Source organism: Mus musculus, chromosome 8 (assembly GCF_000001635.26).
Source record: "Mus musculus strain C57BL/6J chromosome 8, GRCm38.p6 C57BL/6J".
Classification (NCBI taxonomy): Eukaryota; Metazoa; Chordata; class Mammalia; order Rodentia; family Muridae; genus Mus; species Mus musculus.
In genome coordinates this window covers 19,519,793-19,657,505 of record NC_000074.6, presented here as the reverse complement: position 1 = coordinate 19,657,505, position 137,713 = coordinate 19,519,793, and the positions used below count along the sequence as shown (strand labels likewise).

At 43.4% G+C, this 137,713-nt stretch overlaps 1 long non-coding RNA gene and 3 pseudogenes across 2 annotated transcripts; 1 reads left to right on the top strand and 3 right to left on the bottom strand.

Annotated features, from left to right (window-relative positions):
• The first annotated feature begins 18,572 nt into the window (after window positions 1-18,572).
• On the top strand, window positions 18,573-76,522 carry Gm35998. Of its 2 annotated transcripts, XR_001778524.2 has the most exons (9): window positions 18,627-18,742; window positions 19,090-19,371; window positions 21,169-21,288; window positions 23,604-23,943; window positions 48,352-48,430; window positions 50,385-50,502; window positions 70,123-70,310; window positions 75,945-76,129; window positions 76,228-76,522. It is a non-coding gene; the product is annotated as a predicted gene, 35998 (long non-coding RNA). The 2 variants fall into 2 exon arrangements; XR_001778525.2 differs by lacking the exons at window positions 70,123-70,310; window positions 75,945-76,129; window positions 76,228-76,522 and adding an exon at window positions 63,029-63,467 and having other exon boundaries at window positions 18,573-18,742.
• Window positions 22,065-24,608, bottom strand: Gm29789 (predicted gene, 29789; annotated as a pseudogene).
• On the bottom strand, window positions 76,457-77,616 carry Selenot-ps (selenoprotein T, pseudogene; annotated as a pseudogene).
• Window positions 116,300-122,175, bottom strand: Gm16425 (predicted gene 16425; annotated as a pseudogene).

Genomic DNA, 137,713 nt, shown 5'->3' with positions numbered 1-137,713 from the left:
TGCTAAACTTCTGTTCCTCGTCTGCAATACTTGAGTTAGAGGTCTTGCACAGTGCCAGGCACATGGTACTAGGTGCCTTTGATAGTGGCTTCTTCCCTGGCAGAACAGGCAGAGTTCTGACCCAGAGGCAATAGTGCCTACAGCTTCCAGGCCATCAAAGACAGAAACAGATTGTTTTCTTTGTTAAGTTTTAACTTGAAGCAGACAGAGCCATCCCTGTAAAGTAATTTATTTGTTGCCTCCGGGCCCATGTTAGGAAGAGTTCCCTGTCTATTCCAGGCTGATTTTGCAAACATTAACATATGTCAAGAGCTCACACATAGCCAAGACGTGGAATGTCTTTATTAGGGGCTCACATATATCTAGGTCTTTAAGTTAAGACCTCAGTGAAACTCATGGCTATCTTTCTGTCCATCACATTGATCTAGCAAATCTAACATCACACTACTATTCTATCATCCACATGCATCCGACTTGCTGAGCCCTGAATATTTGGGGCCATGAAGGGTATTTATTCAGCAATTTTCCTTTAGTTCAGAACTAGAAGCAGGTATCTCTGTCTTCCTCTGTGACCTCAGGGCTCTTCCTTAGCTGTTCTTCATTCACAATTAAACCTTTGCATCAGGCTTATAGAAGCTATGTACATTGCTAAGACCATGGGTGTAAATTCCATATGTTGTGGATAGCCCTGATCTTGTATTTTGATGCTAATTCTACTCTCCTGGAAGGGGCTACAGACTAGGAATGAATCACATATACAGGTGCCTTGTGAACCTTCTCTTCACCTTCACTTTTCAAATAAAGGCTAAAGTTGATGATTGGGCAGTAAGAGGGAAGGTGAAGTGGAAAAATTTGGGGGAGAAGGGGAGTTGGAGAGGGGGAGGGGAGGATGGAAGAGGAAGACAGAGGAGGATGAGGTGGAAGGAAGATGGAGCTAGAGCACATGGCTTGGAGAAATCGCGAGATATAGATGGGAATAGAGTAATGTAGTGGTAGAGCTGCCCAGTCTAGGAGTGTAGTTTGTATACCAACTATTTGAGCTGTGAATTATTTGACTGGGCTTTTTGTGTTAAAGATTTACTGCAACACCATACAATTTTTGCTTTCCATTAGCTTGTACTCAATTCAGTCCTGGAGCAATGCAGACACAAGTCCTGATCACTGAGCAATGGGGTCCGAGCACTTCTCCACACAGCTTCTGCCACAACAAATTGCTATGGCTTCCTATTGCTGAAAGTAGGCCTTTTGCTTTTTCAAAAAGTTTGCTAACTTTGCTGAAGACAATGGATTAGATGGGGCACTGAAGGTGGCTGTCTGTCAGGCAGGATGCTGAGAGAATATGGCAAGTGACCAAATGGAGGAAGCAAATGCAGAAATGCAGCAAGGGTAAACTAAAGGCAATGGAGGCAGAGAGAATTAGGAAGGTCTCGTGAAGGGCAGAAAGACGCTGCAGGTGATTGATTGGTAGGGTGGAAGTTTAGGAGGGTAGAAGAGACTGGCAGTGGTGATGGGCTTGATTGCAGCTCTCAGGTTTAGACCCAGGGCAAAGAGGTGAGCAGAATTATATGCAGAGTACAGAGTCCTCAGCAAATGAAAACCTTGAACCAACTAATAGGTGTTTGCTGGAAAGGGCTGAAGATAATTACCTACAAGCTTCAGTTCAACACATCCTGGGCTCCTTGCTCTGATTGTCCCGACCTCTGAGATGTGAGGCACAGTCATTGACGTGAGGAGCAGAGGTTCCTCTGGGATGAAGATTCACACACCTGAATGCTTCAGGCTTTTATGAGAGACAAGGAAGGGGGGGTATACTTAACTCAGAATCAAAATTGCATTAAACTTCGCTCATAACTGTGAAAGCCATGTATCTCAAAACAGAAGAGTACCAAAAGAAGAAGGAGCAAGGGAACATTCTGGAAGTGAACAGGCTCCCAGAGGTCTGCCTCCAGTGTTTTAGAGATGAGTTCTAAAGTAACTCATATCATCTGCATCTCAGTTTCCCCATCTATGACTCTCTGCCCTTCATGTATCAAAGGGTTTTTGTAGGTTCTCATATTATCCATTTGGGCAAAAGGAGCAAAAGACTTTTCAACTTCTTGGAGAAATTGCTCAATTGGTGAAATGCCTGCTGAGTTTGGATTCTTGGGACCTACATCAAGAGGACAGCATGCCTTAGTAGCACCTGTACTGAGAGGTGGGTTGATTCCTGGAGCTTCCTAGCCATCCTTCCTAGCTGTGTAGATGACCTCCAGGATGTGTGTCAGACCAAGTATCACAAACTAAGGTGAAGAGCTGCTGAGGAAGACACCTAACACCTCTGGCTCAGAGGCACGCACATGTGACTATTCCAGAACTACAGTGGACCTCACATGGCTAAAGGAAAGTGAAACCACAGATAAGGTATCAGCAGTGAAGATGTAGGATGCAATCCAGGACCAGGTGGCATTAAGGAAACATCTAATGAAATACAGCATGGATCAGCTCACATCAGGAATTTTTCACTGTAACTTTTCGATAAAACTGACCCCAGAGCCTGGGAAGTGAGGCATTTGGCTTGGGTATATACTGACCAAAGAACTAGACAGGCTTAAATGAAACTTTGGTATAATTCTTTCATGAAATAGCTTGACTCTTTTCAAGTGATGTATGCATTGATTTCATAACATGCTAACTAGTGAACAATCCTTGATCAGGCTTGGGTGGTGGTTAACCAGGGTTTGTTTATAAGGTGAGTAAGCTTCACCAGGTTAGATATTAAACCAACGTGGTTTTCACATGGGTTGGTTGCACATATGCAAACAGACAGGAGCCTAAGAACACTGGTGTCACCTCTGCAGTACACTGGCATGTCATTATCTTTAGAAGTGAGACTCTAGTTTCTTTTAGAAGGCACATAAACATGGTGTTCAATTATCTTACAATGACATTCTACAGTCTTGTGAGAGCTCTTTCCCCATTCCTAAAAGATCTTTCTTGCCAGACAACCCAAGTGGCTTGAGGGCCAATTTCAGGTCATCCACTTGACATTATTTTGGATGGTATTTGTCCAAGGGGTAGACATACAATAGGAGACAAACTGGACAAAGTGTCTCTGCTAGGCTATGAACAATAAAAGCCCTACATCAGTGAGTAGGAGTTGCACTTGAATATTCATTTACTGATGGACTCTTCACATATTGAATCACAAAAGTCATGTATACTTTAAGGGGTACTCCAACAGGGCCACACCTTCTAATAGTGCCACTCCCTGGGCCATGCATATACAAACCATAACACCAACCAAAAAGTCACTGAGATAGGGTGCTGCCATCAGGAAGGGCATCATGGAAGTGACATGACTCCTGCTTGAGTCCCAAAGGGGTGGGAGATGATGGATTCTGGTGAGTCCCCTAATTGTTTTCTAAGATGAAGAAAGACACAAAGACAGTAGAAGTAGACAGAAGCTACATCAAAGGTATCTATACAAAAGAAAACACAAAGGCACTTTCCTTTACATAAAGCTCAATGATAGGGTAAACAATTGTGCTACTGTGGCTGGCAATGGAAAACAAGGACTGTGGGAAAGGGTGGGAGAAACTTCTACAAGATGGGAATATGCCATATCTTGCTGGGATTTTGGATACAAAATAGAATCATCAGTTGCTACTCAATTGCATTCCACTAGACAAGTTGTAAAACTTAGAAAAATGCAGAGTTGGTAGGGGAGGAGAAGAGTTCATAGCAGGTGTCATTGCAAGCAGCTGGGGTGGGATGGGGTACCCAATTAAGGCTACCACCCAGAGGGTCTTGAGTCCACTCTTCACCTGTCCTTTGCACAGGAGTGGTCTAGGCTTTGGGATCTCTAGGAGTTTGTGCTATTCCATCAGGACCCGACCTTCCCTTTGTGATCTAATTTTACTCACATCATCCTTGGCACCTCATCTTCCATCAAGTGTAAATCCTTGGCCTCCAAAGAGAGGACCCAGCTCAGATGATCTGCCAAGGCTCTAGTTGCTGCAGACCCTCTGGGCCCCTGTGCCTGCGTAGGAAAGAGTCTCTAGAGTAGATGGACGAGATTAGGATGTAGTGACAGACAGACAGACACACAAGAGAGGTGTTAAATCTGAATGTAATTTTTCAGTCGAGCCTCAGACTTTTATAATAGAGTAAATTGTAAATCATAACAGAATAAGGCACATTGAATTTTTCCAGGTGCAAAAGGAGTGACTTCAAAAGGAACCAGATAAATGTTTAACACTAGAGATTAACACAGATGCAAGGGGAGTGACTTCAAAAGGAATTTGTAGGGACCAGATAAATGTTTACATTAGAGATTAGCACTTTCTGCCAGGCAAGAGTTTTACATTTAGAGTTAATAGCCCCAGGGTTGTTAACTCTTGACACGCCTCAAGAATAATGTAGTGTCACTGACCCCAAAATTCTCTAGGCCTCGTTAATTCTTATCTATATCTGGAGACTTTCCATTTATCAGTATAGTATACTAATTTGCTCTTGGAATGAAATGTAGTCTGTAATATGAATTTCTATCTCAGTGAGAATTTTAGACTCTTTTTGCAGACAACTGAATTAATGGCGAGTGCTTTATTGTTTTATGGTAGTGCTTAATTAGTTACTGAATGGGTTAAGCTCCTTGCTGCTATCTGGAATCTAAGAACACTGGGAAAGGGCTTTAGCTATGTTAGAATTCAATCTTAAAAGGCATTTACTATAAGGTAATGCTTAATAGAGTGCACGTGAATCTATACACTAGACTAATGTGGTAGAAATTTGAATATTATGGGTTAGGGAAAGAAATGCCATAACTCTGGGAGGAAAATTTCCATGGAACTCTTATTCTCATGAAACAGCTTCCAGGCTTTTCGCCTGACAAACCGATCCAAACTGGAGAGTTGACTTTTGCCAGACATCCAGGAGGAGAGTCCTAGAAATTCATTTTTCATGAGCAGCTTTTTGGCATTTCTGCCTCACAAGCTGACTCCACCAGAGTGCCCTGGCATCTAGTTCCTTATCTAGTTATTGACAGCTCCTTTCCATGAGAGGGATTCTCTTGAAATTGACATTGGGGATGAGGCAAGGGAAGCTGTCAGCATCTCCTACATTCCCCAAACAAGAGAGCCACCACCTTTACTTGAGTTTAAGGAGTTTTCTGTTCACACTGTGATAATGTGACGTTGATGTCAGCCTCAGTCCTCTGTCTTATTTGGAGTAAACAAAAGACCCTACAGAGGCCCAAGTCCATGTCAATGCCAGACAAGACTTTCTGCAATGTGCATGGTACATGTTTATCCCCCCCTTCTCTTCCCTCCCTCCTGCCTACCTTTCTCTTTCTCTCTCTCCCTCTCTCTCTATCTCTCTGTCTCTCTGTCTCTCTCTCTCTCTCTCTCTCTCTCTCTCTCTCTCTCTCTCTCTCTCTCTCTGTGTGTGTGTGTTTGTGTGTGTGTGTGCCTGTATCTGTGTCTATGTTTAGAAGGCCATGTACATTTTTCTAACTATACAGTTAGAAGCCAGAGGCTGACATTAGGTGTCTTCCTTAACTGTTCTTGTCCTAGTTTTCCTTCTCTTGCTGTGATAAACATTGTGACTAAAAACCATTTGGGGAGTCTTAGTTAGGATTTCTAGTGTCATGAAGTAACACAATGACCATGGAAACTCTTATAAAGGAAAACATTTAATTGAGGGTGGCTTATACAGTCAGAGATTTAGTCCATTGTTGTCATGGCAGGGAACATGGGAGTGTGCAGGCAGACATGGTGCTAGAAAGGTAGCTGAGAATTCTACCTCTGAATTGGCAGGCAGCAGAAAGATGAAGGGATACTGGCTTGAGCTTCTAAAACTTCAAGTCCACCCCCAGTTACACACTTCCTACAACAACAAGGCCACATCTACTCTAACAAGGCCACATCATCTGTTGGTGCTACTCTCTATTGGCCTATGGGGGCAAGTTTCATTCAAACCACTACAGGGTTTGTTTGGCTTACAAGTCACAGCCTATCATCAAGGGAAGCCCAGACAGGGATTCCAAGCAGGAACCTGGAGACAGGATCTTAAGCAGAGACCATGAGGGGGAACTGCTTATTGGCTGGTTTCTCATGGATCAACCAGTTTGCTTTTTAATACAACCTAGGACCAACTAACTAGTGGTGGCACCACCCACAATGGCCTGGGTCCTTCTACATGAATCATTAATCAAGAAAACACTCCCATTGACTGATGGAGGCATTTTCTCAATTGAATTTCCCTCTTCCCAGATAACCCTAGTTTGCATCAAATTGACAAAAACTACCTACATAGTTCTCACCTTTGTTTTGGAGATAGGATTGCTAACAGGACCTGGAGGTCGCTCACTGATTTTATAGACTGATTGGCCAGGGCTTCCCAGGAATCCATGGTCTCTGTTGCCTCAGTGTTGGGATTACAGGCATGCCCAGGTTTGTTACACTGGTTCTTGGGGATCGAACTCAGCTTCTTTTGCTTGTGTGGCAAGCACATTTCACACAACACTTCCACAAAATGTACTGTCTGCCAGCAAAAGCAGAGCACCTGGAGGAAGCTCGGTGTGTTTATTCCATTGAACATGAGGTTGGATTGTTATATACACATATCCAAGGAGACAGGGTTTGTTGTACACACCTGGATTAAGAGGACAGGTTTAACTAATTTTAGGAGGCGCAGTCTCTGTCAAGGAGCAATCTTCAGGCCATAAGTACTCAGGAGGAGAAAGCAATGGAAGACATTTTCTGCACACACTGTTGACACTCAAACCCTGTCTCCTGAGCAAGCTTCTACCTTGTCTCTGAGCCTAAGGCTCTGTATTCCTTGACATAACTGTTCCCATGTCAAACTATACACACCCACTCAGAGCATCACTTAACTCTGGCTTCCTCAGTTACCCACACTAAGCCATCTTCCCCAAGCCATATCCTGAGTACTCAATTCATTTTTGCTGGAGTTGAACATATTTTGTTAACTCTGAATGGTAAGAGTAGCCAATCTTGGAATTACTAAAATATACTATATCCCATTTGACCTTCATACTTTTTATACATATTATACTCTTTGCCTGGGGTTTATTTCTTCTTTTTTGAGCAGCTTGCTAATTCTTCCTGTAGAGAGAATATCTTGTGTATTGTATGGATGCATCACCTGTCAATTGAAAAGCCAATGGCCTATGGCTTAAGCAGGAAATGGGAGTTGGAACACCCAGGAGGCAGGAAGGGTTCGGGGATAGAGCCAGTCTTTGGATAATCCTCCCAGGAGATGTGAGCATGGTACCTGAGCACAGGTAACCACCCATGTGTCAAAAGGTAGGGGAAAATAATTGGGATATTTTAGTTATGATCTAGTCAGATCGTAACATTGTATGGCTAAGGTATTTATAGATATATTTTGAGTTTGAGTCTTATTTCAGGGAGCATGGGTCTGAGAAGAAGGATCAAGCTTCTTCCAGCTTCCCAACTTCTACATCTTCCCAAGACTGAGCTGTCCCGACATTTATAAGTGTAAATGATCATGCTGACCCTATTCCTACCTCACAAAACAGGCAGCACTAGGCACCCATCCATCCATCCGTCCACCCATCCATCCATCCATCCATGTCACTAGCCAACAGCTGCTTAATAACATCAAGGCCTTTCTGGGATCCTAGACAAAGTTGCCTGAGCTCTGAAGGTGTGGCTGCTGGCCCTCCAGGTTAGCCTTGTCTGTTGCTTGAATGGCCCAGCAAGGGCATAGATCCTTCATTCTTTTAGCCACAGAGTACACAGTAGGTACTCAAAAAATGTTTGCTATGGATAGGGTACTTATATACACCCAACCTCAAGTTAATAGAACAGTGCTTTGCACAGATCTTCCCTTTTAGGTCTGGGATTCCCTATTGAGCAGGGACTTCTGATCTGGGCTAGAAAGAGCTGACAACCTCCTGTCACTCCTCCTTTGTGAACAAGATTTATGTCCTCTGCATCCCCGGGGCGTGGAGCAATGAATTTAACCCAACAACTCAGAAATGGATTGAGGAAAGAGATGCCATGTTTTAAGGATTTTTCATCCTACTAAGTTTCTTTTGTTGTAATTTTTTTCTACTTTTCTCTTCCTCCTCTTCTTGTTTTAATTCTTAACTTCCTTCCAAATAGGAGACATCAAAAGGAACAGTAAATAGGAAGCACAGAGCTTTTTTTTAATTTTTTTTTAGTTTTTTTTTTAATTAGGTATTTTCCTCGTTTACATTTTCAATGCTATCCCAAAGGTCCCCCATATCCACCCCCCAATCCCCTACCCACCCACTCCCCCTTTTTGGCCCTGGCATTCCCCTGTACTGGGGCATCTAAAGTTGGCAAGTCCAATGGACCTCTCTTTGCAATGATGGCCGACTAGGCCATCTTTTGATGCATATGCAGCTAGAGACAAGAGCTCCGGGGTACTGGTTAGTTCATATTGTTGTTCCACCTATAGGGTTGCAGTTCCCTTTAGCTCCTTGGGTACTTTCTCTAGCTCCTGCATTGGGGGCCGTGTGATCCATCCAATAGCTGACTGTGATCATCCACTTCTGTGTTTGCTAGGCCCCGGCATAGTCTCACAAGAGAGAGCTATATCTTTTTTAAAACTAAGGAGACTCTCTCCCTTGCAAGAGCATTCAAGCAACAGACAAGGCTAACCTGAGGGCCAGCAGCCCCACCTTCAGGGCCCAGGCAGCTCTTGCCAAGGATCCCAGAAAGCCCTGTAGGCAGGGTTGCCATGGTGACAGAGCTGTCACAAGTCCAGGGTCTTGCTGGGTAAGCACAAATGGTTAGTGTGCTGGATCACTCTTTTCATTTGGAAATTACCACTAATTTGCAATTAGTTGGGGGAAAATTAGAGATAGAGGAAAGAGAATTGCTCATTTCAGCAAACAACCACAACCATGGAAAATTGACTTTTCTCCTGAGTCATGATGGAGAGGAAGGAACAGCTGCTACTGAAGAGAGCACAGGCTTCAGGCTTGGGAGTTACTGGGTCCTGGTCTTCTTTGGTGTCCTGACTAGGAGACCTTGAGAAAACCTCTATCACCCAGCATCCTGGACAGGATTCCTCCTGGCTCACCCCCAGATTCCCAAAAGACTTTTCACCCAGAGAACAGAGCACTTGGGAAAGAGATGGTTAATTGGGATGCAAAGCTGAATGGTTAATTAAGTCCCTGGCCAATACCAAGATGAGCTCCTAACCTAATGTTGTATTTCTTTTCTGTGGTATGAAGAAGGCAAGGGAGGAGAAAGGCAGAGTGGTCAAGATGAGCATGTTCTAACAGCTGTTCTGCTGTGAGGTCACTGGAGAACTTATCTTACCCTTCTGAATGCCATTTGCCTCTTTGTCCCAAAATATTTACGGGACATGTCTAGAATAGCCCCAGGCAGCCTTCCACCTCTGACATCCTTGATGATGGATACTGACCATTGTCAGTGCCAATGATACGGATGATGCTTTATCTTAACGAGAGCAGATCACATTTTTCAAACATTAGTTCTGCCAAACGAAGGGACATACCATGCATTATTTCATTTCATCCTTGAGATAATTGACAAAGTATTCCTATTGTCACTGGATCGACAAACAGGGTAAGCCAAGCTGAGGATTAAATAGTTTGCCAATGGTTATAACCCTTCTACAATGCCCAAACTAAAATGTGAATCTAGTACACACCCAGAGCTCCCATTCTTAAGCCAATTTCACATATCTTCTCTATTCTGGACCATTCAATGAATCTGCGAACTTCTAAATTGCTTTAGAGCTACATTCTACAGTAATCATTTACTAGCATCACAGTTTAGAGGCATGACAAATCCTAGTTTAGATTTGGATTTCTTTCTAATAAGTATCCCAGAGCAGAAGGCACGTGAAGGAGCAGTTTGTATCTGTCACACTAAAGTGTGACCAGTCTTTGATTAATACTAGTCTTCAGCTCATGTTGACCCTGGTTAATAATTCAGTGACCACTAGATCACTTTCACCATTGTCTCTCACCCTGAGCAGCAGCTGATGTTGGCCTTTCTGTCTGGCCTAGGTATGGTCTTCCAAAGGCAAACAGCCATTGATCAAAAGTGCTGGACCTAAGCCAGGCTTCTTGTGTCAGCCTGTATTCTCAACTACTTGGGAGGCTAAGTTTAAAAAATTCCGAAATACAAACCCTCTCTGGGCTGCAGCTTTGGGAGCTCAGTGAGGTTCTGTCTCAAAACACAAAAGACAAAAATGTTTTTTAACGTGAAAAAGTGGGGTTTGAAGAGGGAGTTTAGTCCTGAGCACTGGCTGGCACACATAAAAACACACGACAAAGTAAAACATGCCTCCATACTGTGGCTCATTCACAAATACTCTTGGCTCTCATATATGAGCTCGGTCATGCAACAGGGTCTTAAGCTTTGTTGAATAAAACAAGCCAAGATTAAGACAGGCCTTCAACTGTGTACTTGTTTGCTATTTAATTTGACTTAAAGACACCCCTTAAATGCTTATGGTTACCCTGGCCCTCTATCCAGACTGAGCTGCATACAGAATCTGTGAGTAGAATCAATAAGAAGCAAGGCGTCTCCACTGCTTTTCTGACTTGTCATCTCAGAGATGAAGTCCTAGGCCAGTTCGTCTTTGTTGAATAAATCTATCAAAGCTACTATACCTACTGTTACTCAAGGTGATGTTTTATGATGTCAGTCTGATCCATGAACTTACTTCATAATCTCTCCATACATTAGTTTTCTTATCAGTAAAATGCACTGAGTAATAACTATTTGCTGTTTTAGAGCAAATATCTTGAGATATTTCATATATTATATAATTAATATATTACATACTATATATTATACAATATTATACAATTGTATAATGTATATTATATAATATACATTATATTATATTATATTATATTATATTATATTATATTATATTATAAATTCATACCCTTAAGCTATGGACATGTTTCATAGTCTCTCCATACCTTGGTCTACCTCTCAGTGAAATGCATTGAAGAATAATAATATCTATTCACTGTTATACAACAAATATCTTGATATATAACCTATGTGTTATTTAATTCATACATTTAAGCCATATAGTTCAAAGACTTTTAGTGTATTCGCAGCATACTCTACATTGTGCATCCATTGCAATAATCAACAGAATATTTTCATTACCTCTTCGTCCTAGTATCTCTTCTGTTGCCATGATTGATAAAATATTCTGATGAAAAGACACTTACAGGAAAAAGCACTCTATTCTAATTCTAGTTTACAGTCCATCATAATGGGGAAGTCAAGGCAAGAACATTAAACAAGTCATATCTCATTCACAGTCAAGAGCAGAAAGAAGAGAATGAATACATTTGCTTGTTTGCTTTCTTGATTTCTCCACTCCTATGTAGTTCAGTAACTTCTCCTAGGGAATGATGTGGGTATGATTTCCTTACATCAATTAATTAAGACAACACACACACACACAGAGGAGAGAGGAGAGAAGAGAGAGGAGAGAGGAGGGACGAGAGGAGGGAGGAGAGGAGAGGAGAGGAGGAAGGAGTTAGGAGGGAGGAGGAGAGGGGAGGAGGGAGGAGAGGAGAGGAGGGAGAAGGGAGGAGAGGAGAGGAGGGAGGAGGGAGGAGAGGAGAGGAGGGAGGAGAGGAGAGGAGAGAGGAGGGGAGAGGGGAGGGGAGAGGACAGAGGGGAGAAAACAGAGTGGGGAGGAGAGAGGACAGAGGGGAGAGGAGGGAGAAGGGAGGAGAGGAGAGGAGAGGAGGGGAGGAGAGGAGGGGAGGAGAGGAGGGGAGGGGAGGGGAGGGGAGGGGAGGGGAGGGGAGGGGAGGGGAGGGGAGGGGAGGGGAGGGGAGAGGAGAGGAGAGGAGAGGAGAGGAGAGGAGAGGAGAGGAGAGGAGAGGAGAGGAGAGGAGAGCCACTGAGACTGTCTTCCAAGGTGCTTGTAGGTTGTGTCAGTTTGATAATTTAAGCTAACAATCACAACCCCAAACCTATACAATGTTAGCAAGCATTTCCTCAACCACTTCTCCACCCTGCCTAGCCTAGCTAACCCTTAATTCATGTTCTGCCTCTACATATTTGCTTAATCTAAATATGTTGTATAAACCTAGTATATAACATATGGGCATCTGCCAGATTAGCTAATAATTGAAAGATTCCATCATGAGCAGTCTTTCTGCCATCTCAGGATGCCTTTGTCGTCATTAGATCTTTCTAATACCCTTTAATGATATTTTATAGTTTTCAGAGTATAAAACTTTCACTTGTTTTGCTATTTATTCTTCACTGTTTTATTCATTCTGATACTGTTTTCAGTTGAATATGTTGCTTAAATCCAGTGTTTTCTAGAAGAGATGAAATGGACATCTCTGCTTCTAGAGGGAAAGCTTTCAGTCTTCATAATTATGACATTACCCACATTGTTTATTAAGACAGATCTCCTGTATCAGATTGAAGAAAAGACCTTTCTTTTGTTGAGGTTTATTTTTTATCGTGAAGGGGTGTTAGATCTTGTAAAAATTTTGATAATGTGCTTTCTGACCTTTGTTTTATTAATGTGGTATATCAAGTTAATTGATCTTCAAATGTTAATCCAACTGTACATTCCTAGAATAATTCCCACTTGATTACTCTGCATATTTTTTGTACATTATTTGATTTGGTTTGTTATAATTTTGTTAATGTTACCATATTATGAGATACTAGTCTGCTCCTTTCTGAATATCTCTGTCTGGATTGTATATAAGAGTAACGCTGAACTCTCAGAGTCAGTTGGAAATTACACTACTTTTGATCCTTAGGAGAGTTGCAAACAATTGCTATTAATCCTTTAAATACCTAGTAGGACTCACCCATGGAAACCATCTAATCATGGGAAGTTCTTTACAGAAAATTTTTATTCTTAATTTAACTTTCTCATGTGTTAAAGTATTTTTATGACCTGCTTTGTTTTCTTGATTCAATTTCAGTAATTTTTATCTTTTTCCTAGGCATTCTGCACTGTTGACCTGCAGTTATGAATAGTATAATTTCATACAATATTTGTTTCATTTCTAGTTTTGATAATTTGAGCCTATCTAATAGGCAGTTGTCAAAATCATAGGTTCTTTGGATGAAATGACATCTTATTGAGTTGATTTATTTCCCTACTCTTTTTCTATCTTCTACTTTTTACCGACTTCCAATTCTTAGAGGTCCCTTTCTTCTGCCTGCTTTTATAGTTTTCCAATTACAAATTTTCCGTTGTTTTGTTAAATTTGTTCTTTGATGTTCTGTGTAATTTGATAGTATTTTAAGTAGAATGTGTTACTTACGTCCAATGATGCATGGAAGTGAGGCAATTGGACACTCCTTAGTGGTGTGTGTGTGTATGTGCAAGTAACAGCAATTAATAAAACTGAGGCCTTGCACTTAAAAAAGAGCAAGGAGCATATTATAGGAGAACTGGAAGGGAGGAAATGGAGGGAGGAAATGATCTAATTATACCACAATCTCAAAAAATGTATAGAGCAATCACCTGGCCCAGGAATTACCTAAGCAGCCTGAATGAAAAAATAAAGTATGATGAATTTACTTGGAGAAAAGAGAACGTGTTCAATCTTCATCATTAAGTAGCTTAGTTCATTCGCATCTTAGTTTACTTTTCTGTCTTAACTGTTTTCAGGTGGAATGTTGGAGTTTGTACTTGCAAGTTCTCTCTTTTATGTCTGTACATACTTGCAACTATAAATTTCCATCTAAGCACTGATTATCACTGATAAGTCTTGATATGCTGCATCTTCTCTTCCATTAACTACAGTGTGTATTATAATCTATTTATGACTTGTTTTAGAACCACCTGTTATTTAGTAGTGAATCAAACTCCTTATATGTAATATACCTTCATATTATGTAATATTTTTATTTGTGGTGTGTGTGCATACACATGAGTGTTAGTGCCTGTGGAAGTCAGGAGACAGCATCAGATCCCTTGGAGCTGGAGTTAAAGGCAATTTTGAGCCACGCAACATGGATGCTGGGAGCCAAACCCAGGTCCTCTGCGAGAAGACCTCACCTCTGCTCTGAGCCATTTTCTCTACCCCACCCCACAAAATCTGTAGATTTGTGAACTTCATAGATGACTTTCTTAATTTCTATTTTCATTCCATGATTACCAAAGATTAACAAAGACTATTTTGCACAATTTAACTCTCCCAACATTTATCAAAACTTGTTTGTAACCCAGAATACAGTCCTTGCAAGATAGTCATCTGAATTTGAAAAGAATGTATCTTCTGATGTGTCCCGTATTGAGAGCTCTTCAAATGTGTATGGGCCTAACTTACAAATAATGTTGTTCAAATGTTATCCAGTTTCCGAAATTTAGTGACTTGGTGTATATCTGTCTTTATTTCTTTAAGATAGGTATCAATATCCCTTTTTTTTTTCATTTACTTTATTAATTGGGTTCTCTATTTCTTTTCTCGATGGGGTTTTAACATCTATACAATTTATTTTTAATTGTCTCTCTCTCTCTCCCCTCAGACCAGCTAGCCTTAATTTATAATATTTTGAAGCTTAGTTTTTAGATACACCCCCTTTTTGTGTACCTGCACACCTGCACACTTGTGTTTTCATACATGTGTGCATGTGTACTCATGTGTGTGAGCGCTTATATATGTGAATTCCTGATGAACTGACCGTCCCACCATTATCAAATGTTCCTCTTGAACCCCCATAACATTTTTGAAAGCTAAAATCTAATTTATCTGACTTTAGTATAGCCACTCCACTTTCTGCATTTTTATGAGGAGTTAAATGAATTAATCCCTATGAATCACATAAGAAGGCATGTGCCACAGAGTGGATGTTTAATAAATATTAGCTAACACTGTAAACAGTGATCTACTATCAGAATGCCTAGTCATGCCTGCTATCGGCTAAGCCTCACCACATCCAACCCTGAGGTACACATGCTTCTCTGTACTTCATTGAAGGAAAACGGAGGAACAAAAGTCCAAGTAGCTTAACCAAGATGATATGGTCCTAAGTCCAGAGGATGATTCCAAAAAAAAGACTCTGTCTGTTTCCAAATCTGCATATATTATGTCAGACAATATGACAAAGAACTCACCTATGCAATATTAACTGTAAAGCCTGGAAGAAGACAAACCTTAGTGGTGAAGAACATAGTGTTAGAACGGGTGTGGCTGCGCACACCTGTGATCCCCAGTACTTAGATGGCTAAGGCAGAAAGGTTACAAGTGCAAAGCCATCTTGAGCTAGACAGAACTTGTCTAAATATATAAGAACACTAACATGGAGGCCATGAGAATTTGGAGTAACCCTGGATCCAGCAATTACTGACTGGAGGACTGACAATAATTTCTTTGCGCTCCACATGGCTTAGTTTCCTCACCTGTGGTGTTGATGTTTTCACCTCCAAAAGTCATTCGGAGGGCTAGCAGCTAAAAGCACAAGTCGGCCTTTCGGCACTTGCAGATGTGCTGATGTAAAGGTGACTGTAACTAGTGCAACAATAACGGTCAGTGATATGATGTAGTGACATCTAGGTAAAGAGAGGTGTGCATTAATACATCGCCTAGAAAGTTCAAGAGCTCCGTTTCAGGTGGAGAAGAGAAAGACATAAATGCATTGGAGGGAAAAATTGTCCCTGGATGCTGGAGCATCTGAAGCATCCTGAGGACTGTGACAATTCTATAAACTCCTGAGTAATCCAAAAAGAATCCGCATAAGCAGGGATAGGACTGGGCTAAAGAATAGCAGAACTCAGGCACCTGCACAGGCAAGTGCTTAACAGTCAGGCAATGGAATGTGTGCTTGATGGCGTCTTTCGGCATGGCCTGAGCCTCCTCGAGAGTACTCTCCTAAACTTCCATAAAACTGGAAGCACTTCAATAAAGCAAGAACGGATGGCCAAGATACTGCTACCTCACCACGCAAGGACCCACCCTCCCGACACCACTGCTTGTCACCTGTCCGGCTTGTCGTTTTCTCTGATGGGCTTATTCAGAGACCAGAGACCATCTGCTGAGTGCTAAAAGCTCCACGGGGTGCAGAGGGCTGTTTGGGAAAGAAACATCCCCAGAGAACTAAAGTTCCCCTTCAGTTGCGTGATCTCCTGGGAAGATGGATTTCCCACACACGATGACTGCTATGGTGTGTCTTGAGTCTCAGCCAGTGGCAAAGGAGCACATGACTCAGCTAACACAGGGGAAGAGGGAAGAGAAAATGTGCTAGAACTTAGTAAGTCTGCTCTGGAGAGAAACCAACACTGGTGCTGTTGCGCAACATCTCTTCCCTTGTCAGTTCTGTCATTCTGATGAGCCCGTTCTGAGCATCCTGACTTCCAGGTTGTGAGAACTGAGGAGCATCTGCTTGTACTGCCACCATCTGAGCAGACTCATTCCCTGTCCTGCTTAGCTGGAATTTTGAGTCAGAGAATTCACAGCTATCACTTCTGTTTTTCCTCTTGATAATCTCTGACTTAAAAACAAACAAACAACAAAAAAAAGAAAACCAAAAAAGCAGGGTCCATATAATCCAAGTGAGGGTTACTTTGCAAAGGTCATAAGGTCATAACGGGAGGTAGCTGCTGTCAACACTTTCAGTTGACAGGCATGGACCATGATGCATTTCCGTGTGACTGGTGAACAAACCAGATGTGGCAAAGATCTATCTCAGGAGTCGGAGAGTCTCTTTCAGATCCAGAACACAGGTCCATCTCAGAACAGAGGGACAAAGAGAACAAGGTTAGACCAGTATGGAAGGGACAGGGGGCAGGTGCTGGCTTTTCCCAGCAGCCTCTCAGACCTGTGTTAGTTGAGATTGACATTTATTTTGTTCCTGCTCTTGGTCAGGCATTCTCTAATATTTTATTTTCTTGTAGCCCCTTCTGTAGCCCATCTAAAAGTTTATTTATGTCTCTATCATGGTAGCTTTCTGTCACTGTAACAAATTCCCAAAACAATCACAGGATACAAAGGAAACGTTTGTTTTGGTTCAGAATTTTGATGCCGTTGATTTGGGACCCATAGTGACATGCACTTGCACAGAAGAGCAAAACTGCTCCCTGGGTAGCCTGGAGACAAAAGAGGAAAAGAGACTAGAAACTCACCATTTCCTTCGAGGCCTTTCCAGCGGCCTGAAGTTCTCCCGCTCCTCTCCACCTCTTAAAGTGTCGAAAACTTGTCCTTAGCTCTCCCTGAAGAGCAAGCTTCTCTTCCCACATTAGGGGATACTGAAGAGGACACTTCAGATCTAGTGTGCGGCATGTATCTCTTTACTTTATAGATGAAAGTGGGGCACAGTTGTTTACAAATTCCTGTTCTTGCCTTCTACAGCACACATTCAACGTCTGTCCTGTGGGCAAAGCCACATGGCAGAGTTCTACCCAATGGAACTAGATGAAGAATAGGCTTCCTGCTTGTTTCTTCCCCAACCAGGGGTGCTTTATGCTTCACTCCCCTTGTGGCTGGCTAAATCCAGAAGATAAGGCGCTGGTCTCAGAAGCTTAGAGCTCTGCAGGGAACCCTAGATCCCTGAAAGGCATCACGGAACACACATGGAGGGGAGGGGGGCCCTTGGCAGACGCCCAGGAGACATAGTGCTCCACTTAATCTTCTGGAAGACACACTTCCTCATTTCCTTTCCGGTGGTGAGCCTCAGTTTCCCTCTCTGTGCAAGGTAAGAGGTGTGGTGTGTCTAGATGACACCCAGGGTGACTGCGTGCCTGCCATCCAGAGATGCTATGTCCCTTTAAGGAGGGAAGAGGGGCATGAGAAAGTGCTGCACCAAGGAGCAGAGAGGGATGGGGGCCCTTCTCCTCCTCTTCAGCTCTTGCTGACTGGCACTCTCTGGGGTCCAGTGATGCCTCCATTCAGGAATGAATAAAACATAGGCAGGAACAGAAGCTGACACCTACCAGCGAGTGCATTTATTCATCCAACAAGCCCAAGCACAGACCACTTCCCCACTCTCTTCTCTCTAACCAGGAAAAGTACTCACTCAGCTGACAGGGACCCTCCCCCTCCCTGAAGTTCCCTGTCTCCTGCAGTCCCCATGTGGCCTACCACCCTGGAGGCATGACACTAGGGAGATACTTGTCTTTCTTCCTTTGGCCCTGGACACTCCTACTGGACAGTGACATTTTATTTGTTTTGCTGAGGCTCACAGCTTGTTTTGCTATGTTCCAGTCCCTGGAAACCCTGTAGAAGCAACAGAAAGAAAGAAAAGAAAAAAAAAAAAAAAAACTGCCTGCAATGGCCATGGAGACCATTTCTGCTGTCAGAGTCCTAAACAAGGGACATGCCTGGCTTTCTAAAACCCTCCTGATTATTTGTTGGTGATGTTATTTCTCTCCTCATTCTCGCTTCCTTGTCTCCTTCCCATGAATATCTGTCTTTACCACTCACTTCTCCAGAGGCATTTGTCTGCAGGGAAAATAGCTGACAGCAAAGGTCACTGCGACCAGGTTTGACTTGCAGCATACAAATGTGCCTTTTAGCGGTGGGCCCTGCAAAGACGGCCCAAGTCTTATTATTGATAAATTCTTGAAAAGACTCTAATATATCTTCATTTCAGGGAAAACAACTGCCTTCAAGGTTGTACTGAGAAAACAAAGCCGGCGGCCCAGTGACGGATTCGAGAAGTTGGCGATTTCCCGAAGATTAAAAGATAATAACACTTCTATTATGATCACTCAGCTGTATTGATCTCATCAGGGAAGCCACCGCAGGTCTCATATGAGCAGAGTAAGTCCTGGAATTAATCATGGGGGTTTTATCATGGTTCATAGGGTGTCACATTCAAGCCACATCGTTTGCAATATTTATGATCCTGCTCCCTGGTCATCATTAAGAGCAAGTGGGGCTGGTGGAGCTGAGCCTGCTGGGATAGAAAAAGGAGCCATTCTTCGAAGGTAAATCTTATCCAAACTGGGTACACAAGGTCGATCGTGTTTTGATTCACATTTTAATTCGAGGAACAGGCCTCATACTGGAATGGGAGGATTGGGGCAATGGAAAATCCTCAACCACATCCAGGCTGCTCTGTCCAACTGAAAGTCCCACTTCCAACAAGCTCTTTCCTCGGTTTCTAGATCTGTAGAAGGGGAAGCAACAAGACTGCAGGAGGCAGGCGTAAATCAACACTTGTTGTATACAAAGTTGGGCTCGAATCGTCTCCCAGAAAGAACTGCCACTCTTCTCCTTGGAGATCCTCCTTGACCAACCTAAGAAGAATGCCTAAGGGAAATGGGCTGACTGAAATCTCAAGCCAAAGATGGACAAGAGTGGGGCTTATGACCGGTGAAAGCCTGGGCTCTTTCGCTTCTGCTGGAGTCCCTTGTGCAGCCACTGTTGGACTTCACGGGCTGTACTACGTAAGCCAACCTAATGAGCCACCTTTGGAACATATATCTGCTCTACTGGTTCAATCCAAGAGCACAAATAGACATCATCAAAGGTTGACATTTGTTCCCTAATATATGACTACCATAGACATATCCCTTGCTCACTTGAAAAGGGGTAGCTGCTGGTGTTGGGTGCAGTTTTACCTATGTCCAGTGTAGATGGCTTGTACAGCTGAGGTCTCTATAACACGACTGAGCTAAAGCTAGCCAACTAGTGTTTATAGAGCTATTTGGAATTGTTCCTTACATGCTAGTGGCCAGGCCACTGAGACCCCAGCCATGGGATGCTCTGTATCTTTCTTATCCTGGGTTTTGTTTTGGTGTATAGGTCAGATCTGCATATGCACAACTGGAGATAGTCCTAGGCGTTAAGATATAACTTTATTGAATCCCAGCTTGGGATATCTCTGGGTCCTAGGTGGGTTCTATTCAATAACCTAGTATTGTAATTTCTCTATTCTCTTTCTCTCTTTCTCTCCTCTCTGTCTTTCTCTCTTTCTCTCTTCCTTTCTTCCTTTCTTTCATCATTTTACAATCCAGGTTTTATCATCCTCTCAGTTGACCCTCTGACTGTTCCCCATCCCGTACTTCTGTCCCCTCCCCCCCACCCTACCTCTGTCTCCACAAGGATGTACCCAGCCCCTACTCCCCACCCCCCCACCCCACCAGACATCCCCACTTCCTGGGGCTTCCATGCTCTTGAGGTTTAGGTGCATCTTCTCTGAGTCCAGACCTAGCAGTTCTCTGCTGTATATGTGTTAGGGGCCTCATATCAGCTGTGTATGCTGCCTGGTTGGTGGTTCAGTATCTGAGAGACCTCAGGGCTCCAGGTTAATTGAGACTGCTGGTCATCCTACAGAGTCACACTCCTCCTCAGCTTCTTCTAGCTTTTCCCTAATTCAACCACAGGGGTCAGCAGCTTCTGTTCCCTGGTTGAGTATAAATATCTGCATCTGACCCTTTCAGCTACTTGTTGGGTCTTTCAGAGGGCAGTCATGATAGGCCCCTTTTTGTGAGCACTCCATAGTCTCAGGAATAGTGTCAGGCCTTTGGTCCTCCTCTTGAGCTGAATCCCAATTTGGGCCTGTCGCTGGACCTCTTTTTCCTCAGGCTCCTCTCCATTTTTGTCTCTGCAGTTCTTTCAGACAGGAACAACTATGGGTCAAAGTTTTTGAATATGGAATGGCAACCCCATCCCTCACTTGATGCCCTGTCTTTCTGCTGAAGATGGGCTCTACAAGTTCCCTCTCCCCTCTGTAGGGCTACCAAAATGCCCTGGACTGAGTGTCCTAATAGACATTCATTTTCTCACAGTCATGGAGGCTACGTGTCCATGATGAAAGTATCCTCATTTTTGCTTTCTGATGAGGCTTCTCTCCTAATAGTTATCTATTCTATTGTGTGTAAGGACTTGGGCCTTTTCTCCTTTGTCATTCAAGGGCTTCAGAAGAAGGCAATTAGTGCTTTCTGCTAACTTCTCATGGGGACACTATTGTATTTAGAATCCCCTTTTCATGACCCCACTTAAGCATAATTAATTCCAAACAGGCAGCATTTCCAAAGCACAGACACACTAGGGATTTGGGCTTTTGTGGGTTTCCACAGGAAATGTCCTTACAGGCTCATGTGTTTGGAGGTTTGGCCTCTAGCTGGTGCCACTCTTTGGGAGGGGCTAAGAGTGTTAGGAGACAATGCCTAGCATGGAGGACGTAGGTGTCAGTACTTTTGAGGGAACTAGTTTGAAGCAGATTCTTCTTGATCCCTCAGGTTCCTGGCTCCCATGAAGGTAGAAGTTTTCTATACCACTTCCCCCTGCTACCTTCTGTGTAGCCTTGCTTCAGGTCGAAAGCATACAGACATGGACCCACAGTGCACAGAAACCTGTAGGTACGTAGACCCAGACAGATCTTTGCTCCTTTAAACTGTTACCAATAAGAAATTTGCAAAGTTATACATGCACACGCAAACACAGGGGGTCTCACCATATAACTGCTTTTGTGGGGGAGAACCATAAAGCATTGTATATTTTAAAAATACTAGAAATAGAAGTCTTCTCACAGAACTCTTTCTGTCCACACAACTGCATTCTTGCTGGTTTGGGATGGCTTAAGAAATCAGTCCAGAAGACTAGGAGGGATGGGGAGGGAAGAACAGAAACCAAATAAACAACAATGACAACAAAACCTGTGACAAACCCCCAGAAAATTCATCATTGGTTGAGTGGAACTTAAATTCTGGTGTTTTCCCCCCAAACTCTCCTCTCCATGTTAACAATTTTAGTAGAGAATCATGCCGGTCTTATTGAAAGGCAAAATACATGTGTGGATGAAACTCAGCCATGCCGAAAATACAAAGTTACTTACAAGAATATCAACATCAACTATATTTTTAATAAATAACTGAAAATTACACAAACATTATCAACATGAAAAAGAGTTAATTTAGAATACTAGTAAATCAACTTAGAATAAATAATCAGGGAAATAATCGGTGTGCCTCAAAAATTCAAACTAAATTCATAGAAACTAACTACAGTTAATCAACAGGTAGATTTTGGTGGGGGCCCAAAAAGAAGTGAATATGTCAAATTTTGCTCATGCATATGCTATTTTGTAAACAAAATTCTCTTCAAGAGCTCATTTTCATAGGAGCACTGCTGTGTTTAGGCAAGCAGAAAACTAGGAAAAGGTCCCGTGCTACCCTTCTTTCCACCAGTACTGGTGTTGCTAGGTGGCCATGCCATGGAGTGGTTATCTCCACTTCCTAGCACCATAGGTCTCACTGATGTTGCTGTGCTGGGAGTAAGGTTGGTGGATGATGAACTGCACTGCCTTGTGCCCATTCCCATTTTGAGAGCATGCCCCAAAATGGATGGGGCAATGTAGGAAGCAGGTGGGCGCTTCTCATTGGCCTGCCTCGTGCCAGAAAGCCTACCATGGTCAGCAAGTGATGCTGAGCCTGCAAATTGAGTTTTACTACCACTATCAGACTGTGAATAGAAGCCAACTGCTGCTGTTGCAGGGGATGGTTTTTTTATAAGAACACGGCCATTCGACTGCAGCTCATTGGGCCGTGTGTCGATAGACTGAACTCTATGCGAGTGGCAAGCTGTAGGAGACCTCCACATTAACCAGGTTGTTAAATTGTTAGAAGCACAGTTAGTGCCAGGGAAGAAATGCAGTATGACAGCTCTAGAAGGAGGAGTGATGTCCATGAACTCAACATCCTTGGCATCACTCGAAGAGGTTGTTGCTGTCATACTGTGAGCCATGGGTGAGCTCAGAGTAGCTGCCTCAGAAGGGGGTGTGGTATCCATGTCTATCTCTGCAGGCCACGGAGATGTTTCCCAACACATCTCTTCAATATCATGAGATGGAGAGGTAGGAAAGACGGTGGGATGGTTTCTGGGGGAGGGGGATAGAGGAGCCACCTCAGAAGGGGGCGTGGTATCCATGTCCATATCTGCAGGCCAGGGAGATGTTTCCCAACACATCTCTTCAATATCATGAGATGGAGAGGTAGGAAAGACTGTGGGACGGTTTCTGGGGGAGGGCGATCGAAGAGCCGCAGAGAAGGGGAGAGGAGGGTGGCTAGCTGTGCACACTGATACTGCAGAGTCCCTCCTGCAGGAGGAGGGATTGAAAGACAAGGCTTTAGCACCAGGCCTGGGGAGGTGAGAAATGGCAGGAGCTGTGGCCACATTAGTAGGGTCTTTCTTCTCGCCATCTGATGGAGTCTCCACACAGGGCCCAGCCTGACAAGAAGAAAGAGAGTCAGAAGGGAGAGCTGAAGGAGAAATAGGGATTGTGGGGATACTTGGTATGAGGGAAGGTGAAGGGACAGATGGGACTGGAGGCCCAGCAGCTTGGCATAGCAAAGGAGTGGAGGAAGGATGAGCCAGGCTGGAAACCCCAGAGACTGGAAGCACTGAAGCCGATGGGGGTCTTGGCAGGACAGGCTGAAGGGCAGTCTGAGCAGCTACTTACCTGGGTTTTAGGCTGGAAGACATCCACTTTATCAACCTTGATCTGAATGGCTTGATGCCTCTTGTTCTTCATGGTGATTTCTCTGTGTCAGTTCGTGGAATCTTTGGAGGTGGGGGCAGGTCTTGTTGATCACATAGCAGTCGTAGTATTGCTGAGGTGGGTGGTGGCCTTGAGGGTGGCAAATAAAGCTCCAAAATGACTCCTTTCCTCTTGCAGGGTCTTTTTGGTCCAGGCAGAGGAATAGCAGGACACCTTGGTACAGCAGCCTGGGGCTTCCTTCCTCGTTTCTCCTTTCGTGGTTCTTGCAAAGGTGTGAAGCCCAGACGACCAGTTAGCTCGAAGCTCAGAAGATGAGCTAGTTCCACCTCTGTCTTTGGAGAGCTCTCCTGAAGACTGGCACAGCTTGAACTAGAGGTTGCATGAGGGCTCCATGGTGCATCCTCGCCAGCAGACCCAAGAGTAGAGTCGTCTTTGCCGTAGCTGTGAGAGCTGGAGCGACTAAAGCCACGGGAGTGCTTCCAGGGATACACTTGGGCATTCACATCCAAGTGGTTTGGTGAGTCCTGGCGAGTCTGACTTCCCTCTTGAGGGCTGTGAGTCTGCTTTAGAGAAATTGTTTCTGCTGCGGCAGCCACAGTTCTAGATGCTGCTCCATGCGCATAGCTGCCAGATATCCATTTTTTCTTATGATCTTGGATGGCAGTCTCCTGGAGAGGCCACCATATCTCCTTCTCCCCCTTGTCTTTAACACCTTCCTCCTGCTTTTCCTGCTTTTCTTCTTTGTCCTCTTCCTCCTCCACCACCCCTTTCTTTTCCTCCTCCACCTCTTTCTTCTTCTCCTTTTCCTCTCCCACCCCCTCTTCCCTTTCCTTATTCTCCTCTCCCTCTTCCTCCTTCTCATCCTCCTCCTTCTCTAATATTTCCTCATTCATTAGTTTTCTCCTTTCATTAAACTTTTTAGTTCTCACGTCTCTTGTCTTGGTAAACCGCAGACGACCCAAAGTCAGTGGGTTTTCAGCCTCAAACTCTCTCACAGATGGGGTAGTGAAGTGAGTGCGATTTATTTTCGAAGGAGGAAACCTCGTGGTTTTTGAAGGTTCAAGTATGCCCGATCCATACAGTCTCCTGGGGGTGCCATAGAGCCCAGGGCGCCAGTATGAACATCGCACCGATGGATTCACTCTGTCCTGAAAACCCTGGCGATGTCCGGGCTTCTTCATGGCCACAGAACATAGAGCGCGATGGCCCAGATCATCCTGGCTGCATTGCAGCCAGTCAAGCTGCGCCGGAAGCCTTTTCATGGAGGGTAGTTACTGCGACGAGTCCTAGCAATCTGATCCACCCAACACCAAAATGAAAAGTGAGCGGGTACCAGCTACCCCATATCCAGGCAAGCTCAGGCCTTTGTGAAGTTAGAACAGTGTGTGTGCCGGATACAGTGAGGGGGTTGGGTGGGTTCAGGAAGGGAGGTAGAGAAGTTAGCATCGAGAGGTTCCGCATCTCTAAGGATGAAACTAGGTTGACTTCCAAGCTCCTGCACTTCCTACTGCTTTTTCCTAAGTTGCACACAAGACGCCACACAGTTTGGGGGTTGTGGGGTCTGTGGTATATGTTTCACTACAGCTCTGGGGGCCTCGAATGGAAAAGGGATGAAAAGCCAGATAGGCAAGGGAGTCAGAGCCCACCAGATCTCCTGGGGCCTCTACAATGTATCTGTGTCCCTTCTCAGAGGCCAAATTGATATACTTAGTGACACTGCCTCCCCTGCAGTGTCCAGGGGAGGTCATTGGGACCTGAGGTGACTGGGTGCTACGCATCCCTCTGTCACACAGCTTCTGTCTGCTGCTTTTTATTCACTTGGTAAAGCCACACTGTAGATAACCTTTAGGTCGTAAAGTTGTAGTTCTGAAAGGTTTACTACCATAGGCCACCTTGATTTCAAACTCTGTCCATCTTATATTAAACATTTACTCCACATTGTACTCCCGTGGTGTCTCTGTAACCCACCCCTCATTTTGTCTCTTTGGTTATGGACACATTTTTATCAGAAGCATACTAATTGGGATGTTTTAGAACCCTTATTTGGCCACTTGGTGTCATGGACTTTGCATTCTCACTGAATCTGTGGGTGAGACACCCTGTACCCAGACCCTTCCTTGCTCTTAGTGGGTACTCACTGACAGAATTTCTCTCTGAACGGGTGACAGCACTCATCCTTGCCCAAGGGTTGCTCGTCTTATTACGACAGACACTGTCTCAAGCCATGCTCATCCCCAGTTCAGCCCCACTTCTGACTTCATCAGGTTCTCTGAGTGGTTTCCCTTGCAGTTTGGTGGCTTTCAGAGTTCCTGCTGTGGGATGACCCTTTGATTGTAAGACAGGACATTTAATATATATATATATATATATATATATATATATATATATATGCTTTCTATATATATATAGAGAGAGAATACAGGTAGATTAGATAGATTAGATATAGATATAGTTATAGATAGATATAGGTTATAGATGTAGATTATGGATATAGATTATAGATATAGATTCTCTAATTGAAAACCATAAAGTCTTAAAGGTACAGTTGAATATTTTACCAGATGTGTATTCCTTTTTTTAAGCAGCTCAAAGGAAAAGATAAGGGATTTCCAATTCACTCCCATGTTCTCTCCTGTTCCTTGGAAATCCACCCCTGTCCTCCACCCCTCAAAGATGACTGTCTCCATTTCTTTCACTTGTTTCTTTTTCATTCCTTATGCATCTTTAAAAATGAATCATGTGGCCTAACATTCTTTTGCATCTGGCCCCGTTTTCTCAGTTTGTGGTTGTCATTTATGTTACTCCATTGGCAACTTATTTCATGTGTATGTGCGGGTGGTATCCAGGTAGGTGGATGTAGGTAGAAGCCACATGACAACCTCCAGCGCCATTCTTTGGGAAAGTCATCTACCTTTGGGGGCAAGACTCTTAGTCCATCTCAGATTTGCCAAGTAGGCCCAGCTGGCTTGAAGCAAACACCAGGAATCCTCCTGTCTGAATCTCCAGGACTAAACGTGAGTTCTGTCAGTCAAACTCAGGTCCTCATGTTTTCAAGACAAGCACTCAGTTGACTGAACTTTCTCTATGCTCTTGGTAGCTGATTCTTTATACTGCTGAGTAAGATATGGTATTTTGTGAGAGAAGCTTAATCGGTCTCTTTGGAAGACTGGGCTCCTTCAAGTTTGTTGACTCTTAAAAATATTTTAGCATTCCATTGCTCTTGGCTGGGTATCCGGCAGTAGGACAGTATAAGCAACTTCTATTTGATGCTCTCGCACTGCCTTGCCTGATTAGGGAGCACTAGACATGTGGATTAGGAGCTGGGGGGTCACCAGGATTTCAGGGCTCCTACTAGATGTTTTCCCAGCAGATCATCTCTACCAACCTGAAACAGAAGCAGCCTCCTTCCAACTGACACTCAGTGGCAGCCAACTGTTCAGTGTTCTGCCAGCAAGGAACAGACCCTGCCCCTTCCTTATCTCCAGAGATTCCTTTTCCACTTAGGATGAAGACTTTACGGCCCCCAGCCTGGCTCCCAGTTCATCCTGTCTATATTTGAGGCCCTCTAAACAGCCTTCTTTACATATCTCTTTAGGGACTTGCTTTCCTGTCATGAGGACGACTCTTCTTCTAAGAGGCAAGATGAATTGCCTATGAAGAGTGAGACCCTGATGAAATCTGAGAGGCCAAACTGTGGAGATGGCCAAGCCTAGTCCTGATGGAGCCTGAATTGAGGTTATGATTACACCCTCTAAGCCAGAGGACCAGCTCCGAGGAACTTCCCTCAGGCTCCCACTGTGTCCACTTTGTTTCTCACTGCAGCAGTCTGATTCAGCCAGAATTTTGCCTCCTTGTCAACTCCAAACATGGTTCCCATAACCACCGTGAGGGCGCTTTAAAAATGTGTCACATTCTTACACGCGTTCTCGCAACCGGCCAGGAAGAACGCAACAAACCGGAATCTTCTGCGGCAAAAGCTTTATTGCTTATATCTTCAGGAGCAAGAGAGCAAGAAAAAGAACAAGAAAGCAAGAGCAAGAAAAAGAACAAGAAAGCAAGAGAGAGAATGGCAAAACCCCGTCCCTTTTAAGGAGAATTATCCTCCGCCTAGGACGTATTACTCCCTGATTGGCTGCAGCCCATCGGCCCAGTTGTCATCACGAGAAAGGCAGAACACATGGCGGGAAAACTGCCCCTGCACGTGTGCAGATTATGTTTACTACTTAGAACACAGCTGTCAGCGCCATCTTGTAATGGCAAATGTGAGGGCGGCTCCCAACATCACATAAAACTACCATCAACAAAATGCATCCAGTTTTCAACTCTCTCATCCCCGTGAGTTGGACAGTGTTGACAGGTATTAGCATATCCCCTATTACTGCTCCTGCAAACGCTGTGTGTCCTGTGGCCCATGAGGCTTGTGTTCCTATAAGAGAGCTCTGGATCTCAGGCCTCATTCTGTTCTTATCTTCTACACTGTAATTTCCAGTAACTTCTGTGAAATGAACTAAATGATGTTCAACATATAGTGTTTAAGTCCATCTGAATAGAAATGGATTTTCAAAGAGAAATGCAGTCCCTAAAACAGAAGCCATCCTAGGGAGCAGACAAGGGGAGATGGTGGAAATGCTTTGCCATAAAGCACACAACTATCTCCTGCCTGAGTACTGGCCTTCCCCACTTTAGCATTCCTCCCCTCCTTTATCATCTGGTGCCACTCCTGTCTGAAGCAATTGGATCCATCTTTCTGAGGTTTGGGCCTGTGAATGATTTACCTAGAAGACGTGTATTAATAAGAGCAAAAACTGCAGCCACGCCCATAAGTTCCCTAGGAAACAAAAATCTTCTCATTACTTTGGATTTTTGCCCTAAAGGGAGGTCTAATCTGCCTGTTCCTCTCTCCATCGTCCCCAAAACATTCAGACCCCAAACTTTCTCTCTGTTCCACCTGACCTGAGCATCCTTCATGACCCCATCATCTTGCCTCCTTTCTTTGAAGACATCGTGCTTGCATGGAAGACTTTAGTAACTTAGTGTGCCTTCCACTGAGTCACCGTTAAGTGGTCTCTCCACAAGAAATACTCACCAACTTCTCTTTAATCCCACTTTTCAGAAAGGGTCTCATATAGTCCACGTCAACCTTGAACTAACCATGTAGTCAGAATGAAATGACCTTTAATTTCTGATCCTCATGTTCCTGCCTCTGGAGCATGTGGGTTTACAGGCTTTAACATCGTACCTGGATGGATTGGGTGTTGAAATCAAGCTCAGGGCTTCACGCACGCTAGGCAAGTGCTTTACCAACTGAGCTACAACCCAGCCCCCAAATGATAACACCATTTGAGCCACCTAAGAATCTCTCCCCATAGCAAAACGAGCAGCAGCTTGTGCGCCTTTGTTTCTGAGTATACCTATTATAAAATTGTTCACTATCCCAGGACTCAGGCCAGTTTCTCATTAAATTATTATAATAAAGGGAAGTGGAAATGAACATCTCCATAGCTTTCTTTAATGTCAGATCATGCCTTTAGAATCCCCCCCTCCCAAATATTTTGAGGGGAAGTATTTTGTGTGGATCATTGGAGTCCCAAGTCATCATCCTCTTAGATTATGTTATTTATTCATTCATTCATTCATTCATTCATTCATTTGGTGTATAGGTATTTTGCCTCCATGTATGCCTGTGTCGTGTATGTGTAGTACCCACATAAACCACAAGAGGACATCAGATGTCCTGGAGCCAGAGTGACAGAACAGATGGTGGCTAGCCAGGTGGGTGCTGGGAACTGAATCCTGGTCCTCTGGAAGAGCAGCAATACTTTGACTCCTCAAGCCCTCTCTCCAGTTCCCAGTCTTCCACTTTTTTACAAAACAGAAAACAGGCCTCTAAGCTCTTGTTCTTGTAACACAGTTCACTGACTTTTGACAAGTTAAAATGAACTCGTGACGTGCTCAACTTGAGCAGCCCTGCCCCAGATGCTGGGAGCAGAGCACATGAAAATGTGCAGCCTTCTACAAAGGGTGCTAAGGGCCCTGCTTACAAGTGTCTTTGAGGGCTTGTCCATCTCTGAGCCTCTGGGACTCCATCTCAGGGAGTCTCTGACATTGCACTCACATTTTTCCTCTGAAATTTCAGACCCCCCAAACTGATCCCCAATGCCAGATCATGGTCTCACTCAGAACGTAGCCCTGGATCCTTACCATTGCACCCCGTAGCACTGAATGTCCAGAAATGAATGTTTCCTACATGGATCTTTATTTTCTCCCTTCTGAAGATTTTATGATTATGAATGTCCTCGTCTTACAGGGAACACCGAGGAAGCAGCCAGCTTGGCATGGGTCCCCTGGGACGGAAGCCAAGTGTTGAAAGCATTTTCTTGTCTAGACTAGTGAATAAGTTGAAACTGTGGAAACGTGGAAAGCCAGTGGGCACGTGTACGAGGATGAGGGCTGCTAGCCACAGAGGAGAACTCTCTGGTTCTGAAGGAACAGCTTAAAAGAGCTGTCCATAGCAGCAAGATACTGAAGAACACTTACAGAGGTAAAGGGCAGAATGCTCAGAGGGAAAGCTAAGGAGAAGTCAGACAGCTGGGACACAGGGATCTGCTCAGGGTATATATATAAGTTGAAGGATGTGCAACATTGAACAAGCAAACAAGCAGGAACAGAACTTTCAGCAGACAGGTGGATCTCACTGTCGTCCACCTTAGCTACAAAAGCCAGAAGCACAAGTTTCAGATATGGGCCCACCAGACATCTGTGCTTATGATTGAGTAGCAAAAACGACAGCAGCTAAAGTAGACCACAGGGAGACGTACACCACATTCAAACGCTGAGCGTCAAACCTTGTGAGCACTTTAATAAACGAATTTTATGGAGTAAGTCATCTTTACCATAAACTAGATTTACATCCCCACCACCCCAGTGCCCCGGTGTTGTGGCCTAATAAATGTAGCCCTGTTGCTCCCATAATATATACTTCATAAATCCACAGGTGCCATGATCAGCAGCTTCTGAAGGATCTCAGACAACATTTTCAGTAAGTCCTTGTAGAAGCCCTGCCTAATCTCAGAGAGTCCCTTCCCATGTGGAATGGGTATTCCACACAAGTCCCAGAAGGATGCTATTGTCAGTACCTGAAAAAAAAAATCACACCACACATGTGCAGATTTTTTTGCTAAGAAACACTTTACTTTAGGAAATGTCATCAGTAGATTATTCTAGCTTTCAACAAAGCACAGAATGACATCACTTAAACACTAGAATACTGACTCTGCCTCTCCGTCATAGCAGGGAAGTGATCAGTGACCAGAAGGGCATCGGGTAAAGACTAGCTCACGGTATGTGATGCTAAACCCGGGAGCTAATTTTACAGAGTTTACAATGCTGGGTTTTATTGTAAAGAAAAATGTATTTTCACTCACAGATCCTCGTTTTCCTTAACTGGAAAATATCCTTGCTTCAGCTGTAGCTCCTGAGACTTTCCCATTAAACTCCAACCCATACATACACATACACGTACATGTACACGTACACGTACACACACACACACACACACACACACACACATACACATACACATACACACACATACACACACACATACACACACACATACACACATAATACATATTGAATATATATATTTATATGTATAGCCCACAGACAACTGAATGTACACAAACATATTTTATGTCTTTGTGTGTGTGTGTGTGTGACTGCCTATGAGAAGGTTTACATGCATATGGTGAAAAAGAAAAAAAAAGCCATAGCAGTGTACACAAAAATACACTAGTATGTTCTAACCACTGGCTATTTCAATTTTAGAAATTTATCCAAAGAAAGCCAAAAACTAGATTGGCATTTCTGGGGGTAGAGGGATTTTTTTTTTTTTAATTAATCCATCGAGGTTAAAGATAGATTGCAGAAGAAGAAATGCAAATGATTGATTAACATATGAAAATTGCTCCATCTTTTGGATAGTTAAATGAAAATTAATAAAATGGAGCCAGTAATGAAATCCCATCATAGTCTTTTAACTTGGCATAGACTAATAAAAAAGAGAAATATTCAAAACTGGAAAGGCTGTAGGAAGACAGTCCCTCTCATCCATTAAGGAGACAAAAACGAATGTCCCTCCCTACAGTTGAGATTCTGTTAGCAACCTTTAAAGTTCTTTTTTGCTCCCTTTAGTGAATATGAGCTTTGCTATGATGTATCACTACAGAAAGTCTAAGGATAGCCCAAGACAAGAATACGATAGTGCTGCAGCCCAAGGAAGATAGACCGTGGGATGAGAAAAGGCTTCAGCCACAGTGGGGGAGCTCTGGAGAAGGGTTAGTAAATAAAGTATTAGATGCTGGCAATCATGAAGGCCTTGGTTTGATCTGCAGTATCCATGTGAAAATGCTAGGCATGGTAATACAGACTGTAATGCCAACACTAGGAAGGTAAAGAGAAGCAGATCCCCCAGGACTCGCTGGCAAGCCAGACTAGCCTAAGCAACAAACCCCAGTGAAGAAACGCTGTCTCAGAAAACAAGATAAACAGTTCCTGAGGAAGAACCCCTGATGCTGGCCTATGACTCAAACACACACACACACACACACACACACACACACACACACACACACACAGTGCAAGGAGAAATGACCTGACCAATCCAGGAGGAGACTCCCTCAGGTCTGCCATCTACAAGTTTGATCAGTTGCCCAGAGGAAGGGTGAAAGGACCTGTTTTGTAAGTCTCTCATCACAGGTGGCTTGAGAGTAGAAAAGGAAAGTCTGTATAGAAATGCTTTGGACTCAAGCAATCTCAGGCCATTAGGTATCTCTAACTAAAACAAAAGAGAGTGAGGTAAAATAAGTGCTGGCTTCATGGAGAGACTGGAGCTTGAGTCTGAAAACAGGGCTGGCTCTCTCTTGCTGCTCCTTGAGAACTCTTAGCCCAAGAAAGCTTGCTCTCACCTGGACACACACTACTTTGTAAATGGGCTTCTGGTGGCCAAGTTTTACCCTCTACAGCTGTCCACCAGAGGTCTCTGCAGGGTTCCTGGGCACCAAAGATGAGTGCCACTAGTTAATTTATATGACATGGGACTCAGCACTTCTGTTTAAACAAACAAGTTTTTTTTCTGAAACAGTTGCAAACAACCTTTTGACACATCTCAACAAGCTCCCTGATATGCCCTCCTCAGGGTTACAACGTTTTGTCAAATTTCCTTGATAGTAAGTTCAGTTTTATCAGCAAGTTTCCTGGTAATGGTTCCATGCTGTGGCCCCTGGATAATGCACTTCAGGGTTTTCCCAATATGTTTTCATGGATCTCTTTGTTGAAAGCACTTCACATCAGCACCCCAGTGCTTTCTAACCCAGATCTCCAGAACATTAAAAAATAATCTTTTTGAAAGAGAAAGCAGACACGGGAATGACCTCATCTGCACAAAATATAACCACTCAGGTGCCTCAGTTTGCTGAAATTTATTTCTATATTTGTGCCTTCTAATCAAAGGGCAAGTGTATACTTCAGTGTATTCATCCAAATGTTTATTGTGCCCCTACCAAACTTAATTCTAGGTCCTGGGATGAAGCAATGAAGCAAGAAAATAATGATGCGGACTGGAGCAATCACTCAATGGTTAAGAGCACTTATTGCTCTTGCAAAGGACCCAGGTTCTGATCCCCCCGCCCCCCGCAGCACCTACATGGCAGCTCACAACCATCTGTAACTCCAGATTCACTGACACAATACCCTCTTCTGACCTCTGCAGGCAATAAGCACACACATAAAGGCAATGTCCTTAAATCCTTGGGGATTAAAAGAGAAAAGTACCTTTCCTAGAGAGGTTTGTGATGGTTCAAATATGCTTGGTTCAGGAGGTGTGGCCTTGGTGGAGGAAGTGTGTCATTGTGGATATGGGCTTTAAGACAATTATCTTTTCTCCCTGGAAGCCAGTCTTCTCCTGTTTGCCTTCAGAACAAGATGTAGAGCTCTCAGCTCCTCCTACACCATGCCTGCCTGGATGCTACCATGCTCCCACCTTGATGATAATAGACTGAACCTCTGAACCTGTAAGCCAGCCCCACTTAAATGTTGTACCTGTAAGAGTTGCTTTGGTCATGGCTTCTGTTAATGGCAGTAAAACCCTAACTAAGGTAAGGTTCTTTGTGCTGACCAAGGAGGCAGGAGGTGACATACAAAGCAAGCAGGTTGCTTTAAGGACTGCTTGTCCCCCTTTCCACCTCTTCCTACCCTGTGACAGAAGCCAAAAACCTCACTTGCTGCATTTGCCACACAACATCCTGAGAGTGACTGCAGTCTCACTCGGGGTCCATATACAAGCACCAAGTAAATCCTGGGAGCAATAAACTTGGCTTCTGTTGGGCTTTGCAACAGGACTGGGATTGGTTTGGGGTCAGCTCATGTGCTTCAGGTTCAATCCTGCAGTCCTTCCCCTGAGGAAAAGGTCAGGATTACCACTGGAGCTAACTCTCTGTTGCTGTGACAAATGCCATGACCAAACGCAGCTTGGGGGAGAAAGGGAATTTTTGTTTGTTCATTTTTTGCTTTTTTGGAGGGTTGTTTTTGAATTTTGTTTTGTATTGTTTTGTTTTGTTTGGCTTATCGGCTATTATTGAGGTTAGAGCAGGGGCTCAAGCAAGAACTGATGCAGAAACCATGGAGGAACACAGCTTACAGGCTTATTCTCCAATGTGCTCAGCTGCCCATCTTATATAACCCAGGCACCCTTAGATAACTCAGGCACTTCCACTTCCCCACCCAGAGTTGTTACCACCCACAGACATTGGAATCCTCCCACACCAATCACACATTAAGCGAGTCTCTCACAGATGTGTCCCCAGGCCAATATGATGGAGGCAGTTCTTCAATTGAGACTCCTTCTTGGGTCCCATTAGGTTGTATTGAAACGAAGCAGGACAATTACTAACGCACCAGCCACATCAGACCCTGGAGGAATGAGAGCCACAGTTTCTTGCCACTCCCTCAGCCCCCAGCTATTTAGAAGAGTATATTTCAAATACAATTTAGTGTTGGATACAGCAGTTGATTAGTGAGGAATAATTACAAATGGAGCACAAGACAGTAAATAATTTTGTGCCCACCACTCTCAGATTTATTTAGGCTATGTCTGATACACAAAGAACCTGAAAAAAAAAGTCTATAATGTAGTGAGTTTGAATATATGCATACATTCAGGTTACCATCTTCATGATCAGGGTCATAAATGCAGTAACCACTTCCAAACTTTTGTGTGTGTGTGTGTGTGTGTGTGTGTGTGTGTGTAAAATCTACTGAAGTAACAGTAACATTATAGTCATTGAAAAATTCCCATTCCCACCCCCATTCTCAGAAGCCAGACTCCATCGCCTGCTTCTATATGTTAACAATGGTAGATGCTCCATCTGAGAGGACTCCTGGTTGTTTGTCCTTCTGTGGATGATATTTTCCTTAGTGTGCCTTTCAGGTCTATGGGCACAAATGATAGGACAGAATTTCTTTTTTAATTTTTACTAAGTAAAAACTGTACTTTATGATCATATGGAACATGCTTTGATAGGTATGTACGTTGTGGAGTAGCTGATTCAACCTAATGAGCATATGAAATATACCATGTACCGCTTAGCACCACGGAGACTATTCCAACTGTGGACCCTTAATGTTTAAGATATAAAACTATTATTTTCTATCATCAACATGACAGGTGCTCTTAAACCTGTTCATTTTATCTATGATTTTGTTTCCTTTGCCTAAGACCTCCAATGCCTCCTGTCCCTTGGTCTGTTGGGACCCCTCTAGTCAGTTCTGCGCTTCTGTAAGTTTGACATTTGTAAATGCCATGTGTCAGTGAGAACATGGGGTGTTTCTCTTTCTTTCCCTGGTTTATTTTGCTGCATCAGTTTCTCTAGTTCCATTCATTCATCCACCCACCTTATCTGATGGGCACAGGTTGATTTTAGAAGTTGGCTGCCATGAATATTGCTGAAGTGAATACAAAAGTACAGATAATGCCTTCAGTGTGTCATACTTGCATCCTTTGGATGTAGACCCAGAAGTAGGATTATGGGTTATGTGGCATTCTAGTCTTAATGTTTTGAAGAACCTCCATACCATATATATATATATATATATATATATATATATATATATGTATATACACATTCCTAATTTACATTCACACCCACATTTTATAAAAGAACCCCATCCTTTTTAAAACCATATTCTCACTTAGACTTTCTCCTTTTGATGCCATTTGTTCCCAGCTGATATTTTGATTTTCCTTTACCTGATGAGTGATAATGTTAAACCTTTTAGATATACATATTGTCCATTTTTATGTCTCAATTGAAGAAATGCCTGAGTCCTTTGTCCATTTGTTTTAAACTTTTAGAAATTGGATTGTAGGGGTTTCTTCCTTATACATTTCTGAAATTAAGACCTATGAGATGCAAACTTGAAAATATTTTCTGCAAGCCCATAGGTTACCTCTTCATTCTGCTGGCCATTTCCCTTGCTGTGCTGAAGACTTTATTTTATTTTATTTTATTTTATTTTATTTTATTTTATTTTATTTTGCTAGGTACATTTTTAATCTTGATACTTTGCCTGGTTACATTTCCATGTAGCCATTGGCAATTAGTTAAGTATCATTTTTTTTTTCTCAAGTTCAACATGACTATATCTTATTTTTTTTCCTTTTTTAAAATTAGGTATTTTCTTCATTTACATTTCCAATGCTATCCCAAAAGTCCCCCATGCCTTCCCCCCTCTCCCACTTCTTGGCTTTGGCGTTCCCCTGTATTTAGGCATATAAAGTTTGCAAGACAGATGGGCCTCTCTTTCCACTGATAGCTGACTAGGCCATCTTCTGATACATATGCAGCTAGAGTCAAGAGCTCCAGGGGGTACTGGTTAGTTCATATTGTTGTTCCACCTACAGGGTTGCCGATCCCTTTAGCTCCTTGGGTACTTTCTCTAACTCCTCAATTGGGGGCCCTGTGACTTTAAAGGGGTGTGCTTTCACTTGGCTCTGATTCTAATCATCTGTGTGATTTGTATGTCATATTCAAGAAATCATTGCTGAAATGAATTAGGGGATTTTTCTCTGTCTTATTCTAAAGGCTTATGGTTTTCTCTCTCTCTCTCTCTCTCTCTCTCTCTCTCTCTCTCTCTCTCTCTCTCTCTCTTGTATTTCAGATGGCATGCATGCAAGTATGTGTGGGTTTATTACAGGCCTGTGCACACAGAGGCCAGAGGAGGAACATCAGGTTTCTTCCTCCATTATTTTCAATATCATTCCCTTGAGATAAAGTCTCTTCCTGAACTGGAACAAAAGCTCACTATTTGAGCTAGGCTGTCTGACCAGTCAGATCCCAGGGTCTCACCCCCTCAACACTGGAGGAGAAGCATGCTCAGCTCTGCCCAATCTTCTCTGTGGGTGCTGATGATTCAAACTCAGGTCCACAAGCTTGTGCAGCCAGCACCTTTACCCACTGAGTCATCTCCCTCGCCCCTGGTTCTGAGTTTTAAGTTTTCACCCGTTTTTATTTTGACTTCTCTCTGTGATGTGAAATAAGAGTCCAGTTGCACTCTTTTGCCTATAGGTATCAAGTTCTTCACTTAGAAAGATTATGCTTTCTCCTGTGAAAATTAACTGACCACATATCTGAAAAGTAACGGTATCAATTCTGTTTAAAGAGTCAATTGTGATGCCAGTGCCACCCTGTTTTGCACACTGTAGCTTTGTGGTCTGTTTTAAAATCAGAAAGGATGCTCCTAGTTTTGTTTTCTTTATTTAAATTGCTTCAGCTACTCAGGTCTTTTGTGGTTTCATATTGTTTCCTATTTCTGCACAAAGAAATAGGAAATCTTAGGGATCTCACAGAGATTGCTTTGAACCTGTAGACTTTTTCCAATAGTATATGGGTATTTTAACAATTGTCTCTAGGTAGCAGAGACTATTGTTTTGTTTGTTTGTTTACTGCTTTGGGGTACTTTGTGTCTAATTTTTTTCATCATATATTGGCATTTTTATTTAAATATTTCTGGATACTCTAAGAATTTACATAGGATAAAAATTATCTTCATTTATAGGTAAAGAGATCATGTGTGTTTAAAACCTTAAAGGCTCTTTTTTTTAAAAAAATCTGTTACATTTAACAAACAATCTTAGTAAATTAGAGAATATAAAATCAACTTTAAAAATCAGTTGTTTCTATATGCCAATTATTAATTGTCTGGAAAGGAAATTGAGAGAAAAAAAACCTATCATAGCAACAAAAAGAATTACTTAGGAACAAGCCCAGCTAAAGGGGTTAAACAGAGATTTTGAAGGACAGACTTTTTTTTAATAGATAATAAGATATCAAAGAAGGCTTTGAGCAGTTTCTGGGGGGTGGGGGAAGAGAAATATATATAGAGAGAGAGGTTGACTCACACATGAATATGTGTTAGAGGTAGATAATCCCAGAATCCTCTTTAAAGTGAGTTATAAAAAGTTGAGTATAATCTTAGAAAGGAAGCCTGGCCTGGTATACTGGCTGATACTCTCAGATGCCTGGGAGACTGAGACAGGAGGGACCCAAGTTCAAGGTCTCTCTAGACTACAGTGAGTTCAAAGCTAGCACTGACAACTTAGTAAGACCTCGTGTCTAAATAAAAAGTGAAGAGTGCTGGGGATATACAGTAGTTGGCAGGCATATGTGAGGCCCTGAGCTCAAGTTCCAATAGAATTAAAAGTTTTCGAGGAGGAAAATAGGAAAGTGAATGTGGAAAGAAGAGTACATGTATTGCCAAGTTAGAAAGAATATAACATAAAAGCAACTGATGGACAGAAAGAGAAATTGAAAGTGTGTTATTTCAAAGTATCTAGAAAGGACAGCCATGGAATTAAAGGAAATAGGGAAACTGAGACTTTCTTGCCCAGAAGTCTGTCACAGTTTCCAAACTATTACACCCTTCCCAATGATGGGCCTGATTCCTTCCAGGAGAGTTATCAATATGCTACCTAGGATGGAAGAATTTGATAGTAAAACTGAGGCATGTGCCACAGATTCAGTGCATGAAGCTTGCTTCTGGATCTAGCAGAACAGAAAAGGAATGGGTCCTTAGTGTTTCTACCCAACGCCCTTCTGGTCGTCAGCCACTTCCATGGTCAGGCTTAGAAGGGAGTCAGTATTCTAGTGATTGATGTCAGTCTGTACTCCTTCAAAAGCCAGACTAGTCCTTTGATGTCATTTCCTGAAGAAGCTGGAGTTTTCCAGATTCTGAAAAACAATATTCATGACAGAATATCAAGAGTTTTACTTCACCCACTGTACTAGTGATTTTAAGGCATTCATGTCGGGGTGCTCAGAAGGCTGTGAGACCTAGTTTTTCAAAGATCAGGGCCAGTAAGGAGATGTGGAGACCACCCACATGAAGGTCATTCTTGAAATTCAGACACAAGACTAATAACAGACTGAAGCAGAGGAAAAGGAGTCAGAGGCATGAAAGGGGAAACTTACTTTCAAGTGAGTGAATGAGGAAGAAAGGAGCAAGAAAGCTTAGATGTATCATGACAGACCACTTGAAGAGTTCACATAGGCCAGGGAAGAGGGAGATGGAAGAATGTCAGATTTTGAGACTGATATGAGTCCAGGGAGTCTGGAAATTTGCATGTCTCTAACAATATTCAGGGGAGGTTTCAATAGAGAGAATGTTTTATGAGGAGGAAAGGGTTTAGGTTTTGAAAGACCAAAGGATACAAGTCACTTTAAGCAGGTTGGGGATGGGCAGGACCATAGGCAGCATGAAATTTGGTCTAGCCACGTCCTTAAGCCACCATTGAGCATGTGCTCAATCTTTAAGGTACTGGCACATGTTGAGAGCTGTCACAGTGGAGCGTACCTATGATTGTGATAGCAACTAGAATCCGATCGGTTAACACTTGTTAAGAATTGATTAAACACCCTTCACTAATCAAATGCCCTACCCACCAAAATCAGATTGTCACTGTTTCCTAATTTCACATACACAGGGAAACTGAGGCACAAAAATAATGACTTGCACAGGCTCATGCAGCTAGAAATAGCAGGATCAATTCAAGCTCAAGTGACCTGGACCCAGAATTCATGACAACGGGTATAATAGAGGACTGGTCATCAAACTACAGTCCTGCATAACACTATTGTGCCATGCACGTGGGGTGAGAATGGTGTTACCATTTGTCCATGGTTGGAATACTATTTCATGATGCAAAACAAATTTTTATTGGACAAAATAGATGGGAGGGGAAGAAAAGGCAGTAGGGTAGGAGGGGGAAAGGTTTGAGTTAGTTTTCAGGCCAAGACCTTAAACCAGCAGAAAAGGAAAAGCTCTATTATAGGGGAGACCCTCTCTCCCACCCCATAACACGCACACACAGAAGGCAGGTATCACCTGGAGGAAGAACACAGATGCTTTTCAGCTGCTCGGCTGCCCATAACAAGATGTCTCGCCAAAGTTGCATTCTTTCAATGAAGGACCTTCTCCTCTCTAAAGTACAAAGTGTCAGCCATGTGTTTGAGGGCTTCATGGAAGAGCTAAAAACAAGATGTTTTCCAAGCATTCAGACTCCAAGGAACTTCAGAAGTGCACCGTTGGCATGAGAACTAAGAAGTTTGAGGAACTCGGATTTTCAAACTTCATTTTACATCTCCATTTGCATTTCGTGTGGCCGTGGATGCTAACGGTAACACTGAGGCCAATGGGAGGACAAAAACACACTGTATTTAGTGACGTTTCTGATCAGCACTTGTGTTCTGGTATGCTAAATGTATTTATACTTAATACATCTTCCATTGCAATGATACCTATAAATGCGGCTAGGTGACAGCTTTGTGGCTGAGGGCTCCTGTCCGGGGGTGGGGGTCTCCATTCTGTGTATACAGTGGCATCAATGGTGCAAATGAGTGTGTGGTGCCATGTGCATGGCATACACCCTCCTCAGGCAGCCTGACTCTCCACTAACATATCAGTTTTTTTTTTTTTTTTTTTTTTTTACTTCTGGGGCCAATTATGATTTACTTAAAGTGATGGATCACTCTTACTAAAATAAGGTTGGTCAACTTCATGAGACTTTATATTGACCAGAACCTGTTGACTGTAGATTTTATTGATTGCCAATTTCAGTTAATACAAACCTTGAGCATCAGGAATTCTGGCTTACCTCACTAACCATATAGGAGCCAGCAACTAGACAGCACTGGTGGTACACTCCTCAATAACAAGGGATATGCCAGAGGGATCAGTCTTATTTTTCGACTCTAGCCTACAATCTCATCGGGATCTTTAAGTTCCCCACATGCACCTTGTGTTCAGAGAGGGAGGGCTCTCTGATCTGGCTTCGGCCACTACAGATGCTGAGTTAGCATGGTCCCTAAGGCTCATGCGAATCCATAGTATATTGGGGAACCGAGATCAATGGGTCACAGCTTGGCTTCTCTGTCTGGTGAACAAAACTGTGGAAGTCTGTAACCTTTCCTTGAATATGTGTCACATAAACTCCTTACTTGGAACTGTACCACCTCTCTGCCAATAGCCTTCTTTAGCCCTTTCAGAAAAGCCAGTGGAACCCAATGCCTTGTCATTTCTATTACTTTGTGCCTGCTTCCCACGAAACTCAGAGATACCCAAAAGTAAGACTGTGCTTTTCTGCACTGCTTAGCACAGTGCATGGCACACGGGTGATGGATGCTCGAAGGAGTTGTAAGAAATTGATGTGTGAGGGGTGGAGTGAGGACCCACGAGCGGCACATAATAGAGAGAAGACAGGTGAAGCTGTGAATTTTCTAGGTTTTGTTCTGGTGAGGGCTGTGTCTCTCCTCCACCCCCAACCCCCACCCCAGTTCCTATGTTAAGTCTGAGAAGTAGAAAGCCTGTCCTTTTGTTTTTATTTTTGTTTTGTTTTGTTTTGTTTTGTTTTCAGATTTATAGACTTGAAGGAAAGAATTTACTCAGGACAACCAGACAAAGTCTGTAGTTTAGCTCCCTTCTCTCCAGATGGGGCTTGGCTCAAATCCATTCTAGGGCCCTGGAAGTGGGTGGCAATCTGACAATTTATATACTTAAAATTTACAAATATTGTCCAGGAAGCATCCAGATGGGCAGTTGGTTAAAAACAAACAAACAAACAAACAAACAAACAAAACCCTCCCTCTGAGTGGCCAGATTTTGGCTGGTCACTTTGGATAACATGAGCCAGATGCTTTGAGATAGCCGTCATCTATTCTACATGAGAGCATTCCTTTAGAACATCACCAAAATGAGAATCATCAGCATCATCAGCATCATCAAAGCAGGCTCTATCTTTCCTACTCTATACCCAGACCTATCAACCCCTACACGGCCTAAACTCACTCCAGGCTCTTCTCATGCCAGGTTAGAACACTTTGTACAAAGGGAAGGTTACAGGCAACGATGTGTTTAGCATGTGGGGTGCCCGAGTGTCTTCAGATTTAAGTTATAAGAAGGGAGAAGGAAAGAAGCTTAACAAGCTGCCTTTCAGCTAACCTTAAACTGGCTGGAGTCTCTAAAATGTCTCAGCACAGTGCTGCTTGCCACATCTGGAAAAAAAAAAAAACCAGGTCCACATTGAAGGGAAACTTGAGCAGTATATTCTACCATCGTCCACACCATAGTAAAGAGCTTCTCCTCCTCATGCAGGGTGACAATGTGACTTCACACCAAAGTCACCCAATCAAGAATAAAGAACAAGTGTGCTTGCTGAATACTGCAGATTCAGAAAAGTGGCTTTGCTTTCCAGGAGCCCTTTTTTTTTTTTTTTTTTTTTTTGCTTTTGTTTTGTTATTTGTTTGTTTTTATTAGACATTTTCCTTATTTCATTTCAAATGTTATCCCCTTTCCTGGTTTCCCCTCTGAAAACCCCCTATCCCTTCTCCCCCTCCCCCTGCTCACCAACCCACCCACTCCTGCTTTCTGGCCCTGGCATTCCCCTACACTGGGGCATAGAGTCTTCACAGGACCAAGAGCCTCTCTTCCCATTGATGACCGACTAGTCCATCCTCTGCTACATATGCAGCTGGAGCCGTGAGTCCCACCATGTGTACTCTTTGGTTGGTGGTTTAGTCCCTGGGAGCTATGGGGGTACTGGTTAGTTCATGTTGTTATTCCTCCTATGGGGCTGCAAACCCGTCCAGGTCCTTGGGTCCTTTCTCTAGCTCCTTCATTAGGGAGTCCAATTGATGTGAGCATCCACTTCTGTACTTGTCAGGCACTGGAAGGGCCTCTCAGGAGACAGCTATATCAGGCTCCTGTCAGCAAGCATTTGTGGGCATCCACAGCAGTGTCTGGGTTTGGTGACTGTATATGGGATGGACCCCTAGGTGGAATGGTCTCTGGATGGTCATTTCTTCAGTCTCTGCTCCATACTTTGTCTCTGTGACTCCTTCCATGGGTATTTTGTTTCCCCTTCTAAGAAGAAGTGAAGCATTCACACTTTGGTCTTCCTTCTTTTTGAGCTTCATGTTGTCAGTGAATTGTATCTTGGGTATTCCGAGTTTCTGGGCTAATATCCACTTATCAGTGAGTGCAAATCATGCATGTTCTTTTGTCATTGGGTTACCTCACTCAGGATGATATCCTCCACTTGAGCCCCTTGTTAATCCTTGTCTAATTGAATGAACTCTGTCAGTGGAGTCTTGACCTCCACTTCTTTGTCTGGTTATCTACTGAGATTAGGGTTGGAATTTGAGCCCCCATCTATGCATCTGAGAAACACAACTTATCATCCAGCCATGAACCCAAGCATTCATCCTACTTGCATTCCACCATAAGTAAATGAAGCAAAGGGGGAGCCAATTAGCTCACCCACTTGCCATTGACGTACATACTCCTCATGCATGCAAGTTTCCTACTGTGTCAACTTTTGTCAGATGCAAGAGTAATTGCCCCCAAACAGAGAACACTCCATCAAGATGACTAGAAGTCTTTGGATCCCAGGTCAAGCTACTGTTCACCCCATCACCTCCCTGGTAGTAACTCATCTTGGACAGGATACACATTCATGGCAGGTGTACCTGAAAGAAAAGTTGTAAGAGAGTCTAGGGGGGGGGGGCTTGCAGTGGCAAGTGTGTGAGGCTGAGAACAATGTATGAATGTAATAATCCTAAAATATCAATTAGCACCTGGGAGAAATGCAAATCTGTTAGCTGGTGCCACTTTTTGTCCATTTGTTTCTCCACTTGCCTATTCTGTCCATAGGCACTGGCAAGCACTTGCTTTGGGACAATCTGTTAGTTACTGGGGACACAAGGACCAGGAGGCATAGATGGCAGCCCATATCCATATTCCACTTTATTATGAAAATGGGAATTTTGCCTTATTCCCATTTACTTCTTCATATAGGGAGGTGCCATGGAGGGAACTGCTGTTCTTTCTCCTCTCTTTCTCTCTCTCCCTCTCTCTCTCTCTCTCTCTCTCTCTCTCTCTCTCTCTCTCTCTCTTTCTCTCGTGTGTGTGTGTGTGTGTGTGTGTGTGTGTGTGTGTGTGTGTGTGTGTTATGCTCTTACAAAGATATTACAAAATCTCTCTACTTGGCTAGTCTAAATTCCATGTGTGACATTTTCCTTGAAAGCAGAGATACTACTGTCAAGAAGAATTTCCTGCTTCTCTTTAGCCTCCAGGTCCTTATGTCCTACATCCTCCTTTCCATCCCTGCTTCTCCATCACAGCCCTACTAGGGAAGATGCCTGCTCAACCTTTTCAGCTCCACTCTGCCCTTTCATTCTCCTCTTTACCCTCCAGTGACTGGAGTGGTTAACATAGGCAAGCTGGCTTCTCTGTTTCGCAAGTTTGAATGGCTATAGAAGTTCGGAGTCCATTCTGCAAACCATGATGCATAGCTTATAATTTTTCTCTCATTTGCATATCGAGGTGGAAATGTAGAATAACTAGAAAAGATACCCGTCCAGCTCAGATACAAACCACACACAGTTACCACAGTCCAGGTTTGATGGCTTGGGCATTTTATAGCATCATTAAAGCAGCTGAAGGGATCTTCATGCAGAAATATCTTCTTTGTGTATATATTCTTTAATGATCAGAACCTTGAATGAGGAAAAATAAAGTGGGGATATTTTATGCCCCATCTCATGAAGAAAATATAGTTTCTGCATCCTGGAATTTATGGTCTGGTTGTAAAACATAAAAATATGATAAAATACACACAGGGAAAAAATCTATCTAACCCAGCATTGGAGAGGCCGTCAGGGCTGGATTTTGGAACAGTGCATGCAGAAAAGAGTTTGAGTGATAACAAAGTTAAATTAAGTCATGAAACAGGAAGGTACAAGCTGGTGCTTAGGGGCTACCTTGTCATGGTGTGGGGGGAAGGGCACAGTCAGGGCTACTGTGTGGCTTGCATCCAGTCAGAAGACACCTGAACAGCATGGGGACAAAGGGCACATGCTATTCTCTGATCTCTCTGTAGATTTGTGTAGAGTGTACTGAAGCATCAAGCGCCTGGTGTTGTATTCACCTGTGGTGGTCTTAATTGGCTCTTGAATATTCAAAAATAGATCTGGCATGAGGTTCCTCCAAAAGTTTTTTAATTTGTGTTTTAAAGAAGGGGATGTCAAGTCAAGTCAGGACCATGCATTCCTTATTCTGGGATGGTTCTGAGCTCTGGTGGGGGAGATAGAGGAGCTAAAGAAGCTCTGTGATCTACCACTAACAGCCTGGTCACTGTCTCCTCTCCTTTCACTTCCTGTCCTGGTATTTAACTAACCTACATGTATCCATGTGATCCTCTTGAGCTTACCCTTTAAACCAGCCCAACTACAAAGAATGCCAAGTACAAATGCACTGTTTCACTAGACTCCAGGCTCTGGCTGATAAAACCCCAACTTCTTTATAAAGTGTTGCAGGCTGTGTTTTCCAGGCACAGACCATAAGACAGTGGACAGAATGTGGGAAAATATTTGAAGGGAAATGGGTTAAAGAGATGTTGAGCATCATCAAGTCTAAACCAAGATGTCAGCCACATGTTGCGGAACCTGACAGGTCTGATCAGATTTGGCCAAAGGAACAAAGCCTTCAGAAGGTTATGTCAACAAGTATTTCAAGCAGGCTCCCAGAGCACTCAGTACATAACATTCAATAATTGTTATGGTTTTGTAGAACTCCTCTGCCCCTCAACACACACATAAATGCATTCATTTGCAAGAGATGCTATAACAAAGCACCAAGGGTGGGTGTCTCAAACAACAAACATTTAGTTATACACAGTTATGGAAAACAAAACTCAGAGATAAAGAAAGGGGAGTGACTTACTCTGAGAATACCCCCTCTTGACTTGTCAATGGCCATGCATTCTCTGTCTTTGCACAGTGTGCCTTCTGTATGTGCCTGTGTCCTAGCCTCCTCTTCCTGTGGGAGCACCAGTCATACTGGATTAGTGCTCACTCATTCCCTCATTCCATGTTTTGCTCTAGTGACTTTTTTCCAAAGGTCTATTTTAAGTACAATTACATCCCGAGAGGCTGTGAATTGGGATTTCAACATATAGATTTTGAGGGGTTCAATTTATCTACCTGCTTCTTGTCAGCTTCACTTAGCTCTTCCCCCACCACATATTATCCAAAAACATCAAACCACCATCTGATTCTCACCCCTAAGCTTAGAATTTCATTTGATTACTCTGATTGTTAAAACCTTAGCCATATAATGTTTATAGATTCTGTCTCTGTGGACTTAGCAAGACATTTGCTTCAGAATTTGGCACAAACCATGGTGTTGTATCCTGGAACACAAGTTGCCTTTCTCCAGATAACTCTGGCTTTGATTGACTTGCTGCTAACAGATTCTGTGTTATCCTTTGCTTGTACACATAAGCATATCTCTTGCCCAAAGCAAATTAGTTTTCACGTCAGGCGTAAATATCTTCAAGAAAATCTGTGTGTGCCTTCTGGTTTGAAAAATCGTGCCAGCAGAAGTACCCTGGGGACAAAGTTTCCCCCATCTACAGTCATTTTAAAGTCCAGATGCCAGTAGGCTCCTACATAGGAGAGCTCTATCTGGCTGTTTCTGGAACATGTTATGCTGCTCTATATCTCTACATTTTGCACATTCTCTGCCATAAATGTCCTCACTTGTCAATGACCAATGTCTTCTTCTAAATTCTCTCTGAAGGTTCTTCAACAGCACCTTGTGTCTTTGGATCTTTTCCTTCCATAGAGGACTAGATGTTGCAGGATCTCTATGTATGTAGCAGGCATCTAACTTTTTCAGCCGTTCATTGACAGTAGGATTGTTGCATATAGCTCTGGGGTTATTTGTAATTTGATGCTAATTCCCTTCTCCTGGGAGGGGTTGAAAACAAGGAATGAGTCAGCACTCAGGTGATTTCCTGTATACCTTCTTCCCGTCTAAATTTGTAAAATAAAGGCTGGAGCCAGTGATTGGGCAGATAAAGGAAAGGTGGAACTGAAAGTGGAGAGAGAGAAGGAGGAGGAGTGGGAGAGAGAGGACGATGGAGGAGGAGGTGGAAGGAAAATGGAGCAGAAGCATGTAGCCTGGAGAAACTGCAAGTTCTAAGGGGTCTCATAGATGGGGAGGATGGTAGTGTAGTGATAGATCTGCCCAATCTAGGTGCACACCTTGTATTCATATTAATTGAGTTCTGTTTTCATTGTGGGGCATATTTGGGTTGGAGAGTTACTGCAACATAGGATGATGTATTTATCAGGAATTCTATTATGGCCATGACCTGAATTCTCTCATTAGATGGTATTTCAGCATGCAAAACTCATGTATAAAATGCTTACATTCCAGATGAGATAAAAGTGGATTTTGAGGTCACTGTCTTTTTGTATCTGTAGTAGGCATAATGACTCCTCCAAAGGTACCTATATCACATTCCTTGGAGTCTGGGATATATTCAGTTATATAGGAAAGTAGATAAAATAAGATTGCAGATATAGGACTAGGGACATGGCTCATTGCTTGCTATGCAGACACGAAAACCTGAGTTCCTATCTCCAGCACCAACACAAAAAGCCATACACAGTGTTGTACAACTCTAACCGTTGCTGAGAAGGTAGTGACAGGCAAGTTCTGTGTGCTCACTGGCCAGTCAGTCTGGCCAAAATACTGAATTCCAGGTTCAATAAGAGTTTCTGTCTCAAACAGTAAGGTAAAGAACAATCAAGGAAGAGACTGGGCATGGATCTCTGGCCTACACACACACAAATGGAAGATTACAAGTGAGTTAACAATGCTAGTCAATCAAGCAGATAGATTATCCTGGAGTATTCAGAAGGACCCAGGTCATCAGAGAAGCCATTAAAGGTAGAAGCAAGAGGCATGTACTGGCTAGTTTTGTGTCAACTTGACACAGCTGGAGTTACCACAGAGAAAGGAGCTTCAGTTGAGGAAATGCCTCCATGAGATACAGCTATAAGACATCTTCTCAAGTAGTGATCAAGGGGGAAAGGCCCCTTGTGGGTGGAACCATCTCTGGGCTGGCAGTCTTGGGTCATATAAGAGAGCAGGCTGAGCAAGCCAGGAGAGGCAAGCCAGTAAAGAACATCCCTCCATGGCCTCTGCATCAGCTCCTGCTCCCTGACCTGTTTGAGTTCCAGTCCTGACTTCCTTTGGTGATGAACAGCAGTGTGGAAGTGTAAGCTGAATAAACCCTTTCCTCCCCAACTTGCTTCTTGGTCATGATGTTTGTGCAGGACAAGGCATAAGGCAGAGCTCTCTGGGAAGAACTTTCTTAGATGAGAGAGAAAACAAAACAAAACAAAACAAAACAAAACAAAAGGCCAAAGAGCTACAGCTTCGCTGCCTTTGAGGATGGGGTTCAGGCCATAGCTCAGGATTGTGTGCAGCCTCAGAAAGCTATAACAGTAAATGCTTTCTCTCCTAGGACCCCTGAAGAGAACACAGTCCTGATCATAACTTGGTATTATCCCAGTGAAACCTCCACTACACTGGGCATACAAAGGGTAAGGCAATAAATATGTGTCATTTTAAGTCACCTAACTCAAGTAGCTTGTTCTCTCTCTCTCCCTCTCCCTCTCTCTCTCTCTCTCTCTCTCTCTCTCTCTCTCTCTCTCTCTCTCGGTGTGTGTGTGTGTGTGTGTGTGTGTGTGTGTGTGTGTGTGTGATGTATATGATTCTAAAATATCCTTTGACCACTGCATTCATGATGTGATGGTTTCATCTGCTCTAGGAAGGACTACGATACTCACAACATTTGCAACATTTCATGCTTTATGGTTCTAAGCTTTGAGAATCCCACAAGAACACATAGAGCCATTTTCTCTTTTCTGCTGATTCTTAAATAGCTGTTATTAAATTTGTTCAGATACGAATAATGCATTCTGGTCGATCTCACCCTCTACCTCTCCTCTCTTCCCTGACAACCCCTATTCCTCCCTGCAACTTTCAACTTTCTATTCTCTCTCTCTCTCTCTCTCTCTCTCTCTCTCTCTCTCTCTCTCTCTCTCTCTGTAATCCATTAAGTTTAATCAGTACCTACTTGTGATCATGAGTTTGAAATTGCCCACTGAAGCCTGCTGGACTCACCTGTGTGTGCAAGAATGATCACAGAATCCACAGGTCATCAATCATTTAGTTCAGGGATTCACCCCCCGACCCATGAATAAAAATGACAGACTCAGCTGCACACCTGCTACATATTTGTGGGGATGCCTAGGTCTAGCCAGTGTATGTTCTTTGGTTGGTGGTTCTGACTGTGAGAACCCCAAGGGTTCAGGTTAGTTGACTCTGTTGGTCTTCCTATAGAGTTACTATCCCCTTAGGTTCTGCAATCCTTCCTCCTATTCTTCCATAGGAGTTACAGAGACAAAGTTTGGAGCTGAGACAAAAGGATGGACCATCTAGAGACTGCCATATCCAGGGATCCATCCCATAATTAGCCTCCAAACGATGACACCATTGCATACACTAGCAAGCGTTTGTTGCAAAGAGCGTGATATAGCTGTCTCTTGTGAGACTAGGCCGGGGCCTAGCAAACACAGAAGTGGATGCTCACAGTCAACTATTGGATGGATCACAGGGCCCCCAATGGAGGAGCTAGAGAAAGTATCCAAGGAGCTAAAGAGATCTGCAACCCTGTAGGTGCAATATTATGAACGAACCAGTACCCCGGAGCTCTTGACTCTAGCTGCATATGTATCAAAAGATGGCCTAGTTGGCCATCACTGGAAAGAGAGGCCCATTGGACAGGCAAACTTTATATGCCCCAGTACAGGGGAACGCCAGGGCCAAAAAATGGGAATGGGTGGGTAGGGGAGTGGGGGGGGGGCTTTTGGGATAGCATTGGAAATGTAATTGAGGAAAATACGTAATAAAAAAAATGCCTTGAAGAGCAAAAAAAAAGAGTGCCCAATCTTCATCCACTGTTTGACTGTGAGTGTCTGTATCTGCCTGAGTCAGCTATTTGGTGGAGCCTCTCAGCTCCTGTCTGTACGTATAACAGAGTATCATTAACAGTGTTAGGGATTGGTGTTTGTCCATAGAATGCATCTCAAGTTGGGATGCCTGGGGGGGGGGGGTGCCCACTTGGTCAGAGGAGGAAGGGGAAGGGGTATGGTGGAAGATTGTGGGAGGAGATAACCTGGAGGGAACAGTAAGTGGAATGTAAAGTGAATAATTAAAGAAAGAAATTTAATTTTAAAAAGCTGACAGACCCAGTATAGATTCGCAATGGCTGCAAAAACCTTTAGGTGCATTAAGGACTTGGAAAACTTTATTGAGGGAACTTTCCCTGGGCATGCTATAATAAAAGCAATGCAATTTCACAGTGAGAGGTACCCCAGTTTGCTTGCAGGCTACAGAACAGATAAGATCTGCACAGAGCAAACAGGTGTATTCATAGGAGGGTGATTTCTCTTCACAAGGAGATGTTAGATTACAAAGCAACCTTTCTTGTAGGGATTCTCCAGCTGGCCATGAGCTATGCAACCCTACCAAAGACACACGGTCCTCTTCTCTGCTCCACTTAAGACAGATAACAGCAGAAAGCAAGCTAGCACTAAGCATCATTTAGAAGGTAAGAGATTCTTGTGGAGATACATCATGGGAATTCATGATGGTGGCACTCGGTTGGAGGTGGACCTCCTCGGAGAGCTAATCTTGACAAGTCTGGTTTGCAAGATGAGCGTGAGTACACAATAAACCAACACCTGAACCCAGATCCTGAGTGGGAGAGACTGGAAGAACAATGCAATGAGTCAGTGCACATTCCAGACTCTGGGGAATATGGTTGACACTGGGGAGCTCTGGTGGTTTGAATAAGAATGGCTCCCAGAAGCTCAGATACTTGAGTGCTAGTCACCAGGGAGTGAAATTGCTCAGGTGAATTAGGAGGTGTGGCCTCGTTGGACGAAGTGTGTCACTGGGGACTTGAGGTTTCAAAAGCCCATGCCAGGCCCAGGTCTTCTCTCCCTCTCCCTCTCCCTCCCCCTCTCCCTCCTCCCTCTCTCTCTCTCTCTCCCCCTCTCCTTCCCTCTCCCTCCTCCTCCCCCTTCCCTCCCCCTCTCTCCCTCTCCCCTTTGTTGCCTTTCTCTCTCTCCTCCCCTCCCCTCTCCCTCTCTACTTATGGATCAGGATGTCCCTCTTAGTGACTTCTCTAGCATCATGCCAGCCTGCTGCCCTTCTCTCTGCCATGACAGTACTGGGTTAAGTCTCAGAAACTGTAAGCAAGACCTCAATTAAATGTTTCCTCTTATAAGAGTTGTCTTGGCCATGGTGTCTCTCCACAGCAGTAGAGCAGTGACTAAGACAGAAGCCAAACAGATTTTGAGCAAAACAAAACTAGGTAAGGACTTGGTATCTAAAATGGGTATGGCTGTTAGCAAGGCAAAGGCAAAAGAGAAGAGCATACTGGGTAGTTCTGAGTTCTGTCCCTAGAGTCAGGTCAGCTTTCTCACCATTCCCGGCCTATGCAATCTGAGAGATCAGATGTGGTTCCTAGACGAACACTGATAATATTGTGTACTTCATTCACTGAATCAACACTAAAGTGAAAAGGATAGTGCATTGATTTTCTTTTTTCAGAAAACTAAAGAAAAAAATATAACACTGGGAATGGATTCTAAAACTTCATACCAACCATACAAATGCTCCTCTTCAAAGCAGAGGGTGAGTGCGTAAACACTGAGTAATTTTCCATCTGACTCTCTATTCAGGGCCTGAAATATTAATGGTGTTTTAATAACAAATAAACATCTATTACACTTATTCTTGAAGCCTATCATCAGAGAGTAGGTTATGGCTTATAAATTGAAGAAGGATAGAAATAAACTTGCAAGCAGTATTGACAGAGCTCTTTTCATTGTGTATGTATGTATGCATGTTGGGGTGTGTGTGTGTTTGTGTGTGTGTGTGTGTGTGTGTGTGTGTGTGTGGTATGCTTTCACATTCACATGTGCATAGGCAAAAAGACCACCTTAGGTTTTCCTCAGGCATTATCTACCTTGTTCTGTGAGACAGGGTTCAGTATGTAACCGGGATCCATCTGTCTGCAGTTTCTGCAGTTCTCAACACTAGGATAACAAGTACTAGCCACCATAGCCAGGTTTTGGTTTTTTGTTGTTGTGGTGGTGGTGATGGTGGTGGTGGTATGTGAGTGTGTGTGTGTGTGTGTGTGTGTGTGTGTGTGTGCGCACACACACACACGTTCTAAGCATCAAACTTCGAACTTCATGCTTGCACAGGGAACACTTTGCTTCTGAGCTATCTCTCCTGTTCTAGCTCCTTGCATTTTGCATGGTGTTCCCTCCTGCACTATGCCATTGTACTAGAGAAGAACTCTGTGAGATTTTTGTCATAAAGATTTGGAGACAAGATGTTAATGCCAGGTGGCCTCACTGGACACTTTTTGTTTTTTTCTGCACAATTGAAAAGCTTCCAGTGTCCAGATAAATGGCATAGTATTTGAGAAGAAAGGCCACATGGTGCCACATAGTGCACTATCTGAATGGAAACTGTAGCTTGGTGTTTGCTACTTTGCGAGTTATTTTTTCATACCTTCCTCCAGGCCTTTGCTTCCACTCTTCCAACCCCCTAATACTAGATAGGAGAGCAAAAAAGGATAGAAAGGAAATGGGGTGACATCATCATAAAGCTTCTCCCTGATGCTCGGGGTGGAATTCCTTGATTTATCTTTTGCCGTCAGGATATCTAATTTGTTTCTTCTTTGTACATGACTGCTCAACAAGCCATGACCAACAACAACTAAGAACAGCCAACAGCAACGAATCAACAGCCAACCTAGAGGGCTCTAGCATTTACATAACCCTCTAAAAAGCCCCCAGAATTCTAAGCATCACACAGTCACAGAAACTACCTGCAGTTGGCAAAATCAGGCCCTTGCTAGAGCATGAGGTAAATCATAGTCAGCTGCTGTGGACAATCTGAAGCAGCCCCATATCCCACACCTGAGATAAAGAAGAAAACATATTCTTTTAATATTTCTGTGTATTTTTTTAAAAAAGAACCCAAATTTCTCACTACAGGAAAAAACAAAAACAGAAAAACCAAAGCATAACATTCACCCCCCACTTGGTCAAAGGCTTGCCAGCCCCAGAGACCTGATACCAGGTGCAGAAATTCTGAGATGGGCAATGTTACCGAAAAATCATCCTGCAACTTCCAGAAACTTCTCTGGCATGAGAAATTTTATCTCTTCTCCTGGGATTGTAAGATGTCACTGACTATTTCAGACCTGGCTCAATCCAATTTGCAAGAGGAAATAAGTGTGAGATTCTGTCCTAAGAGAACTAGAGAACTGAGTGACAGAGAAGGTTGTCCTTTGGTCTCCACATGCATGAGCATGCGTGTGTGTGCACATGTGTGTGCACACACACACACACCAGGAAATGTTATGAGATTCAAGGAGAGGATGTGTAAAACAATTAGCTTTGTGCTTCGCATCATGGTAGTGGCTATTTGTATCGCCCCTCCTCTCCTTCCAGTGCTCTGAGACATGTAATCACCTAAGAAGCAGCTTCTGGCTTTTAAAGTCATAAATCCAACTTCTGCCTACAGCCCTATTTCTTCACAGCCCCCTTAATCATGTGGCATCTTTGATTTGACTTTATCATGATGTCCATTCCTTTGAGCTGTTCTAACACATCAGTTCCCAGATTAATCCTCCCTTCATTCCACAATCGTCATCCATTACTTTAATCGGTCTCTAGGATTTTGCTCTACAGCCTCTCCTTCACACTGCTTAGGCAGCCCCAAACCACCTGCCACTGTTCCTGCCTCACTAGCCTCTACCCCATGGTAAAGAAAACGATGATGCAGCTATTCCCTGTCCTGGCTGTGACACTGGCACATCTCCTTACCCAAGCATACCTCCTCAGTTGCTCTTGATAGATCCACTATGCTGCTCTGTAAGACCCCGGGTCCACCATCTCTCATGGCTTCACAGAAGAGGGCCTTGCATTCCATTTGCAAAGTGATGAGCAAAGATTTGGGTGTAAACTCTCAGTGTTCAAATTCATTACTGGCACATTTAGAAGCCTCCAGATCTCTCTTTGCTTCAGAGGAAGATGAGTCAGCTCTGCATTCTCCTCTAGACCCATGTATCCCTCGAGAATGGTGCCAGCACCTCAGTTGTTACATATGCGTTCTGAATTGTCAGGCTTCCTCTCCCCAAAGATCCATGTGAGTATGTTCAGAGTCCCCCTACCAAAAACCTGAAAGCGAATGCCCCCTCCTCTGTCTTTTGGCCAGCTCCTTCTAATATTGGTTTCTTCCCTCCCCTTTCATTACCTTCTACTTCCCAATTGCTGTCTTCCTTCCCATGAACTTACTACAAGTTCAGTAAGTAAAACATGGGGTTGTACATGACTCCCTTCCTTTAATTCACCCATCCAGTAATTCAAATGGACATCCATCCTAACTATATTGGATGAATACTTCTAATACTCCCCATAACTCCATCTACCAGTAATGCAGTCTAGCCTTGCAAGTTCATGCAAAGACACCTAATCTTTACCCTTATTCTATGACCATAAAGACACAAAAACAAACATACAAAAAAGGGCAGAAAATGGGCATGTTCATGTTCTTTCTTGGTATTTTAAAATGGCCCCACTGCCTCACAGGGACGAGTCCCTATGACCTGGTTGTAGTGAGCATGGCTACCATAAGAGCCACTACCAAAGGGCAGAGCATTTAGGGCCTGGTCCCTGGAATGCTGCTGTTTTAAGGTAGAAGAACCTTTAAGAGATGAGGCTAGTGTGAGGTGTGCTCTGAAGGAATAATACTAGGCAAGGTGTAGCCTTAAGGGATACTAAGGGACCCCAACTTCCCTCTTCCTCTCTTTATTTCCTAGGAATAGGCCGATTGTTCTTGTGCTGAACATTTTCTGCCACATTGTGAAAACAGAACCCATTGAGCATGTATGAGGACTCGCTACATAAACCAGTTCACTTTATTAATTTTATTACACTTTTGGAAAATTTTTTTTAGATTTCTCATGATATATTTTGATCAAATGCTTTTGTTTTCCCTAAGTCATCTCATATTCTTCCCATCTTGCTACAAACTCAACTTCATGTTCTTTTGAAAAAATAACCATAAATAAACAACAAAACAAAACAAAATCCAAAATGACCAAAAGCAAACAAACAAACAAACAAACAAAAACATGCCCAAAGCTTGGGGTCCATTTTACGTTGCCCAGCTACATCTGGGATGAAACCCACACTGTTAAGGACACTAAGAACCTGAGACTGGATAGGTCATGTGCTCTAGGGGGAAACCTACAACTATTATTCAGTTAAACAGAATAGCAACAAAATAACCAAGATGACTCCTAATGCTATATCCACAGGTCAGCGAATGGATCACCCCTCATTAGGGAAGCTTCTTACAGTAGATGATGATTAACGGAGATCCACAACTGAACAGTGTGCGGACAGTGGGAGACTTTGGAGCACTCAGCCCTAAATGGATGTCTATGCTAAACTCCTCCCCTCAGGGGTCAGAAATCTCTTTGGAAGAGGGAGCAAACCAATTATATAAGCCAGATGTGTAGATGACTCCCAGGAAACCTTTGATCTTTACAAGTTCATTGCCTCAGCTATTTGTTATAGTGATAGAAAACTGACCGACACATAGCTAACTGAAGTCTGCTGACTGAGACTAACTGGGAATGGCTTTTATAGGCATAATGATGTTCTGACTAGTTGGCTACAATGGTCCACGCATGCGCAGCTCAAGGTTCTGCATTTGCTAACCCCAGAACCTGCCTGACACCCAGAGAAGAACAAAGACAGAGAACCAGGATAGCCAATCAGCTGGTGTCAGCTGTGTGAGAAGAGCAGTTACTGACCTAGGGGATGTGGGCAGAGAGTATTAAGCCCTCCCCACTATTACAATAAACGAATCTGCTTCTGCTTCTGCTTCTGCTTCTGCTTCTGCTTCTGCTTCTGCTTCTGCTTCTGCTTCTGCTTCTGCTTCTGCTTCTGCTTCTGCTTCTGCTTCTCATCCAGCTGCTGGAGTCTGTGTGGTTGGTTACACAGGACCCCTACCCCAAGGACCATCTTGGGGAGCTGAGGGCTAAGGCAATAGGCTTTCATGTTATTTCTTTGAGTTGAGTCTGCTTGGCACAGGGAGCACCACACACCACAAGGTGTCATAAAAAATAACTTGTGCTTGGCCTGAACATTATTAACTGTGAGGTTTGCAATTTCATGACTTAATATTCCCCCCTTTCATCTACAAAATGCCCCATAGTTGTCTCAGACCTCAGTCCTGGGATTCTACCATTCTCATTCAGACCTCTAGGGAGTTGGCTAGTTGACCTCTAGGGAGTTAATTTCCTTTCTTCGGATGAGGCTTCTGATCCCACAAAGTTTTCCCTAGTATGGTGGTTAATAGTTACCTTCAATATGACTGGATTTAAAACTACTTTAGAGGACCAACAAGACTACTCAGCAATGTAAAGGTACTTGCCCGCACCCCCACCCCCACCACCAAACTCCAGTATTGGAGGCCTGACTACCTCAGTTTGATCCCTGGAATCAATAAAGGTAGATGCAGAGAACTGACTCCACAACCTTTTCTTCTGACCCCCACTTCTTGTTTGCTGAGTAGCCCAGAGAGCCAAGTCTTCCTTGCAAGATCAGGTTGTTCACAAACTCACAGCTATCCACCTGATTCGACCAAACCCTGGGAGCCTGAGCTTCAAGACTTGTGTCACCTCTTTAAGGAGTTGGTTTTTATTTTTAACCGATTTTTGTCTATGTGTTTGGGTGTTTTGCCTACATGTATGTCTGTGCATGCCTGATTTCCAGAGAGGCAAGAAGTAGGAACTGGATCTCTTGAAACTGGAGTTACAAATATTGTGAACCATTGTCTATTTGCCGGGGAACTGAACCCAGGTCCTCTGCAGTGGTAGCAAATGCTCTTAACAATTAAGCTTTCTCTCCAGCCTTTTCCTTTTTTAAGTGTTCATGTGTGTGTCTGTGTGTGTGCCCATATGTGTGTGTGTGTGTGTGTGTGTGTGTGTATTTGTGTGGCTAAGTGTGTGTGTGTGTCTGTGTGTGTGCCCATATGTGTGTGTGTGTGTGTGTGTGTGTGTGTGTGTGTGTTGTGCACCTGAATGGTCAGGAACAAGAAGATGGAATCAGATCCCTTAAATCTGGAAATATAGGTTGTTGTGAGCTGCCTAATATAGAACCTCTACAAGAGAAATATGTGCTTTAAACTGCTGAGCCCTCTACCAGGCCAGAGTCAGATCTATTTAATCCTCATTGGGCTACTGTTGCTAGCTTCTCACTCCCATCTCAACCCCAGAGCCTCCTTCCCATTCCTCATCTGGATTGTGCCTTTCTGATCCTTACTTGTCTTCCCACTGAAAAAAACCTTTCTGAACCAAGTATAATTATGTAACTCCTCTATGGTCAACTTCCTTCAACTCCTTCACCCACTGCAAAGAACTTATACCTTTCTTCTTGGCAATCATCAAAGTCCAGCCATTTGTTAATTCACCTACTCAACAAACGTTTACTGAGGATCTAGTCTTAATAAGAAGTCAAACAGCATTACTGTTAGAGGATGGTCTGTGTTCCAGGAGTAGTGATGTAATCTAGGATGCTGGGGCCCGAGGTAAGAAGAACATGAGTTCAAGATTCACCTATGATTCATTGAAAGACTCTGACTGAAGAGGAGAAAGAGGAAGAAGAGCCAAATAAGAAGCAAGTGCTGTGGGGAAAGCAAAAAGGGGCAGAGAAAGGTGATCTTGATTTCTGGAGTTGGGGATCAAAAAGGTTCTGCATCTTAACCAAGTGTTCAGAACATGCCCGACTCAGAAAATGATGTTTCAGCAAAGGCATGGGGGAGGTGGGGGTAAGTCTCAGGAATATATCCATAGCAATGTCATTCCAGGCAACGGGAAAAGATGGTGTGAAGACCCTGAGGTGGGAGTGCAGCTAGTGTCATAGTTAGGGTTTTCCTGCTATGAACAGATACCATGACCAACGCAAGTCTTATAAAAACAACATTTAATTGCAGCTGGCTTACAGGTTCAGAGGTTCAGTCCATCATAACCAAGATGGGAGCATGGCAGTATCCAGGCAGGCATGGTGCAGGCAGAGCTGAGAGTTCTACATCTTTATCCAAAGGCTGCTAGTGGAAGACTGACTTCCAGGCAACTAGGGTGAGAGTCTTAAGCTCACACCCACAGTGACACACCTACTCCAACCAGGTCACCCCTATTCCAACAAGGTCACACCTTCAAATGGTGCCACTCCCTGGTCCAAGAATATATAAACCATTACATTCCACTCCCTGGCTCTCATAGACTTGTTCAAAAACATGAGACTATGGGGCCATACTTAAACATAGCATAATGCAAATGCATTCAGTCCAACTTTCAAAGTCCTCATAGTCTATAGCAGTCTCAACAATGTTAAAAGTCCAAAGTTCAAGGGCTCTTCTGAGATTCATCCAACTAATTGACTGTAATCTTCAAAGCAAGGTAGGAAACCAGCAGGGCAAACTACAAACTCTGCATCTCCATTCCTGATGTCAAAGAGGTCTTCAGATCTCCATTCCCTTTTCATCTTTGTAGACTGCGACAAACTGCTTTCTCCTGGGCTAGTTCCACTCCCTGTTAGCAGCTTTCCTCAGCATGTATTCCATGGCTCTGGCATCTTTGAGTCTCCAAGGCAATTTCAATGTTACAGCTTCTTGTTTCAGTGTCTGGGATTCCACTTGATCTTTTGGACTCCTCCTAAGGGCTGCTGGCTTCACATCTCCAGCTCTGCCCTCTGTAGCACTCTAAGCTCAGGTTGATCCACTCCACTACAGCTGCTGTTCTCGGTGATCATCCCATGGTACTGACATCTCCGATACACTAGGGTGTTCCACTCTAACTAGGCTTCACCAATAGCCTCTCATAGGCTCTCTTCATGGTGCCAAGCATCAAATCCTTTGCCTAACCCCTTCAGTCCTGGGCCATCAACTACAGCTGAGGCTACACATTCTCCAATGGCTTTCCATGACCTCTCACAGTGCCAAGCCTCAGCTGTTCTTCATGACACCTTCACGCCTTCAAAACCAGTACCACCTGGGTGACTCTTACACATTACCATCTCCAGCTGTAGCACGAGGTACAACCTTGGCTATCTCTGGAACACAGCTTCTTTATGCTCCCAGAAAACAACTCCCAGATTTCAACACAGTGATGCTGGTCTCTTCTTAATCATTGCTAATGTCTTAGCTCCAACTAATCAGCATCAATTGTCTCAGTAGTTTCTTCCATTCTTAACTCTAGAGCCAGAGCAACATGGCTGAAGCTGCCGAGTTCTGCTGCTTACAGGAACTAGAACATGATCCCCTTGTACTATTACATTATCACTGGCTTTATGTTTTCCAAATCCTTCACTGACTAAGCTTGGCTATCCTGGTTCTTGCTCTGTAGATTGATCTTGAATGCTAGTCTCATGGGATTAAAGGTGTGTACCACCATGCCTGGATCTAAATTCAGCTGGCTAGGATCTTGTCCCAAGGTCCTACTCCCTTAATCTGTTATTTCCTAGAACACAGGATTTTGTTCCACTTCACTTTCTGGTATGCCTTTAATACTTGAACCATATATTTAATATTTTGCCTTTCTAAGTTTGGTATGCTTGTTCAAACTTCTCTTTGTGAGACTTAACCAGAGAACAAAGTCTCTGCTGGGCATTTTTGAAACTTCCTTTGTCAATGCAATTAATGCAATTAATCCAAGTCTCTTCATCTTAGCCTCAGGCAGACTTTTCAGACAAGGGCAAAAAGTAGCCACATTCTTCTCCAAAATACCACAAAAACAGTCTTTATGCCACATACTGAAATTCTTCTTTGAAATCTCTTAGGCCAAGTCAACACAGTTCAAATTACTTCCAGCAACAAAGTCTTCCATATTCCTACTAGGATGACCAATTAAGCCCCATTTAAAGCATTCCACTGAGTTCCAAATCCATGTCCAAAAATCCACATTTTTTTTTTTCAAATAAAAGCATGGTCAGGCCTATCACAGCAATACCCCAGGCCCTGGTAACAACTTCTGACTTACTTAGGGTTTTACTGCTGTGAACAGACACCATGACCAATGCAAGTCTTATAAAAACAACATTTAATTGCGGCTGGCTTACAGGTTCAGAGGTTCAGTCCATCACCACCAAGGTGGGAGCATGGCAGTATCCAGGCAGGCATGGTGCAGGCAGAGCTGAGAGTTCTACATCTTTATCCAAAGACTGCTAGTGGAAGACTGGCTTCCAGGCAACTGGGGTGAGAGTCTTAAGCCCACACCCACAGTGACACGCCTACTCCAACCTGGTCACCCCTATTCCAACAAGGCCACACCTCCAAATGGTGCCACTCCCTGGTCCAAGAATATACAAACCATCACAGCTAGTATAATAGGGAGTAGCCCAGAGACCAGAGAGATCAGAAAGACCCAAGGAAGATGAGGGGAAGGAGCGAGAGCTGCCATCCACAAGAAAAAGGGCCTGACTATGGTCCTCAGGCATTACCCATCTAATCAATATTACTCAAGGTCACAGTTTCCCAAGTGTGTTGGGTTCCTTATGTCTTAAAACTTTTACCTACATCCCAGGCCATTGGTATCCTACCACCAAGTTGTGACTGCCATAACTCATGTGCACCTGTATAGTTTAACCATAGAACTATCGCAGCTGCTAATGCACTGAATGCAAAAGTCCAACCCCTTGACAATATCACCCTGGGAAGAGCTCTTTTGGAGGGGGGGGGGGACAAATTCCATCATCCTGTTTTTCCCTTTCTCACCACCTGGCTGGCTACAGAATAGATGGATATCAAGAAAAGATGCCGAAGGAGATATGTTGAAATTCCTGTCTTCTATCTATAATCTATTTATCATTTATCTATCACCCATCTATTATCTATCTATCTATCTATCTATCTATCTATAATCTATTTATCATTTACCTATTAGCTCTCTATCATCTATCATCTGTCTATCACCTATCATCTATCTATCTATAATCTATTTATCATTTACCTATTATTTCTCTATCATCTGTCTATCACCTATCATCTATCTATCTATCTATCTATCTATCATCTATTTATCATTTATCTATCACCCATCTATTATCTATCTATCTATCTATCAATCATCTATTTATCATTTACCTATTAGCTCTCTATCATCTATCATCTGTCTATCACCTATCATCTATCTATCTATCTATCTATCTATCTATCTACCTATCTATAATCTACCTGTATGAATATGTATATGCACATGTACACATGCATGTTCCCATGTGTTTAGGTATCCAGGCACATATGTATATGTGGAGGCTAGAGAGTGATGTCAGATGTCGTTCCTTGGTCATTTGTCCACTTTATCTTTTGAGACAGTCTCTCTCACTAGAACAGATGCCCAGGGCTACCTCTGTCTGCTTCCTCATCACTGGGATTATATGCATGTGTAGACACTCTCACTCAAGTCTTCATGCTTACACAGCTAACATTCACAACTGAGAAACCCCCTCAGTCCCTGAAAGTTGATCTTCCTCTTGAAAATTAAGAATGAATTGTTCAAATTAATATACTCTATTTGAACTTCAGTTCCATATATGTATAATGTTCACAGCAGTCTGGTGTCATTTGCCTTCCAGACTTACTCTGTAGGACTAAAGAGAAAACAGATGCACATCTCATAGCACAGGCCTGTGCAAGGGGGAAGCCATCATTGTTGCCCTGCTGTTGACTGTGAAATACTTTGGGCCTGATAAACAAGTAGCGTCTGGTTTCACTCACATGCCAGTTACATGCCCTTAGTTCAAGCAGAGGTAATATGGGGGTGAGGTTTATCTGTTGTCACATGTGATTTGTTCTTAAAGTGGAACAAGGGGAGTATGACTTCTTGTAGAGATGAGCCCCTCAGTGATGAATAAGGAGGGCCTTTCAATTGATCCATTCATTTTCTGTGAACAGATCCTGGAGCCACTGGCAGGCTGAACCATGGCTGCCCTGGGAACCTCAAACATCCCTCCCCCAGTTTATCCCCACCCCCACAAATTGTCAAAAAAGGCATCATGATAGATAGAGCTCCTGTGTGCCACTAGGTGAGTGTTTAAATCTTTTATAAGACAGTCAATGGCCTTTATAAACCTTCAGAAGAGAATTACACTGGAGCTGAAAGTCAATGGAAAGTTGATTCTGTCTAGCTGGTGCTGTTTCAAGCAGGAGGCTTGCTGGGTGCCTTCAGGATCAAACATACCAACTCCAGTGTGCCCTCAGGGCCTGAATTTATTCAAATGGAGAATATTGAGATGCCAATATCCTTTCTCAGGGCTGAGGCACACCACCTCAGCATCTGCAGGCTCCCAACACAGGTATACCTCGAATGGCAGTGCCTCGGACCACAGATAGTTATAAAGTATGTTTATCTTCCCAGGAATTGATGTCAGAAGATGATAAATGGCCATCGATCTGGCCAGCAACAGTAGGGCAAGGCACACCTAACCTACAATTACTCTCCTTTGCTAATGACCCCATTAGCCACTGGATCAAACAGTGGGTGTGATGATGCTACAGTTATTCCCTTGTCGATACCCCTTGGCCTGATCTATACTGTCCCAAATAAATAGTAAAGGCCCCTATTTGGAAGTAATGGAGTCTGTTATCACAGATGTGGGTAGCTCTGCATCAGAGAGAAGTGGGTGGACTTTGGTAAATACATTAAAGGGCACATTAAAGGGAGATAGTGGGTAGAAAGAGCACCCAGCTCTGGACTCCACTTTGGAACCTGGAGGACATAGGGTACAATGTCTCAGCAGTGGCCTGACAGAAATTCCTCGCCTGCCTAAAGGACTGTTTCTTGAGGTGTTACCTAGTGATGATCTTCATTATTTGGCTATACAGGATTGTTGTGGAGCTGAAATCCAACTGGAAATTGTATACACAAGTATAAGGGCTTGCAGATCAGCTCACTAATGGATGCCAGTCTCGGGATAAAAAACATTGTTTTGTTTTGTTTTTTCCCCTGCCCTCTCTCTCTCTCCACCCTCTCTGTTCCAAAGACATATGGACTGGATCAAGCAATGAAAATGACCCCAGGTTGCAGCAGCCAGCATCTGGGTTCTTCTCAGCCATCTTCAGATAAACAAGCTGCTATCCCTACTTCACAGACAAGGAACTCAGGGACTCTCAAGAAAGAAGTCAGAGGCTGTGATTACTGCAGGCCTACTTGTCATGATCAGTCTCTAAGGGCTCATGGATAAGAAACACTGATTAAGACCCCAAGGTCAGACTTGCGGCACATCTTAGCAGGTGGTTCTCCTGAGGTCAAGCATTTCCTCCTTTCCTGCTACAGTTTCCCTCACTAAGGAGCCCTTTTGGCATGCTCAAGGTCAAAGTGCCCTTTGCATTTCTCTAAACTCTGCCTTGTTTTGCAGAGGTTGTGATAGGCTCAGAGATTTTGATGTGGTGAAAAGGGAGAACTAAAATATTGAAATGAAACTGGTCATGTTTTAATGGGCTGTTTGCTCTATCATATTGTACTTGTTACCACCACCACCACCACCACCACCACCACCACCACCAACAACAACAACAACAACAACAACACCAACAACAACAACACCACCACCATCATCACTATCATCACTAGCAGCAGCGCCATCACACAGAAGCCCCTCAGGTCTATAGAAAGTCAGCATTCCACACTAAGCTAGGGACTGTAAGAGGCAGGCAAAAGGTTCAGAATTATTTTCACTATCTGCAAGGGAAGCCTTGGTATCAGGCTCAGATGAAAGGCCAAATGGAGTGAAATTCCAACATCCCTGCCCCTCCTCCTTTCAGTTATCTTGGCCGGGGCTAGACAGTCAGGTGCGTTTGAACTTCAGTCAAGGAGTTCTATTTGAAAACCCTTCAGGGTACCAGAGAGACAGTCCTTTTTCCCATCATCGCTCTACTCCAGGCAAGCTCCAAAAAGAAGAGCAAATATCACTGGCCACGATGGAGGTATGGGAGAGAGAGCAGCAAGGTGGTAGGATTGTTAAAGATGAGGTCAGGCAGGAAGGGATGGCAAAGGAGATCTTCCCTATTGTCAAACAGAGACATAAATAAAGACTCTCTGTCAGCTAGAAATTCAGCTCTTAAACCCTGAAAAATGAGAAAAACCTCCATGGTCAGAAAGGGTGCATTGCCTGACATATAGATAGATCTGGGTTTGAGCCAAACGCAACTTGACAGTTTGCAAAGGAGTCGAGTATGAGAGGCACAGAGCTCAGCCTCAGTGTTTCCTACCTGGAAGATGGGCATAAGGCAATGACCCATGTGCTTAGGAGCAACGTTTCCATGGGATTGGCAAGCCAAGCATACATACACACATCTAGTCATTCATCAGACAAATAATGAGCTCCGATTACACACTGGCACTATGCTAGCCATCAAAGATTAGGCAGGAATGGAACAAGCTTGCTAACTGCCTTCACAGGATTTGAAACTCAGCAGTGGGAAGGATAGATGAAAGCACTCATAGGAAAGATAGAAGTGGCCTGGTGTGGCCATGAGACCAGGGAAGGACATGAGGGTTCAGATGACAGGGTCTGAGAGTCTGGAGAAGCAAACAGCATAGTAAGGGCAATGAGTACATTCAGGTGATTTAAGCAAATCAAGAATTACAGTAAGAGAAGTAACAACCAAGTTTTTGATGTTCGAAAAAAGCATTTACATAAATAGAAAGGAGGGTTAGATGGGAGGCCCTGAGTCAGAACTGAAGGTATTGATGTGAATTCGTGTGTTTAAACTGTAAGCTTTGGAAGTGGATATAAAACAGTGGGCATCAGCCAGGATTTATTCTTTCTCTCAGGGGAATCCTGGTAAAGTTTGAAAATATTTGAGTTTATAACAACTGGAAATAGGTGGGAACTGCTACTAGAATGTGGAGGTTATAGACAAAGCATGGTGATAACTATCCTGCCATGCAAAGGAAAAGCCCACAGCAAAGAATTATTCACTTTAAAATATCACTAGCTGAGGCAAAGCATCCAGATCACACAGAAGCATATGTGTTTGTACAGGTAAATGGATGGATGATGGATGCTATATGAATGGGTAATAATAGATGATGTCACAACTGATAGATCTTATATATATATATATATATATATATATATATATATATATATATATATACATATGTACATATACATATATATATATATGAGAGAGAGAGACAGAAACAGAAAGACAGAGACACAGAGAGAACATATTCTGTTCATATACCATATATGTATATATATGCACACATATATATATACATAATAATGATAGATAAAGATAGATAGATAGATAGATAGATAGATAGATAGATAGATAGATAGATAGATAGACAGAGTCCTGATTTCTTTTCCTATTGCTGGAATAAAATGCCTCGTCAAGAGCAACATAGAAAGAACAGGATGATTTCAGATCACAGTTTCAGGTCACTGCCTGTCCTAGGAAGTAGCATCACCATCATAATCAGGGATAGAGCAATAAATGCACTCCATGCTGGTACTCACTTCCAGCCATTGAAGTTCAAGATTCCCCTGCCTAGGGGATAGTGGGAGGTGTCCCACCTTGATCAAAACACTCATAAGCGAGCTTGGAAGCCTGGATCTAAATTTGGTCTAGTTAATAATTAATACTAGCTCTCACAGATGAACTGGTGGCAGGGCTGGTGATAGAGAACACATAAAGGAACAATGAGAAAAGCATTTTTAAAATTAAGAATCTGGATGATTATGTTATGCGTTAATACAGGTCTTAAAACCTTTGTGAAATTTAGAATGGAAAGCATATAAGAAAACATGTTATATTTATTAACTCCGTTGTGTATGTTGAAATACTATATGCACGCAGCATAATGCTCCTGTAATAAGTCCACATCCCATTCAACATGCTCAAGTCCAGGACAGACGTGAAAGAGCTAGACACATATTTCAAAGTTATCTTAGACTCATTGAATTGTGGGTATTGTTGTCATTCAGTTTCATTTGAGATGAGGTTTTCATATGTAGCCCTGGTTGGCATGGAACTCACATGTAGACTAATCATGAACTCACGAAAACGTGCATGCCTCTGCCTTTGCCTTACAAGCACTGGGAGCAGATGTGTGCACAACCACATGCGGTAGCCATTTCTCCCCTCCCCCCATTGTTCTAAATGAGAGAGAGACAGAGACAGAGAAATAGAACACATTCTATTCATATAGCCATCATTTTTGTTTATTTGTTTTTGTGCTTGTTTGGTACGCATGCATGTATTTGAGCATGTATATATACCAATACATGCACGTGGTACTCAGAGGATAGCTTGTAGGAGCCAGTTACTCACATGATGTGAGTACTTCTGTGGCAAGGCAGGCACTTTTTCTCACTGAGCTATCTCCCTGGCCTTGTAGACAGACTATCATAAACTAATTTATCATCACAAAATAACATTGTATCAAAATATTTTTTAAAAAAGATAATACTGTTGAATTGAAAGGTCATTACACCTCCAGTGAAAACCGGCACTCAATTAGACAATCAGGAAGCTGCTTGCCAATTGCCCAGTGTCTTCCCTGGCTGAGATGGTCTGAGAACTGACCCACAAGCAATCTGGGCTTAGCTGTGCTCCTAGACCTTCTTCACCTGCATGATACAGCGAACGCTATTCTGCAGAACACCTGAAAGACTTACATGAGACATGAAATGTAAGCACATGTTGATTTTAATATTTAATAAAGTCCAAAAAGTGGGTTTGCTACCCACTCAATGGTTTAGATTCCCAAATGTAAGACACAGCTTTATACAGCTCAGCAGCTGGGCTACTGCCTAACCTCCACGTGGCTTATCCTAAATTATTACTTACTAATTCTATGCTATATCTTGGCTACTGCCCAACTGGGCTACGCTCCGGGCTGCACTCTCCTGGCCCCTTCACATGGAGGCCATGCCTTTTTGCCCTGCACTCCTCTCAGGCATGGTGTAGCTACTCTCCTCTACACTCTCTCTGCATGACAGATCCCTTCTTCCTTCCCTCCAGGTCACAAGTCTGGGAATCCTAAAGTCCTCCCTGTCTGTCCTGCCCAGGTATTGGTTGTTGGCATCCTTATTTACCAATCAGAACCAACTGGGGCCAGGTTCCCTTGCTGTCTTACTCTCTCATACAAACTGTCCGACTCTCGTGTGCAAACAATTTTGGGGACCCAAATTAACATTAGAATATAAGCATTGGGCCAAACCCACTACAGACTTGCTTTGTAACCTGTGAAGTGCTTGTCTGTGTGAAATGATACATGTACACAGAGGAGTACTCAACCTGACTATAAGAACTCATAACTCTGTCGTTGGCATTAGCCCTTTACCACCTTTAACCCACTCAATTCCCCCATTAAACAACACCATTATCAGGAAAGCACGATCATTTACAGGCCAGGAAAGTAAAGGAGCTTTGATCTAAAACTCACTCCAAAAATGGATACTTCTGGCAGAATAGATAGCATCATCTCCCCCGTCGCCATCGTGTCTTCCTGCCTCGCCTCCTGAAAGCTCTGTTCTCCTAGCAGTAAGACACCTTTCAGGCAGAATGGCCAATACACCTTTAACCAAGCATACAAACTTCAGAAGGTCTCCAGGCTCTGTGCAAGCTCAGCTGTCTCACAAAGCCTGGCTCCCAGCAGGAAGGCAGCCACTGAGCAGTTCTCATGCCATCCATATACTCTGCTTAGGCTCCTGTAATGCCCTGGAACACATGCTCCTCCACTTCAAGGTTACCCTTGTCAGACATGACAAAGCCACAGTTAGCCAAAGGGAAACACTGAGTTAAGCAAGAGGCTAACACAGGGAGGGCTCCTCCAAGCATGGCACGCCCTCTTTAATGACTCCCTGGGCCATGGGAATATGTCAAATTGTGACCAAGAGGGACAACTGGTGATCAGGGTGAATGGTTCCTGCTGCCAGGACTAGTCAGCCAGTATGCTGTTCCCAGAAAGTCGCTGATGAAGAAGTTGCCATATTTATTTGCTTAAAAGGGGTTTGGGCTTCTTTATTGAAATTAAAACAAATTCAAAATCTTCAGAGACTATGCATAAAGCAAAAAGGTCAACAGGTTCTAACCGTTAAGATCTTTAATTCCACCCATAAATGAGATCGTAGCTGTGACTTCTGCAATTATGGAAAGAGCAGGGAAATCGGAGCATGAAGGTCTGAAGTGAAGAGTTCCACTCAGTAGTCTGGCTGCCTGTGTAAGCATCTGAGCCTGTGTCCTATAGGCTCTTTCTGTTGAAAGTGAGGCAAGATGTAACCATGTTCTTGGGCAGTGTCTCATGGATGCTATGTGCTCTAGCTGAGGCTTTGTATCCTAAACCCTCAGCTGCCAGACTCCAACATTCCTCAGAGTGAAATCATTCCCACACCAGTGTTGCGGCCATTAAAGCAAGTGCTTCCAGGAAGTGGGGAGGTCTCTCGATCAGGTGGTCATGGTTTTGGAGGTCCCTGTTAAGGCAAATTTAAAGCTGAGAAATGGTTTCCAGGACCTGGAGAGATAGCTCAGCAGTTACACGACAAGCACTGCAAGAACTATCCCAGACTTCAGTTCCAGAGGATCTATCGCCCCCTTCTGGCCTTTGAGGGCACTGCATGCAGGTAGCAGACATACCTATGCAGGCTAACTCTCATAGACATAAAATAAAAACAAGTAAATCATTTTTTAAAAAGAAAAGAAAGGAAAAAAAAAGGAAAAAAGAAAACCGATTTTGGATGTCACTCTGGTGGGATTCTAACACTTACATTTGTATAAGTACCATTGCTATTTGCCTTTCCAATAAATGTCTATATGTCCAAGTCCTAGGCAGGTCCTGCACGTGTACTTGCAAAACAAAAGCTAACTAGTACTGTGATAATTAGTCAGCTGGCATTGACTGAAGCTCTTAATGAAATGAAGCATGAACTGTTTGAGAAAGCAATTGAAAGCCATCATACACACCATGAATCATCTCTCAAAGGCACATTTATTAAATCAGAATTCATAACTTTGATATTTTATCTAACAGATTTGGTACTCTTTTGAGATTCTATTGGTGGGTTAAAAAAGGGGGGGCAGGTGGTTCCAGAGTTAGATTGAAGGGGGTGTGGGAACCTGGCAGACACCAGTTAAACAGACCAGGCAGAAAAATGATGTTCCCCCGATGTCTGTAGTGTTGTATTATGGTCTTGAGATAGAATTCAAAGACTTCTCTGTATATGGATGAGCAATGAAGCAGGGTGAGACAAGGATGCTTTGGGGATCTGCCTGAGATTGGACAAATGGGGTGACTCAAGAGTCTGATCAGTGATGGATTAGGGAGTTTGAAAAATGTCTTCATTTGGAGAAACATCAGTCAAGCTAGAGTCAGGATGATACAGGCCCCTGTTTTGACTTGCTCAGGGTTCCAGGGAGTTGGGGAATCAGACCCCCTTCTTAGTTCTGAGCTCCTCAAGGACACCTGCTCCTTTCAGACGGAGCAAATATATATCACATCAATGTCACATCCAACAGCTATTGTCCCAGGCTTCTCTTTGGGTGATCAAATGAAAGTGGATTGAACAGCCTGTGAAGATGTTTGGCTCTTTTGACTGCTGGCAGCAGTAAATTGGCTGATCAAGGTGACATTGTCCCCCACAGCTCAAAAGGGCAATACTTCTTAGAGCCTCATATTCATAAAAGCAGACCTGGAATCCTTGTAGATGTCCCCCTTGTGCCGAAAGTAAAAAGGACTTTCCCTTTTAACTGCTCTGACACAATGCAGCCTTTCTGCAGCCTTTTAAGCCCATCCCTCTTCTGACCTGAACATGGTCCAGCTGTTAATTTAGCTCACCCTTCACACAGAACAACACCTATTCAAATGATGTCTTTCCTCCCATTATAATCAAACCCAGACCCTGGAGCTGTGTGTTCATCACAAGAGTGAAGCTGGGCATGGACACATTTGAAAGAAAAGCAACCACCCTAGCAGGTGATGATATGCCTTTCCTTTTTTACCTATAATAATTAAAAGATAGCCAATGCCAAGGCCAAATGAAAGTCAGGAAAAAGTTACATGATGTGAATAAAAATTGCCAATGAATGCAATGGATACATGCTTTCAAACTCTCTTTTCAAACAGGCTATAAAACTGGATATTCTCCAGATGCCCAGGCATTTACCAACATCAGCTCCTGACACGACAGTGGAAGAGGGCAGAGGAGAGGCCGCTCGCATCATAGCATCATCTCTCAAGCTTGTATTAACAAATGTGTCTTGTTACCACCCAATGGCGTGGCCCTCCCAACTGCTTCCAATCTGGTAGTCTGGGTGAGCATGACTCAACAACCTGCATTTCTCAGAAGATCTTAAGGAACACTGATCATGGATGGAATTTGCTGGTCCACAGACTAAGAACCCCTTCTTGATACACAGAAAGTCCTATTGGCAAACCCACACTATTTATACAAGGCAGTATGGTCATATGAAATTCATAGATCTTCTGACATGGTACTAGTGCCACTGAGCAGTTCAATGTACCTCTTAGTTTGCTTTTATGTTTAGTAAACATCTTAGCCTTTTGGTTTAGAAATATCTACAGTATGACAGAGACTATATCAGTCAGGGAAAAATGTGTATGTATGTATGTATGCATATGTATATATATATACATATATATATACATATACATATGTATATATATGTATGTATATGTATATATGTGTATGTGAATATTTATGAATGACAGGGAGTTATTAAAATGGCTTACAGGCTACGGTCCAGCTAGTCCCACAGTGGCTGTCTACCAACAGAAGGTCCAATAATCTAGTAGTTGTTCAGTCTGTAAGGCTGGATGTCTCAGCCGGTCTTCAGTATACTTCTGAATCCTGAAGACATAGTCTCTAATGCCAGTGAAGAAATGGACTTGCTAGCAACAGCAAGGGCAAGCAGGTAAAGAGAGAGGCAGCATGCTTATTCTATGTCCTTCATATAGATGAACAGCAGAAGGTGGGGCCCAGATAAAAGGTGGATCTTCTCACCTCCAACATCCTGATCAGAAGTGGGTTGTCCTACTTCAAATGATTTATTTAAGAAAAAAAATGCTGCACAGATACACCCAGCCATTTGTGTTTTGTTTAAATCCAGATGTCAAGTTGACAACTAAGAATAGCAACTTCATGTCATGAGAATTGATGTGAGGGTTGATATGGAAATGGCACTCATATTCTTCAGATGCATCACAGCTGTAAGCCCCAGGCTGGGGTCAAAGAGGCTGAGACCCTTGCCTGGCTGTACAAACCTAAGCTGGAACTGAACCCGAGGTCTGAGGATACCTTGCTCAAGCCATTTGCCCTAACACTTCTCTGGGGAAAGTGAAATACCCTGCTGATTCTAGCAGAGTGGTTCCCTGTTTACCTTATGGATGGTCCCTCGATGGACCAGTGGTCTTCAGCCCTGGTTGGCTCCATTTTAGCATCCTCAGGGGAGTTAGCAAAGATAACAGTGTCAGGGCCTGCTTCAGAGATTTTGACCAATTGCTTATCCAATTTGTACTTGTTAGGGCAAGTACATATAATAGTTTTAAAGCTCCCTAGGTGATTCTTTGCTGAAACTGAGTTTGGACGGATACAAGGACCACAGGATTCTCAAAAGCAGGGTGTGTTGTAGGGAAACAATGTACTATTAAGTACTTCTTAGAAATGCAAGCCCTCTTTAGGAAGATCTCTTTTTGGGAGACCCGCTGGCTACCCTTTAGCCAGCCCACTAGGAGTCCAGAACCTTCTGATGGATGCCATTACAGAAGATTACTGGAGCTGAGGGATAGAGCCATGTATTGGAAGGCTGAGACAGACTGGAAACTAAAAGCAAAGTGTCTGAAGGGATAATGATACATTGCCCAGGAGATGCTGAGCCAGCAACTGCGGCAGGAGACAGTGTTTGTGGGAAATGGAGAAGAGCTAACTATGCTAGACCAGAATCTGGATGAAGGCAAAAGGCAGAAACGAGGCTGGAGATATTATTACCAGGGCCCTGGATGATAGGCACAGGAACTGGAGTGGCTGATATAGGGACAAGGCAAGAGGTGGAGGTGACACTGGAGAAGCTCCTAGAGATTCCTGAAGGGTAGACTCAAAAATGAGAGGTCATGGCTTAAGCAAACAAGTAGCGAAGAACAGTATGACTTCCTTGGAGAGCAAAGGCCACCACCAAAGGTAAAGTACTCAGGCAGCTATGATTCATGGAGCCTACCCTGGGGACAGAAAAACACGCCAATTCCAATTCTCTTGATGCTGGCTGTATGGCAACTCAGTAATCAGCCCCTGAGTGAGTGAGAGACAAGATCTCTGAACTTTACCTCCATCATCTCCAACATGAGTTCAGTTTCCCATAGCAAGGGTGTGATGAAGACCAGAGAACTAGAAAGCAACGACTGCAGCTAGCCCAGGGCCTGCACTGAGTACTGCGCTAGGATGAAGACTGCATTGAGGGTTTCACATGATAAATTACAGCCCCCAAAGCCACTGTCCACATGGGGCAGTAAAGAGGATGCAATCCCCCACTTAAGAACACTGACACGATTGCATACACTAGCAAGATTTTGCTGAAAGGACCCAGATATAGCTGTCTCTTGTGAGACTATGCCGGGGCCTAGCAAACACAGAAGTGGATGCTCAAAGTCAGATATTGGATGGATCACAGGGCCCCCAATGAAGGAGCTAGAGAAAGTAACCAAGGAGCTAAAGGGATCTGCAACCCTATAGGTGGAACAACTAACCAGTATCCCCCGGAGCTCATGTCTCTAGCTGCATATGTATTAGAAGATGGCCTAGTCGGCCATCAGTGGAAAGAGAGGCCCATTGGTCATGCAAACATTATATACCTCAGTACAGGGGAACGTAAGGGCCAAAAAGTGGGAGTGGGTGGGGAAACATGTGGGGGATTTTTGGGATAGCATTGGAAATGTAAATGAAATAAATACCTAAAAAAAAAAAAAAAAAAAAGAATGCCCTGCTCAAGTAACAAGGACCACAGAGCGCAGCCAATGAAGAACGTGCACAATGAAGGTAATTCTTTCTGCACTTGTTGGTTGGGTTCTAAAGCTGGTCCAAATCTGCTTTAATATAGGGTCTCTTTGAATTCATACTCACGGCCCTGACATGAGGAAACCGTCAAGCTCCCTACACCCATAGCTTGTCTAGTTTCCCAACTGGCAATCATACACCTGGCAGAGACTTGTCCTTTGAAGCAGTATTTAATAAAAATAAAAAAGTCAAACCTCTACCTAGAGCAACTAACTTAAAAGCCTATGGACAACCTAGCTTTGGAAATGAACACACACCACAGATGGCCACATTTACTACTCCTCCCACTACTTGCTGATCATATATGTTCTGTGCATGGGGCATAAGAAGAGCTGGGCTCACATAGCTAGGTATTATTGCTATCTCATTCTTAGTGTCATTGTGTGTCATGCCTTGTGCTCAGAAGCAGAGATAAAAGGTGAATAATAAGAAAGATTATGTCCCATTTAATCTTCATTGGATTTCCTTACTAGACTGCTGGAGACATCTCTCACACTATTAGGAGGGCAAGGCTGTCATTTCCATTTTATAGATAGGAAAACTAAGCCTCTGGTGGAATAAACCATAATTACAGCAACTGATTTGATGATTGAAAGGCAGAGCTGGGATCTGAACTTACTGTAGTCTGAATGCCATGTAAAATGAGAGTGAGGACCAGGTAATTCCTCTTCTTTGTAAGCCTTGGGGTTCTTGTCCATGAAACAAATGGCCTTTTAAAAGAATGTCTTGAGTCTATACTGTCATCATCTATCTTTTTAAATTGGCAACCTCCTGGTGTTTGAGGTAAATATACTTCCTTAGAGTCTATTGGATGTTAAGGCCAATCACCCAGTCTTGTCTCTGGCAGATCAGCAATTGGAATCCAGAGAGTAGGAGGGAATTCACCAAGGCCACATAGCAGAAAATATAGACCAAATCAGGTCTTCAAGCCAGGGCCTTGAAATGATCATGTATTTTCCATTTTTCAAGCATGCAGACATGCACACAATTAAACACCACGAATAATGCCATTCATTATAGCTAACTTGAGAGAGAGAGAGAGAGAGAGAGAGAGAGAGAGAGAGAGAGAGATTTTGTATGTGTGCACGTGTGTGTGCACTTGTGTGAGTGTGTGTGTGTGTGTGTGTGTGTGTGTGTGTGTGTGTGTGTGTGTGCAGGTTCACTAGCCTACATGCACATCTATGCAGCTTACTATTTTGGATACACTGGCTATCCAGTGAATCCCCTAGAGCTATCTGTCTCTGTACCTCTAATTCTGTGGTTCCAGACATGTGCCACCACATCCAGCACTTGCATGGGTGCTGTGAACCCAAACTCTGGTCTTCATGCTTGTTCAGAAGCAGGTTACCACCGAGCCAAGTCTCCAGGCACTGCCATATTTAATTTTTATCACTAAGAAAAGCAACACTTAAAGAAGAGGTGACATCAGCTTTTCTCTCTAGCAAAGGATTCTTCTTGCTTTGTTGAGAGACTAATGGGAAACCTCCAGAGAGTCTTACCCAGTTACCAGGAAGCCCACTCTTCCAGGACAGACAAGGGGACTTACAGGCTCATCAAAGTCCTAGTGATGAAGCCTGGCTTTTGCCTTCTTCCATCATAGACAAAGGACCCAACGGAGGAGAGTGACATAAAAAGCTGCCTCACAATCACATGCCACTTGTCACTAGTCTATATTCATTGTGCTATGTGGGTAGAAGAAACTGTACCTATGAAAACTCTGAAAACCCACTTGTCTGTCTCAAGGGACTGATCTATAGGAACCATATGCCAAGTGACAGGTAGCTCAGTCTCTCCCCTGTTAGAGAGGTAGAATGGGAGCCAGGCTTATAAACCTTAATACTATCCATCCTTCTCACCTCCCCAAGGCTCACAGTACCTCTTCTGACTCTGGGTTTGTGTTTTTCCATTTGTTGAGGTTTCCTCTCATAGATAAAATTCTGTGTGTCCATGCATGTGGAGGCCACTGATAGACACCTAGTATCTGTTCTGTTGGTCATTCACCTTATTTTTCAAGTCAGCATCTCTCACTGAACCTGGAGCACTGATTCCCTTAGACTGGCTGGTCTGAATGTCCCAGGAATCCTGCTGTCTCTTCTTCTGCAGCATCTGGATCACAGGCATACGCTGCAGTGCCCAGCTGTGTTTATTTTACACAGATTCTGGGGAATAGAACATGGGTCTTGCATGGCAAGCACTTTACTGACAGAAGATGCATCTCCCTTAAAAAGAGAAATTATAACCAACATGGCTGAGATCTCCATGCAGCACTGGCCATGTGAAACCTTGTGTGGAGGCAGGGAGAAATGGCGGCTGAGGTTGAGGTGAAATCACTGGCAGAGTGTCATGCCCTCAGCGATGTGCCGATGTCTCAGATGCTCTGTAAAAACTGTGCTTCACCACCCCTGGCTTAGGCACATTCGGTACACTGAGGGGTCTGCCGTGATTCTACAGTTGAATTTACAGAACTCTCTTCTTCTCGGCAATCACAATATTAAAGAAAATGAGTACCCAAGTCCCTTGGACTCAAATGAAATATATATCTGGTCTCTGACTTGAGCCGTCTGAAAACTTCTTCAAAGCTGACCATGCACTGTACCTCATGACTTGAACCTTATGTTGATAAACACAAACAATATGTTGAATATACAGAGATGCATACACTTAATAATGTGAATTCTCATGGGAAGGCTAAAAAAAAAATAATAATAACCTACATTAGCCTGGCCTGGTTGGCTTTCCACATATGGTAATTCTCCAGCAGCCAAGTGCATAGTGTTAGTGTGTCCAAGACATTGTCTCACACAAGGCTGGCATCTATAGGGGAGGACAGATGGGCTTCTACCATAGTGAAGGATGCATATTTACTTGATCTGCTTCCTAGGGATGTCAGCTCTAGGACGACTAGAGCTGCTTCTTCTGTCCAGTCAGAATCAGAAGAAACCTAGGAGCAGACACAAGCAGCAGAGCGGTTTCCTGAAAATGGATGCACTTGTCCACGTCCATTCCCTCCTTAGCACACCCAGTGCATCCTGAACACAGCACAGAAGCCAAGCAGGATTGGGTCTGGTCAGTACCTGGATGGGAACATAGACAAACTCACACTAAGTATAACCTGCATGTATGTATTAAATATTTAACGGCTTTGAATCTTTTTTCTTCAACAGACTAGCCCCCAGCTTATGTCCATGGATGTCTGTGGTCTGTATTGCTCTTCCCGATCTGCTGCTCAGTCCAACTCTTGGTGCACAGTGTGTGCTCAGTAAAGTTTTCTTGGCCAATTCAACCCATCAAACGAGTGAAGAAGGAGGGTGCTATCTGTTGTGTAGGTGGTTTTTTTTAGTTATATCTCCCCCCCCCCCATTATGGTCAAAGATGGTCAGTCTTCATTTTGTGTCCTGTATAATTTACTGTTCACAATCTGCAATGTTTTCAAAACTATGAATTAAACATGGCCAATTAGAGCTATCTGAGAACCTCTTAAAAATTATTTGGGAACTTCAGGTGTTGCCCCAAGAAAACTGATGTTTAACTATTTAAAAAAAATGAAAATTCATATAAAAACACAACCGACTTAACACACATGTTGAAAAAAAACTCAAGTTATAACTCAATGCTGTGCTTTCTCACACATGACCAAGAAAAAAATTACAAGTAGTAATGCTATGTCAAGAAGAAACTATGAACAGTGGGCTCAGGGAAGCTACACAGGATCACTGCACTACATGTATGTGCCAGCATGGAAAACTGTCTTGCACTGAGGTTTTCCAAGAGGTACAACGAGCCTGCCAAGAAACATCTGGTCTGTACTAACAGCTTGCTGTCTTCAGTACAGGCCTTCATAATGTCAGTCACGCTGCTCTTGCAAAATCCCTTCGTGTAAAAGAGTTTTCGGTGCTGATAGGTAGGGCTGTGATTGAAGATGTGGGATTGAATCCATATGCACATTGAGTTTCATTTCATCGTCAAGAATTTGAACAAGTTGTTGCATAGAATGAAGATATCCAGATTCCAGCTTAGACCACACTGGCACATCATTTAAAGTTATCCCAAATGCACCTGTTGACATACACTGGTTCTCAATCATGTTGCTCAGGAAGAAAATCATCATACATGCATAAACCTTATTTTCTTGGCCCCACTGCCAGATGCTAGAAGCTGGCATGCCGAAAAAAGCAAAAGGATCTTTGCCATCAATTATTAAACCTATTAATAATTTCCTGTCAGTTTGAAGACTGACAGGAAAGATGCTATGTGTCTATAAGTTGGTTGAGGGAGATAATTCTCTCCTTCAATGCAGATGTCTGGATACCACTGGCTAATAACCTGCATGTACTCTTCAAATACCCGCCTGTACTTTCAGGATACACGAATCTGGAACTTGAGCAGCGGCCCTGTGGCCTACTGCATCTTTAATCTCTTGCTGGGCACGCTGCCCACGTTGGCAGAGGCCTTGATGTGGACCACCACCCACGCCGCCACCAGCAGAAGCAGTAGGAGCCTCATTGTCATTGAGACAGCCGCTCAGGCCGCCTTCAGACCCAGACTGCAGCTCAGTGCTTCTTATCTAGGCCTCACTTACCCTGCTGGGCATACCGGGTATTCTGCTGAAAATAGGCCTTGGGACTTGTGGATTATATATCTCTGCTTGATTGTGTTTTCCCTGGAGTAGCATTCATCATTCATAGTATCCCAACTATCATCCATTTTTCCATGTACTACTCTGTTTCTCCTTTCCTTCATCCTTAGAGTGGGATCACAGTGGTACCTGTATTTGTATTAGCTCACATTGTCATCCTAAAAGTTTCTGACTATATCATCCTGGCTCTAAGTCCAAATGGTCCTCTGACCCCCACACACATTTCACTGAGCATTATTCAGCCATACAATGAAAAACTCAGCATCTAGTGACTGGTCAGTAAATCTGGAGTTACTGGTCAATTATTTTGTTTCCCAGAACACATGTTAATTGGAGTCAGAGCAGCTACAAGGGACATCAGAAAGTACACAGGCTTTAGGGAGATAGATGGCATTTAATTCCTGCCTCTAACATCTTCTAGTAGATGTTCTCATGTGTACCACTGAGATTTTACTTTTATATCTGTAAGATGGGAGCTGGAAAGAAAAGCTATATATCAAAGCTGTCAGCTCACTATAGTTGCAAAGAGAAACTGTCTCCAAAACACTGTAAATGGTCCTTTCCTCCCTGTTTTTTTTTCATTTTTCCTCTTCATCTCTACTTCCTCAACACTAGCACATATATACATACATACATACATACACACATACATATATCCGCATCCTTTGTTATAAATGTCACCAATGTGGCACTATGTTTTTTTTCCCACTACTGTTGTGTTTGGAATGTCTTTTGTTGATGCACTGATCAATTTGACTTTTGTCTCCCATGAATGGCTAAGGGTAGTAAATGTTCCAGAGACAAGAACAACAGTTTGCCTTATCTTGATTGACAGTTCCTTAGATATGTCCTACAAATGCCCTTGTATGGAATTATTCCTATCAACAACCACAAAAAAGATCTACAAAAAGGAAAAGATGGGCCTCAAACTGAATGCTCTATCTCCCCATCTGCCCTTTGATGAAAACTGATATTCTTGCATAATACTAGGAAATAAAATATTTGTCAGTTGCAATGCCCAAGCCAACCTTAATAATTGCTCAACAGTAATCTTAAATGCTCCCAGATTTACAACATACACACACACACACACACACACACACACACACACACACACACACACTCACACATACACACAAGGGAACATGAAGTTTGTAAATCCCCTTGCAAATTCTTCAGAAGGAGCAGGATCTCAGAATTACCAAACATCCCCATGTCCAGAACACAGACTCCATCTGACGAGTCTGTTCTTGCAGTCATTTTTTTCCTGTCAAGAGCTGACAATCAAACATGCAAAACAAGTGCTGTCTATGAATTTTGTAAAACTATCACTTTGGGAAAACAGAAACCAAAACAAATTGAGAAATCATACAAATAACTACTTTGAGCTTCAACTCTAACATGAAAAGGGAAGGCATACAAGCAGAGATGCTAATGAACAGAACTGTTTAATTACAGGGGCCCAAGTTAATAAACTGAAATCACTGCCGAATTTTAGTAAGCAGCCCGTCTCCCCATGTGACCTCAGAGGTGTGAGCTCAGCCTCCCAAAATGCTCTTCTTCTCTTCTCTTCTCTCTCTTCTCCTCTCCTCTCCTCTCCTCTCCTCTCCTCTCCTCTCCTCTCCTCTCCTCTCCTCTCCTCTCCCCTGTCCTGTCCTGTCCTGTCCTGTCCTGTCCTGTCCTGTCCTCCCCTGTCCTCCCCTGTCCTCTCCCCTCCTCCCCTGTCCTCTCCCCTCCTCCCCCCTCCCCTCCCCTCCCCTCCCCTCCCCTCCCCTCCCCTCCCCTCTTCTCTTCTCTTCTCTCTCTCCTCTCCTCTCCTCTCCTCTTCTCTTCCAGTGTCCATCTGGAATGGCAACAGCAAAGGGATAAGTAAGGCCCTCATGAAGGAAAACTAGGTCGAGCAAGTCCTTGCCTTTCTGCAGTTCTGTATTGAACACTCATCCTCATGGGCAGGTAGGAGCTTTCACTAGATCATCTTCTCTGATTAAAAAATCCTGCCTCATCAGCATCAAGAGTTCAAGCACATATGCTAAGGGCAAATTTAAACCCAACACAACCACTGAATGGGACTCATTAAACACCTACTACATGGTGACATTCTCTCCTGCCACACACTTTCTCTACCTCTATTTTCTATCCCAAAGAGCTACATTTACAAAATTAATATGTATCACCTGTTTTGTATCTCTGATCATTAGCTTTTGACAAAGAAGAATTTCTGTGAGGGCAGAATGCATCAAACTCCGACGGGTAGGTGGTATTCCATAGATGAAAGTAATCATCCCACTGTATAGCTCTGAAACCATGATGCCCAGAGTTAGTCAGATAATCTAAATGTTCAAAACCAGAAGGCTTACTAAAAAACAGAAGCCTCTGGACTCAAAGCTTTGCATTGCTAATACCAAAGCCCACGGATGCTTTATAGAAAATATCCCATTGCCTTACTTAGAACTGAAGCATCCATCAGCTCTTGGGGTTGTTCAGAAAAGCTGTTCATGTGCCAATTTGGGACTGAGTTCTGGGAAAACAATTATCAGAAAATTAACCAGATCCCACTTTCAAGGACTAAAATAAATGTCATAGATAAAATCATCACACATATAAATACATTTCAATTTTTGTTGATTAGGGTTACCTTATCAATAAACTTTTGTCACTGTGACCCACTGCATGAAAGAACGACCTAAGAGTCAACTCCATCACAGCTTCGGAGATTCAGTCATGGTTGCTTGCAATAGGAATGTGAGGCAGAGGAGGCTCTCACCTCACATCAGATAGGAAGCAGGAAGGGGCCACGGATAGGATATCCTCAAGGATATTTCCTTAGTGACTACTTCTTCCAGCTAAGCCCCACCTCCCTTGCCAGGTACCTGGATAAACTGGCAATGGAAAAGAGAAGATCTTCTAAAGGAAACCTAGGTCCTCCTAGTCCCTGCCTTTCTGCTTAGACATACTAAGCCTTCATTGGTTCGTCATCATCTCCCAAAATAGCACCAACAAATGAGCACCAGGGCTCTAACGAGGGCTATTTCACATTCAAACTAGTAGGAGGAAGAGATGGGGCTATGAGAACTTTTAAAAGGGAGAATACAGTAGCCAGGAAACTCTTCCCTGAAGAAGTAGGTACTTAGCGTGTGATCAGGAAGGCAGGTGTAGAAATATACAACTAGAAAATCATCATGGTGGGCTTTGTTTTACTTGTCCATCCATCCACACTTTACTTGCATCACATTTAACTTAGCTTCTGCTCCCAACACTGCCATGGGAATTTGTGGAAGGCATGGAGGTTTTTGTGTTCACAGATAAGCACTAGGGGATCCAGGAATGTTAAAAAAAAAAGCGGGGGTGGGGATAGGGGTTGGGGTTGGGGGCTGTTCCTTCAAAGGTAGAGATTCATAACCCATTATCCTCTCAGAAAGCTGGGAGCTGACATAGTCAATAGCCTGGTGACCTTTGCTACTTGTGTGGTCAAGACCACACAAGATCCTCTCCCAGGCCCTTATCATGAATTTATCAATCTATAGAACCCATCTTCATGGAAGGTGTCACTTGTACTTTACAAAGAGTTCTGATATGGCATGTCTTAAGCTATACTGAGCACACAGGATTGAGCTAATTATCACCAGGCAACATTTTGGCAAAATTTTGCTGTTCTTAAATATGCCTAAAATAAACCACTCAAGGTCACACTCTTGAGGCTTGGCTCATTACTCTGTTGGCTGTGGCAGGTACAGAGATGCTTGAAACTTGCACCCACTTGGTAAAGTTCATGGGCAGTTGCAGTTCTCAGCTTAACTGGGGCTTATGACATTTGAGAATGGTCCACTACCTTTTTGAAATCACCCCTCCCTTGGATTTCTGGCACAAGCCTAATGGACTTTCCCACCCCCACCCCCTCTGAATTTGGATCTGCTAATGGTAGTTAGTGTTTGAACCAGACATTTCCAGGTTTGTTTGTTTGTCCTTTTTTTTTTTTTTTTTTCATCTTATTCTAAGAACTGAAAGAGGCAAGCAGACTTTCTTTATTCAGAAGCAAAGTTGAAGGGGAAATTTCTGGTTTCTTTGAAAACTCACTCATGTCACATGATTTTTTTTTTTCTGGAAGGTGTCTTGTCAGAGGTAATGTGGTATTTTTCAGGAAGCTGTCTTATGAGAGAATGATTTGTTGAAACAGACATGTAAGAGGGCACGTGATGTTTTGCTGGAGCAGACACTTGAGAGGATGTGTAATGTTTGAAAACAGGGTAAATGGAATCCCATAAAGAGAGAGAGGTTCATCTTGTATTGGTTTGCCTTGCAACACTTTGCTGGTCTTCACTGATGACACTCTTGCATTGGTACACCTTGCAATACTTTGCTGGTCTTCACTGATCTTTGCTTGTGACTTCAAAGAGGTGATTGTGCCAGTAAACTTTTTTTTTTTTTTCTGGTATTCTGGCTGCTTCTTCCCACTTCTGCAGACTGGTGCCAGTTGAGTGGAGCCTTACAATTTCCTCTAGATAGAGCAGCTGCTAGTGATTTGTGTTTGATGTTTTAGGCTGGATTGCTGATATCCTGACAACAAAGATTGAAATCTCCCCAAAGAATTACTTCTAAACAGGTCCACATCCCTCTTGTCATATTAACCATCTTTTTCTCCCTTACCTTGGGTAGGTGGGCTAGAAGAGAGGTTGAAGCATTTGACAACCCTTATTAAAGTAGGTTTTGAAATACCTAAGCCTACACAAAGTAAAGATCTGATAGTAAAGGTCAGAATACACTGTCAAGAGTAGCAACAGGCCAGTGGTTCTCTAGTATGACTGACAAATTTGTTACCTAACCATTTTTCTACTTCTCATATTCTTTCTTAGGATGCATCTTATTTTAACTATGCATAGGTATGTGTCAAACAAGGATTTTTACCCTTTAAAGTAAGAGGAGGCAATTGATCTTACTAAGCATATACCACCAACTACTCTAAGCTAGATTTATCCCTTTATTTTGGTACCTACATATATTCTAAAATAAATTTGAATAAAAGACTCTCAATGAAACAAAAGGCAGTTATTGATGTTTATTTGAAGAACAAAAATGTATTTCATTATTTTTAGTGGTACCCACACATAGCTCTAGGCAGGTGGAGATTTTTGATTGCTATGTTAGTTAGGAGAGGGGTGGACACATATAGTATTTTCAGGTGATGGCCTCATGTTGATAAGAGCATCATTACAAGAGTGTATGGAGATAGTCCAAGACAAGTGGAGTCCAAGTTAATAAGGTATTCCCTATGCTTGCTTGCCTCCAATATTCTTTGACAATTCTCTTTATTTCACCATTCACCTCTAAGTCCATCAAGGTTTGATTACAAACATTTCTAGACCTTCCTTTATATTCTGAATGGGCAATCTTTCCTGTGGATCATACTATTTACATCCTGCTGTGTCAATTCCCAAAAGCTCTAGATCCAAGCTTTCCTCTAGACTCTAGACTTATATTTACAAGTTGTCAGACAGATGGGTCCATGATCAAGCTAAGTTTATCAGTGACTACAATTTCATCTCAGCACTATCCATCCAGTTTGTAAGCCAAAATTCCAGGCAACATCCATGCCCCAGATCCCGCTCTCTTCTATGGCCAACTTAATAATGACCCCCAAAATACTCAAGTATTAATAAAGAATATGAATACTGTGTTATTGGCAAAAGGATGTTGAAAATCAGACCAAATTAAGGATCTTGAAATAAAGGTATCTTTGATCATCTCAGTGGTTCAAAGATGATATAACAACAAGTTTCTTTATGAGAGTGAGGCACGATGATATGGGATGACAGATGAGAGAAAGCCGCATGAAAACAGAGGCAGAACCTGGAATGGGCGACCACAAACAATGCCAGCAACCATTAGAAGCTGACAGAGATAAGGAGTAAATTCTGCCCTGGAACACTTGGAAGAGATCACCTTTGTGGATACTTGAATTTTTAGCTCACCACTGAATTCAAGCCACCAGAGCTGAAGGGAAGTTAATGCCCCTTATTTCAAGCCTTAAGTTTATACATTCAGAATAGTGACAGGAAAGTATCAAAATGTGCAGTAACATATATGCTAAGGCCTCTTAAATTTGTTAAATGACAATTCCTTCCTCCATCTCTCCCTCACCTTTCCTGGGAATAAATTTCATCATCTCTCAAAAGGGTAGATGCCAAAGAGTCCCAGCTCCTATGATTCCTAGGATAAGGATAAAATAATTAGCATGATCCACAAGGACTTGCTTGTCCTCAAATCTGCTTCCTTTCTCAGTCATATCTTGTGCTATGGATACACATTTTCTTTCCATGTGCAGAAAAATACCCCATCCACCACAACTCAAGGATGGCCCAACCTCCATCCTTGAGTGCTTGTGAGTGTCAGAACATAGCTTAGGTATCAACTCAACAGAATTTTTGATCTCTCAGACTGTGTTCATATGGCACATACACTAATTACAGTTTTATGATAACTTAATGATTTTTTTTGGTTATATGTGGCTCCCCAGATCAGGAGTAAGTCCTCAGGGAAATGGAAGACATAAAATTGCAGCTGCTTTTAAATCCATGCTATCTCCAGCATCCAAGAAGGTGCAGAGCAAGGGATCCCCACACACTTTCTAGGTGATCCACAGAGCCCAGAACTGTCTCCAAATGTGTGCATGAACATACTTAGTCATTAGTACTTGGATGGATTCATTCCCTTCTACAACACAATTAGAACAAATCAGAAAGGGGTAATATGGAAAGAACTTGAGTGGACTCAGCAATAACTAAGTATAGTACCAGCACCTCACCTTCTTTTGTGTGTAAATGTGGTAAGGGGATACACATGTGTCTATGTATGTGGAGGACAGAGGACAAGCTCAGGTATCGTTCTTCAGGAACCAGGATGGAACTCAGGGACTCTTATGGAAGAAGAGGATGAAGGATTGTGGGCCTGAAGGGGAAAGGAACTCTAGAGAAAGACAAACAGAGTCACCTAACCCGGACTTTGGGGGCTCTCAGAGTCCAACCAAACAACATACTCCAGCTAGACCTAGGCCTCTCTGCTCATATGTAGCAGATTTAGAGCTTAACCTTCCCATGGGTCCTAAACAACTGAAACGGAGGCTATCCCCAAAACAGTTGCCTGTGAGTTGGATATGTTCTACTAGCTGGACTGTTTTGACTGGACTAAGGGTGAGAGGAAACACCTAACCTTGAAGAGACTTGAAGTACCAGGGTGTGGGGAGATAGCCAGGGGAGCCTCCACTGGCTTAGAGGAGAGGGAAGGAGGCATGGTGTGGGGGTGATCTGGAGGAGTGCAGTGAGCCAGATATCAAGTGAATAAGTAGAAAAATAAATTAATTAAATTAAGGAAAGATGAGGGCTCCTCACTAAGGTGGCTGACCAGTGAGCCCCAGGGATCCTTCCTCTCCCCAGCCCTAGGATTGTCATATCTGGCTTTTGTACCTTGGGTCTAAGGACTGGACTCAGGTCTTTGTGCTTAGAAGGCAAGAAGTCCACTGTTTGAGCTATCTGCTCAGCAGCCCCTTCCTACACAGATGCTGCTCATGCTCCAATTCACTTTAGTGTTCAAGAGCAATGGTGCACTGTTTTGCTGTGTTTTCTGCTTTGTTTTTTTGTTTTGTTTTTGTTTTCTTTTTTTCTTTTTCTATTTCGTCTCTTAGTCTACTCCCTCTCTTCTCAGGGTCTGCAGAGTTTGTTTGGCTACTTTCTAAGATTGAAGCCACTTAAAATTTATCTAAATTTTTTAAATAAAAATCATGGTTTCTAAATAACTCTCCCGTGACCTCGAGTCCATCTTTGGCAATGTATAGGTTGTAGATAGCTTTGAGGTTTTTTTTTAATCATTTACTTATTCATATTTGTATCTTATGATTCTGTATAGGATTTTACAAAAATGTTTTCTAACTGGAAATGGAAGTAAGCTCATAAGCCATTACTATTATACTCCCTCGGGGTCAAATGTTGTATGTCTTCAAATTATTTGTTGATTTTATTAGATTTTTTTAAATATAAACTTACTGAAGATTATGAACTCCAAATGACAGATCAACAAAGGACTCAAGTTGCTTAAAGAACTGCCAAAATAATATCACATCTAGTACAGGACAGAGAGTGTGCTTGGTTCCATGACATTGGGCTGATGAGAATCAGAGAAGGGGGAGGGCTGTGTCAATTTTATCTATTCATAAAGAAAGCAGATGAGTTCAGTGAACATTTAGGCTTCTGATGCCTGTAGAGAAAATAGCAAGCCACTGCAACACTTATTTCTTCTAGGTGGCAAGATCGTTAGTAAATTTCTCATCTTCTTTATGCTTCTTTGCAATATCCACGATAGGTGTGCATTAATTTTATAATTAGAAAACATTAAAAATAAGCAAGTATGATTATAAAGTAACTCAAGGGAATAATGGGAAAACAGAAAGATCTCTGACTCATCCCAGGTGTCAGGTGCTGAGGGGGGTGACTGATCACTTGGTTCTGGCTCTGAGAATTATCATTTTGTAATCTTCAAGTCCAACCTTGCTGAGCTTCGCCTAGGTGCAAAGTGGAGAAAATAAACTCCCCTGGACTGGTGAAAGCTCTTGGTGACAAGTGGTTAGAAGGTGTTTAGGGAAGAAGAAATTCATGGGGTCACGTAAATGAGGAGCATCTCAGTGTGGACATGGCTGCATCCATCTGTGGATCTGCTTTCCTATTCTATCTGTTAGGACTCTCTCCTCCTGTGCCTGCAAAAATGGGGGCTACCATAAACCAGGCAGAAATGTGATTTATTTCAAGAATTATTCCGTCTGACTATACTTAAGATTCCAGGCCCCACTAAGAGCCCATCATTGTCACAACAGGAAGTAGAATATACCCAGTCAATCCCATGCACTCACTTCTAAACCTTACCAGCTTCGTTTCCTTGATACCCAGCTCTCAGATGGAATGTGTCCTATAAGATAAAGTCCTGACCAATCCAGAGGAGGTAGATGCCTCCATTGGCCAGAGGGTTCAATTTATTGCTTGAGAGTATATTTAGCTCGTGAAATGCATTAAATGATAAGTTTTGGTAAACAGCATGTGAGTGTTGATCAGAAAGAAAGGGTTTCTAAAACAAAGTTGGCCATGCTGACAAAGGACTCTTTTGTCAGGAACAAAAAAGACCACAAGCAATGGGGTCCATAGCAGATGTGGTAGTGTACATTTCTAATCCCAGAACTCTGGAAGCAAAGGCAGAAAGAACATGAACTCCAGGTATAGGTGACCTAGGGCTACATTTGCAAGAGCTTGACTCTTCTTCTCCTGAAAAGAGAAAACAAAACAAAACAAAGCAAAAACAAAACAAAACAAAGCAAAAACAAAACAAAACAAAACAAAACAAAACAAAAACAAAGAAGTTAGTTTGTGAAGAAAATCATCATAGCCAAGGTTTAGAGAAAGTGGTTCTTTAAGTAAACAAAATCCTTTATGCCCATCATGCCTGTCTATCTCTGTGAGCTTTTCTTTCTTATGTATTCAGAAAATTGGGCATAAAAATTATAGATGCTCTTCAATCAATAAAACTTCAAACTTTAAATAAATTAGATATTGAATAAGAAATTGATATCCTGGCAAGATTACACACACACACACACACACAATGAGCCTTGAGATATTGAAGGATGATAAATTGTCAGTTTCTTTTTAATAAGATTGGGCCTCATCACCATTCCCTATAAAGGAGTTGATAGATTTTGTTTTTAACCTACAGAGTTTAAAATCAATTCCCAACAGGAGTTGGAAGTTCTTAGCCATAAAGCTCCAAATATATCAATTAATCAATCAACCAATTTGGTCAGTAGATCAGCATGTTTGTATTGAGGCCAGGTTTTACTAGATATCAGGATCAGGGAAGAGAATTAAAATATCCACATGTCACCTACAGAAATCCATGATTCAGAGGATAACAGTTCTAACATCATAGGCAACAGTGGGCCTATTTCAATTGGAATTATGTTGTCTTGCTGTCTCAGGAGAATTTTACAAACAATGCATTTGATTTTGGACCAGAACCAATTATAAACTTTGACTTAGACCTTTGTAATGCTTAGCTATCCACATTCCTGTCCATGATCTAGGTTTATGTGGCATATCCGGACTCTTAAAAGGTTTTATAGGAGCTAGAAATGAGAACAATGACTCAGACAGAGGCTCAGATTCCACATTCATTTTATACTCTTCATTTTTTTTCTTAAGTTATTTTGGCCTAATACCATAAACCATCCAAATAGAAAAGTAATCATCTATTTTATCCAGATAAAGACACTTTGAGCTACAATAGTGGCCTGCCTGAAAAAGATACCCATGGATACAATAGTGACACAAACATTATAAGAGTAACCAACCACCTTTCGATTGAAGTCAAGGCTCAGTCCATTAGATGACACCCATGCCTGACACCATTAATGAGGTCAAGTTCGGAAAACTAAATAGATCATGGGCCTTAGGATAAAAACCTATGACAATTATTTTGCAAAATGAACATAGCAATAAAACAACCCGAGTACATTTTTTTTAACTTTCTATTGATTCCTTGTGAGTTTCACATCATCCACCCCAGTCACACTCATCTCCCTGTCCCCTCATATCCACCCTTTGCCCTCCCTGCAAAATAAAACACACACAAATGAACGAACAAACTACAATAAAGGCATAAAAACAATCACAAAGCAGAAGCTGTAGTATGTTACAGTATCCCTCCAGTACATCCTACTGTCCACACATCTTCACTTGCAAATGTTCATTGCAATCTAGTCATCAGTCTAGACTGAGATCTCTGGCTTCCGTGACACCATATGATATCCTCACCGGGACTCCTCTGGGTCATCCCATTACTGCCCTGTGTCATGGAGATCCTGCAGCCCTGGATCAGCAAGACTAAACTCTTCTTATATCCCAGATGTTTGAAGACACTATAGATTTGTGAGTGGGTCAACTGAGAACCCTGGATCTGGGCCTGGTTGGTCAGCATGAGGGCTCTCTCTTATCTGAACCACCAGGGCAAGCTCTCCAACACTGCTCTGGCTAAGACATGCAATGCTGCCATCTCCAGGATGCAGAATCAACTCTTCTGCTATCATGCCCTTAGAGCTGGCTCACCCACACCCATGCCTCCAGAACCAGCTCCATTGCATTGCACAGGCAGTGTGTAGGGACCACTCTACCTAGTGCTACAGCTAATGAGAAAGCAGAGCTAGCACTTGTTTTCTCCATCCCTACCTACCTTCTTCACTCCCTCCCTCCCTCCCTCCCCCAGAGCTGGCTCTCCCCACTACCGAAGATGGGGGCATTTCACCCCATTACCCACACCACATCATACCAGTTGAATGGCAGGGACAGCTCTCCTGCACTCTTGCCCTGTCATTCACAACGGGCTATTCCTCTCGACCTTCCAGTCTCCAGTTCCATCTCTCTTGATAATGCCCAAGCTTCTCCACTTCTCTTTCTCTCCCATATGACCACCACATACTCGCTCATTGTGGGGGCTCCCCCTGCAAGCTGAATGTGCAGCTAGCGGGCCCCTGAGTGACATTCTCTGTACATGCATCAAGGCAGCAAGTGGGCAACTATGGTCCGTTTGTGCTGTGAATTAGAGGGAATGTCCTTGTATGACATGGCATTTCTGTGGGTCTCTGTCTGTCTTCTTCCTCCAGTGCTGCACTGCCTGGATATGATTTGATGTTTATGAGTCCTAGGCATAAGGCAGCTTTGGTCACCAAAGCTAGGATGAAAAGACTGCCATGTGGTCTTCCCCTAACGATACCACCAACAAGGTGCTCCTTTGACCAATACCAGGACTTATAAATACATATTTCTATACTCCTAGTTTAGTGCATCACTGAACCCTCATCACATAAGGTTTTTCTTGCAATAGATGGCAATTACCACAGAAACCCACATCTGGAAACATACAGAAAGCAAAATACACAGCTCTGAATGGAGTGTCTTCATTAAAGCCCTCCCTTCAGGGCTCTGAGATCCTTGTAGATAGAAAAATTGTAAGAGCAGAGGTGGAGAGTAACTCCAGGGAAATGGCATTTTCCAGGCACAATGGGGATGAAGCACACATGAACTCACAGAGATTCCGATAAGCATGCACAGACTAGTGCAAATTCAAACTAGACAAATCTCAGCACAGAGAAAGGGAAATGGGTACAAAGTCCAACCCTGCCCAAGAAGCTCTTTGCCTAGGGCAGGCCATATGCTGTGAAAAAGATGTCCACCACAAAATGGACATTATTTTGTTTTGGGAGATTTTTGTGGTGTGTGTGGGGGGGGGTATTATTTTTGGTGTTTTGCTTTTGAGAAAAAGAATATGATGTTATATAGAATGAGAGGGAAGAAAATCTGGGCAAAGGTGGAGGAGGGGAAAGAATATGACCAAAATATTTGTAGGAAAAAATGTTCTAAATATAACTAACAATATGTATGTTGTAGCATCCTTGAGGTTTAAATGATAGCATGTAAGTGGAGTGCCTAACACAGCACGTGGCTCAGAGTTAATGGAGATTTGCGAAGGAAGCAATCATCTTTGAGGATAGTAGTGTGATTTCAGCTACTAGGCCATTCCTACATTGCATTTTTATATGGTTTTATTTATTTTATTTGGCTTATAAATTCTTTCTTGTTTTTATTTGGATGCAGATTACTGGGATTTCATTATCATATTTTCATAGCCGTTTTGCTTCTGTTGCTCCTCTGCCCATATTCACTCTGCCTCCCTGACCTGTGCCTCTCCTTTCCTTAGCAGAGCCATTCCTTTTCCATGTCAGATGGATTCTGCTACCTTCGCTTCCCCTCTCCCTTTCTTTAGGGCTTCATTTTTTCCTTTCATCCTAAGCTTGCTGTTTCAGAACCTATACCCACCCCTCCATCTATATTCAATATGAAAATTAAAATCTGAGATTCACATATTCATATGAGGTATTTATCTCTCCCAGTCTAGGTTATTTCACTTAATGTAATAATTTCCATATCTATCAATTTTCCTGAAAATTCATGATTCTGTTTTTCTTTGTGGCTGAATAAAATTACATTGTGTGTATGGACAACATTTTCTTTGTCTGTTCATCCATTGATAACATCTAAACTGGCTCCATTTTCTTGCTACTAATAATAGAGTTTCAGTAAACTTGGGTGCCAACATATATGATTTAATTTTTATTTATTTATTTATTTATTTATTTATTTATTTATTTATTATTTCGACACAGGGTGTCTCTGTATAGCTCTGGCTATCCTGGAACTCACTCTATAGACCAGGCTGGCCTCGAACTCAGAAATCCACCTGCCTTTGCCTCCCGAGTGCTGGGATTAAAGGTGTGCACCACCACTCCCGGCTCATGATTTAATTTTTAATTATTTATTCTTTTGGAAAGAACAAAAGATGTATATAGGCTTGTTTTGCTCCTCTGTTATTTTGGTTTTTTTAAATGTGTACTGCCCATCACCCACCAGATGGATTTTACCACCCTACAATAATCCTATTACATTCTACAGACTTCTTTCATGACACAAATACCCTTCTGGCTTCAGCCCAAACAAAGCTAATTGTCTCCTTGTTTGTCAGCACATGAGTTTGTTTTTCCAGATAAAACATTTCAGGCCCTGTTTCCTTGTCTCTTCGCATTTTTTTAACAAGCAGCAATGTTTGAGCTAGCCATAAAAATCGGGTTTCTTGAAGCAAAGAAGTAAGTGTGAGAAGCAAGTGGCTCTGTTTAGAAGCCTGGTTCTTAATTTCAATGAAGGAATTGCTGAAGGAGTGTGATAAATAGAAGAACATATAAAGTTGGAGGCCAGAAAAGGCAGCATCTTAATTAATCCTGCTTCCACCTCCCACAAGTTATGTGACTCTGGGGATGTTTCTCAACCAGAGCAAAATCAAGCTTTGTTATTTCTCTCCCAAGAATGAATTTGTTGTGATTTATGGGCATCATTTTGTAAGATGTCCCACAAAAAAATGATATTAACAAATGTGAGAGGTGAGAGCCACCCTGTCTTTTGGGCTGAAAAAAAAAATCAAGGGAATGACTGTGAGGGGAAAAAAGGTAACAACCATTCATATTCCACTCAGGTCCCATCCTAGAGGGTTGGACTGCTCACGTCAAGCCTGGGTCTTCATACCTTAGTCCTCTCTGGCAATGACCTCATAGACATACCCAGCAACACTACTCAATCTAATCAATTGACGAGAATTACCCATCACACCATGCCATTCTTATGACTCATTTGTCTCTTCCCCCAGCTGCCTGAACAGCCAGACTTGTTGTTTACCAACAATGGCAGTAAGTACTATTTGTCAAATACCTAATACTGGTAAGAGAGTATGCCAAACTTCTGTGTGACTTAAGTCTTACTAAGTCCCTTCGCAACAGATTCTATCATGATCCCCAGTCAATGGTTGAAGAATTGTGGGCTCTGAAATGTTGTATGGCTTCTTAGTTAGGATGTATTAGTCAGCGTTCTAGTAAGGAACAGAACTGATAGAATACACACACACACACACACACACACACACACACACACACACAAAGAGAGAGAGAGAGAGAGAGAGAGAGAGAGAGAGAGAGAGAATTTTTTATTTTATTTTTATTTTTTAATTAAAAATTGATCTGAACAGCTCTTAATTAGGCAAATAAGATTAGCTTTAAAACTTATTATTATATATATATGAACTCTCAATCCTGAGCCTGTGCATCAGACACATTGTTAGGGCATGGACAGTTGGTGTTGGCATTTCTAAAGGGAAGGCTAAAAAAGGAGAAAGTTAAAATGTAGAAATTAATGAAGTTTGCAGATGTTAGTGGGCTCCATGACTGGCCATTCAAGACGACCAATGATGTGACCTAGATCTGATTGGTTGGCCTTTCTTTCTATATTAGCCTTGACCTAATGTCCATGACACACTACTTACTGAGCCTGACCAATATGTCTAACCTTCCATATTAATTACTTATCTCATTGTTGTAACAAAATACCTGACCCAAGCAACTTAAAGGAAAAAAGTGTTACATTGACTCATGGGTTGAGGTTCCAGTCTGTAGTGACAGGGGATGATATCATTGGGATCATGGAGTAGATGCTCACATCTTGTTTGCAATCAAGAAGCAGACAGAGATGAATACTGGTCCTCTCCTTGCTTTTTTTTTTTTTTTAACTCCATCTGAGATGCCAGCCCATAGTTTGGTGCTTTCTACATTCAGGGTGTGTCTTTTCTCCCCAGTTATTATCACTGGGAACATTTTCACAAACACATGGAAGAGTGTGTGTCCTGGTAAATTCTATATTTGGGAGCTGGTGAGATGGCTCCACGGTTAAGAGCACTGACCACTATTCTGGAGGTCAAGAGTTCAAATCCCAGCAACCACAGGGTGGCTCACAATCATCTGTAATGAGAAACAAATAAAAAAACCAATGGGCCAGTGTGAGTGGGGCCTGGAGCAACCGGGGGCCAGAGCAAATGGGAACAGAGCAAGAGGGAGAAAGCTAAAGGGGGAAAAAAGAAAAAAAATCTATAATTGGTTACACAGATTGTGAAGCTCAAGTGTCACAGTCTTCTCTACTTGTGCCCTTTAATAACAAATACCATTTCCATTACCTGAATGTCTTTCCTCATCTGTCTATCTCCAAATATGTATGTACCTTAGACACAACTTTGCCTATTAAGTCTTTCCTAAGTCTTCCAACACTTTTGGCTGTTCTTCTTGCCCCCCCCCCACTCTCTTCAGGTTACCATAGTGTGTGCTTATTTATAATTACTCCAAGATTGAATACCCTGAGTCAGAAGCCACATCAGCTTTCTTCTTTGTTGAATGAATGAATGAATGAATGAATGAATGAATGAATAACAAATTAGTAAATCTCTATGGTGATTCTGTATCACTCTGCCCCTATAATTATACTAATCATACTAAGTTTAAGTTTAGTATGATTTATGTTTCTATGTCTATTTCTCCATTACACACTGCTATTGAAGATAGGTTCTGAGCCCTATACCACAGTTCCTATCAATGTTTAATAAATATTCATCTAATGAATATGAGTTGCTTGGAGTCCCGGACAGATAAAGTTACTTCAGAATACAAAGGATAAATGCAACATGGTAAGGATTTTTGAAAGGCTGTCAAGTCCATGTGTTGATTTATAGAGAAAATTAATATGACAGCATCAACGCTTCCAGCCCTCCCAAATCAGTTTCCTCAATTATGTGCACCTGGAGCAGGGCACAGCTGTTTGTGAGACATGACATAAAAAGAGGTCCCCCTCGGTTTGTTCAAAGGTCTTCAAGATATTTTTAATTGACAAACAACCATGTGTCACTCAGCAGACAGCCCATTAAATCAAGTTGTACAACTTGTTACACGTTTAATTGTGAAATCTCTCTATGTGACTTCAGTTCTTCTGGGCATTGAACCTAGGCCAACAGCAGACATAGCATACATGTAGTCTTGAAAAATACTGACCCCACAGTTTCACTTCTCGTCTATATCTTGCGGCCACCTATGTCAACATCACCAACTAGAGGCTTAGCAATGTGGTATGTGCAACCTGACAACTTTCCATCACAGAACTCCTGAAACCATCTAAAATAGGAAATAACTCATCTGCAACAGAGTGTTTAAAAGTTCTATGAGAAGGTAAATGGTATAATTCTCATCAAATATTGAGTGCAGGTGACACACACAGTCCCTGATAATTCAGACCACAAAGAACATCTTAGGCACCCCATCTCCAGGCCATGGATTCCCCCAGCTCTGAGCCAGAGTGATCCTTTGAGTCAAACATTCCCTCCTGGAGGGAGTCGCCTTAAGAAGGGGGAGGTAAATGAAACTTACAAGGCTCAGGAAGTAAACAAAACCACAAGTCTCAGGGTGCGTCTAGATTTGCAAGATCCATAAGGCCACTGCCACCATCATCAACTAAGGTTGCACAAGCAGTAACAATAGCTGAGGAGCAAAACTTCTACCCTGCTGCCCACATGTTCATCACCAGTGATGGAATGGGCCTTCTGGTAATGTAGTTGCCCCTGAAACACTTCTACTGCTATGAGGAACCCTGCAAACAAGCTCACTAATTCATTATGGTAGACCTAAGTAGAATAATGTCTTTCTTCTGTTGTCATAACTTTATGTGGGATGAAAAGATGCTTGCTTACATCTTCCCAGACTGAACTGTAAACACTCCACCCCTGAGCCAATGAGGCAATCAATATGATGCTTCTAACCCAAAGCTCATCAGTTCCTGGAGATTCTGGAAGACCCGCCAGTATGTGGGCTAGTGTGCTGACTTAGTAATAGTGTTCAACATTTGTCCAAAATAAATAGTAATTCATCCTGGAATGAAGCTCACCTTTGTCACACAGCCATCCTTGCAATATAGGAGAATAACATGACTCATTTGTGGCTCTCTCTCCCAACTTTTACACATCCCTTCCCTACTTTCCCCATCTCCCAGGATCTGCATAATCATGAATTTTCCTCCTGACTTTTGAAGGCATAATAGCTCTCTGTCATTGTAGCACATACCTGTTACAATGAACTTGTAAAAAAATTCTAATTTTGTCACAGTTTTAGAGGTTTAAGGACCCACTGATTTTAGCCTCTGGCAGTAAGATGTGATGAGAGTGTGCCAGAGAACAAAGCCATTTACCTCATTATTGGGAAGAAAAGAGAATCTTTCTCTTCAAAGACACCATCCTAGAGACCTGAAACTCCCCATTAGACCTCACCAGTTAAAACTCCTACCTCCTCCCAATAGCATGAAGCTGGGGCTAACTTTGGGGACATTTCAAATCTAAACTCTGGCAAGGGTAAATATTTTTTAAATGTGATAGCTCAACTTTACATAAGCAAAAATCAGTTGTAAAATACACTGGGGAAAAACATAATGAAAAGCAGAACCATATTCAAAATATGCACAGCAGTTATAACTCATCTAAAAATACATTTAAAAAAAACAATATAAGCACTCTATGAAAATCTACTAAATGGCATTTTCAAAAGACCCAGAATGAAAAAAAAATTGAATCCTTGTATATAAAAGCACGCATTGCATATTCCTTTGTTCTTCTTATGAATATAAAACCACTTCAGTCAGAATCCCTTCCTTATATTTATTTAACAATGCAAGTATTAAGCTGCACTGCTATATATTTTTGTTACTGTGATAAAATACCCGAGGCTGCTAACCTTTCAAGGAGGCTTACTAGCTCAAGCTTTGGAGGCTGGAAATCTACAACTGGGTAACCCTGTTGGTTTTGCCTTCTGGTGAGAGCTTCCTTCTAGCACAATAATAAATGGAAACTATGTAGTAAAATAGGAAGTCTGACTGAGCCATGAGTCAGCTCACTCTCAACAGCTTAGTTTGGGGAAAGTGAAGTGTTCTATTACAAGCTTTTTACACACTCCCTAGGTGATGCCCACCCACCCCCAAGCCCTCTGTCATAATTTGGATCTAGTCTATTCCCCAATGGCTCGTGTGTTGAAAGCTAAGTGCCTGGTTGGGGTACTACTGGGGAGTGACCAAAACTTTAAATGGACATAGGTCCCTGATGGAATGTCCTCGACAGGTATGCTGTACCAGTTTCTGGCTCTTTGCTTCCTGGCTGCTGGGAAGTGAACAGCTTCTACCTCATGCTGCTGCCATGGTGAAAGGCCTCACTGAAAGCCTGAAAGCAAATGGGCCAAGAGAACAAGAACTAAAGCCTGTGAAACTATGAACAAAATTAGGCCTTTGCTCTTTAAAGCTCATTTCCCTAGGGTATTTTGACACAGCAATGCAAAGCTGAGTGATACAGACTCCAACTCTACTCTACCTCCTAAAGTTCTCCCTCACCTAGGGTAGACACTAGCACCAAACTCTAACACATGAACCCTTGAGAAATGCAGGCAAACCAGACCAAAAATATGGTGTTCAGCCAAATAGAAAAAATAAATAAATAAAAGAACAGGAAGAGATTTGTTAAAAGAAATAATAACACAGAAGGGGACTTGAGAGTAAGGTGTTGAAATTCACACAAATCTGTAATAAGTAAAGGGTCTGGTGTGAATTTGACTGGGGAGTATGAGCCAGAATGGGAACCTGGGATTTCTAAGGAAGGTTGCTATTACCACTTGCTATTACCAAGATTTGTTCACCTCAAGCTGTCAGGCACACATAGGTCTGGGACCAGGAAAAAGAAGTAACCACAAAAAAATTGAGTCCATAGATGTTCCTTGTTCCTCTTTTTGAAGACAAAGAAAAGCAAGTATGGAATTAGGAAAAAAATTAGGGATAGATCAGTGTAACAGAAAGCCATATCAAAGATAAGTAACATGCAATGAATAAGCAGAAAGGGGCCCTTTTCAAATCAATATGGATTAAGACACTTAACAAAAGATGCTTTAAAATTCCTTTGAAAATGGATAGCTGGTTAGTGTTATAACAAATATGTCCATCCCTATGTCATAGCACACACACACAAAATATATTTTCAATGAGCTACAAGTACACATACTGGACCACTAGAAAGAAAGATGGGAAAATTATTGTGACTTCCAGTTAAAACCTTAAAGGGGGTAGGGTAAGAGAAAACTCAGAAACCACTAGAAAGGGAAAGAATAATCTGGTTCAATAAGAATGCAAACATTTTCATTTTCATGCTTGCAGTAAAAGAGCCAGAATAAGGAAAATAAGTAGGTGCAATGCGTTGAACGTTCTGGGAGGTTAGCAATATAAAGATAAGCACTCGGCTTCCAATAAGTCAGAGTTCAAATAAGCATGGTATACACACAAGCACAGTACATATTATACACACACACTATACATATTATGTACAACTACCCACACATGTCACATGCCACACATACACACAAGCACACCACACACATTGCACACACAACACATATCACACACTTAGTATTATACATACCATACACACATCACATATACATATACACACATATATGCACATGCCACACATTTACACATTACACATATTACACATATCACAAACACCACACATACACACCTCACACACACACATTACACATACCACACACACATACACACATACACACACACACTAACAAATACATACCACATAGACCACACATACCTACATATACACATACACACATAACACACACATACATACCACAGAAACACACACATTACACATACCACATACATCACACACACACACCACACTTAGACACCACATACTCAAACCAACACACACACACAAACACAAAGAATAGGAATTAGCCTCCACATTTGTAAAATCTTTAATCTCTTTAATGAATAAGTCAATGTATAAATGCATGTATTATTCTATTTGTCTAATAGATGCAAAGCCACGGTACTGAAAGCAGGCAAGCAGGAATGTGGTTCATTCATAGTAGAAATTTAAATGGTTACAACTGTTTTGAATTGCAATTATCTAATGCTGATTAGAGAGCATAGTACTTGACCCTACGATCAAGTTCTAGGAAATTCTCATTTTAAAATATGCCTCATCTACACATGACCTATCAATACGGAAAAGTAAGGTAAATACATATTTAATTAATTATGATTGTAAAAATATGTAATCAAATCTTATCTAGCCAGAGAAGGGATGAGTTAGGGGCCAGGCATGATGGTACACACCTCCAAATCCCAGCACTCAAGAGACTGAGGCAAGAGGACCAGGAGTCCAAGGCCATCTGAGCCACATAGGAAGACTAAATAGATTACAGGGATGGGGGTGCAGATGGCTTGATGTTTAAGTGCACTGGTTGCTCTTTCAGTCATTTCCCATGACCCACATCAGCGAGCTCAAAACTACGCATTACTCCAACTCCAGAACATATATGATGGCCTCATGTGGTCTCCATGGGCCCATGCACATATTTGGTACACACTAACATAACACACAACACACACACACACACACATACATGTAAATAAAGTTTTTTAAAGATTTTTTTTTAAGTTTGAGGTTGGTTGGTTGGTTGGTTGGTTGGTTTGTTCTTTTAGAACAAGAGGGAAGAAGAAAGGAAAGAAGTAGTGGAAAGGAGTGGATGGGAGGAGTCAAATCTAAGTTAAATGTTGGAACGAATGCCTATAACATGGACATATAATTTGAAGTCCAAACTGCAAAGTCTCTGCATAACCCTTTCTGTACATCTAATCTGTGTCTCCTTTCTTCCATACAAGGGATAATTGTTCTCGAGGCTTTGGAGATAATAGATTTGAATATCTCATAATGACTCATTTGCTTTATAACACATTGCATTCATAACAATTTCAGAGAAGCAGTACGGTAATCACCTACATGATGCCACTTCTAATATGATGACTTAAAGCCAGAAATAAATTGGTTTTGCTTTTGATCTTCTCTCTGCAGTCATTTTTGTAACTGTGTAGTGTGCACGCATCTCACTCCCTGCCGGGGTATTTAGCCACTATGCTCTCTTTTCTCTAAGTTAAAAAAATAAAATCTATTGGTTCTGTAATCTTATACAAGCATTATTCATTGAATGCTTACTACGTGTTGCAAGATTTTCCCTGTCCAATTACCTCAGGGCAGCAGGAGGCCTGTGATTAGACAGGGAAAAGGGAGGCAGAGCTAAGAGTTGCAGGGACAGAGAACATCAGAGAGAGAAAGGAAGATGGAGGTGGACATGAACCAGCGTGGCCTTAACCAGTCACAGTTAGTTATGACATCATAAGGTTAGAATAATTGGGATAAAGCTTTTATCATTATCAATTGGTTCTGAAATTATTATATTGGCATCTTGTAAACTGAGAATTTATTGATACATAAATCTGATTGGTTAAATATAAGCCCCAAGAATTTTGTTTCTATCGGGTAGATGGGTATTGTGGTGGCTGACCATGGGGTGGGCTTTCATTGCATGAGCCCAGCAGTGGTGGCAGCTGTCTACAAGGGGACTCCGGGGCTCTGGCCAAGAGAAAGGTTGAGTCTGCCCCCTGGAATTGTGTGGACTGCTAGTTGCTGGCTGTTACTGATGGTAGTGTGGGAAGCCTGCCTGTCCAGTTTTTTACTATTTCCCGCAACAATTAAGAGTTGTATTGTTGTCTTCCTGGCTGCCTGGTACTCCAGTATACAACTAGTGTTTATTTGCTAGCAGAGTCCACTTGAAAGTCTCAAGGGAAGGATACAAGATGGCTTGGTGGGTACCAATACTTGCTATATAAGCCTTACCCCATGAATTTGACCATGGAACCACACAGTGACTCCCCAAAGTTGTCCTGTGACCTCAGCATGAACACACTCCAACTCAGCACACACATACAATACTAAATAAAAATGTAAGAGTCCCAGGGGAAGCCTTCCAGGAGTTCTTCTGCATGTGTTCACTTTCCCATACACTGGAATGTGAGCATGGATGGAAGTAAAAGCCCTGTGACATGAGCAACCTCCTTCAACACATTAGATGTGTTACATAACATCTTCTGGAAGGACCTCTTCCTAAAATTCTAACAAATGATCTCATTCTGTTTCCAATTAAAATCGCCAGCTTTTGAACCTAAGTACCACCCCTACTCCCAAATCTTCTTGTTTTCTTTTTCCAGTGTCTTCAGGTGATTTTACTAAAGCTGGTCTTAGAATTGGCTATTTTGTGTCAGTACTTCTCAAAGTCTCAATGCGTTCTTGTAACTAGGGATTTGGAGTTATATTTTATTTCAGGTATGTTTTCTTAGAGTTTATAGTGTTCCTTCTACTCTTTTAGCCCTTTATCTTCAGTGATTCTTAGTTTGAATGTGTTGGGTTGACTTTTTCTTTTCTTTTTTTTTTAAAGGTTTCTTTAAAAGTTATGTGTATGGGTATATGCACATGTGTACAATGCACATGGGGGCCAGAAGAGGATGCCAGATCCCCTGGAACTGGAGTTAGTTTGAGTCAACTGAGTGGACACTGGTAACTCATCTCCAGTCCTTCTTTTAGCTACTGAGCCATTTCAGTGTCAGGATTGAATTTTGTCTTTAAAATTCAGTCTTGATTCCATCCTGTTACTAATTTTTATGCACAGCTGGCTTTTTCTGAACGTTTAGAAGGCATGACCCAGAAACTAGAAATCTCTGCTGTAGCACTTGGGCACACGTGGCTTGCTTTCACTGACTTCCTTGCCCTGGTCTCTCCTGCAGGTTTTTCCAAGGTGTGTCTCCCTTTCTAATGATTGTCACTCTCCTATATGACTTTGACTCCATAATCAACTGTGCCTCCTGAGGCTGTGCTCCCATTCTGAACAGACATCTTGTGTGGTTAGTTCTCAGGCACCCAAAGACATGGCCCTGTAGTTTCCCTTGAACTCTCACATGGTGGACTTAACCAAAGTCTCACCCAATTTCGGCTGGGTTTTCAAAATTATCTGTTCTGCTCTCGGGCTAAGTATGGGCTAACCTAGAGCAACCCTGTCCTCCATTTGCCAAACATCCCAGTGCTGATTGCTACTCCTCATCCTGGGTGCTAATTCCCTACAGATCTCACCACGGTCCGCAGTATTTACTCACCCCCTAGAGTGTGGGCTTTATAAAGGTGTCCTATCACCTAATTTCACTGTTCATGCCTATGAACTTGTTGTTGTGTTCTGTAATTATTTCATCTGTATTTTGAGAGTTTATGGGAATTCCAAAGCTATACCACCAATAGTAACTTTGCCATGCGAACTTGTGTGGTCTCACCACAATCATTACAACAAATCTTGGCTTTTCATAATCAGATCCTGCCCCTGAGGCTGGGGAATCACACTCAGAGCCTTGAACATGCTAGACAAGTTCTGATGGACACCAATCACTTTGATAACTTAGGGCTGGGTAGATGAAAGTGTCCTATGCTCTCTCTATCTTAACCAAAACCAAATCTCATCATCACAGTCAGTCATGTGAAGTCTCTTAGCTCCCTCTTCTTCATTCATTCCTTGTTCTCTGTTCTCATTATGAAAATGTGTGATGGTTTTATCACTAAAACCATTGGAAGGTAAGGCCATTTTCCTAAAGATCCAGAAGCACTCCGTGTTAGGAAACTAGCCAGGATCTGTCTGACACCAGGACCCTGGCTTCCTGGTGTGTTTCTCAGCAGCCACTGGGGAAATCTGCAGCATCTGCAGAGGACCAGATGGAGGCTGATGGGATGCAGCCAGAAGCTGCAGGGGAAACACCTCTCAGATAGAGACATAACCCCTGTGCTGGGCTGAAAGTCCTCATGGGTCAGCATGGGGGCAAATCTGGGTTTCATAGGAAGCAGGAGTGAGCGGTGATTAAGTAGTTAACTTGGTCTGCTGCCTCAAGTTCTGGATCTTCCATTTGGTAATCCTGGAGAAATTTACCTGCCTTCGTTTTCCCACGCATAGGAAAGACTTCTTCCTTCCTCTCATAGTTCCCATCCTGCTTTGCATATCACACATATTTTTTAAAGGATGGTCCACATCTGAAACAAAGCATGTGATATTGACTCTTCAGAGTTGGACCTATTTCCTTTAACATCATGACTTCCAGTTCCATCCACTTTCCTGAACCCTTACACAGTTCCATTCCTTGTGGCTGAAACTCATTTCGTTTTAACTTTCATTTCCCTCTTGCCTAAGGATATTGGACAGCTTTACATATTTATCATCTGATTGTTCTTATTTTGAGAGCTGTCTGCTCAATTCATTTTCCCATTTATTGATCAGATGACTCCTTGGTTTCTGTTGTCCTCCTCCTCCTCCTCCTCTTCCTCCTCCTCCTCCTCCTCCTCCTCCTCCTCCTCCTCCTCCTCCTCCTTTTTCTTCTTCTAAATATTAATCCCCATTCCTTCTCTCTGCTGATTGTTTCCTTTGCTTTGAAGAAGCCTTTCAAATTTATGAAACCCTAGTTGGTTATCCTTGCTATTATTCCCTGCACTTTTGGGGCCCTTTCAGAAAGCCTTTCTCTATGCCTCTCTCTTGAAGTTTTCTCTGTTTTCCTCAAACAATGTCAAAGGTTGGGGGGGGGTGTCACACATTAAAGTCTCTGAGTCTATGTTGAGTTGTTTTATTTTTCCTGAGATGAGAGATGGGAATCTAATTCTGTTCTTCTACATGTGACTAACCAACCTTCCTAGGGCCAATTATTTGCTTACGACGCTTCCTTTTCTCTAATGTCTACCTACATTAGATGGTTTGAAAGAGAATGTCTCCCACAGCTCTGTGAGTTCAAACACTTGGTCTCTGTTTAGTGGTGCTGTTTGGGGAGGTTGGTGAATGTATACTGGAGGAAGCACATCACTGTGAGCCGAAGGCTTTGAGATAAAAATCCTCACCCACTTCCTCTCTGCTTGTCTCGTGTGGTTCAGGCATTGTGAGCTTTCTGATCCTGCTGCCAGGCTACCGTTTCCTGCCTTGATGTCTCTGCCATTAGCCTTCTGGAACTATAAGCCAAGATATGTTCTCTCTCATGTTACCTGTGGTCATGTCATTTTATCACAGAAAATACAGTGACTAATACAGTGTGGTTTGGGCAGCTTCATCACAAAGCAAGGGGCCTGTAGCTGCATGTGTCTATTCCTGGGTACTAGTCTATTCCACTGTCAGTTTTTATGCCATCCTGGTTTTGTTACTATGGCTCGATCTAAGGCATTATTTGAAATAAGATGTCATGCTATTTTTAAGGTTAATTGTTCTGCCTTGTCTATTCAGGGTCTTCTGTGCCTTTATATGAATTTTAACGTTTTTCTTTCTCCTCTAGTTCTTTGAAGAAGGTTCATGGGATTTAGATATGGGTGGTACTGATCTGCACCTTGCTTTTGGTAAGACTACCACTCTTATAATATTAATCCTACAGATACAAAAGTGTGGGTGGTCTTCCAGCTTCTAAAATTTTCCTCAATCTCTTTCTTCAGAGATTTAAAGTAGAATTCTGGTGTTCTGTCCTTGGTGTCTCTTTCTCAGGAATCTATCCATGACAACTTCAACCTCATTGCATGTTATGGTCTAGGAATTGGTCTAGGGACTTATCTACTTTCTTTTTTTCAATTTTTCACCTGTTTAAGATTCAGTTCTTCAAAGTATCTCTTTGTAATACCTTAGATTCTGCCGTATCTGTGATAATTCCCGTGTTTCCATCTCCAGGTTCATTACTTCAGGTGTGCTTCTTAATAAAAGTTTGAAATTGTTCTCATCTCACTTCAAACAAGTTAGGAAGAAATAGAACTATTCATCTCACAGGGTTGAGTGGCCACCCCTAAAGACACTATCAGGCCTGCTGGTAACTGCAGAGAAAGGTCAGGACTAAGACTGTGAGGACAGCTGAGATTGCTGTATTATAGAGAAGAACAGAACTACTCAGTATGTGGCCCATTCAAAAACGCCTTTCTTGAAAGCATTCCTGATAGAATATAATAGATGTGTACTTTCTAGGGAGAGCTGCGTAATGGAAGAAACCTTACCTTTAACCAAGCAAGCAATTTCCTAAATGTGGGGTCTCAGACACCAAGGAGGAAAAATGGTTGCCAATAATCTTCTGCCACTCATTAAGTCAAACTCATGTTCCTAAGCTAAAGCGAGACTGTGGTATGCTCAACCAGTTACCTCAACCAAAAGAGGGCAGATGTCACATTCTGGGAGCAGTGGGTTGGACACTCTGGCTTGGAAGTGAATGCTTTCGGAAACTTCAAGTGCCAAGACAGACAGACATCACTGACCATTCCCAAACAAGATGAATGCCCTGGCAATGGGAAAATATCAGCATCAAAGAAAACCAGAATCCAGCGGAGAGCTCTCTGAACATATCCCCTTTGCTGCAAATGTCACAGAGATGGAAGACTGGCCACAGGGATAAAGCAAGGGTCTTGTTTCCATATATGAATGGCTCACAGGGAAATGCCAGACAGCCAGAATGACCTCCCTGAAGGTAGGTGAGTAATAAGAAAAAGTCAGGGCTAGAGAATCTGAGGGAGCAAGAACTGAGTTCTAATAGCTAAAATAATGCTTCAGTTATTCTGAGTCCTTTCCATCTGCCTAAAACTGTGTTAACAGCTATACACACCAGTATACCATGTCTGTTTTATATATATATATATATATATATATATATATACATTTTTAAGTTTGTATTTGTGTATGTGGAGGTTAGAAGACAGTTTGTAGGAAATGGTTCTCTCCTTTCACTATATGGGGTCCAGAGGGTCAACACAGGTACTTTTATCCCTGAACCATCTCACCAGCCCATCTTTTCTCTACCTTTGTGAAGAAACTTGGGCTCAAAAAGATGATGTGACATACCAAGAGGCAAACAATGACAAATCAGTTAGTGGCAAATTTAGCCTCCTGCACCCAAGCTTTCATTTGTCTATGCTAAGCCCCGTGTCTATCACCCAGTCTATCACCCAACTCTAGAAAAGCTGGCTGCATGACCATGCCTGACTCTTAGGCCTCTCTGAAGTCCATCATCCCAGAGCTAGAGACAATGTTTTCAAGATGCACCTGCTGTGTGTCAGTCATTTGTATCTGGAAACAAGAATCTTGCTTTATCCCCATGGCCAGTCTTCTACCTCTGTGACATTGGTAGCGATGGAGATGTGTTCAGATTCTGTTTTTCTCTGGAGTATGCCACGTTCCCAGTATGGTGTGTCTGTGCACAGAAAGCTTTAGCATATTCGTGCTCTTCCGTGGCCCATCATCAGCTGCTGTCATGCACAATCTTCCAAGCAGCCATTTTTCTCTCCATCATCCCCTGTCTTGCCTGCCACATCCTCCTCATTAAATCTATAGGGACATGAATAAAGAGTCATATGGCACTCGCAGGGAAATGCACGTGTAAAGGTTAGAGTTTCATCAGTGGATTCTGGTGACTTCGCACCATGAAATTCTTGAGCCGCCAGGAAATTTGCGTTTCCCAGAGAGTCACATGGCAAGTGTATGTTGTCTGTCATATGGCAGAAGAAATATATCTAGCCCTTAAACACTGGACAGTCAATAATCCTCACTAGGAAACTGGTTGAGTAGTCAACCTTCCAACTGCCTCCAACTCTTGTCTAGAAGTCACATTTGAGCCCTTGGCTGGTTGTACAAGTTAAAAATAAAAACCAAAGTATTGTCACTGACTCTTATCCTAGACTTGGAAGACAGATTGCACACTTTTCTTTATGCCTCACACATGGGGAAACTAAGACCAGAGAGTGGAAAGAACTTGTCCACAGGATTGCTAAACCTGAAGCTTGAACATAGATTCAGAGTTCCTGGCAGAAGCTTTGAGCCAGCAGCTGTGTTTGCCTGGGACCAGACTGGAGACTTTGCCACTCCCTGCCTTGATCTTGGGCTTTGAGACAGCATCACTGTGAAGACTAATGGATGGCACAGGCAGGTAAGTGAGTGAATAGAGCATCACCCACTAAGGCGTCTCACCAGGGAGGCAGAAGAGAGCTATCTGAGATGATGAGGTGTCATGCTGTGGCCCCATGCTTTTCCTCAGTCCTTGGGTGGTAGGGGCTGTAGGAGTGCTTTGAGCCCGGGAAATATTCTTGAAGCACAATGCCTGGCCTCTGCCCTCTCTGCCCTTGGATGAAAGAATAGAAATGCTCTCCCTCAAGTCTCCTCCTCTGCTCTATTTAATGCTTCTCACAGGTCCCACTGTTTAACTGCCTTAGGACAAAAATAAAAAAGAAGCAGATCCAGACAGGTCCTCAGAAGTGGGGGTGGGGGGAGACCAGAATCCTGGAGCTGCCTCAGAGTTAGGTCTTTGTGCATTGTACTGCACAATGAAAGTTCACTAGCCTGGAAGCTTTGTTTGAAAGGGGGTGGGTGGGATGGTCTGCCATGTCTCGATTAGTTTCTCAAAGGGCTGGGAAGAAAGGAACAGCCTGCAAAAAGATGCCAGCTGTGGCCAAGGGGCTTGGCTGGAAGCTGCAGGAAGAGATACTGTAATGAGGAAAGACTAGCCGTATGATTCTAAAAGGCCTGGATGTAGCTTACTCTACCACTAACAGGCTGTGTGTCTTTGAGCTAATGACTTCCCTCTCTGAGCTCCAGCTCCTTCATCTCAAACTGAGTGGTAGCAATGTCTATCTCATGGGAGCACTGTGTTCTAGGTCAGTACCCTAAAAGCAAACCCTGAGAATAAGATTCCTACCAAAGGGGTTTTGTAGGAATTGTCATCGGGAAAATCAGCAGGGAGAAGAGGGACATGGGAAGATCAGGTGTGGGTGTCAAACCAAGGCGAGGGAAGGGAGCAGGGGACATCCATGGGCCTGTAAGGAGATTGCCATTTATAGTATATTTAGAGACCTCGAACTTAGGGTCCATCTAGACATACCCAGTCAGAATCTACAGTGAAAAGCAGAGCTGTATGGTCTCAGAGATGTCCCATGGCGAGGTTCATTCTTGACCAACAGCTGCCCAAAGGCATTAGTCATGCCTACTGACGTTAGTCATGCATCCATGAAACCAGGACTCCCCTGCTCATTTCACTCTCCTGGCATGGTTTCCAAGCCCCACTTTTACCTCGGTTTCCCCATCTCTCATACCATTTCCCACCTCTCATATCATTTCCTAGAGACAAGAGGCCCCGTTCTAAGGTGCTGCCTGTTGACCCTGTCCCCCAGGCCGGTCTGGCTTCTTTCTTCATACTCCTTGGCTCACCCTAGCTGGACCCTGTTCTCCAGTCCACTGTATTGATTGGAGCTTCCTCCCATGGAACAGACTCCCTGAACATGACCCAGTACAAATTTCTGCCAGACTCCAAACTACTGGCCACTGGCATTGACTCTGTCATCCTTGGTTATGACCTGGCTGTATTCTATCCCAAAGAGAACTAATTCTTGGATTACTTCCAGTCTTGGCCTTATCAGGATACAATTTTGTACTGATCTGTTTTCTGTTGCTTTAACACAACAGGAAACATTGAGTTTAAAGAAATGAAGTTTATTTTCTCTCAGTTCTAGTTCAAGGACAGGAGGCCATGTCTGGTAGCGACTTTCTTGCTGGCAGTGTTTAGAACAGGGAAGGACATCGTGTAACAAGAGGGGAAACACATATGTGTCACCCCTGATCTCACTCTCATTTACAGACAAACAATATTCAACCATGGGGTCTGTATGCTAATGGATTTATCTAGCTCTAATCATATCAGCTGCTGTCTTAGTCAGGGTTTCTATTCCTGCACGAACATCATGACCAAGAAGCAAGTTGGGGAGGAAGGGGTTTATTCAGCTTACACTTCCATACTGCTGTTTATCACCAAGGAAGTCAGGAGTGGAACTCAAACAGGTCAGGAAGCAGGAGTTGATGCAGAGGCCATGGAGGGATGTTCTTTACTGGCTTACTTCCCCTGGCTTGCTCAGCCTGCTCTCTTATAGAACCAAGACTACCAGCCCAGAGATGGTCCCACCCACAAGGGGCCTTTCCCCCTTGATCACTAATTGAGAAAATGCCTTACAGTTGTATCTCATGGAGGCATTTCCCCAGCTGAAGCTCCTTTCTCTGTGATAACTCCAGCTGTGTCAAGTTGACACAAAACTAGCCAGTACAGCTGCCTATTGCAACCACAGATGAACTCCCAATCTTTACTGTGGAGGATCAACTGGAGCCTTTAAATAGTGGCTTTGGCAGTTACCCAGAATGCATAGGTTAGCACAGGGAAGCTCTTAAGGCACCCTTAGTGGGTTCCCATGTACAGCCTAAGAGGAGCAATGCAGGAACTAATATTGCACCTCTGAACATACTTTAACCATACAGAGTAGCAAGGTCCCATCCATCTTGGATCAGCAGTCAAGCACAATCAAGGTCTACTGCATGGAAAGGTATTCAGAAACACAAGCTCTGGCTTCAAGTTCTGACTCTGCCATGTCACAGAAACATGTCAATTCTCAGTGATGGGCAAGAAACTGTTGCTTCTGACTGAATGGATTGTATTCCCCTTACCTTCTTGGTGACATCAGGCAAGAGGTGATGCCATGCCCCCTAGATGGCCAATCAAACTCACCCTACTTCCTAGTGTCCTCAACAGTAAAATACAATAACCTCAGACAAACTATCCTGTCCATTCTCTAGCAAAGACAGCCTAATGTCCACTGTCCAAGTCCCCCAGGTGTTATTATTGCTGTCTACTTGGGGCAGGGGGACTCTTCAGCCTCTGTTTTGTGAGTCCTATCAATTTCCCTCCAACAAATTCTTCATAGGCATAAATTAGGTGTGGTCAAATTCTATACAACTTAAAAGGAGGGAGGATTTATTTTAGCTTACAGGTTCAGAGAGTTTGTTTGGCCCTGTGAAACTGGGCAAAGCACCACAGCAATGAGATCACATGGTCCAGGATCCAGGAAAGCTGTTCATGTCGTAGCAAGCCAGGAAGCAGAGAGAAGGATGCCAACATGTGAATGGCTTTCTCCTTTTCTCAACTTCATTCTATCCACATGACCAGCCCATATAACAACACCATGCACACTCAGGAGTCTTCCAACCTCTGTTGATCCTCTCTGGAATCCCTTGACAGCCACATCTGGAGGTGTGCCTCAAAAGTCTCCTAGGTGACTCCAAATCTGGCCAAACCCACAAGCAAAACGAACTATCCCACAGCCCAACAGTTTTACCTAATATATCACAGTGTGTGGTGCCTGCTTCACAGAGAACCAGGGCCCATGAGAGGCAGGGTTCCACATCCACTTAGTAATAGAATTGGAACCACACTGAGCTCTTTCCTCCATATCTGCACCTGAAGCAAGTCTCAACCATAGACATTTGGGAAGCAAGTGTTGGAGAAATCACTCCCTCTGGCAGAAGAAAAGTGCAGAAGTGACCCAGACCAAAAGCACAAATAGGGGCAGTGCTGTTCTCTAAACAGTCAAGGACAAAAGCATCAACCATGGTTAAAACTCGAAAACTTGTCTGTCCTCACACTGAACCCTCGGATGACATAGCCCATGACCCATAAAGAAGAAATCACAAAACTAGAGGAAATGGTCCCTCTTATATTTTAAGGGATATTTGTGGCAATTGTATATAATTTTCAAGGTTCACGGCATCTTAATAAAAGTCTCGTTTATCTACATATTAGTGTCCTGAAGCTAGCTTCATTTGCATAATCATAAATTGCATTTCAACTGTCCTCCGCAGCCTGCTCCCCAGTTGATGAAAACATAAACAGTAATTTTATTTGGGCTCAATTGCATACATACTGCATTTAAGCAGCATCAGAAAATAACATTTTAATGTAGCCAGCAAGTTTGGGAACTCATTACCACAAAATAAGAACATCAAGTCTGCTTCCCAAACGCCTTCGAAGGCGCCTGTCATTGTCATACTATTGCTCAGTTAGTTTTAATTGTATTTACTCAAAGCTGGAAAAGTCAAGGAGTCAAAATGGAAATTTCATTTAGTCTCCTAGGTGCAGATAGCCCATGGGCACAGCATGCCAGGATGGCAAGGGGTCTGGAAAGAGGTAACAAGTAGACCAAGAGCTGGGAAGGAAACGTCACTGCTGAGGCACAGGAAGACTGGCTGGGTACACATTAACTCAGGCAGGTGTCAACGCAGCCCAATCCCACAGCCTAATCTACCCCAACCCTTCTCTCAACTTGGAAATAAACACCAAATCACACACTGTTTGAGATCTCATACCCCACTCTGAGCAAGGTACAGTAAAAGAGCACCAGATAGGCACAAAACCTTGACCTGTCCTCACAGGAGGGAGGGAGGGAGGGAGAGAGAGAGAGAGAAGGAGGGAGGGAGGGAGGGAGGGAGAGAGAGAGAGAGAGAGAGAGAGAGAGAGAGAGAGAGAGAGAGAGCCTTCATACATGCCCCAGAAAGCCAGCCACTCTCAAATGGCTGGTGTAGACAGTGATGCCCAGAGAATTGAGCAAACATGTTCACCCATCAATACCAGAGTCAAGATGGAAGTTGGGAGAGGCAGAGAGAAAGTCGTGAATGTCTGTCTGTTAGAATGTTGCAGGTTCCTAAGAGCCAACAGAGATAATCTGGAAGATTGATAGGACGAATCACCTCTGTGGGATTCCCTGTGACATCACCTTTGGCCACTGTCCCTGCAGAGAACATGGCCACAACACCTTGGTACCTGAAGCTCCCAGCCAAGTGACACTTTTGGAAAGATGTATGGATAGCCAAAGTGAGAAAGGCATGTCTCACAGCAGCATCTTCCCCACCAGCCTTGCCTCACACCCTCCTTGGATTCCAGGGGTATGTGACATGTGTCTTGATAATCCAGGCTCTAGCTGACTGCTGCATCCTACACAGTGGGATTCACAGCTCTCTACCCACCCCTGGACAGGAGCACTAGAGATAAATAAAATGGCAGGACTGGGCTAGTTGTGAGAAATGAGTAATCAGCTCTTCCCAGGGGCAGGAGCGGTGGACAGGACGAGCAATTTCTCCAGGTGCACAGTGGGGTAAGGTGTGAGAAGTGATGTATCTGTTCCTGGTAACTGCTGGCATGATGGCCTGTCTTTAAAAAAAAAAGTCTCTGATGCTTCAATTCTCTGAAGACCAGGGACAGCAGAGGGTAGGAGTGAGCGGCACAACCAATCTATGGTAAAGAGCATTTTCCTTCCACAATCATTTACTAGGAGGACAACATTCTTCATTGTTCACAGTGCTCTTGTGACAGGCAGCCATATAGGGCAATGGCCCTCATTAAGACAGTGCTCTGGAAGGTGATCTTGCACAAACACAGGACTCTTGGGGAGCCCTTTAGGACTTCAATGTCAGGCCTCTCCTCAGCTCCTATGAATCTCAGTGGTTAATGAACATCCCAGGGGTTTCTGAGAACTGTGGTATAAAATCAGTTATCAGCTGTTTATCTCTTCTGGTCTTCCTAAGATCCAGGCCTCTAGACCCCCAGCCACACTCTTGGTATGTGGTCCAGGAGTGCATCTGTAAAGCCTCCAGTAAGCGAATCCAGTGCTGGCTTCAAGATACAGTTGTGGCCTGGTTAATAAAGAGAAGACTTCATGGATTTTTTTACCCTCTAGAACTCACAGGTGCACATTTGTTTTGAATGATAAGGGGCCCACAAATTGGAAGTGACTTTACCCAAGACAGAAGAGGATGTGCTGAGTCCCAAAATACTGCATGTTGTCCTTGTAACAAAGTCTGTTCCAGGCTGTACATTTCTAATGGACCCCAGACCCTGTGTATTTGCATATTCACTGCTTCCAGTAGATTCTGGAGTCTTCCTACTTATCCTCCAGGAGCTTTGGGGTGGACACATTCCTCTTCATGTGAATCCATGGACCCTCTAGAATATCTCAGTCTGAGACTCTGTGGTCTTAACTCTGGCATCCAAACAGGTACCAGTGGAGGCCTTGATACTTCCTGTGTTACACAGTTCAATGAGCATGGGCAGAGCTCATGGCTGAAATGAAGGTAGTGAGTACTCTGCTTCTGAAGATATCAGAGAAGACATCAAAAAAGGACAGACATCAGGAATGGTAGCAAGGTTGCCAACAATTGCCATCAATAGAGACGCTAGACTGACAGCCCACCAAAGCCCCTCCTTTATCCAGGTGTGTTTTACTCCATAAATTTCAAATTCAACTTTCCCCCCATGACATCATTTAGCTTTAGCAGACTGGCTTTGCACAAAGTAGCAAAAACACAATTTAAACATCTCCTAAGTGGCAGAGAGTCATGAGAAAGAAAAACAAATTGCTCAACAAAGAGCCCGTTTTCAATGGTTTTCAAGCCAGCTTGTGTGTGTCACCAAACCACAGGTGAAATGCTAATAAAACTCAGGGAGCCACAACAGCAGGGTTTAAATGTGTTCTATTGTTCCAAAGAAACAGATGCAGAATGTATTTCCAAGTCTGGTCTTTCAGAAAGGGGGGGGGGAAGGGGGGGACATGATAGATGTGCGGAAACTATTAGTGGCAAGGCCTCCCGAAGAATAAAGCTTAATAGAGTCACTGTGGCATGGCAGATGGAATGATCCAGAAGGCCCATCAGCAGCAGATGCAAAACACCGTCTTCTCGGGGTAGCCTGAGATAGATGTGGCCAGACGGGGTCCTGGGAGAAGCAAGTAGAAAACAACCACGATAAAGCCATTTTCCCTGCTCAGCCTAATTTGAAAAGACACATCTGGGGGATGGGCTAGCTCTGCATGCTGGGTGTGGATTTCAGCAAGAGAAGCGGTGTGCCAGTGGAATCCATCACAGCCATAGCAGAGGGAGGCTGGGAAGCCTAGGGGATGCCTCCCACCACACCCCATTGGCCCCAATGCCTATTCTGCCCTGGATAGCATGACTGATCCCATCTTCTAGACATTGTGTCTAAAGGTATCTTTCTTGCCCACACATTTCCACACATGTTCTTGCCTATACCTTCTCCCCTCACCAATCTAAAGTTGCTTCTAATACCAGAGTCAAAACTTACCTCCTCCAGGCTGGACCTCCTGTCTGTTGGCAAGGTTTGGTGTCCCCTGTTGCAGGCTGAGAAGTCAGCACACCCTGTTCCTTCTCCCTCTCCCTCTCCCTCTCCCTCTCCCTCTCCCTCTCCCTCTCCCTCCCCCTCTCCCCCTCTCCCCCTCTCCCCCTCTCCCCCAGTCCCCCTCTCCCCCTCTCCCCCTCTCCCCCCCCCACCCTCTCTAACAAGTTTCTCCACGTTCTGAAAGGCCTCCCTTGATGACTGGAAGCCCTCTAACAGTGGGAACCAGGTCGTAGACATTATCAGATAGAACACAATTCAACAGGTTTGGAGGCCAGCAAATGCCACTCAAGAAAGGTAAAGGCTAACACAGAAGGCATCACCTCATAAAGCCATGGCCCCAACATCTCTTCCAAGCTCATGACTAGAGTGTAAGTATAAATGAAACCAGGGATTTTCTGAAAATCGAATACTTCTGGTCACACATGATAGAACCTGGGCTCCAGTTCAACTTCAATTGGCCAGCCCTCAGGGCCATGTTTTCATGACTCACCTAACTTATGGTGGCTTCTCCTCCATTCACTTTTCTCCTCTCTCTCCTGGTTCTCCTCTGACCCTCAGACCCAGAACACTCAGCACCACCTATGTCTCTTCTGCCCATCTATAGGCTGTTGGTATCTTTATTTACCAATCAGAAATAACTTGGGGGCAAAGTCACATAGTGTCACTTCAGTCTACATGCAAACTCTCTTATCTTTGGGGCCCACACTTAACATTACAATACATAGCAAAAGACCAAACAGGGAGTGATTAAGTTGTGCTTGGGAGATGCTCATGAGTAGGATATGGTCCCCATAGAACAGACTCCAGAGACCATCTTGCCTCTTGGACCATGTGAGGACTCAGAAACAAGCTACCATCTACAAACCAGGAAGTGGGTCCTCAACATGCACCAAACCTGCCAGCATTTTGACCTAAGAAACTTCTACTGATTGCAAGCTTACCCCTTCAATCGTATTTTGTTATAGCATCTGGAAGAGACTGAGACATCCATCCTTCTTGCAGCAGTGCCTGGTTGTGAGACTTTCCATCTTATAGTAACTCAGTTTTTTTGTCTGCATCTGCAGAATAGACAGGCTCAGAACTTGTTTAACTATTTGTAACACATTGTGCAAGAAAAATATAACATTTGTAACAGACTTGGTTTGTTCAAAGTGTCTGGTGAATGTGAAAAACTCACTCATTCCCTTTTAACAATGTAGTAGTTATTACTCATGATTTCTATAAGGGTTAAAGACCATCATCCACTGAAGACAATGCTATTAGCACAGGAATCTGCTACGGTGGAAGAGGCATCTCTACCTTGAGAGTGGGGATGGATCTATCCTATGCTCTCTGATGAACAGTGCTAAAAATATATCCCACATTTAACTGATGAAGAAACTGGGGGTAGGGGTGGGTCAAGGATGTTTTCCTGAATCTAGATCAAGTGCTACTGACCCAAGATGCTACACAAAGCACAATGATATTGTGGACATGCTGCATCGTTCCCCACAGTTATGGGAGAAATATCAAGGACTTTGAGTGATTAGAAACTGTATCCCTTCTCACCCGTGTGATGTAAATTGTGACCATTAGAGATAGAACTGAATTCAAAATCACATTCACATAACTGCATGCAATGTACAAAAGTGTCGTGGACGTCATTCTAATAGAAGGAATAACTGTGATCTCATATGCTCTTAGGAGGTGAGCGTCAGGGTCTGTCAAGGTTAAAGCAGGATATCATGACTCCTAGAAAAACTAGTCTGTTACCAGTTTATACAGAGTGCTCCCAAATAAAGGTACAACATACCTCCACTCACTCTCATTGAATATGGCCATCTTAAGCCAGAGGGGGACTTCACATGAGGGTCACCTGGTAGCTCCATCAATCCCTTAACTCATTCAAAACCTATGGTGATAAGGTCTAGGCTGTTGGGATTTCTTTAAATGTTCCCCAGTGATTCTAATGGATGCAGACATTCAAGGCTATTGTCCCAAATGAAAGACTGCTATCTCCCTAGAGAACACCGGACAGTAGGCAGTGCTTGGCAGATAGGCTCAGCTCCCTGTGAGGATCAGGAAGCAGAGGAGTGAACACGAAGCTGGCCAGCTCAACCCATGAGACTAGTCATCTTTATGTTGACTCCCACTGGTCTCAAGAAACAGTACAAAGTCCCTAGACAGTTCCCCTGGTAGGAGGACCACACAGCTCAGCAGTGAGCAAGTAATTAGTACTCATCTCCTTCCCAAAGGAGTCCCTGTCTCACCTTGAAACAAAGAGAAGAAGCAGGAGACAGATTTGTCCACACATTTGGAGACATTCTGCCGGAGAATTCCATGGAGACTCATGGAGCCTGGTCCCTGGCACTGATTGGCAACAGAGCCCAGGGTGGAAACAGGTCCTGGGCACGATCTGTGAACAGCTTGTCTCCAAAGGCTGTGTCTCTTCTAATGAATGCTGCAAAGACTCTGGCCTCTAGCAGGGAGGTTCTTAGAAGAGCAGTGTCTGCCATTTTCTTGTCTCTGTCAGAAAGAGCACAACCTGTCCTCAGGCAACACCCCAGAGTATTGAATTTGTTTGAAGTCCTGGCTCTGGTCTCCTACTTAGAGAACATTTCAAGAGCAGAGAGGGGGGGGGGGGTAGAGAGACTTTATTAAGGGGGGCAGTGGGCATTACCACAGCTGGACATGGAAATACCAGCAGCTCCTGAATACAGTCCAGATGGCTCCTGGAAACTTCTTCCGTGTTATATTAGGAGAATCTGTTGCACAGGGGGCAAACTTATCATCTATGGCTTTACAATTACAATTTGACTGATATGTAAATAAGATAGTGCCAGGCAGCCATCCCAGTTTAATTATACTCATGCTCTCCCTTCCTCCCTCTGTCTATTCGTCCCTCCCTCCCTGGCATTTTCAAAATTTCTTATCTTTGCCAACCTAGAAATGAAAAACATTATGTCAATATAGTTCAATATAGTTGTGTCTTTGTGTGTGATTACATCAACATAGGGATGTGTGTGTGTGTGTGTGTGTGTGTGTGTGTACACCCTCACATGTGAGTATGCCATGCCATGACAAAGAACAATTTGAAGAAGTTCTTCCCCTCCTTCCCCCCACCCCTGTGTGTTCTAAGGACCAAACACAGGCCATAAGTCTGTGAGCTTTTCCTGGTCTGAGTTAGCATGAACTATGACATTTTTTTTTTGCCTTTTCAAGTTTTTATTTTTATACATTTTTTGTATTAAAAAGGAAAGCATAATAATTACCACCAATTACAAAGGACTAGAGCAGGACCAGAATAATGAATGAATCACTTCAGCCTGGGAAGCAGACACTCTCAATAATATTAATGTTATAATACAAGATCATTCAAGTATTTTACATTTTTCTTGTCCTGTTGATGTGATATCCTAGCACATGGTAAAGACAATATATGAGTGTAGGTGGAACCTTCTCTGCAAAGCCCATGAGAGTTTTCCTTTCCTGTGAGAACTGGGCTCAAAGTTTTTTTCTTTGCCTCTGCCATCACCATGGCTGGAGGAGAGGGTAGAAGCTGGGGAAAACCTAGGGGCCCTTTGACAAGAGACTCTGGGGTCCCATCCAGGGGGACACGGGAACCCGAGCCTCTAGCACTCCTTGTTCTCATGCCCTTTCCCTCATGTCCAGACCTTCCAAACAGCTTGCCTTCTTTTATAAATGTCATCAAAAAGGAGTGGGAAGGATCTACAGAACAAAAAAACATTGAACAACTTGACATGGGGCTCAGCACCTGTCTGGACCCGCAGTCCAGGCTGGAGCAGGGCCAGGCAGCCTTCTCTCTGAGTAGCAAATCTGCTAAGGCTCACAGGTTTGCAAACCACCATCTGCCCCTTGCTGGGGCCAGATGGATGCCTAACCCTGCACAGGCAGAGGATGAAGGCTGTTCCATTTGGCAGGCTATCTGTCTTAGGACTTGAATTCCATGGGAAGATGGTGATGGAGAAGTGGCTTGCTCTGGTGCCCCACCCCCACTCCTGGCATACTTGTCACAGATACATCGGTCCTAAATTCAAATGTCAAAGGTCTTTAAGGCCAGACACAGAACTAAGCTGTGGACATGAGTGGGTGTTCACCCCCTTGTTCTAGAGTTGGGGAGATGTGCACACTGAGGACAAGTGTGCACCTGGCAAGACCAATTATGTTTACAACAGTCTGAAGCAAACTTGGCCTTGGGGTTCCCCAGGGCAGGGTGTGGTGGAGCAGAGCAGAGCAGAGTGGGCCTGGAGAGGCGACAGCAAGCAGAACAAGGACAGTGGCAACAGTGTGTAGACACAGGACATTGGCTTCAGACAATGCAACAGCAGGGGTGTCCTGGGCACAGCTCTGATAGAACTGCCCCAACTCTCTTGCCTCCAGGTAGGAGGCCCTCATGCAACTCAGTCTCCAGGAAAGTTCTAGTCAGTCCAAGTCCAGGGACATCCCAGGCAGGTGGTGCTCTTCTGGAGGCTCAAGGAAAACAGGCCTGTGGGCATTAGTTCAGGTTCCTGCTCCACAATAAGGCAACTTTTTAAAAAAATATATTATTTCCAAAAACAGAACAGAAGAAAAATTCCAAGGAGGGGGAAAGACATCACTTTCTATGGATTAGGTGGTGTCTTAGTCAGGGTTTCTATTCCTGCACAAACATCATGACCAAGAAACAAGTTGGGGAGGAAAGGGTTTATTTGGCTTACACTTCCATACTGCTGTTCATCACCAAAGGAAGTCAGGACTGGAACTCAAGCAGGTCAGGAAGCAGGAGCTGATGCAGAAGCCATGGAGGGATGTTCTTTACTGGCTTGCCTCACCTGGCTTGCTCAGCCTGCTCTCTTATAGAACCCAAGACTACCAGCCCAGAGATAGTCCCAACAACAAGGGGCCTTTCCCCCTTGATCAGTAATTGAGAAAATGCCTTACAGTTGGATCTCATGGAGGCATTTCCTCAACTGAAGCTCCTTTCTCTGTGATAACTCCAGCTGTGTCAAGTTGACACAAAACTAGCCAGTACAGGTGGGCTCTGGTGTTTTGTCTTTTTTTTTTTTTTTTTTTAAGTAGTCGATTTTGTCTTTTTTTTCTTTCTTTCTTTTTTTGTTTTTTGTTTGTTTGTTTGTTTGTTTGTTTGTTTTGTTTTTCTGTTTTCCCAATGAAAGGTCAGAGAAAAGATAAAATGAATCATCTTTCAATAGTCTCTTCTGGTGTGAGCAGCGTCTCTGGGGTGGGGCGAGGGGGGAAGGGGGAGAGGCTGAAGCTCCCACCCCCACTGAGATCCTTTGGTTTCCTTCCCCCAGAGATGGCAGAAGGGTATGTGGAACAGCAGGGACACAGTGATGGCAAACCCCAGGTTGTCAAGGGGCTGGTGCTTCTGGGGCCCATGGGCACCACCAGAGCCTTTTGGTGGGCTGTATAGTTGGCTTGAGGGGAGCAGGAAGAGGCAGGGGAGACAGGTCGGCATAACAGCTGTAGGAAGGTCTGAAGAGTGATTTTGGTAAGCCAGACAAACTAACAATAATTTAAAACTTGATATATATATATATATATATATATATATATATATTCTCCCCCCTTCCTCTCTCCCCTTAGAAGTTATGATGGAAGTCATGGTGACAGGAGGGGATGGGGTACTTGGAGACTCCTGCCCAGGAGCACCGCTAATAGCCCAAATGGTATACACTGCTACTTAGTGCAAAGGCCCATTCTTAGTAACTCTAGGTCTGTCCCTTCTTTTGTTTGCTCTTCTGGGCACCCCACAGATCCTCACCCACCCCACCCCCTCTATCACAAACCCCAGGGGGCTTCAGGCCATTCACTTTCCCAATGTCAGTGTGTCCAAATGCTGGCTTGTCCATTTGGCATCTTCTCGAGTGGCCTGACCAGTAGGTGTCATAGGGGGTTGGCTGATCCCAGTGGCAGGCCTGCTGGACGAGTGGGAAGGGTACCACTTCCTGCCCTCTCCGCTGCCTCCTGCTACTACTGGGTGTTGCTTGCAACCGCAACTCGCCCAAAGGAGGGGGTCCACTCAGAAATTTTCTAAACGGCAGAATTTGCAGAGCTATTATTGCAGTTTGGGGTCAATGTCCAAATTTTTGGCTTTGGAATATTTCAAGAAGGCCCAGAACTTCTCCGATCCATAGAGCTGGCCAGCCTAATAGTCCTTCACGGTCTCCTCCTGGAAATCCTTGAATATGTCCAGCCGGAACTTTTTCTCTAGACCATAACTGTAGTATCAAAAAAGGCACTCCAAACCGTCCCTGTAGCCTTCTTTGGCATCCAACAGCGCCAGCTGCTTGAACTCTTCATACATCTTTTTATTGAAGTGATCTCAGAGGAAGAAGGACCAAAAGCAGAAGAGGGTGTTTATCTCGTGAGACTGGCCAGTGCCAAAGTGCTTCTGCTCATTAAGGCAGCGCCTCCGCTTGTGGTGAACATGTTGTGTGAAGCCATTTTCCTTGAGAAGCTCATGGGAAGGATGCTGGAACTTGGGCAGTGACTGAGGGGTACAGCCATAGCTGACGACTGCAGGTGTTCCCTCTGAAGGACTGGAGCTAATAGAAGCAGTCCTGGGCCTGTGCTCCCGAGGATCCATCACCCAGCCCACATGACTTTCCAAGGGGGGGGGGGGATTCGAGTTGTGCCTTGTCTTTCTTTTTCAAGGCACTTTGGCATCTAGGGTTCGTCCTTCTTTCACCACGGGGTAAAATCATGGTGTTTGACTAGAGTCTTTGAGCTGGGGTGTCCGGGGTGTGTGGGAAGTCCTGGCATTTGGAGACTCTGGGACAGTGATTGGTAGAGAACGGGCAATGGTAGATGGCTCGGGAGCATCTACAATAGCTTGTTGGCCAGAGCATCAGTAGGAACTTGTTGGAACCGAGGTGGCCCAGGAGGAACCTCCTGGTTAGGATCCACAGGGGGTTCAGGGGTCAGAGTGTCAAACTGTTCCCGACTAATCATATTCACTTTCTTGAAGTTCTCCACTTCTTGCTTCATCTGTGAATACTCAGGCTCAAACTTCTCAGTCCATAGGTCTTGTTCATAGTAGAAGAGTCCATCATTAATGACCTTGGCCAGTTCAGCACTCATCTTGGCATGCGAAGTGTGGTTGACTGTATGGTCCCCTCCAGGGTGGCGACGCATGTAAGGTGGTGTTTGAGTGACGATGAGGATCTTATTGACATCCCGGTCATCAATTTCATAGTCAGAGTCCTCTTCAGACCAGGCAGTGAAGGTATTCTTCCACCCATCCATCTGCTCCATCTCCTCGTCAAACAGAAAGTCTAGTTCTTCTTGCTCATCCTGATCCTTAGACATGAGCTGCTGGGAGGGAAGCTGCTGAGGCAGAGCAGTTGGGTGGGAGAACCTGGGCTTCTCTGGCTTCTTGGGGCATGCTGGTGAGGGCCGAGACCTTTTCTTCACTTCAATCCAGCTCTCAGAATCCAGATCTGGGAGGCTGGCAGACAGGCCCTTAGGAAGGGTCTCCAGGTTGCTGACCTCCTCTGTTTTTGTTGGCACTGGGGTGACTGCATGGCGAGAGCCAGGTACCGACTCGGTCTCTTTCTGGTAGTGCTGGCAGGGAACAAACTCTGGGCTGTTGAGAAGCTGAGAAAAATCAGTTTGTGAATGATCCACTACTGGGGGGCCAGGCAGTGGCCACTTTTCAGGTTCTTCCCTCCTTCGGACTTTCTCCTCAACCATCTCTACCACCTTGCTGTCCTTTAGAGCCCAAAGATGAGTGAAATGTCAGTGGTTAGGGTTACGGTGAAAGGAAGCAATAAGGGTGATGGGAAGGAAGCCATCAGCATCCATTTTCCGTCTCAGGAAGAAGTTTTGCTCTAAATTGTCCATGCTGAAGTAATATTCAATCTGGAGCTTGATATAATCCTTGAGCAGCTCCTGGTTCATACTGTAAATCTCATTGCTGCTGGCATTGTCAAAGTAGTAAGTGATGTTGTTCATATACCTGTGGGTGCGGGGCCCCTCTGTACCATCAATTTGGTAGTCAAACTGGTAGTCAAAGTGGATTCGAGTGCCACCCCATTCACGGCCCCGTCCACGACCACCCCCCTCCCCTGTCCACAGTCACGGAAGGAAGCCCGTGCCCTACCAGCCCTATCACTCTTCACACTCGATGTCTCATCCTGGTCGTGCCAGGCAGGCTCCGCTTTGGTCTCTGGTTGCCAGGCTGGGGTGGGTGGGGCCACAGATACAGGCATGTAGGTGGCAGGTTCAGATCCTTTCATCTCCCCACGGATAGCAGGTGTATGTCTTGGTTCCTGTGGGCGAGTGGGACAGGAGGCCAATTTCTCTGGGTACTTCAGGCTTCACGCCTATTTGCAATAGAACCCACTTGTGTTTGCACCGTTTCTTCTTCTGTCTGCCTCGCTGGCAGTCCTCATCCCCATTCTTTTCCTCCCCGATTCATCTGACTTTGTTTTGGGGCTCTCCTTACTATCACTTCCATCTCCTTTCTCCTGTTCCTTCATGTCCTTCTTGGGTGGCAACTTCCGAGCAGGCTGAGGCTTGTGGGACTGTGGCTGCACACTTTTGTGGGCTATCTCTCCAAGTGTATGCCAGTTGATTGCATCTCCAAAATCACCAACCTTGCTTCCCCTCCCACCTTGGCTGGAGCAGAAGGTTCTGGCGGCGGCTGTCTGTTCACCCCGGCCGGCGGCGGCGCGTGCCTCTTCCACCTGTTCACCTTGGGCAGCGGTGCCTCCACGAAGTCACGCCGGCCGCCATCCTCGCCGTCGCTCCCCTCTGGGGCTTCCGCAGCTGCGGGTGGCCGCGGGCTCTCGCGCTCCGCGCCGTCGCGACGAGGCCTGGGTCCGACTCGGGTCCAACTCTGCCTGGGCGTCGGGCGCCGGCTTCTTCTTCGCCAGGCCGTGCTCCTCGGCCTGCAGTAGCGGGGCGCCCGCCGGCTGCAGCGGCCCCACTAGAGTGGCCGTTTGCGAGGAGGGGCCGGGCGCGCCGCGGGCCTCGCTCGAGGCCGCTGGAGGGGGGCCGGGGCCCGGGCCGCGCAGACCCTGGGCGGCGCGCACTGGCGGACGCTGAGCTGCGCGCCTGGCTCCTAGCCCGCCTGGCGGACCTCGGTCTGCCCCTCTGCCCAGGGCGGCAGGGCTGGGGGTGTGCGGGGGGGGGGGGGGAGGCTGCAGTGGTGCGGATGGCCAGGAGGGCAGCCGCGCGGCGCGGAGAGCGGAGCCAAACCATGTGATCCGCGGCGGGTGGCGGGCGGGCACACGCCCTACAATTTTTAAAGTCCTGGGAAACATTGATTTTGTTTGTTTGTTTTGTTTTGTTTTTAAAGTTTCTGAGTTTGGTCTCATACCTTAGAAAGTATTATAAGAAGAACAAAAATCTCCTGTCATTTCTTTCACGTGAGGTCTTCGAGAGACTAAGCCAAGGCAGAAATGACTGGATTTTAATATTACAGAAAAAAAAGTGACCTAACTTGTCCTATATTCTGCATTAAAGACCATGGTCCCCAAGAAAAAGCTGAAGATCAGGCCATTCATTTCTAAGGATGGAACACAGTGGCATATCCAGTCATTCCTCCTCCAGAGGAGCTCATCCCGTTGGCTTGTGGGGGATGTGCATACTTCTGAGGCACTGAAGAAGTCCTCCTAATAAACTCTGCATCCTCTGCTCAGATAGAGTCTCCTATAAAACTCCAATCGTGTTCGCTGCATGAAATGCAAGCACTTCTCCAAGTCAGTACTACATGTGGACATCCTTAAGGTACTAAGTAAGATTCAAGTGAACTTATATGTGTCTATGGATTCCATTGCTCCTCTTTGAGACTTTTTTGGGGATTTTATTTGTTTTTATTTTATGCATATGAGTGTTTTCTTAAATGTTGAGCATGCCAGGAGAGGGGATGAGATCCTCTGAGACTGGAATTACAAAAGATTGTGAGATGCCACACGGGTGCTGAGAATTAAACCACGGTCCTCTGGAAGAGCAGCCAGTTCTCTCAGCACTAAGACAACCCATCAGCCCATCCACTGCTCTTTTGTGTTCAGCAAACTCCGCCTCTGACCTTAACCTCTGGGGCCTGGGTGTGTGCCACAACGTGTGTCTGAGGACAACTTGCAGAGATTGGGTCTCTCCTTCCACGACATGGGTCCCACTTTGTCAGACTTGATAGCAAGTGACTTTACCCACTGAGTTATCTTGTTGTCCCAAAGAGAAACTTCACCTCATTTTCCTGTTTTTCTATTATACAGACCTCTGGACACAGACACTTGTCCTGAAGTCCAGCAGTGGGTGGCAGGCTCTTAAGCTGCATTTTAGCTTCTTGCTCAAGATCGATAAGACTGAACACATGCACACAGCAAGTTCTGTGACTCAGTTTTCGAAGTACAGTTCAGTAGTGAGGTAAAACATGCTAGTCACTCAACACTCTGGGGCCAATGGAGCTTTTCAGAACAAAAAGAGTCTCATCCTTACATGCCTACTTGCACCTCAGTTGAGGGACTCCAAACCCAGACTCTTCTGACTTGTGAGGCTAGTGCACTGGAGGGTACTGTTTCTAGGAGACAGAGCAGAACAGCACCTTCTCAGCCAGCATTAGGTGGTGCAAAGCCAGACATCCCGCAGTTACTCTTGAGAACCAGGAAAAGATGGGAGATTTGTGTTATTCCCCAAGATCACTCATAGAACTGTTAAAGCAAGTAGGTAATATCCTAGCACCATATATGCCCTTGCTGAGACCACCCCCACCCCACCCCAACCCAATCCCATTGCCCATGCCCACTCCCATCCCTGCCTCTATCAATTGTGCCTTCTTTCAGGTGGCCTTATCTCTGGGGATAAGATGCATCATCTTGGAGGCCCCTGAAGAGACACACATACTAGAATAGGACTCTTCTTAAACGATTGGTTCCACAAAGAAGTGGCTTGGAACTTTGTTGCTATGGTAAAATAAAACTAGATGCAGTATGAGTCGGCCCTTTATCATTTTCTTCAGGGATCCACTTGCCTTGTTGGCTTACATTACTTTTTTTTTTTTTCAACTTGATAAACAATACTTTTAAAGACATAACTTTTCCTTGTCTGGTTCATTCCCAAGATCTCAGATTAGAAATACCACAAATATGAAATATTACAAACTTAAAAGTCCCATAGTCTTTACCAATTCAAATCCTTTCAAAGTTCAGTCTCTGTAAAAATCCAAAGTGTCTTTTAAAATATTACTTAAAAGAACCAACTCTCTGAACTGTGCGTGTCTGGCCAGCAACACCAGAGCCAGAGCTTGCTGTCTCCCTGGCCCGTGTACCTCACTAGCCTTCTGTGGCTCCCAGACCAACTGTCTCCTGCTTCCTTGGGTGATGTCCTGATAAGACACTCTGCTTCTAGATTTTGTCTGTGATGAAAAAAGAGAAGGTTGACTTTGGAATGTCATCAAATATTAAGCTTGATTTTTTTTTCCTAGCTACCAACATCCAAATCGCAAGTGAGCTCAAGAGCCCCAGTGGAGCCTGTTGGTTGTGCTAATAGAATAGAGCTTGCAGCTAGGAGGAAGGAAGCCCTTTGCTCTCTTTAGGGGGAGATGAACAAGAGGGACTGTAGGGCCCTATGGCTCCCTGGGAGCCAGGGACAGGACACCAGCTAATCAAGGCCCATTCAGGTAAGAGCCTTCAATTGAAATTTTTTAAACCAGAGCATTCCATAATGGTGCATGCTTGAAATGCCAAGGGTCTATTGAGGTCACTCTGTGAAAGCTGTCAAAACTGAAGAAATAACGCATCATTTGTCCGCTGAACATCTTTTGAAAGAAAAGCCCACCACGACACACACAGGACACTCTGTGCAAACAGAGGCAGGGAAGGAATTCACCTTTCTCACCTCGGTGTTTGAGAGAATACAGTGAGAATTATCTTTGCAGGTAGAAAACAAAACGTAGGCTTGGGGAAAGGTCTTAGGTCCCAGTTGGTAACCTAAGACCCCAAGGGAAAAACCATCATTTTCATTAATGTAAAGGGGATAAAAGAAGACTCAGGCCAGGGAGGTGTATGGCTGGGGTGTTAAAAGAGCCTGTTGGAGCCTTTGGAAAGACTTGGTTACAGCTATGAGAAGAAGTTCATGGATGGGGCCTAATGCTGCTTCATATAAGGAGTAGGAAAAAGGGAAAAGGATGGAACCCAGGAATATAAAAAAACTGACTGTTCCTAGGAATGATAAAATCTCTCCCTTTGTAGAAGGAAGAGTTAGAAACAAAGTTAGATTCTTTCTACCAAAGGCAGTAGCCTCCTAGGTTGGGGAAATTGGTAGTTCTGGAATAGGTGACCTAATGAGTAGACAGTTGGAATTTAGAATATGAGATCTTGTAGCCTTGACTGAACAGGGAATTTAGAAGAACAGAGGTGACACCTTGGCTAATTTTTAAAGGGGGGACTTCAGAGAATTTTGTCTACATAATGGACAATCTTAGATTCAGGGAGAGCAGAGAACATAAGTCAGAAGCCAGAACCTGGCCAAATAAGATAAGGCTATCCTGGAATCCCTGAGGTAGTACACTTCAGGTGCATTGAGTAGAAAATGGGTGTTAGGGTCAGTCCAGGTAAAGACAAAGTTGTTCTGGGACTAGATAGAAAAGAATACATCCTTGGGATCTAAGTAGGAGAAATGAGAAGTCCCCAAGGGAATAGTGGAAGGAACTGTATAAGGATAGCCACAACAGGATGGAGAGGAACCACCGCTAATTTTATGCACCTGAGGTCTTGAACAAGGTGATACATTCCATTAGGTCCCTTAACTTCTAGTATAGGGGAACTAAAGGGGGAAGAGGTCAGATGGAGGAATTTTTTTCCCTAAGAGATGATATAGGCTTAAGACTCCTGAGGCTCTGAAGAGAAAGAGGATATAGAGCTTGAGTGATGTATCTTGTAGAGTCCAATAACTGGATGACAAGAAGGGAAATATGTTTAGCAACCGAGGGTTTCTGGGTGACCCACACTCAGGGGTCTATCTGAGAAGCTGGCAAAGGAAACAACATGTTAGAGTTAGTAGGTTGAGTGGTGAGGAGGAGGAGGAAGAAAGGGGCTGGTAGTGAGCTTAGGCTCAGGTGAATGGGGGAAGCAATAGAAATAGAGGCTCCCAACTTATCTAGAAGACCCCTTGCCAATAGGGTGTCAGAACGCATTGCCACTCCTGAAAAGAATGTGTGAATTCAACTAAGGGGTAGGGTTGGTGAGGGAGGTAAGGTTGTACTCTTCCATCATGGGTAGGGGATGAGAAGCTGAGGTGGGTCCCCAAAACTCTGTCAGGACTGAATAAGTGGTCCCAGCATCCAAAAAGAAGAATGAGATGGGATTCCCATATGCCATGATGCTACCTGGGGATGATTCCTTCTGGTGATGGAAGTAGTCAGGTCAAGGGAGCTCAGGCCTCTTCAGTTGTCCATATCCAATTCTAGAAGATAATCTGGAGGGTTACCTAAGAGTGATGTTCCCCTCTCCTGAGTGGCATAACAAAAATCGAGGGACCATTGTCCTCCTGATGGCATCATGGGCATAGACCTTTTGGCTTTTGAGAGTTAGGGCAAGACCTTGTACAATAAACTTGTTGACCAACTTTTTAACCCATATGGCTGTGGCTATCCTACCTGGTGGAGTTCTCTGTGCCCCACATTGATGGCTGCATTGCAGGCTATAGAAGCCTCAGACCAGCCTGTGTGGTTGCTAGCTGACCCGTCCAGCAGGTCCAGTTATTCGAGGATCTCGAGGGGACCTCCTCCTAATAACCAAATGGGGGGTAGAGAGAGACGAGGGTCTTGTACGAGTAACGACACGGAAACCATTCTGAAGTTGTATCAAGACCCCAATGTATTGAGAAAGGTCCAAGGTTTAAATGCACAAGCAAAGGGGGAAGTACAGATACTTGTCAGTGGGAGGGGTAGGGCAATACAAGCAAAAGGAGAAGTACTTATGGGAGGGGGGGCAATAGAAATTCTTTCTTTTGGCAGCTACACGGGGAAGCAGGAACTTGGTGGTGTCAGGGTGTGGTCAGGAGAGCGGTGATGACCCAGGGCTGGAACATCCCGTAGTTCTCGGAATCCATGTGTTGGTGGCCCACTTTTGACCCCTTTTTTCTTCTGGGGGGGGGGAGGCCCAATTTAGAGATCGAGAGTTGTCTTAATGGCTCCCAACAGCTAGCAAGTCCAGGGCTTCAGCAACATTATTAGTTGAAAACACTTCATTATCACCTTTCCCCAGCTGAAGAGTTCTGAATCCTGGACAGACCATGCCAAGACAGCAGAGTTCACACTTTGGGGGGAGGGACAGGGTTCACATCTTTTATCCTGGCTGTGACATAGGTAACACAGGTATAACTTGCAGGTGATACAGGTAACACAAGTGTGGGGAGCCGTGAGCAATTGCCATCATGAGCCTCCGCTGTGCCTAACTGGTAAACAAGTAATGTGTGCAGGTGCAAGAGTAAATTCGTGCCAAGTCACTGCCCATCCCGGGGCGTAGTAGTGGGGTAATGAGTGAGCAGCTAATCAGGAGCTGACACGTCATATGGAGGGGTATATAAGCAGTATCATTTTCCTTGTTTGGGGTTCTTCTTTCGCCTATGCAATCAATGCTCTCCCAATAAACATGTGCAGTAGGATCCTGTTGCAGCGTTGTTCTTCCTGGCCAGTTGAGCGCGTGCAAGAAATGGTGCTGAAACCCGGGACGAGAAACATCTTCAGGCACGAGCAACATCTTCAGGCACGAGCGAAGACCCCCTGCTACAGGGAGGATTCAGAACTGCATCTCGGGGAAGGAGTGGTTGATAAAGGTTCCCGTAAAACAGACTGTTGAGAAGGATCCAGCGTGGATTCAGAACTCTTCAGCTGGGGAACGGTGGTAATGAAGTGTTCCCGCAACACAGACTGTTGAGAAGGATTCAACTGCGTGGATTCAGAACTCTTCAGCTGGGAAACAGGGGTACCCGTAAGTAAAAGGAAATTAATGTGAGTCTCTGAGAGGTATGCTTTCTTACACAGTAGGTCCAGTAATTGTCGCTGGGGTTCTGTTGCTTGCTTTCTTTCTTAGCCTTGATATTATGCTATTGCCTTAATTTTTCATCACCCTGGACACGAGTGTATCTGCTGGGGGTAGCTCGGCAGACACATAAGATCATAAAGCAAGTGTAGATAAACTTGTGGATTGACCTTGGGGCTAAGAACCTCACATAGATAAGTGAGTACCTCAAGGACGCTTTATCCAGGACAAGAAATGTGAGCTAGCTGTTAAGGAAGGGCAATGACTTTTGCAGGAGCACCAGGGAAGCATATCAGAAACAGAGAGAAATGAAAAAGAAGGCACGTGTAGAAAAATAAGTAAAAAAGAAAAAAAAGTTATTTTAGAGCTCTCCTAGGGACAGAATAAAAACGGGAGATGTCCTGCTCTGGCTCCTATGGAGCTATTTTTAGCTTTGGATAAGATATTTGTGTCCCTTTGAGATCCCAAGTTTTATTCCCTGTCTGTCTATTGTCTGTTTTTGGTGTATGATTATTGTTTTGTGTTTTATGTTGAAAAATATAATTGGTTAAAACTTTATCTGCTGGCTGTCCATCCTTTAACTTGTTTGAAAAGCAGCCTCAATTTGCACAGTAGAAAGTGATAAAAGCACTGTGGCTGGGAGTCAGGTATAGCTGAAAAAGCCCTGCTGAGGGCCGATTGCAAATGGAGCTCTTAAAGGGGCAGGCAGTCGCATATAGACGGACCTTATGTTCAGGGATTTGGAGAGAGATTAGATTCTCCTTGCTGGGATGTCCTATTTTCACTGATCAAGCTGAATTTGCATGGGATAGAGATATGCTGCTTGATCAAGGTTGATTTGCACAACAACAGACAGGATATCCAGTGCAGGTATTTGAGCAGGTGAATCAGATTGCCATAAGGGTGTGGAAATCATTGCCCACTGGTGTTGACAGTGTTGTAGAACTCCAGAGAGACAATGAGGCACTGAATCAGGTGAGAGAGGAGCGCTCTCAATTGGTTTGGGAGAGAGGGTCTGTTTGTGTTTCCTCAGGATCATCGACAACAGCTGCAGGTCCCAAAGAGGCTGACCAGAGCAATTCAGGGCAGGTGGAGCTGTGAGGACGTGGATGTTCCTGTGGCTGGAGGTGCTCCTGCTAGTGAAAACTGAAGAGCTCTGTGTTCCTGAGACCTATGCCATTGACGAATTCGGGTGTTTCCTCAATTCTTTACATCTAACGCCAGATTTTAAGCCTTAATGGAACTCGAATAGCATCCATTATTGTTGGCAATTTTACCTCTGCTTTTTCTTACTTTAAGGAATGGATGGGGGTAATTTTGTTTGCTGCTGCCATCTGCTGTGGGCTTGTGTCCATGCTCTGGTTGGTCTGCAAGCTCAGAACCCAAAACAAAACAAAACCGTGACAAGGTCGTTATCACTCAAGCACTTGCAGCCATTGAACAAGGGGCCTCCCCTGAAATTTGGCTATCCATGCTTAAGAATTAATTGACATCTGAGTTTTCTGCTCTTGCGCTCCTCGGTTCTGTGGAAAATGAGAGAGACTCAATAATTAAAGCTCACCTTAGGCCATACTCAGCTCTTGCACCCCTAGAAGCTAGACTCATTGCACAGGGACGAGTGAGTAGGTCGTTGATTCTTATGGATTGTTGGGATAAGCACCGCATAGGAGTCGCTCAGAGGTTTGGGCACTCCTAGAAGACAAGTCGATTTGCATGAGGGTTGAGTGTCCAAGTGTCCCTCCCCTAAGAAAAACGGCACGGGAGCAGGTCAGGGTTGCTCTGGGTAAAAGTCTGTGAGCCTAAGAGGCAATCCTGTACATGGCCCCTATTTCTGCACACTAGGGATTCGACCTCTATCTTCATCCATTAAAGAGTGGATTGCATTTTAATAAAATAAAAAGGGGGAGATGTGGGGAGCCGTGAGCAATTGCCATCATGAGCCTCCGCTGTGCCTAACTGGTAAACAAGTAATGTGCGCAGGTGCAAGAGTGAATTCGTGCCAAGTCACTGCCCATCCCGGGGTGTAGTAGTGGGGTAATGAGTGAGCAGCTAATCAGGAGCTGACACGTCACATGGAGGGGTATATAAGCAGCATCATTTTCCTTGTTCGGGGTTCTTCTTTCGCCTATGCAATCAATGCTCTCCCAATAAACGTGTGCAGAAGGATCCTGTTGCAGCGTCGTTCTTCCTGGCCAGTTGAGCACGTGCAAGACACAAGGGGTGTGCTATGGTTGCATTAGCAATGAACACAGAAGACTCTCATCCCCTAGGATGATGTCATTGCAGGTTTCAGAGGCTGGCTGTAACCAGTTTCTGATGCTAACACCAGCCATTTCCATTGGTGCTTTGCCCTGTGTACACCACCAGCTCTAGTCCTATCAGAACATCAAAGGGCCCTGTAATTTCTAGAAGTTAAAAGCTATTTGGCAATTTTTTTTTTGCTTTGATACATTTTACCTATGCCTTCAAGGGTCTTACTTAAAAAAAAAATCAGCCATTAACATCTTTTCTCAGTTGAGGATATTTGCTATAAAAACATTGTGAGTCCTGCCATCCTCTAAAAACTCAGAATGGTGCTTCACTTGCTGTAGAAAACTTCATCTCATTCCTGCAACAGTCAACAGTGACTTTGAGCATCAGCTAAACAACAAATTTATAATAGATAAAAGTATTGATTATTAATTCCTTGAGGACAGGGTCTGGGGAGCCAGGTAACAAAAGTAAGTGTATGGGTTTCATTCTACAATGAAAAATGCAAAGGCTGTCCTTGAATAAAACTCAAATACTGTATTATTTGTGGATATTTTCAATCACTTCCATGTGTCTGAATGTGTGCTACAAATCATTTGTTTATATGTGTGAATTGATTTATGTATCTGTATTAAGACAGAAGTAAAGTGTTTTCTTCAATCACTCTACTATATTATAATTATTATCATTATTAAATTTATGTGTTTGGTATTTTCCCTGTATGTACTCTGTGTATGACTGTCATAAAGGCAAAAAGAATGGGCTAGACCCACTAGAACTGGAGCTACAGAAGGTGATGAGATGTCACTTAGGTGCTGAGAATCTAACCAGGTCCTCCAAATCTTTCATTTAGCCTGTGGTCGTTCATTTATTCTGGCAGACTGGCTAGTGAGTTTGGAGATCCACATGTCTCCATCCCATCCCCCCAGGTTAGAAGTACAGACATGCTGTGATGCCTGGTTTATTACATGGGTGCTCTGAATCAAACTCAGATCTGTGAGCTTGCACAGCACACACTTAAGGACAGTGCCCTGGCTTCAGAACCCTACTTTAAATTTGAAGATACCCTGCATTTTAGTATGTATCTTCAGCTAAATTCTTTTGTTACTTGTCAATCATGTGACATGGACTCCCTTATTCAGTTGCATCTGTCCAGATGAGATATCTTTTCTCTGGGGTCTGATTTCTTCTTCCAGACAGAGAATTCTGAGAATCTAAGGTATCCTGCTGGAGCTGAATTATAGTCATGAGCATAAATTGTATGCACATAAACAGAAAAGCCCCACCCAAACCAGACAGGGAGCCCATCGTACTATAAAAGCCCCAGTGGGAAGGTCAGGCCTAGGACAGACTCTGAACTTTTGCTTTTTTAGCCTCTTATTGGTCTTTACCCTGCTCTTCCTTCTTATTGCTTTCTTTAAGGCCTTGTTTTCCATAAGTTCCTTGGGTCTTATGTCTACATGTAAGAAAGCCCCCCCCCAACTGATTCAAATTGGCCATTCAATTAAAATAACATGATGCAATATATCCCATCAGTGGTCAGTACATAAATGAATAAAAGAGTCTGGAACTCACACTGTTGCATTCAGCAGCCCAAATGAATCTAGGGGAAATGAGTCCCCACTGAGGTCTAATCCTGTTAAAAAGTCTTGACCACAACCACAGAAGGCATAAATGACTAAGAGGCACAAGCTTAAGGGAAGCTGGGGTCACCATCTTTGTCTTGTCTGGCGATTGGGTGGATGAAGCAGAGGTTAAGGAGGCAAAGGGATGAAGCAGCCAGGCAGGATGGCTGTGTGTGCTGGGTACAGGATGTTCACTAGCATATCAGAGACAGGAACAGATAGTGATAAGTTCTGGAAACATAAGAGAGCCCTGTTTATGTCACTGATTGACTTCTGCAAGGATTTTAGAATCCAGAACAAGAGAAAAGAAACTGCAAGCTCACACAGCTCTTAGGCAACAGTTGTTTGCATTTAATCAAGAAACCTTAATTTGGTTTAAGCTTTGTCCATCTTCTACTATTTTTTTTTTTTTGCTTCACAGGATCTTTGACTTCTTCTCTACTCTATCTTGCAGCATATGAGGTAAGAAACTCTACAACTGCCATTCTTATGAGGTATGTCCTTTCACCAACACATTTGCCTCCTATCATCCTATATTTGTTGATATTTTGGATAAAAGCTTAAAGATAAGTAAGAAAAAACACATTTAAATTAAAAGTGCCATGTCAGAAATACATACCAATGTGTTCTTATGATGAGTTAATCCCAGCAGGCTCTTCCCCCAAATCAGGAATGTCTATTTTAGTTGGGCTAGATCCATATCTTGATAGAGACAGGCATTGTTGCAGTGTAGAGGGGGTGCTGGTTTTCCTAGGACCCAAATGTTGAAGGGTCTGCTCCATGCCTGACTGATTGGAGTTTTCAGGGCCAGCAGGCAGGAGCTCAGGAATGATTCTGTGTGAGACCCTAGCTGCTTATCAGCAGACCTGCCTTTGCTTTTCCACACACAACTCCCTTGTTATAGTATCTTAAACAGACACTGAGTGTGACTGTGCACATGAATACACTTAAGGCAGAGATAGAGAGACTGGGTTTCATAGCCTCCTCTGAGCTATGAGCCTCATTACCCCTGTAGACACTGTATGCTTAAGGGTTTCCATGGGGTAGGGGGAAAGGAAGTTCTCACACACAGGCAGGGCTGGTTATTCTGGAGAATTCTCTAGAATAAGCAGTGACTCTACTCCTTATATGTAAAGATTTCTAAATTAATACCATTCTTTTCAGGTAAGAATCAAACATTCTTCATGTTATTATTTTTAAGCTACCTATAAGACACTCATTTCATAATCATAAGGTTAGCATCAGGAGTTAGGAAATGGGAGTCAAGTGCTGCAGATCAGCAGAGCATGTGTCTACCTTAGACTCCTACAAAGGAAAAAGAGAGAGTCCTTGGTTTGTGTTAGTAATCACACAATACACATTTTCTAAAATGCTAAGAAGAAAGAAAAAATGCAAAGTAAAGAGGGTATCCTAGAAAAAGGAGAAAGAGACACAGACAGAAACATAGAGATGGACATATACACAGAGAGACAGGCATACACACATAGAGACAGAAAGACAGATGCATGCACAGAGGAACACACAAACACTCTCACACAAAAAGTGAGAGAAAGACTGACAGACACACAAAGATTAAGGGACAGAAACATAGACACCCACCCACCCACACACACACCACACACACACACACACACACACACACACACACACACACACACACACACAAACACACTGTATGGTGATGTCTCTCATTTCAATTTGGGATCACCCTGTTCCCCTGACTCACCTGCAAGTGGAGACAGCAGCACCAGGAGAAATGCAAACAGAAGGTAATGGATCCTCATGACTGAAGCCTGGTGAGGTGCAGAGATGCAGAGGGACTTGAGCTCAGTGCCTTATATAGTGCCAGGTGCTGCCTCCTGGGTAGATTTCGACACTGAATAGAACGTCAAAATTACAATTATGAAACAAGAGCACCTTACCTCTCTTGTCAAGGAGTGACCCTTTGAGAGCACACTCAGTGTTCCTTATGCAAATGTGAGGATCCCCAGATGATTTCCTCCTGCACTGCTCAACAAGAACAGCTTCCTGCCTTACATCTTAGCTGGACCCAGGCTGTCCTGGGACATTCTTACTGGTTACAATTGGAGCTCACTTGTCTATAACTCAGACATTTGACTTGGTCATCTCAGAATCTGGCAACAGGATTAGACCTCAGTGGGGACTCCCCTAGATTCATTTGGGCTGCTGAATGCAATAGAATGTGACCCAACATTCCCCAAGCTTTTCCAAGTCAGAACATGAGCCTAGTCTCATAGATTTCTCCAAGTTACTGCTCAGTAATGGAATTCAGTTGGTACAAAAAAAAAAAAAAAAAAAAAAAAAAACCTCTAGCATGTGATGAACATGGAGTCAGATAGGTGTGCTGTTTTCTGTCTCATAAAAAGCAATGAGTTGGTAACAGGTTACCAGAACACAAGACCCCATTCCTACCTAGAAGGAACCAGCAAGTAGCTGGTTCTAGCTACCAGGTGATGGGCAAGTCTTGGGACTTGCTTGCCTTTGGGTCTGTGGTTCTCCAGTTTCTGAAACAATGTATGTATCAGAAGTAAGGCATCAAGTTACCTTTTGTATTATATCATGAGAATTCATGACAATGGGACTCCAGTACTTCCCACCACCTTCCTGTTGTTCTTGATGTGACCTTTTCTGAGGGAGGCCATGTGGCCCATCTCAGAGTGATGTCTTTTTTATAGTTCGTTATCCAGCTGCTCATTTTTGTACTCTAAAACAATTGACAAGAAACAGGGCATAACACATGCCAAGAGCTGAGAAATGAGGATTTATCTAATGGAAAATAAGTTAAATGAATCAGGATTTTTTTCCTTCCTACAGGAAGATTAAACAAATAACCATATGAGCAGAAATCTAAAATGCATAAACAGTTTTGACAAAGGCTATTGTATGGCGTCTCCAGCAAAGACATTTGAGGCTGGAGAATGAAGAGTTTAGACCCACACTAGAATGCCTCGCTCTCACTGATATGCTGTGACAATCCATGGTATTGGGCTTGGTGGACATATTTTTAAACTGGCATTCAGAAGAGATTTAAAAGAAAATCAGACACAGTAAGTATTCATATTTGTGGACTATTGTATACTATCTCAGTTTATAAATACAGTAGTCAAGGATCAATACAGGATAATTAATATATCTATCACTTCAAGTTGAATATTTTTACTATACTAAGAGTAGCTTCAATCTTGTCTCATTAGCTTCAGTGATACAATAGAAGCCAGGCATAATTCTATTTAAAAAAAAAAACAAAAAGAAAAACAAAAACAAAAACAAAACACCACTAACTTCCCTCTATTCTCCTTACCCCTACTTTTCTCTGTTCCTTATTAGCCTACTCTGCAATTTGAGGCTTTCTTTTTTTTTCCATTTTTATTAGGTATTCAGCTCATTTACATTTCCAAAGCTATACCAAAAGTCCCCCATACCCCCCCCCACTCCCCTACCCACCCACTCCCCCTTTTTGGCCCTGGCGTTCCCCTGTACTGGGATGGGCCTCTCTTTGCAGTGATGGCCGACTAGGCCATCTTTTGATACATATGCAGCTAGAGAGGCTTTCTTAAAAGCAGCTGATGATTGATTTATAGTAATGGTTTGCTCCAAAGAGGTAATGTTACACGTCTGTCTGGGATTGCAGGATTGCCACATGCCATCTGACCCATCTTCAGCCTTTTTTTCCCTCTGCAATGCCTGCATGTATTTAAAAAGTATGCTTACTCATCCCAAACACTAAGCACAGACAAAATGTAATGTGGAAAAAAACTAAACTAAAATAAAATAAAATAAAATAAAGAATGTGGAAAGATCATTGCCTGCAAATGCTCAGCCTGAATTAATAAACTCACTCTGCATTTGCATAATTTTCTCACTTTCCACAGTAAAAAGCAAATGTACTCATTTTCTATCAATGTGGCCAAACACATTTGAACCTTGATGGAAGAAAAGTTATTTTTAATCAAGCCTTAGAGACTCAATCCATGGTGTGTGGGCACCACTGCTTTGTGGTCTTTCACAAGCCATGCTAAAAATGGCAAGGAGCATGTGGTGAGGTAAAGTCAGTCACCTTCTGATAACCAGGAAGCAGAAGGGAGGGGTCTGATCTGCCAATACCCATTTCTGTGCTCTGTGTCCAAACCTAACTCACTAAAACTAGGGCGATTTGCAGAATGTCCAACCATCTTCCAGAGGAGTCTCAGGCTAACCAAGACTTCAGCACTTATCTTCTTGAGGACAGTTAGGATCTCAGCCAAGCCAGGTTAGGCAGTGAATATTTCCAGTGGAGTGCTGCTAGGTGTATGTCAACTCTTCAGCTCAGTGGTACATTGTTATTCGTGTGTACCCTCTGCCCAGTGTTGCCTTGATGCATATGTGTGCTCCCCAAGAGTAGTGGGCTGCTCTGTGTGCACCACAGCTCCAATGAGTGTGTGTGTATGTGTGTGTGTATGTGTGTGTATGTATGTGTATGTGTGTATGTGTATGTGTGTATGTGTGTGTGTGTGTATGTGTGTATGTGTATGCGTGTATGTGTGTGTGTGTGTGTGTGTGTGTATGTGTGTATGTGTATGGGTGTATGTGTGTGTGTGTGTGTGTGTGTGTGTGTATGTGTGTGTATGTATGTGTTCACCCTCAGGTGCAGTGGTGGTTTCCTATGTCTCCACACCTTGTCTTCCATGGTGCTCTGCTTGGTGTGCACCCCCAGCTCTAGTTCTATGTGAAACCAAAAGGTCCTGTCATTTTTAGAAGTGCAAAGCTATTTAGCATTTTATTGCTTATATCCAATTTACCTATGCTTTCAAAAGTCGGACCTTCAAAAAAAAAAAGGCCATTAAGTTCTTTTCTCAGGTGAAGAAATTTTCTACAAAAACCTTGATTTCCTTCCATCCTCTAAAGTCCCAGAATGATGCTTCACTTGTTGCAGGAAACTTCATTTCATTCCTGCAACAGTCAGCAGTGACTTTGAACGTCAGCAAAACAACACGTTTATAAGAGATAAAGGTATGGATTATTAACAATAATTCTTTGAGACAGGGTCTGATGAGCCCAGCATCAAAATGAAGTGTATGGGTTTGTAGTGCAATCAAAAGTTCAAATGCTATCCTTGAATAAAACCCAAATACTTCTTTTATTTTTTGATATTTTTAATCACATTCATGTTTGTGTCTGTGTGTTATACATCATTTGTTTTTATGTGTGTTTACATATGTGTGAAGACTGAATGTAAAGTGTTTTCTTCAATCACTCTACTTTATTTTTAAATTTATTATTATTATGTTTGGTGTTTTTCTAGTATGTACTGTATATAGGCTTGACATGAAGGCCAAAAGAAGGTGATGAATCCTCTGGAACAGGAGTTACAGAAGGTGATGACATGTTACTTAGGTGCTGGGAATCTAATCAGTCCTCCAGATCTTTCATTGAGCCTGTGGTCCTGCATTTGGTCTGGCAGGCTGGCTAATGAGTTTGGAGATCCACATGTCTCCATCCCATCCCCCTGTGCTAAGAGGAGTACAGACATGCTGTGATCCCTGGTTTGTTACATGGTTGCTCTCAATACAACTCAGCTTGCACAGCCACACTTATGGATAACGCCCTGGCTTCAGACTCCTACTTTAAATTTAAATATACACTGGATTATGGTATGTATCTTCAGCCAACATTCTTTTGTTACATGTCAATGATTTCACAAACACTTCATTTTTCAGTTCCATCTATCCAGGTGAGAT